At 45.1% G+C, this 144,179-nt stretch overlaps 3 protein-coding genes across 13 annotated transcripts; 2 read left to right on the top strand and 1 right to left on the bottom strand.

Annotated features, from left to right (window-relative positions):
* Nucleotides 1-42,958: 42,958 nt before the first annotated feature.
* Nucleotides 42,959-78,151, bottom strand: SPATA18 (spermatogenesis associated 18). Of its 6 annotated transcripts, XR_014775089.1 has the most exons (14): nt 77,792-78,151; nt 70,314-70,419; nt 70,038-70,153; nt 68,691-68,800; nt 60,853-60,945; nt 58,903-59,115; nt 57,153-57,435; nt 55,382-55,540; nt 53,329-53,504; nt 50,081-50,204; nt 48,494-48,577; nt 46,244-46,289; nt 45,750-45,930; nt 42,961-45,265 (listed from the first exon to the last, which is right to left on the bottom strand). XR_014775089.1 is itself a non-coding variant. In XM_084759857.1 (13 exons), exons 1-13 carry the CDS (start codon nt 77,876-77,878, stop codon nt 45,217-45,219), a joined length of 1,647 nt encoding a protein of 548 aa, XP_084615983.1. In that variant the 5' UTR covers nt 77,879-78,151; the 3' UTR covers nt 42,962-45,216. The 6 variants fall into 6 exon arrangements, 3 of the variants coding, with proteins under 3 accessions (XP_084615985.1, XP_084615983.1, XP_084615984.1); XR_014775088.1 differs by lacking the exon at nt 45,750-45,930 and having other exon boundaries at nt 42,960-45,267; nt 46,245-46,289; nt 50,043-50,204; XM_084759857.1 differs by lacking the exon at nt 45,750-45,930 and having other exon boundaries at nt 42,962-45,267; nt 46,245-46,289.
* Nucleotides 78,152-81,818: 3,667 nt separating this feature from the next.
* Nucleotides 81,819-95,478, top strand: SGCB (sarcoglycan beta). Its single transcript, XM_084759731.1, has 6 exons — nt 81,819-81,910; nt 85,216-85,425; nt 87,649-87,834; nt 88,452-88,643; nt 88,847-88,978; nt 92,609-95,478. The coding sequence occupies exons 1-6, from the start codon at nt 81,872-81,874 to the stop codon at nt 92,810-92,812; spliced, it is 963 nt and encodes a 320-aa protein (XP_084615857.1). The 5' UTR covers nt 81,819-81,871; the 3' UTR covers nt 92,813-95,478.
* A 248-nt stretch (nt 95,479-95,726) lies between these two features.
* LRRC66 (leucine rich repeat containing 66) lies at nt 95,727-120,970 on the top strand. Of its 6 annotated transcripts, none has more exons than XM_084760402.1 (5): nt 95,727-95,814; nt 98,036-98,485; nt 110,547-110,716; nt 116,922-117,111; nt 118,608-120,970. In XM_084760402.1, exons 2-5 carry the CDS (start codon nt 98,041-98,043, stop codon nt 120,407-120,409), a joined length of 2,607 nt encoding a protein of 868 aa, XP_084616528.1. In that variant the 5' UTR covers nt 95,727-95,814; nt 98,036-98,040; the 3' UTR covers nt 120,410-120,970. The 6 variants fall into 6 exon arrangements, with proteins under 6 accessions (XP_084616528.1, XP_084616526.1, XP_084616527.1 ...); XM_084760400.1 differs by having other exon boundaries at nt 118,605-120,970; XM_084760401.1 differs by having other exon boundaries at nt 116,919-117,111.
* The last annotated feature ends 23,209 nt before the right edge of the window (nt 120,971-144,179 follow it).

The raw sequence follows: 144,179 nt of genomic DNA, 5'->3' as shown, positions 1-144,179 counted from the left end.
GACAGGGTCCTTTGCTTCCCAGAGCCCTTAGGGTGAATCTAAGATCTTTGGGTAGTGAAAGAGAAAATACCATTTTTTCCTTTTAAAACTTCTGGTAGTTTTAAATGATAACAAAGAAGCATATTTTTGTTTAAAATTTCCATATTTTAGGTTATATGTGCTAAATATTAGATCAGAAATAAGTGTTAATTTACAATAATAAAATTCTCACTGGTGCAAATAAATTAACACTCAATTGATACAAGCTATAACATAAAAGATATGTGCTATGAAAGATAACAATTTGATTATTACAAATTATTATAATGATGGAATAAGTGTTATGTCACAATAAAAATAAATAAAACATACTAATCTCTTATAGAAATAAAACTTCAAAGCCAAAAACTGAATTTGCACAGCGCAGGGCTAGTGCTCTCCAGGCTCTGCGACAGCAAAGTTGTCCCCCCTGCTCCCTCCACGCCCTTCAGTTCAGTGAAGTTTCTACTGAGGAGCACAGAGCGATCTTCAGAGTCGAAAGGCAGTGGCCTCAGGTGACAGTTCTCTTCACAAAGCAGTCTCAGTGAGTTTTGTCTCCTGAGACAGAGGAAAACAGAGTCATTCAACCCAACAAGTTATGCAGTCTAGTGCTATCCCAGAGCCAGACGGAGGGGGAGACACAGGAAGAGACGCTGGCAACCCTACAGAACAGGAAAGGGAAGTGGACAAACCCCAGTAGGGAGTATCAGCCCAGACTGCGGACCTCAGGCCACCCGGACCGCAGCCATGATGGAGGGCGCTCTGCCTCCAGATGTGAAGGCCACAGGCTCTGGCTGCCTATAGTCCCCGTGACTTTGGGCTTCGCTGGCTCTTCTTCAGTGTGTGGTCAGCAGACACTCTTGTTGCTCTCGCTGACTGGCTCTGGGGCCATATCTGTATCCATTTCCTTTGGAGTCTCTCAACTCTGGGTTTGGAATGAGCTTTCAAGTGTGGTTTTTCTCTTCATTAGCAAAAGAGACACCCTGAAGCTCGGGCCATCTTTGTGGGGTTTGTTTTGTTTTGTTTTGTTTTGTTTTCCTCTGGGTGAGTGTGTCTCAATCATGGAAGGAGACAGGCAAAAGGACTCTCTTCTGTGTTCCAGGACGGGGAATGGTCCTAACTTTGACTCAAGACTAACAAACATCCTAACATTACCTCTCTTTGAATCCCATTTTGTTTTTGCTTTTTTTTTTTCATTTTGCTTGTTTGTGTTTTGAGATAATATCTTCCAGTACATCCCCCCACCCCCACCCCTGGTGGCAAACCCAGCTCCTCCGCCTTCAGCCTCTCAAGACCTGGCTTCCCACTCTTGGGAATCTTCCTAGACAACTGCTCCTTTCCGTAGCAGGTCTGCAGCTTATCTTGAAAGCACTTCAGATTTCACAGAACAACAGAGAAATTTCAAGAAGTAAGGAAATGGTCAATTACGCAGATGCTGTTGACAAAATGGCTCAAAAACCAGCTGTCTGTAGATTTGCCAAAGCCCTGATTACAACAAATGCTCTTTGCTGTTGGAGCCAGCGGGAGCCCTGGAGACCCACGAGTACAAACAACCTTCTTTCAGGTGCAGCAAAGCAGCCACAGCAAGTTAGTGGCTAGGCAGGGATCTTGGTCCAGGCCTCCTGACTAAAGGCCCAAACAATTTCCATGACCCTGCAAACTCAGTGATGTTTGCAATCAAAGCATCTCATTGTCTGGATAGACTCCATAAGATAACTGCCATGCTCTCCCGTAAGCCAGACTCAGCCAAGGAAATTGTCACATACATATAGACGTACATGTATATATGCATTGCCTATGCACACACACATCCTTAAACTGTTATGTTTCTAGCAAGTTTTGTCCAGTCTTCTATAAGCAGACGTTGGGAGGCTTTTTATGGCATCAAAGTATGCCCCATTTACTTGTTTAAGTCAGGGAAGACTTTTAACCAATCCAGGGAGGCTCATTTCATAATTACATCCATTAAAATTGTTCAGAGGTATTTTTAGGCCTTAGAAGTATGATTAAATGAGTCACCAATTCTAAGGGAAACAAAAAATTATGAACTTCTCATTTTAGAAAACTTAAAATTTATTTGGCCATGTCTTTCCCCCACCCCCCTTAGGAAGCCTCGGCTCTAGAATTGAATGCTTTACCCATCTTTACACATGTGAGACAGTTCATCTTTTCTCTAAAATGTCATCACTAAAATGATAAGCTTTCTGGGGTTAGACATTAGATTAGTTAGGCGATGTCACTGGGCACGGAGAACCCCAGCGCCTAAGAGCGCTCCAGCTGCTGCTGACCAGATTCTGCTCTGCTCAGTGACAGTGGCATTCAGCACTGTGGCTCCCACCATGGAAAATTAGTCACCTCAAGGCCTTAGAGAAAGCAGGCATCATTGCTTTGTCAGTTGTGATGGGCAAAGCAGTAAGGTCACCTCTTAGGTTGCTGTCGATCTAAGCCCAGCTGCCGCAGAGGAAGCAAACTGTGTAACTTGCCCCATGACATCGGACTCTCTCCCCTGGTACTAGAAACACGTGTAAAGTGGCTGGATCTGTGGCCAGAGCTGATACTAAAGGCAGGACAGTGGGCCAAGCCGTCAGCAACCTTCTCTTAGTTCGTACAGTCTACTGCTACTATCTCCGATTCATTAAAACTGAACAGAAAGCGAAGGCACTTTCCTACCAGTGGGTGCATGGGATTCTGGAATTCTTTAGACTCCTACAAGCCTTTGTCAACTTCTCACAAATATAGTTACACTTTAGATCAAGATTTTTCACTTGTAACGATGAATGTGGCCTTTGTGTCTGTGGTCACAGAAGAAATAAAACCAACACAACCCACATGACTGGCTTTGTGCATGATTGGTGTTTTATCTAACATGGCCTTTATTTTTTTTCTTTAGCGCATGGAGAACTGCAGGATTTACGACCAGAGTGTGTACCTCACATTAAAACATGTATGAACATATTTGTAGCCTCACTGCTCACAATTGCTTAAAGACAGAAGCAACCCAAACACCATCGACAGATGACTGGGCAGCAGCTTTGTGGTGTTGGCATGCAGTGAAGCCATTGTTCACCCATGAGAGGGAACTGGGGACCGAGAAATGCTGCAGCATCGATGAACTCAAATGATCACAGTAAGTGGAAGATGCTAGACACTGAAGGTCATGTGTGTGACACCACATTCATAGGCAAAACCATAAACATAGCAGATTAGCTATACCCAGGGACTTTGAGGAAGAGGGATGCAGGAGAGACTGACTAACGGGCAGAAGGATAACATCCTTTGGGGTTACAAGATACCCCAAGGTAACGATCGTACAGTACTATGAGTGAGCCAGTTGTGTTCTTTGCAGTGGCTAATATTGCTGTTAGGAACTTTAAGTCACAAGGGTCACAGACACCAATACATACACACGTGTACTCACACCAAACACATTCACACCGTGGAACAATGGGTGAGGGCTTGGACCTGGGGTTTCCATGGCAGCAGATCTGTTTCCCCAGAGCCAACAGTTCAATGAAGCCTTTCCCCACCAGTCGCTCATTTACCTACCCTGGCCTTAGCAGCATTGCAGCCACAACCTCATCTTCTTGTCTGCCTATCCAGGCTACATTCCATTCTCCTCTAAGCCTGCACTAGATGGACTGTCGCATCAACTTTGGTTTGTCATCTTTCTTCGGGACACTTCTGAGCGGACCCAGAGAAGTCACACTGGCCGTTGCGTTGCTCCATGAGGGGGACCCTGGAAGATGCACACCCCTCTCCACCTTGTCTAGTGGGCCATGTGGTCCCCTTCAGTAGCCCAGATGGGCTACCTCTGGAGAGCATGCTGAAGATGCCAGTTGCCTCTTCAGAACACCAGACACGGGCTGCACTTCCTCAGCTCCACACACGCGATCAGCATCGAAGGGCCTAAAACTGCTCTCAGGATGGAACCGACTCAACAGTCTCTCATGGAAATGTCCAGATGTCTCCCTGCCCTCTTGAAAAGGAAGAGGAAGAACACCAAAGGGACAGCTGGGATCTGAACTGGAGATCCTCCCGCCTTTATCTCTGGAAGCCAATCTAACCCCAAAAACCCTTTGTGAGACACCGTAAGCCCAGGGGAGGGGGATTGGAGCTAACAGAAAGCAAATGTCTGCTTTGGCAATGTCCGTGGCTGACGTCAGTTTGTTTTCCTCTCCATTGTTAATGGAAAAGAACTTAGAAGACAGCCCAGTGGAAATGCTCGATGCAAAAATGTCATGTTTGACTTTGATCATCTGTGCTCGCTGTGATAAGCAACATATGGCAGAGCCTTCTCTTGTGGCTGTAGTAAATCAGCAATTCAAATACCTTTCCCACAAAAGCTTACCTGCTAGGAAAAAAAAATGTCAAAGGACTGAGATGAAAAAAAGGGCAACGCCAGCAAACCCACGGAACATGCCTGAGGTTGTGGACCGTGGCAGTGGGACAGTTAACGTGTAAGCCTGCTGTCCCTGAATTTCATAGGTTTCTGGTCTACACTCCAGCTCCCACATGAAATGGCTCGAATTCTTGCCTTCTTTGTTATGGGACATCTACCTCTAATTCCATGGCTTACTGGGGAAGGGACAGGCTGCAGCATTTTTTTTTTAACCATCCCTTCCAACTCCACAGATGTGACCCTCTGTCACTGACCCACATTTTAGCTGATCCCGTATTCTTCCAATTCTATAGCTGAGAAACCTTCACTGGAACTTCCAAGTTCCAGAATTTCCCCCAAAAAGGAAAAAGAAGAAGAAGAACATGAAAGGGACAGCTGGCTTCTGACCTGGAGATTCTCCCAGCTTTATCTGTGACCATTGGCTCTGTGTACATGGTTGAATACGCACAACGCAGAGTTCATGCTAACTGTACAGTTCCACAGGACACTGAAGTTGCGAATGCTCCTTGTGGTGAAACCCTCTTTCCCATCCATTTCCAAATCTTTGAACATTCCAGCCATTAGCAGCCAGTCCTCTGGGCTCACTTCTGTTTTCCATCCCCTAATAACCACTCTGAAGCTTCTTGTCTCTATTTTAAGTGTTTCATATGGGTAGAATCACACAGGATTTATTCGCTTATGCATGGCTTATTTCACTTAGCATATGTCTTGTGGTTTCATCTATGTTATAGCACCTATTAGAATTTCATTCTTCTTAAAAGTTGGCATGGATACCATTGTAGGTCAAACCACATTTCATTTATTCACTCATCAGTTGGTGGGACTTGAGGCTGTATGCACACTGGGAATGATATTACCGATGCTGCTGTGAGCAGCTGTTATGCGTTTATGAGTTCAAGGTCTTATTTTCAGTTCTTTTGTGTGTGTGTGTGAGAGAGAGAGAGAGAGAGAGAGAGAGAGAGAGAGAGAGAGAGAGAGAGAGGAATTGTTGCCTCCTTTAGCAATTCTGTTTAAAAATTGAAGAACCCCTGCCTTATTCACTGATCTATTCCTGTGAAGGGAAACCATGACCAAGGCAACTCTTGTTAAAAAAAAAAAGAAAGAAAGAAAGGAAGAAAGAAAGAAAGAAAGAAAGAAAGAAAGAGCATTTGCCTGGGGGATTGCTTACAGTTTTAGAGGGTTAGTCCATGACCATCATGGTGGGATGCAGACAGGCATGTCAATGGAGCTGAGAGGTTTACATCCTGGTCCACAGGCTGTGGCAGAGAGGAACACACTGGGCCTGGCATGGGCTTTTGGAACTTGAAAGCCCACCCCAGTGACACACCGCCTCCAACAAGGCCACACCTCCCAACTCTTGCCAGAAAGCTCCACAAAATGAAGACCAAGCCCTCAAGCATATCAGTCTATGGAGACCGTTCTCATTCAAACCACCAGAACAACCATACTGTTGTTGTGGTGTTGTTGTTGTTGTTGTTGTTATTTTTGTGTTGTTGTTTTGTTGTGTTGTTTTATAGCAGCTGCAACATTTTGCATTCCCATCAGCAATACAAAAGATTTCAAAGTTTCCATAAAGTAGCCCATATTTATTTTGTGGCTTTTTATTTGTTGATTTTTGTAATATCTGCATTGATGTATGTGAAATGCAGTCTCAGTGTGGCTTTTAACTGGCACTCTTTAATGGCAAGAGATGCTGAGCTTTTTGGGGGGCTCTGAGTTTATCATTCACTTGTATATCATCTTTGAAAAACTGTGTACTAATCTTTTTTTGTCAACTCCAGAACTGAATTTTTTATGTTGTTGAGTTGCAGGTGCTCTTTATATATTCTAGCTATTAACTATTAGCAGATACCTGATTTCCAAGAATTTTTCTCATACCATGAATTTCTCTTCACTCTCTTGATAATATCATCATATGTAAAGATATTAAAAATTTGATGAAGCAAAAGCTCTTTTCCTATGTATTAAAAAAGTCATTACCAGATCTAATAAGTGGCTTCTCCACCCCCATATTGCCTTCATAGAGTTTTGTCTTTTTTTTTTTCAAGGCAGAATTTTTCTGTGTAGCCTTGGCTGTCCTGGATTCACTCTGTAGACCAGGCTAGCCTGAACTGGCAGAGATCTGCCTGCCTCTGTCTCCTTGAATATTGAGATTAAAGGTGTGCACCACAAAGCCTGGCTGAGTTTTGTCATTTTTACTCAGATTAGGTCTGGTTTATTTTTTATTTCATTTCTGTCCAACCTCATTCTTGTGTGTGTGTGTGTGTGTGTGTGTGTGTGTGTGTGTGTGTGTGTGTCCAGTGTTTTCAGTACTAAGTTTTTCAAAGACAGACAACCCCTTATTTCCTTGGATGGTCTTGAAAGTTCTGTGAAAACTATTTGATTGTGTGCCTAAGGACTTATTTCTGCACCCTCAGATTTAATGCACTGATAAGGACTGTAGGGATAGAAGGTGCATGGATTGTGGAACATTTCAGGACCACACTGTTCTGACTGCAGTGGGTTGGCATGAGCTTGCCAACTCCATTCTTGCCTTTGGAGGCTGCTCTGACTTCCCAGGGCTTCTTGAGAGTCTCTGAGTTAATGATGGGTTTTTTCTGTTTCTACACATAGCACTGGAGTTTTGATAAGGGGTTAAATCAAAGATCTTCAAGGGTATTACCCTTCTTAAGCTAAAACTGCTGCGAGCTTTCAAGACACCCCCACTTCCAGTTCCAGAGGCCACACAGATTCAGGCATCAGGGTTCCCAGGCTGAGGATGCCTTGGTTCTTCCCTTTGCCACTTGTCCCTATATTAACTTGTCTCATAGTCACAAGTCAGTGACCAAGAGCAAGGGGACAATGGGTTTTGCTCTTTAGGTTTAGATAACTGGAAAAAAGCCAAACAAGTAAACCTAAGTGTTTCAAGTAAAATTGACTGTTCGTCCAATTACCAGTAACAGCAATACTGTTTACCTCAGTTCCGGCATTGTAGGCAAGACGATGGAGTTACTGCAACTGACTTAAGGCAATCAGATTTATCACTGAACTGAGGATGAGCTGGCTTCTTGTGGTGTTCATGGAAAGAGGGGGTTAAATTATGCCTGTTTGCAGAAGAACATAAGAATAGCTTATGTGTAGGCAACCAGTAGTACCCCTAAATCTCTACCCAGTACCTCTTTAAGTGGGCCAGGGATTGTGCAAAATAAAATATTTAGTGCCTTTGCTAGAATAAGTCCAAACAGCGAGGGTGAAATATTGAGGGAGAATAATATTGTGCACGACTTGACTGAGTGATAGCTGCGGAGTTTGTGAAAATGTTAAGGCCTTTCTAAACAAATGGACCAAGCTTTGGGACACCCAGTGTGAACCAAGCAACATGCACTTTCTGCTTCATACTGGTGGTGAAACCAAGACCACATACAGCATTTTCAACCTCTCACAGTTGCATTCCATTCTGCTTTCTCCTGTGACTATGCTTAAGAACGTGTTATAGATGGGCACGGAGGCACACACTATCATCCCAGCACTCAGGAGGCTGACATAGGAGGAACATACATTGGAAAACAACCAAGGCTACAGAGTGAGTTTGAGGCCAACTTGAGCCACATCAAGAGACCATATCTCAAACACAACACACACACACACACACACACACACACACACACACACACACACACACACACACACAAACACCACATGAGAAAAAGAATGGTTCTATTCACTTTAATTTTTTTCACTTATTTTTTTAATTCACATTTTATGGGGACATGCAGCCTCTTCTGGCACATTCTAAATTTAACCAGTCATTAATCCATCCTTGAGAGGAGTAGAGGGAGCGGCCATGACTGTCTGTTTCCAAAAGGATCAGTCAGCCGTTGTGCAGGCTCTTCCTAGAAGAATCAACTGGAACTAAGTGATCTCCTGAGGGTACTAAGCAGGATATTTTCCTCTTTCTGAAGTAGTTGATACTTCAAAAATTTGAATGAAATCCAAGATACTTTTTTGAAGCATGGTAATATTTATTCAGACAGTCTGTGTGGCGGCCAAGCTGAGAGAGAACAATGAGATTTTGGATGGGACTTTTTTTCTGCCCTGTGGGCCAGGTATCCAAGTCAGACAGTGCTGTGGGCTGCTTTCAGTGTGCTCCTGTGGGGAGAATGTGTTGGTCTCTCCTGCGGGGAGAGCATGTTGGTCTCTCCTGTGGGGAGTGTGTTGGTCTCTTCTGCGAGGAGAGCATGTTGGTCTCTCCTGTGGGGAGTGTGTTGGTCTCTCCTGCGAGGAGAGCGTATTGGTCTCTCCTACGGGGAGAGTAGGGAGAGTGCACGGGAAGGAAACAAAGAAAAAGCTTATAACTCCTAGAAGGTCAAAAGTGGCCTAGATCGTATAGATATCACATCGAGGCAGGGACAAGATGCAGAAGGGTATTAGTGAGAAGGTAGGTGTTAGCCACCCGGAAGACACTGAGGACCAGGGCAGCGTGAAGATCATTCCCTGTGGAGCGAAAGAAGGACCCCAAGCATGCTATTAATTAGCTACTTTAAAATTGTAACTTTATCAATCTAAAACACTTTTATTGCCTTGAAATATAGCCAAGTCAGTGTTTTTGTCGTTAACAGCAACTACAACAACAAAAAAAAATCAAATTTAACTATGGCAGAACCGTCACAGTTAGTTATGAAGACAAAGCTTATAGAGAGCAACATGGTTCAAAAGATACCTCACTTTATCATCATCATCATCACCACCACCATATTATTATTATTATTATTATTATTATTATTATTATTATTATTATTATTATTATTATTATTATTAATTTGTGGGGGGTGGTTTTCCTACATGTATGTCTGTACACCACATGCATGCCTGATGCCCTCAGAGCCAGAAGAAGGCATTGGATCCCCTCGAAGTGGAGTCACAGATGGTTGGGAGCCACCATGTGTGTGCTGAGAACTGAACCTCCTTCTCCTGGAAGAGCATCCAGTGTCCTTAGTTGGCTGAGCCATCCCTCCAGCCCTGAAAGCTTCTCCAGTTTCAAGTTCCTCTTCAGGAGGTCAAAATGAAAACCTCAGAATACTTGTTTGTTTCCTGTGAACTACAGGAAATTCCTTTCTGGTGCTACTGTATCTGCTGAAAAAACGTTCACCCTGAAGAAGGCCAAAAAGTTGAATTCGGAAAGTCAAACAAATGCCATAGATTTGTAATGTGCTTTCATACAAGTTAGGGTACCTAGACTTCAGGCCTTCAACCTCCACTTGGGCCTCTGTGCACTGTAAGAAAGTTAATGTTTCTACCATAACAGCCATTTTGACTTGTAGGATCCGTGCATCCTCCTGAAGATTAGAGGTCTGTTTCTCTAATAACCCCAACGAGCAAAATCGCTGCAGAGCGATTACAGCCGGATCGTGCCCAGCCGACGTTTCCCCACAACCATGCCCTGGCTTCCTGTGGATGCTTGATTTATTACTGCTGTCAAGAAAACACCTCAGCTTCCAGTAAGATGAAGGATGGTTGAGCCACCCACTGCCTGGCTGGCCAAGGTCCCGGCCACATGGCATCTGTGGAAATATGAGTGATAAAGTTTTGGTTTCCGATTTCCAGCTCCAGCTTTAGCTTTCAGTTTTTCCAATCTGTGTGGCAGCCCTTGTCCCTTCAAGCCTTACATTTTAAAACTGTAATTCCAGGAACAGTAAAAACTAATGACCCAAGTACTTTCTCTGAAAAATAGAATTATGTTAAGATATTATCCTAGAAAAATAATAATTCTCTAAGTACACGTAAAGTGGTGTTAGGAAAACAAACAAGATCTTAAATAACTAAAAGCCTCAAGAAAAAAAAAACCATCTTTTATCCAGGTGGGTTAAGGAATACATACCAGGAAAAAAAATCCACGTTCAAAAGTTTTGGCCAGGCACATGCTATAGCAGGGTGTACGTTAATCAGCTATTATTGAATTAGTGGTAAGGTGCTTGTCAGAACTGTGGTGCAGGGGGCTGGGTGGGGAAGAGGAAGGCTGGGTTGAAGAAGAAACATTTACAAAAAAATTTAATCTGATTAATTGTAGCTAAATGAAAACACAATATTTAGTTTTTATAGCCATCAAACTCCCAGAAACTCAGAGTTTTATTTATTTTCATTATTTACTTACTTACTTGCTTTGGTTTTTTCAAGACAGTTTTTCTGTGTAGCCCTGACTGCCTTAGAATTTGTTCTATAGACCAGGTTGGCCTCAGTCTTGGAGGTCCGCCTGCCTCTGCCTCCTGAGTGCTGGAGTTAAAGGTGTACGGCACCATGCCTGGCTTCAGAGTTTTATTTTGTCAGAAAAATTTCAGGTTTGAATGTATGCCAGGGAACGCCAAGGTACCATCTTAGGTTTTGGGAGTGAGGGGGGGGATTTGTGAGATTGTTGTTTGGAACAGTGAATATGAACACTCAGGGTCTTCACATGTGCTTCCAAAATTTCCATGTGCATGTAGTTGACTGTTAGCATCCCACATAGAACCCTTCTTCCTGTCACTTTTGTTGAGTCCTCCCAGTAGCAGACCCTGGGGTAAGGATGTTTTGTTGTTGTTGTTGTTGTTGAAAAATCAAATGATACGGCATATATTAAAAAGGAGCACAAACTCTGCACGACTGCAGGATCATTTTTATATCTATATCAAGGGCATATGTGTCCCTTGGCTTTGTAGTCTCAGTTCAGGAAGGACATGGTAAGTTGATAAAGTAGGCCATTTGCCTTCCAGGCTTGCAGATGCCTGGCCCAGCCTTGTGTCCTTGAAAATGAAGCTGACTTTTTTTTAAATCTGGCTTGTAAAATCTTCACCCATGGGGAAGGGCTTGCTTTATTGTTTGGAAGGAAACCAATGAGAGGAGAAGCATCTAGATCCCACTAGAAAGCTATGAGACTCCATCTCCCATTGTAGCCTCGCTGCCTGCTGGGAGGGCAGGTGTGGGGTCTCCTGGGGTGCAGAAGAACACCCTGAGACCTCAGGAGAGGAGGTGCAGGAACAGAGGAGAGAGCATGAGCCCCAATATGTCCCATCTGGGAAATAAAGTGGGTCAAAGCAAGAGCTACCCCCTCACAAATCAAAGGAAAGCCCAGGGGGTGGGAGGGGAAGGCTGGGAGCAATCTGGACGCTGGCCAAGGAAAGGGGGGGAAGGTTAGATTCTCTAAAGTGCAGGTCCACAGAAATGAGCAGATTTATGGTCTCCGATGAGAAGATGAGGTGGCAGTGTTGTCCCTGTCCCTGTGAGATGATCCCACTCCATTCGCCCAGCTTATTTTATAGACAGTGTCATGTCATCACACACAGGCCTCAAAACACCAAATAAAATAATTCATATTTTAATCCAAACGAATCGAATAAGCTGAGATCACCCACGCCCGCCCCAAAAAAATCAGCAATCCTCCTGTAGAATTCACTGCCATTGGCTGATTTGCTTTTGTTAACCTCTGGCGATTTGATTCTGTAGCAAAGAGGTCTATGCCTTAGCTAACAGTGAGAGCAGTAAGTCACTTTGGTTTCATAGCAAGCCCCAGGGGTTGAGTACCGCATCTGCTGGGGAAAGAAGCCAAGAGCATCAGGAACCAACATGTCCTCCCCCCGCCCCCACGTTAAGCTTCATTTCCTCCTCCGGGCTGGCATCCACTTTGACAAATGAGGAAAGAGAGGCACGCAGAAAACTGATAGAATTAGGACTGAGACTCGCCCAGGGTGGCGCGACGGCCAGGAGGCCTCTGACACTGGCGAGCAGAAGGTCTGGAAAAGTGGTCCCCTAGGTGGTGCCTCTTGACAAACACAGAGAATTAGCATCTAGAAGTTAAAGGTGTCTTGTTTCTGACTTAGGGAGACTGGAGGGGTCTGCCTAGACAAGCTCTGGATCCTGGGAAGAAATTTCTAATAACCCACTGGTCATGTCTCTGTCTAAAATATCTTAAATATCTCCAACTTCCTATCTGCCATTAATTAAAGATTCCAACAGCCAAGGCCCCACAAGCCGTTCCAACACTCAGGCAGCAAGGCCCATGGATGAGCGTGCATGTTGGACATTCTGAATGGGTCACACTATGGGGCTTTTTTATATAACATTCCAACCAACTAGAAGCTGAAACCAGAAGAACAGGGGTTCCGTGCAAATGGGAAGAAGTGGACAGTGACTGGGCAGAAGTAGGAAATGTCTACCACACCAACTAATGGCCAAAGAACCTTCATCTCCCTCCATCACCCCATGTGAAGCCACGTCAGACCTCAAAATGGAAAATAACAACAGAAACAGAAAAGTCCCTCATTCACATTGAGTAGCAGGTAAGTTTGTGTTTGACTATTTTTTGACCATTTGCAGTGTTCATGGTCTCATTTATAAATTTTTTTTCTCAAGTAGTCATACAGAAGCTTGATTTAACAGCATGTTATGGAGTGGCCCATTCCATGGGAAGGGAACAGGCTTCGTTTTCTTTTGCTCCTCACTGTCAGCTTGCTCTCTAAGGGATGAGGCCAAGGATGAGATCCTGACCCATCTATAAACTCACCCTTGTGCGGCAGCTAAATAAAGGGCCTCGTGTTGTTGGTTAGTAGGCATCGGCATGGTTTGGGTGAGTGTGTTCCTCAAGGGTTTATGTGCTCAAAGCATTGTCCCCAGTGTGGTGGTGCAGTGGAGCATGTTAGAGGGGCCCAGAGGAAGACTGGTAGGTCCCCGGGGCACCAATTCATGAATTAATGCAGTTCTTTCAGGATTCCAGTTAGTTTTTTGCAAGTTCCAGTTTTTATAGTCAAAACCGGCCCATCCCTGATCTCTGGCTTCCTGTGTCACCATATTCTGTTTTCCTCCATGTTCTGACACAGCTAGGGAGGGTGGGGCTAAGGATATGACTCTCCAAAGCTTCTAAAATCTGGGATGAATAACCCCCCTTTTACTATATAGAACTAGTCTTCTGGTATTTTTGTATAATGAGGAAAGCAAGAAAGTAGCTGTACACAGTTCACAAAGCAGCACCAACAGATCGGTTGTTGGCATTGCTTGCTTTGATTCAGATAACACGGACCTTCCCGCCTCCCGCCCATGGCTCAGTTTAGGGAGTCCACCCTGGCTGTCCTTCTCTGCGCCCCTCTTTAAAATGTGCACATCCAACAGGACACACCCACTCAGAACCTGACATCCACACTTGCGTCCTTGTCTACACCCCAAGGACGCAGGTGCCTTGAATTCCATGCCCACCAACTCAAAGGACATTTTAAGAATATTTGGGGGGGTGGATAAAAAAGAACATTATGGTAGCCTTTCCTATGTTCCTACTCCTGGGAGTAGATTGCTCACTCCCCTAGACCCAAAGGAAGGTCAAGGGATGCTGTCCCCAGATGTGTGGCTCGTATTTGTAGAGCAGGCTGATGTGACCAACTAACAGAGAGGGATGTGCTCCGGGCTGAGTTAGGGCAGAGCTGAACTCTATCCCTTTTTTTTTCCGGATTAGTGAAGCATATTTGTCAAGAAAAAGGAACACTCTGTTTTATTTGACCTATTATTTGATCTGTAGTTATTTACAGCCTCTGAATGTTTAGACATAGGATGCTGTTTCCATTCTACACATAACATGAGCTCTGCCATTGCTGGAAGAGGGACCTCAACCTTCAATGCCAGGGGCAGGAGGGTAGCCAGTCTTTGCCGAGCTGTCTGACTCCTGCCTGCCTGCTGTGCCTGCCTAGTGTTTCTGCTCACTCGCCTGCCTCTCGCCATTATGGTGGCTGTTTGTGCTAACACTCTTTATTGCTTAAATCCTAGCTGATTTCTTTGTCTGCAACTAAGTGTACCAAATTGGGGAAGGGACACTTCAATGGCCTGTGAATTGCCAAAATGACACAAGGACTCCTTTAATGCAAATCCTTTTTTCCCACTAGTTGTCTCTATTTAGGCTCAACTCACGGTGAGCAAGCCTTCATGGAGCTTGTGCGATGCAGGGATGGGGCGCTGCCCTGTGTGCTCCCAGCCGTGCTTAGGGGCCCGCTGTGGATTGTAATCACCACAGCTGCAGCTCTGACTGAGTCCAGTCCAGGGCTTAAGGTGAGTCTCGGGGGACATCCCTGGATACTGTCACTGTCTAATCCTAGGTGAAGGGTTCCATCTCTGGGGATGCCCACAATTCAGAGGTTGGAGGATTCTGATTGAGAATATAAAACAGTTCATGAGGACACCTCATGCTCCGGAGGGGGCCTTTCCATCCTAAGTTCAGCTAAGATCGTAGGCCTTGCCTCACCTTCCACGTAACACCAGGTGGACTCCAGATCTCTGCCTGAGGCATAAGCTGGTCTGGAACTACCACCACCATCAGCAGCACACACACAGACACACAGACACACACACACACACACACACACACACACACACACACACACACTTTTTACAGAGAGGAGGTGGAGACCACAAAGAAAGTCCCTGGTATTCATTGTTATTATTAACTAGTGATTAAATGTCAGGTGATTTTTCCTTTTTCTGGTTATTTATATATCCTTTTTTCTCCCCCACTTTACATAGTTCATCTCGACTACAGTTCCCCCCCCCTTTCTGGTCCTCCCAGTTCCTCTCCACCTCCCCTCCCATCCCAATCCACCCCCTTCCTGTCTCTCATTCAAAAAAAAAAACAAGCTTCTAAAAGATTATAACATAATAAAATAAGATGAAAAATTTTAAAGTAAGAATAGGATAAAACAAACAAACAGAAGGAAAAGAACCCAAGAAAAAGGCAAAAGAAACAGATAAAGACTGAGACCCATTCACTCACAGAAACCCATAAAAACTCTAAATTGGAAACTAAACAAAGGAACCATAGGATAAATGAGAGAAAAATAAATTTTTAATAAAATAAAAATAAGATTAAAATATTTGTGACGTGACATCGACAAGGAACTGCAAAGATGCCTTGGAGTTGGTTTTCTGTTGGCCATTTGCTTCAAGCATGTTGTCTACCCTTAGGAGTAGAGCACAAATTTTCATTTGCGAGGGTTCATAACTTCTGGGTTAAGGATTGGGGCATGTGTCCATTTCTCATTTCGGCTCTAGGACCCCATCTGGTCCATGCAGGCCTGTGCCTGCTGCCTCAGACTGTGAGTTCCTATGTACATCACTCCTGTTGATTTAGAGGGAGGACCCACATTTCTTAGTGTCCTCCATCCCCTTAGGCTCTTACACTCTCCTCTTCTGTAGGGGCCCCTGAGAACTGAGGGGAGGGGTTTGACGGAGGGCATCTCCTTTAGAGCTGAGTGTTCCAAGGTCTCTCCCTTTCTGCATATTGTCTGGCTGTGGGTCTCTGTGTTTGCTCCCATTTACTGTAGGAGAAAACGCTGATGACGGCCGAGCAAGGCACTGATCTGTGAATGTAGCAGCATGTCATTCGGAGTCATTTTATTGCTAGATTGTTTTAGTAGAATAGTAGTATTTGGTTTTACCCCTGAGCATCGGACTAAGGATTGAGCATCTCTGCCCCTGCTACGACATCATCAAACCCTCTTGAGTCTCTCATGTGGTTGAGAACATCAGAATTACACTCACATTCATCCCAGAGCCACCACTATAATCATGTGTTAATATTCCCTTCAAACAGCCGGGTAACAAGCCACTCTTTTGCTTTCGTGTAAATTGTGTTGGCCTGAGTGTTTTTCTGCCCTGTGGGGCTTTCTTGGGGATTCTTGGAAGTGCTGTGAACACGCACCGAAAGATCTTTCCACAGAGGGGCCCTCGTGCCAGCTCTCACACTCAAGTTGGCAGTGGACTTGAAAGTTGAACCTCACTCTTCCTTCCACTCCAACTCTACGGACGTCTTCACAGTGCTTGCAAAGAAAATGCTTTCTTTTTAAGCCTTTTCTCTTCTTGTCTGAAGGAAGTTGGTAATTTCTTCACCAGAGTTAATACATTCGCCGTGGAAATTTATTATTTGTGTAAACTTACAGCCTTAATGTGCCTCAATACACACAGGGAGAGAAAGTCAAAGTCCCGTGTGAACTAATGCTGTGTAGAAAAGGAAATCTTGAAATCAGTCTTTATATTGTGGGTTTCCCCCCTTTGGCATCTGCTGGGAGGAGAAGAAGTGAGGGGGCAGGAGAGGCCGCTCACTGGGCAGCACGCTTGCTGCAAAACCAGCAGGAACAAGCACCTGAGTGTAGGATCCCAGCGTCTGCTTAAAGCCAGACACGCTAGCCACTGTCTATACCACAGCACTTGTGCGGGGACACAGGCAGGGGACACAGTGAGCTCCACGGCCAATTCTTACTTTTTTGAGACCCTGCCCACCAAAATTAAAAAAAAATAATGTTGGGGGAGATAGAAGTGGACACTGACATAGATTCCAAGACTCCTAGTTTCCACATGTGTACATAGGCAACTGTACATGCACACACACACACACACACACACACACACACACACACACATATGCATACAACCCCCACACATACACACACTAAGAAAAGTAAAAGAGTTTCCTGAAAAGGATGAGCTCCATGTTGGTGAGCATAAGACAAAGCAATTTGTCTCTTTTTAAACAGCTGGAGCTAAAGGTAAGAGCCACAGGAAGAGCCTGGTTAAGAAAGCGTATTTGGCAGCAAACACATCTGGATGCAAACCCCAGTCTCATGTTCTTTGCCCATGTCAGACTTTGCAGACAGCATTTAATCCTTCTGTGTCCTGATCCCTCACTTATGAAATGGGAGTTATAATAGGACATTTTATAGTTCTATTGTTTTGTGCTTTTCCATTTATTGTATTGTGCCTAGCAACATTTAGAACACAGTTCTCAATAAACACTAGCCTTTAAAACTATCTGGGTGATATCAACTTCCTGACAAACAAGAAGGAACATGGGCCAGATTTACTTTCCTGTCTGGAATAACTTAAAACAGACACATGTCGTGAAAACAAGCTCCTCAAGATGGCAAGCCCCAGGTTGACAAGGGCAGCAATCATTGCAAAGTGAGAAACAAATGGGGTGAGTGAACTAGAGCGCCTCCTTACAGAGGGCAGCGTTGGGGACCCAGGCACAATGTGGGGTCCCCCTGAATTAAGAAGACAAAAGCTAAAGTCTGGGGAGTTCAAAGACACTAGCGTTTCTGAGCCAAAACCCAAGGAAATGCTAAAATTAGTCCTAAACTAGCCAAGATCCACCTAAGAAAGCCAAGAGACCAGACTTTACCAAGCAACTCAACATGCTAGTTATTGTTATGATAAACCTGTGGCCCGAGTTGTAAGAAATTAAAAAAAGAACATGTGGTTTATAAATATGAGAATTGAGAGTGCTTCTGTCACTAAATGTTCTTAGGGCTATTCAAAGAATAATAAGTGGATATTGACAACACCTTTATGTCAATCAATCAACAACTAAGATGAGATAGATCACTAGTGCTACATAGGAGGTAATCTGTACCCAATATAAAATTTTTATTTGTAGATTTAAAACATTCTTATAAGAAAATCCTAGGGCCTAGTGCCTTCAGTGGAGAGTTTGTCTAAAGAATAATATTAATTCTATGCTTCTTGTTTGGTTGTATGAGACCATCATTTCTGTCTTACTAAAACCAGACATAAGAAAATAATTAACTATAACTATCTTTCATGTACATAGAGGTAAAAAATCTCAAGCAAAACTTTAGGAAGCCTAAACTATATGAGGAAAGAATAATACAAGATGACTAAGTGGGATGTTTTACTCAGGAATGAAAATTGATCTGGCATTCAAAACCATAAATATAACTCCTCACTTTTATAAACATAGGGAAAATATATGATTGCCTCCACAAATGAAAAAACTATGTTCAATAAAATTCAGCATGAACACCCATTGTTAACTGAAACTCTCGGCAAACTAGAAACTTAGAGAAACTCCTAAAGCATGTTTACAAAGGTCTACAGCTAACATCAAACTTCCTAGTAAAATACTGTTTCCCTCCAAGATCACGAACATGGTAGAGATGCATCGTCTCAGGCTTGTATTCAGCTGCCGTCTGAATTATCCAGCTAAAAGAAGCAGCCACCATCCAGAGAGAAAATGAAGTTACTCACAGAGATAGTTCAATCATGAAGAGCTAGCTGAACAGCTTCCGAAGGAAAGCATTACCACTGTGCATGCCTACCATGAGGAAGACTGACCATGCCAAATGTTGGTAAAAATATGGAGCAGCTGGAATGCTTAAGGTAATACGTAATGATATAGCACATATTGCAAAAGAATTCTTGGTGTTTTCACCCTTTAGTCATTGTGTGACACTAAAGCAAATGCTCATGAAAGACTAAATTGTAGCGTATTCACACTATTTGCCAAACTAGTCGGCAATCAAGTGGACTGCACTATTGATGCACATAATGCATTTAATCTCAAAAAACTTATGATGAGTAAAAGAAGCCACACACCACCCATACCTACAGTGTGATTCCATTAATGCAAAATTCTAGAAATGGCAAATATGTTCACAGTAACAGAAAGCGAATAAGGGTTTTCTTGAGGGGGTGGGTGTGAGGGGAGGATTATAAGGAATGGGGAGACTTCAGGTGCTTTATAGGAATGATCATTGTCTTAATTTTGATGGTAGTCTCTTGTGATTGTACACGTGTCCAAAAGAATCAAACTGTATGCAGTTTTTAAGTGCAGTCTATTCATGAATGTAATCAGTCCAGGTACTAAACAAGAGCTAAATAGTTAAAAATGCGGCACATGTAACCAATACAGCGGTATTGAACTGTGAAAAAGAATGAGATACAGTCCTGTGATCATCAGGAAAAAGGAGCATAGCTGGAGTGTATACTACGAAGTCAGACATGCAACTATTGTGCAAAGAGGCCAATTCGAGCGCGCTTATGTAAAGTGAAATAAACAGAAGCAGAAAGGGGTGCACCCTCTCTCATTTGTAGAAACTTGTTAAAGTGCCTGAAAGTAAAAGGTGGTTATTAGACACTGGGAAGGGCATACAGATTAGGATGGGGGGGGGGGAGGACTGCATTTGACCAGTGCATGGTGTGGGCGTGGGTAGGGCCATCACACTACACCTCATTAGAATGTGCAACTAATAATACTTGCTAATAAACACAAAAAGAAAAGTAACTTCTCTAAAAAAGCCCTTTTTAAAAGGCTAAATTTAAAAAAATATTCCTGGTAAAAGATATCTATGTAATTTATCCGCTTTCAAAGATCTTTAACTGATGACGCTTGTTCTTTGGCAAGTCCACACCCTGTTTACCCTCAGTCCTGGCTCCCGAGTCTCTCTCCTTCCGTCATCATCTCTCTCCTCTCCACAGGTCCTTTTAATCTACCCGTGCCATTTTGTCTTGTTTTGTGCTGAATTTAACCAGGGCCATCTGTGTGGCCTTGAGTTTGGAACTGTACATTGGAGCCTAGTGGGTACTGATGGGTGCACTACTAAAAAAGAAAAACTCTCTCTTCCTCAGAATCCATCAGTATCAAATTAGTCAGCAGGGAGAAGTAGAACCCACCCGCATGAGCTCCCCCTGCTCCAAGGCTGTGGGCAGGACCTGCCTGCCCTGCACCGGCCCGCACAAGCGACTCCGGCTACTCTGTGATTGTGTTTTCGATGGCTGCGTTGTGCCTTGAAGACAGCATTCTACAGGCATTCTCCGCTCCGTGTCTTCAGACTCTTACATTGCCTCTGCTTCCGTTTGCACAATATTCCCCGAGTCTTAGAAGAGATAGAGGTATATATCTAGTATATAACTAGTCATAAAATATCACTCCAATATGTAAAAAATAATCTGGTTTTATTAAAAATATATATATAACTAGTCTGTCTTGGAAATATAATTATGTAATTCATTAATTATTCTTTTGTTTTTGTTTGGGATGAGTCTCACTGGAACCCACAGACTGGGTGGGTCTCAAACTCACAGATCTGCCTGCTTCTGCCTCCCAAATGATGGTATTAAAGGTGTGTGATATCAGTACAGCTCACTATATAATTTTAATTTAATAGCAAAAAATAGAGAAAACTCACCAATTATAATAAATTATAACATGAATAACGGTCCAGATAAATATTCTATGGTTTATCAATTAAAAAGATTGTTGCTTTTTGCAAAAAGGAAGAGAGGGAAAGGAGGGAAAGGATAATGGATCTCTCTCTCTCTCTCTCTCTCTCTCTCTCTCTCTCTCTCTCTCTCTGTGTGTGTGTGTGTGTGTGTGTGTGTGTATGTGTGTGTGTGTGTGTGTGTGTGTATGTGTGTGTGTGTGTGTGTGTGTATGTGTGTGTGTGTTTGTGTGTGTGTGTGTGTGTGTGTGTGTGTGTGTGTGTGTGTGCTCCCAGAAGTAAGGGCCAAACCAGTATCCCAGAAGCCTGGCCTTAAGGGATCTTTGACTTTGCTTCTGATGTGGAGAAGCCCAGGCTCCCAGACACTGGGGGCCTACATTGAATAGGCATATCCAAAGACAACCATACATTTCGGATTCTAGCTTTGGCCTCTGCCATTTAAATTAAAATCTTAGTTTTTCATCCATGCGGATGAGAAGATTCGTCTGTATTCATATTTTCTGATGTCTGTGTCAGGATGTTCCATAAGGACGAATGAGTCAGATAATGCTAGAGAAATGGCAGGTGGGAGCAGGGACCGCACAGGGCAGGTGGGAGCAGGGACCGCACAGGGCAGGTGGGAGCAGGGACCGCACAGGGTAGGTGGAAGCAGGGACCGCGCAGGGCAGGTGGGAACAGGGACCACGCAGGGCAGGTGGGAACAGGGACCACGCAGGGCAGGTAGGAGCAGGGATGGAACTTTAACATCACCTGAAAGTGAATATTAAGATTTTCATAACATGTCAAAGTCTTTGAGACCTCAGCCCAAGTGCTCAGAGAGTGGAGAATTGCTGCCAATGCTGCTGAGGCGATGCTCATTTGAGAATTTGGAACTGTCTTCACAATCCCAGAGCATCTCCAACCAATAAATACCCACACAGCAAGCAGGATAGGCCGCTGTGTTTCTTTTCAGACATTTCCTCTCACTTTTAGGCATCAGCTAAATCTCTTCATTTCAGTTTTTTCAGTGTACCCTGGTGAACTCCCATCTTATGATAACTTTAAAATATGGTGTAAAGCATTAATAATTTCACATTGTACATTCCTACACAGATAATGAAATAGTCCAAGACATTTGGAACATATATGCATCTATTTCTTCTTTCTCCCACCCTTCCTCCCTTCCTCACTCATCCCTGTTTTCATTTCTTTTCTTTTCTTTTTTTTTTTTTGTAGCAGAAGCATTAAACAATGATTGTCAAAAGTCCCTGACAAATTTTTTAAAGTTGTTTTTTAAATAGTAATAATTGTTTCACTCATGTGAAAAATGAGTGATTAACTGTGCTTGAATTTCCTAGATGAGAAAAGAAAGACGATTTAAAAGCATCACACACACACACACACACACACACAGAGGGAATATCAGATCTCATTTATACTCAAAGAAGTCAGTACACGCTATCTGGAAAACATTCACCCGTGGTTGTCTGCCTCACTTGGAACATCTGAGCCTTCAAACAATCATAAACAATGGTGGATGAAGAGCTTCCCAATGCGTATTTATATGCATATATATTCATGCGTTACTTAATGATCCAGGACATAGATCCATTTTTGCCTGGGATTTAATTTCCTCTTGGTTGCCTTGATCTGTCTAATTAATTTCAAGCAACTGTAGCCCATACACATGCCCGCACTGAATGGATTTGGCAGGAAATAAATAGAAAGTGTGCTCGCTTCTTCATCCACTTAATCAAAGCTGTTATGTGCTATTTGGGTCTTTGTTCATGTGGATCATAAATCTTTCTTATTGGAAAGCCAAGCGTGACTTAGAGGCATTCAGTCCAGAATTATGTCCTGGTGACCAGTAATCAAAAGTGAAAACCAGATTTCCTGGTTACTGTGGTCTTAAGTCATGTTTGCGGATCTCCTCAATCACAATAGCAAAGTAAAAAGTAACCCTGGAATAATCAACTCTGCACAGACACCCACATTTGACTCTCTGCACGAATCCAGGGGAGGTTGGGACATTTCACATGAGATACGCCTGTTAACTTCTGCGATGGTCGTTTTCTTAGAGTGCCTTAGTCTTCACAAATGGCTTGTTCCCTGCCTTTTCCTGCAAAGGAAGGTAATTAGCTTTCCCAGGCCTGTTTTGTGAATGTATTGCTTCTAAAATCTTCTAGTATTTTCTGCTCATTTCCAGGATCTGTCTCTTGGGTGTGTGGTCATTTGCTTGAGAGAAAGGGCCATTTGCTTGGTTCTGATAATGCCATTTTTTTAAAGTATTGTTGTTGTTGTTGTTGTTGTTGTTGTTATTATTATTATTATTATTATTATTATTATTATTATTATTAATTCATATTACATCCCCATTGTTATCCCCTCCCTCATATCTTCTGTTCCCACTGTGTTCTGTGCTATTCTCCTCCCCTAGACCTCTGACAGGGGAAGCCTTCCTCCCCCACCATCTGACCTCAGCCTATCAGGGCTCATCAGGCCAGCCTGCATCCCTTTCCTCTCTGTGCCTGCAGGGCCTCCCCGGGGAGGGGAAATGATCAAATCCGTGGGCACTAGAGCTCATGTCAGAGGTACTCCTTCCTCCACCCCCATCCCCTCCCCACAACAGTGACATTCTTTTTTTATTAAGCAAGGGGAGCCAAATTGTCCTTTGACATGGGGATCTCCTCCCCCAACTCCATGACAAAGTTGACGTAACCAATCACTGGGATTCAGGACTGGAGTGGCAGCTTTCAGTGGTCCTCAACCTTCCTAATGCTGCCACTTCATGTTGTGGTGCCTCTCAACAATAAAATTGTTCCGTTGTTATTTCACAAATGTATTTTTGCTACCATTATGAATTGTAATGTAAATATCTGATATGCTGGATATCTGATGTGAGACTTCTGGGAAAGAATCGTTCAACCCTCCAAAGGAGTCACAACCCAACCGTGCAATGGAAGTTTTGGTTTCTTTGTAAAGTCTGTTATGTTATGCAAATATGTCTTAGTTTTAAACCCAAGTGTGGGATTTTGGTTTGGGCTTTAGTTTGTGCACAGCTGATAACTGTCTCGTGTGCAGCATGGTCTTTGCCAGCTGGGGATGGCCTGCCTCGTGTGGCATGGAGAGGGGCGTGGTCTAATACTCTAAGGAAGATAAATACAGGAGCCTGGAGAGAGAAAGTGTGGCTTACAGCATGTGGTATGCAGCAGTTTGGAGAGACCAGAGACAGACAGACTTGGAGATGGACTGAGAGAAACGTTTCCACACAGTGGCTCGAAGGAGACTGCTGTTGATAGAGATTGGTAATGTCCCAAAAGAATCCAGCTGACCCTAAACAGCTGGGAGAAGTAAAGGGGTGTGACCCTCCCCTTACTAGCATCCTTTCTCATACCCAGGGTTAAGGGGTTGGTGGAAGGGAGATAGAGGCTTCAATACCCCAAATAAAATAGAGTTTAAAAACACACGTCAGTATAGCACACAGGTTGAGAAACACTAGATGTTAAGGGCACTTACTGTTCTTACATTGGGCCGGGGTTCAGTTCCCAACAACCACATGGTAACTAAGAACCACCTGTAACTCCAGTTTCAGAAGATTCACTGTCTCCTTCTGTCCTCTAAGGGCACTAGGCATGCTTTTGGTACACTTGCGTACGTGGAGGCACTCACACATCACATAAAATAAAAGTAAATTTTTAAAAAATTACAGCCCCTTCAGGGCAGCTGGAAGAAAGACAAATGTGTGATGGAGAGATGGAAAAAATGGAGTACACAGTGGAGATATGGGAGAGAAACCAAAGCCAAGGGGTTCATACACTTGAGGTGGAACTGGAGAGTCAACAGTGGTAAGGGACAGAAAGATATAAGGAGGCCATGGTGAGGTCCTGGTCCAGGCTGTCACCAAGGGCCATGTCTGGGTCCATGGTCCTGCTGAAGCTGGGGTCTGTGTTGAAGTCTGTTGTCTGAGTTACCACTAAAGGCCAAGCAGATGTCTGAGGTCCAGGCTGCCACCAGAGACCATGTGAATATCTGAGGGTGATGCTGCCGAAGATCTGAGTGGCCTGCACTGCCACCTGAGGCTGTGAGGACATGCTGGCCCAAGCAGCCAGGAGCCATGTCTGGGTCCGTGGTCTTACGGAAGCCGGGATCTGTGTTGATATCCCAGGTCTGTGTCACCACCAAAGGCCATGGAGATGTCCCTGATCTAGACTGCTGCCTGAGGCACTGTGCTGAGCTGACCCCACCTCCTCACCAGCCCAACACTCAGGAAAGCTGTTCCCCCCCCCCTTTCCCTGTGCAGCACAGTAGAGCTGATCCTGATGCTAGGTGAGCTGGCCCCAATGGCATGAGTCAGGGAGAGCTGGATCCCCCACTAGTGTGCCATTGGGTGGGTTGGTGAGGGAGAGATGCCCTCTTCCTGCTCCCCTTGCCACTCAAGCCTAAGGCAGTTGAGAGAGCTAGTCCTGAAGTCATGAGAGCAGGAGAGCTGACCCTGTCCCTCACCAGCTTCAGCACTGGGCGAGCTAACCCAGGCAGTGCTTGAGAGCTTGCCCTAACCAACTCAGATAGCTACCTCCCAGACCCAGAACCAGAGCTTTGAGTTGTGCTACCCAACATCTAAGCCATCTATGGTCTGCTGGAGTGCATAGAAGGGTCGGTCCTACAGATCCGAAGCTTCAGGATCTCCATGAGACAGGGCAACAAGAGGATATCCAAGAGCAGTCTGGTAAGATTCCAGTATTGACAGTGTAGCAGACGCCTAAGGCCACAGAACAGACCAATGACTCACTGCAATGACTATTTGCCAGTAAAGATGTGTAGATAAAAGGGTATACTGTGTGACACACTACCACTTTCACAGCAAGATTTTTTGTTTGTTTGTTTGTTCTGTCTTATTTTCTTTTGGGGACAGAAGTTGCAAAAGCGGAAGACAGATATGAAGGGACAGGGAGATGAGTGGGATTGGGGTGTATGGTGTGAAATTCACAAAGCATCAATTAAAAAGCTTTTTAAAACAGAATTTAAATGGGAGACTGCATACACTTCATTGGGGATATTAATGGGGACATTTTTGAGTACTATATATTAGAACACTAAGAATTTTATGGGCATTAGTTAATTGGAACCTTGAACAAAACCACTACAAGGTAAGTATTGTGATACACTCGCATGTTGGGGAAATTGGAATACAAAGTGGATAATGTGATGACCTGGAAACATTATTAGTTGCGGAGCCAAGGTTAGATGGAAGACTGCCCAGCTTAAGACCTGTTATTCTAAGACACTGAGACTCATTCATAGAAAGCCCCAAGTCATCCGGCTTCTGCAATGTAGCTCCTATCCTACCCTCACCCAAACTTAGAATACTGAACATGTTTTGTGCCTCTGTTTCTCTCACTTGCCGAGTTCAGACTCTACACAACAGTATGCTATGAGTGTTTTAGTTAGCAAAATATATAGACTGCCCCCATTTCTTTGATCTATGAAGTGTGCCACCTGCAGCCTGTCTCTACGCTGAAGGATTGCCCCAGCTCTTCTGGGAGACTCTACATCACCTTCAATGCCTTTGGCTGCGAAGGGAAAGGTGGAAGCTGGAGGTGGGGGAGGGGGTTCTGGTTGATTTCCAAACCCAAGAGACACACTCTCTTTTTACTTCTTATTTAAGGTAGGCTCAGGTCCCCCAGCTGCTCTAAAATGCATTTTGCCTCATAAAATTTGCCCTAGAGACGTCTAATTATTTTGCCATCTGTGAGGAATGGGAAACTGGCTTCTGAAGACCAGTATTTTTAGGCAGAGATGGTAATAAAATCTGGCAGTCAGCATCTATGGACAAAAACAAAGAAGGCAGAAAGGGATTGCCGTCTTGCAAGACAAGGTAATAACCCAAGGCCAAAGCATCTGTGCACTTGGCAGTTTCTTTTAAATGCTTTTAAAGAAAAGGTGATACACAGCTACCCCACGGGACGTGCTGGAGTGGACTGTCAATATAGGTCCAAGAAAGGGAAGAATGGTATATCCAGGTAAACAAAGTACCTACTATGTGCTGGGTTATACTAGATTCTGGAGATACAAAGTACATGAAAAGCAAACAAACATGGCGCCCTTCCTTCAAGACACTGTGGTCTGTGGGACACTGGTTATACTTACAGACCATAGTAGAGGGGACATACAATGGGTTCTACTATGAATCTACTATGATTTGAGTAATTTCTTGTTATAACCCATAATCAAGTGATACCAAAAAAAATGTCTGATTCCTTCTGAGCTGTCTCCTTGGGGTCTCATGACAGCTGCCCTAAGATGTCCATTTCTAGCTTCCAAGTCCTCTGCTTCAGTGGCAGGTAGACTGGCTCTTTGCTTAGGCAGCTTCCATTGGGAAGTCTTTGCTTCTTTCCAGTACGTTCTGTAAACAATTGAGCATGTCTTTGCCAAGCCACTGTGCACTGCATCTGGCTTCTTCCCAGACAGAGTCTTAAGCAGTAGCACTTCCAGAGTCCTGAACAAATACAAAAGGGCGGAGTCACTCCCCAGGGTAAGTGTGATGATGTGGTCACTCTCCACAGAGAGGCCAGGGTAAGGGTGATGCTGTGGTCACTCTCCGCTGAGAGCCCAGGGTAAGCGTGATGCTGTGGTGTGCAAACATGCCCCCTTGTGATCAATGCCACAAATCATTCATAGACACAGTTGCCTTAACAATAGTATGAATGAGTGGCTTTGTGTCCAGCTTCATATGGATGCACGCCTCCTAGCAACGTCAGGTGCATCACAGTACAGGAAGCCTCAGATGCTCGGTCCAAGGCATCAGCAATGTCTGAGGAAATCTACATGGGCTTTTTATCTTCTGTATATGAATCTGGATTGTCAAAGTGATATTTTGTATTGGCGTGGAGTAAAGAAGCCTTCAGGTGTATACCTGGTACGTACCTGAAGTCCTAGATCTCTTCAGTTCAGCCCAGTCCCACAAAAGGGTGCCCTTGGCACCACATCCAACAGCTGGGCAAGCAGGAGCTGTGTTTGGCTTGTAAAGCAAAGCAAGAATTGCCAATATTTCACCACTTTAAAAGATTGTTCTGTGCCACACTCAAAGCCTAGCAGGCTGCTGCCTTAAGACTGCTTAGCAATTAGCTCCTTGGTTGTTAGCGATGTCTTAAGGCTCCTGAGTCCCAACTGGTCCATGGTATCTGCGGGCACATTCTCACAAGATAAGAAGATTCAGAACCAGAGTTTCCAGTGTGCAATAAACCTTGGCAGCTATCTCACTCACACAGAGAAACCCTGTCTTAAAAAGCCAAATAATAATAATAATAATCCATTTAGAAAAAAAGCTGGTAGGGTTGAGCAGGCCGTGGTGGTGTGCCCCTGTAATCTCAGCCTTCCTGTCTGAGATGGTCTAGGATACGTGGTGGATACAGGAGAATCTGTCAGATGCTCACAGGCCAGCGAGACCAGACAGTGAACAAGAGGAGAAACAAGAGACCCCTCATATACAAGGTACTGATCCCAGAAAGATGATCTCTGACCTAGATACACACACACACACACACACACACACACACACACACACAAACACATGTCATGCACACCATATACACACAGTTGCAAAAATATACTTTTAAAAAACGGTTTGTAGGTTAGGGGAGTTGGAAAATTCTCGATCTGACTCAGTCTTTTTTTTTTTTTCTTAAAGAAAATATGATTCAATTCCCAACAATTCTGCCCTGCATTGGAGCGAATAACTGTCTAACTGTGGAGATCCAGAGTGAGGCAAGCAGGGCAAGGCAAGGGCAGGGACCTCAGTTTCGCTTACTCGGATCTCCTCCTCCCTTCCCGTTTCCCCTCTTCTCCTGCTCTCCCTCTCTAACTCACTCACCCACACGCTCTCCTCCTTCCTCTTCCCAACCTCACTTTTTCTTCTTGTTTTGTGTGTGTATGTGTGTCTGTGTGTCTGTGTGCCCCTGTGTGTGTGTGTGTTTTTCCTGTGCACACACATGAGAGTGCAGATGCCTATGGAGTCCAGTAGAGGGCACCAGATCCATTGGAGCTGGAGTTACAGGCGGTATGGAGCCAGCTGTCACAGATACAGAGAACCAAATTCCCACCTTCAGAAGAGCAGCAAGTGCTTTGAACTGTTGAGCCGTCTCTCCAGCGCCCTGCCCTCAGGACTCTTTAGCACTAAGACTAATTTAAAATGAAGTTAATTCTAAAAGCATAATTTTTTATATTTGTTTTAATGTGTACCCTTTTTTGAAAATCACAGAAAAGCACTCAACAACATCCCTAGGAAGCCACCTCCTCCCACCTGGCTTTTTCTTCTTTCAGAGGGGACTGACATCCTCTCATGCTCCAAACACTAGAGGCTCCAGCCTCAAAATGGCCTGTCCACCTGTGTGTGTTTCCCTGAAGCCCATGCACTCATCTGCCACTTTTATGCTTTTCATTACACCAACCTAACAATTTAACAATTGCTCTTTCATTTACTTAATATTTGATTTAAACTAGCTCATATTTTAATCTTAGGGATGCTGCAAGCAGTAAAGGCACTGAGAACATGAGGTGGTGTGTACTTTTTAATGTACCTTAAGTATGAAATGTTGAGGTAAAAAATCTTGTATCCAAATCAAATCAGTTAAACAAGAATCCAGCTCAAGCTCCAGTCTCTGAGCCCGTTCTCTCTTCTAGAAAAAGGCATTAATTACAAAAATAAGAGTGAGTTATGGCGAGTTTGTTATTTCTGACTCGGGTAATATGAGCTGTGGATGTTGAGGTCCCGGGTGCACCTCCCCCACTGTGCACCAGGTGAAAATGTGTGTGAGAGAATCCATTTCAGTTTTCTCTTATCCTCTCTCCTCTCTATCTCTCTGTCTCTCTCTGCTTCTGTCTCTCTCTGTGTCTCTGTGTCTGTCTATCTGTCTCTCTCTCTCTCTCTCTCTCTCTCTCTCTCTCTCTCTCTCTCTGTGTGTGTGTGTGTGTGTGTGTGTGTGTGTGTGTGTGTGTGTGTTGGAGCATACTATGTTGCCACCATTTACAGCCCAGTCCTTACCTCTAGGGCTCTGACCTGAAGTGAAAGTTTATAGACATTAACAGGTCTTTTGTGAGATGAGAGATGGCCCATGCTCCGTGAGACAGGTCCTTAAGTAACCAGAATGCTCCCTGACTCCCGCTCTACTTCAAGGCGTGACAAGATTGCTTATAGTGTTTAGAAGCATCAGCATCATCATTATTATTATTATTAATATTATTATTAGAATGCTTATTCTTAAGGAGCCTCTAAGCAAGTGCAGAAGACTGGGATGTAAAGGAAATGCATTTCTTTACAGAGAATCCTCTCGAAGTTTTTTGTGCTGGGTTTCCCAGCAGCTTTCCAAGAATAGAGATATGGTTTCCAGCATTCCTCAGAGTTCTCTAAGTATGGAGTATTTTCTTATGGGGCATTTTCCTTGGTCTGTTCTCCATGGATACATGTTGGGGAATATTCTAAAAAACATTTACAGTGTAACATCAGCCAAGATTGAACAACTCAGGAAAAGAAAGGCAGAAACTGCCTCTTTTCCATTTGGCCTGGACCCCGGCTAGCAGAAAGACTTCCTGCTACTGGCTCCTTGGTGTTGGAGGAATGAAATTCCATTAAGAATGAGTGATTCTCAAACATAATATCAGAACCAGGATAAGCAGAGGGGAAATAAGCTCTAAGAAACAGCACGTCCCCTTCCCTGGCAATGCAGAGTTTCGGTTCCTTCAGACACACATCCTAGACACTGGGGTCAACAGGGGACAAACAGGAAGCACGTGGTGTCTGGGACAGAGGTACGGTCCATGCTCACGTACAGTCAACAGCTGATGCTGTTTGGGGCTTTTCTTCAGAACATCCGATGGCCCACACTGAGATCATGATAAAGAAGCCAAATATTTCCCTAGAACTATAAATATAAGTCATATAGCGAAGTGGAAAGTTTTTAACCCCATTTCTTCATAACGTGGGTGGGTTTTCTCTTAATACTCTTCCAGTAAACTCGCACAGTGTTTCTCCACCGACGTCACTGGCAGTCCAGGGGCAGCTGGTGAAAACCGTGGCAGCCAGGCCGTGAGTTGCAGCATTTCTCCACCAAACGTCACGAAATGTCTGGAGCGGGGTTGAGCCCAGTGTGTGTTTGTATTCCCAGGGTGGCTGTTACTCCTCTCCACAGCGAGGCTTACAAGTCACCCTAGAGTGTCTCGGCTTTCATAAATCATGGTAAATAGAACCCATTTATTTTTCTTTTTCCAGTGTAACTGAGCAACTGAGATTGCCGTTATTGATAGCCCAGAATAATACCAGACTTGTTGACACGTGTCTTAGGGCCGGTGACAGGCTTGCAGGTCCATTTCACAAAGCTCCCGCGTACTTGAGTCCCTCTTAGAGTGAGCTGTCATTTCTTTGTCTTTCTGGATTTAAATCCCAAACTTCGGAGAATTTGAAGTTTAAAAACCCGAACTCTCCAACCAGATGAGAGAAATTTTTCCAAGAATTTGGTAAGCTGGGTCTGAAGGGCCCTGAGGCCCCCCCGCAAGAGTCTCAAGGAGAGAGGTAAGCAGAACAAAGATGGCGGCAGCTGGACGCAGGCCCCCTGCAGAGCGCTCTCCGCACCCAGGCCCCCTGCAGCGCGCTCCCTGCACCCAGGCAGCTTGCAATGCTATCCCTGCACCCAGGCAGCTTGCAGCGCGATCCCTGCACCCAGGCAGCTTGCAGCGCGAACCCTGCACCCAGGCAACTTGCAGCGCGATCCCTGCACCCAGGCAGCTTGCTGCACACCCGGCACCTCTTGTCATCAAGAAGCGTCTTCTGTTTCTCCAGTCCTTGCGTCTGATCTGGGCTTACTTCCTCAGCCAAAGGAACACGGAAACACCTAGTGTTCTGGACTTTGCGCACTACCCTCTCTTTGTCTTTGTCCCAGGATAGGTTTGAAGCAATACTAACTTTGTCACCTTCATCAACAGCTTTGGTCTATCATGTTGACTGGTTGTGTTTTGTTTTTTCATATAAACCCTCCCACCCGGACTTTAATGGCTCCATCCATTCCTGGAAGCTGCTGGAAATTCAGCCAGGACGGGAAGAGGAAGGCAGGAGGGGAAGGGAAGGGGAGAGGAGAGGAAAGGGAAGGGTTTGTCTCTCTCCATCTTCTGAATCTCTTCAGGAATCCTCCCAGTCCTGTTACAGATCGCTGACCAGACGATAGGCTTTAGGCTGCAGCCATAGAAGGAAGACTTCACCATAGAGAGTCTTCGTCAGGGCAGTGACTCGGGGGTCAGCTGAGGAAGTGGGCAGAGCAGAGCAGAGGGCACCCAGCTCTCACCGCCCTGCTGTAGCTCCTGCATTCACTCTCTGCTTGCACTTGTCACTGACATTATTTTACTTTTTCCATTTTTACTGAAACTATCTATCTTCCAATTCACTAATGTTATTCAACCAGTATCAGTTTCTTTTCACTCAAAGCATAAAAAGATGTATTGAAGATACAGCTAGGTGAGTATTCTGTGCCTGGCCAGCGAGTGTGAGGACCAGAGTCTGGTCCCCAGCGGCATGTGCCAGGCGTGATTGTGTAAGCCTTTAACCCCAAAACTGGAAAGCAGGCAGGAAGATCAAGAATTCAAAGTTGCTACATATTGAGTTCAATCCAGCCTAAGCTACATGTGACCCTGCCACAGAAACAAACAAACAAATTTAATTAATTAATTAAAATTCTTAGGAAGGATTTACTCGTTCCCTTGTTTTAGACAATTGAATTTGACAAGCATATAGTTTATGCCCCTGTGAAACTGACTTTGTGTAGTGGAAGATTTTGGATTCTTTAAAAACTCAGTTGTGTTATGTAAACAGCCTTTTGTTTCAATCCCAAGTGTAGGATAAGGAGATGCTTTTAGTTTGTCCACATCTGATAACTGCCTCATGCTGGGCACGATCTTTGCCAGCTGGTGAAAGCCTGGTGCATCTCAGAGAGGGGTGGGGTCTTTGGCAGCTGCAGTTAGTGGAATTCTGAGGGCTCAGAGAGGATATAAATATCAGAGCCTGGAGAGAGAAGGCAGCTTGGGGGAGATGGATGGAGAGAGGGAAAAGAATGCTTCAAAGACACTTCAAGACACTCTGAAGGAGAGAACAAATTAAGGAACACAGTTAAAACAATTTAAAAACTTGTGCCTACAATGTTGAGCGCATTGCCTCTAGTAAAGTTCAGTTTTCTACTGTAAAATATTGAAATTTAAAATTATCCTTAGAAAGATGTTCCACTGTATTCCACTCATAGCATAGCTGGGATGCTGAAAGTCCATCAAAGGTCCATGTGTCAATGGTTTCACTCTCCCAGATGGGGCTATAGGGCTGTGCTGTGTGCCTTTAGGAAGAGGAACTTTGTGGAAGGTCATTAGGACGCCTCTGAAGTGGAATGTTGAATCTCATCCACTTCCTTTTGTCTTCTTTTGCTTCCTGGACATGGTGTAAATGGTTTGTTCTGCCACATTCTCCCACCAACGCCATCCAGCACTCACCTTGACTCTCAAACCGTGCATCTGCCCACTCTTGGGATATGAGACAAAATAAGCCTTTGTTCTTTATAAGTTAGTTGTCTCGGGTATTTGGTTATAGGAGTAAAAAGTTGACATATACACAACACTATAAATAGCAAAAAGTAAAAATAACATTTCACAGGATTTGAAACTTCAAACACCTCAGAGTATGTCAATTAAAATAAAACTTCCACTTCCACCGGAAGTAAGCACACTAGAGTGCTTCCTGCTGTGCCCTAGGAAAAGGCTAATGTGTGTTGTATCTGCTCTTTAGGTGGTTCCATGAGAAAGCAGAGTAACGTGTCGAGAAAGAATGTGAATGAAACAGAGAGGGAAGGACTGCAAAAGAAGGGCTGGGGCTACATCTCAGTGGAAGGACACTTAGCTCCCACGCACAAAGCCCCACAGCTCTGAAGTTTGCAAGGGAGTTGGGAGAGAGCCACAGTTTGGGCTACATCTCAGTGGAGGGACACTTAGCTCCCACGCACAAAGCCCCACAGCTCAGGTTTGCAAGGGAGCATGGGAGAGAGCCACAGTTTTAATTGAGGAAACACAAGTAGGATGGATGAAGGGCAAATGAAAGAAAATCCATCTATCTTAGAAGGGTGACAGCATGAGACAGGAAGAGGCCAGAGCTGGGAGACAGGAAGTCAGAGATGTTCACATCTTCCTGCTCGGAGTTCTCAGAAAACAGCAGCTAAGAACCCATCTTGCCTTACGTCTTGCTTAGAACCCGGTGAGGTCCCCGGTTCTGGTGCATTGGCTTAAAAAACTCAACATTGGCCTGTAATGCACTCACTTTCTTGGAGAAAAAAAACAACAAACATATCCATGCTCCTTTGTACAGGGCAGACAGTCAGGTAGAAACTGGACTAAGTTGTGGCAGAAAAATATGGAGGAAAGGCAGGAAGGACACTCAACCCTGAAGTGTCAACAAAGATTAGAACAAACGCTAATAACCCCCAAATCTTAGCCAATATGTCAGCAGAACCCCCCAAGACCAGGGTAGTCAAACCTCAGTGCATCTCAAATGATGGGCACCAAGACTCGTGATGTCCAGCTGGTAACTCACCTAGGGACCATCTTGAAGAAGCGTTGGGGAAAGAAAGAATTTAAAATACTAAGAAATGATTCTCTCAGACACTGGATCAAACATAAGTTTAATCCATGGGTCTAAACTGGAGTAGGGTCAGTCCACTCCCTGGTGATAGGACGGAGAAGGCCCGGGAAACCTGTTTATCAGCCCTTTATTCCTCTGATTAGAGAGAGGCCTTTTGTGGACTGGACGGAACACAAAATTATAGTAACCAAAGGGATCTGCACGGCATGCTTACATCTACGGCAGTCCTCCTGCATGTCTCACGTGAGTGCGTCTGCTTGCCTCTCTCACCATTCTACAGCCGATGAATGAAGGGACCTGAGTCACACGCTGGGAAGTAACAGAACTCAACGGAAGGATCTGATGTCTCCAGCCATGTCTTCCCTGTGCACCAAACAAGCAGATGTAACAGGTCTAGATGTTCCCACCAAGGACTGCAAAGCTGGTACCCTCTCTCAACACGCTGCCACCCCTCACTGCTCCCAAGGGTAAGCGCCGGACTGCCTTGGTCATTGTGCCAAGTCTGTCTGCCTCTGCTTCAGTCTTCTCCCCAAGCATCTGCGAAGCCCTGCTAAAGCTCCAGGCCCAATTTCTCATTTCATTTCATGCCAGGGACACAGAATTGGCAGTTTTCTCCATCCCACAAAGCTTCCCTGTGGCTACAGTGATGTGATTCAGCTAAAACTCAACTCAAACACACCAAGTGACACACACCAACTTGACCTGTAACAGTGGTCCTTGCTCTTTCTTGCTACTTACTGGAAAACCATATTTGAACCCTTACTGAAGCCAAATGCCTGCAGACCCAGCCACATTGTCATCCAAAAAAAAAAAAGGCATTTGTCATTTCCTAAACTAGTTACAAGGCAAGTTCAGGTTCACAGGAAGCCCCCAAGGTCAGACAGTATTTACAAGACTCCAAGGTATGAGCTGTGCTCCCTTTAAGGTAGACAGGGAATCTAGAATCAAGATGAAGGTTTCTAGACCCACCCCTCCTGGCCCGTGGCCTCCAGCTGCTCCCGTTTCATTAGGGTTGACTTCTCAAAGCCCTCAGATCTAATTTCGCAGCAGGCTAAGTCTGGTGCTGATTAACGTTGTGGTGAGAGCATCTGGCAGTCAGAGAGGTGGATGGTGCAAAGCAAGCCCCTGTAGGTCCATGCCGACATAAAGAGCCAGCGAGCTGCCTGTGAGTTCTCCAAGCTGGGCTCCCCATAAAACCACAGCTTGTGCCCTGCCTGTGTTCGTATACTCAAGTTAATTGAATTTTTAATTATTAAAAAGCGAGAGCAGCCAGAAAAACGATTTACCAAACAGGGTATTAAAATATGAATAGTGTTCAGACTCCACTGTCATCTGTTTTAATGGGAGAATTGGGGGAGGGGCCACGGCTGTGACCATTCCAATTTTGCTAGACTTTTTCCACAGCAGAGGAGAAAGCCTTCAGCATTTGACTTCCATTAAACCAGACAAAATACCTGTGTTTGGAAATACTCCCATTTGACATCAAAATTGGCTGTGCGTGGAAGAAATGGAACCTTACTTCCTGTCTCAGAGCCGCAGGGCAAAACAGAGCAGAAATTAGACCGGTTGCTTGGCTCTCATAGGATGGGGATCCAGCAGAAACAGTCTCATTGCTGAAGAAAGAGGTGGTGAGCTCTTCATGACGAAAACAAAAGTGGACAACCCTTACCTCATGGTTCTTAGTTTTTCCTCCTATCTTATAACCTTGCAAAGTATTTCAAAATTGGGGCGATGGCATATGGTGAGATATTCCTGGTGTGGTTCACTGATGGGAGGGTGTTTGTTTATTTTTTAATATATATTTTTATTTATTCGTTGTGTGCCTGTGTACATGTATCTGCGTTTAGAGCTACCTACTGAGGTCAAAATAGGTTGCTAGGTCCCCAAGGAGCTGAGGTTGCAGGTAGTTCTGAGCCCCTCGATATGAGTGCCAGGAACCCAACTCCAATCCTCCACAGAACGGCAAGCACTCTGAGCCATCTCTCCAGCCCCGCTTGTTTTCTTCTGAATCCACAAGCAGTTATCCAGTGTTATGAGTACAGTGTGATGTTGTAATATCCATATATTATATAACTATCAACTCAAATAAATAAGTCGCTCTATCACTTCAAACACTTACCGTTTTGTGGTGAAACGTTCAAAACGCTTCCCTTGGCTGCCTTAAGGACACCTCCAAACCGTCTGCTCTCTTTGCCACTAAATAAAAACACTGCATTTTATGCACGATTGGAATTACTTTTTTTTTTTTTTTTAAATGGCTTCAATGCATCTTGTAGGAAACCCTTTCTGTCCTCACAACCTGCACACACTACTTGCTCCTCCATCACTAAGAAGAGGTGCTGACCCAAGGTTACAATGCTGGAGTGCTTAGAATGCCCATGTATCTTCTTTGTCCTGCTGTATCTGTCAGAGGCCCCGATCCTCTGCCTCCGCACCAATGGAGACATGGTCCTATGACTGAGGCTGCTCCTCATCCGAGGACACACCCTGGGGAACAATTGTGGAAGCTCTTGAAAATGGAGATTCTGGGTCTCAGGGTGAAACCTCTCGCCCAGCTGAGATGCAAAGAGATCCCAAAACAGAAATCTCCCTGAACGCAGGACTGCTGAGAACAAAATGCCCTTAAGTCTCTGACATCCTGGGAGGATTTGTCATCCTCCTGAAGGGAGCATGGCATCCTATGTCTGAAGAGTCTGACTTGAGGATTTACAGCTGGCATCCACTCCACTCTGAGAGGCATGGATGGCTTCAAGCATCATGGCTGTCCAGACTCTGAACCCTCCCTGTTTGACACGAGCTTCTCTGCCAGGGCACTTCACCCATTCAAGTCAAAACCATGCAGAGCAGTCTCCAGCTTGTGTCGCGCCAGAGTCTGAGGTGGGCAGTATGTTCGTGCGCTTCCGAAGAAAAGACCAAATCCCATCCTGCTTGGGCTGGGCCTGAACAGTGCTGGTCTAAGTCAGGAGGGAACCATGCCTGGGGACGGGCAATATCTTTATCTTAGGGCACCCTAATCTCCCGTTACTTGGACCCCCATGTTCTCTGGGGAGCCAAGGCTCTGACAGAGGGCACACCCAGCTGCCTTCTCTCCACAAAGTTCAGAGAATATTCTGTTTAATGTCACACTGTCCCTGTTCCTCCCTCCATGCTTGCTGTGCCTCCCCCTGGGCTCTGGGACTTCAGAGTTCAAAGCCCCTGGGGCTGGGGCTGACAGTGCAGGCAGGACTGTGGGATGTTGGGGTCATCACAGAGCAAGCACCTACCCCTGCACCCCAGCATCAGCTGATTGTGACTACAAGACACTAAGGAGCTTCTCGCCTATGGGAAATTTTAGAGAAAGGCCAGGGATGGCGCGAGGAGAGCACAAGTGGACAGTTTGATATATAAGACTTGGCCAATAGGCTGGACCCATCCCCTGTTCCCATACATGTTATTTTACATGTAAAGGTTTTGAGGGGGGAACACTGAAGTGCAGCCACGCCTGCGCACGCGCGCGCACACACACACGCGCGCGCGCCATGCATATCTGAGCACTTGGAAGGCAGAGGCAGGTGGATATCTGTGAGCTTAAATCCATCCTAGTCTACATAGTGAGTACCAAGTCAGCTGGGGCCACTTAGAGTCAATCTTCAAAAGAAAAGGAAGGAAGGAATAGAAAGAAAGAAAAAAGAAAAATTTGGTTCATATTGTCAGACTGGGTTTTACTGTCTAAAAGCTTGAAAAGGTATAGCAAAATTCTATATTTCCCCCTAAATTGCTGAACTATATTTATATTTATGAATTATAGTATACTTCTTTTATCTGGGTGGCAGATATGTTAGTTCAAAGTCTGACCAGGCAGCCCAAGATTGGTCCTGGTCTTTTTAAATCTAATTTTCTTAAGTTTTGGGGTTTTAAAAAAATTTATGTGTATGGGTGTTTTCGCTGTCCCAAGTGGATGCCTGGGATCCATGGAGGCCAGAAGAAGTAATCAGATCTCCTGGAGCTGGAGTTACAGGCAGTTATAAGCCACCCTGTGGTTGCTGGGAATGGAACCCAGACCCTCTGCAAGATCAGCCAGTGCTCCTAACTGCTGAGTCCTCTCTGCAGCCCCTGGGTTTTTTTTTCTAACATTAAAAATCAAAGCAGAAGCTTGCTGGTGGTCCAGTGGTGGACATCATGCATGGAGTCTGGGTTTGTGGAAAGGAGGGGGGAAGGCTTCATTGGTTCCACAGCTTTTCTACCACCGTTAGCATATTTAGAAATTAATGACTATGTTTAAATGCATTTAATTCTCCGGGAAAGTGGATCTTCACAGAGAGGTGGCTTGGCGGGGCCTCTCCAAGCAAAACCTGAGTACTTCTTAGTTTTCAGAGACTGCAGAGTGTTAGTGTTAGGGTAATTTTGCTTAAGACAGCTCTCCAACATAGTCAAAAAGATACACATTGCAGAACCCTCAGCCAAAGAATGCACAGTAGAGCTGCATCCGGCAGTCAGCAGGCCTCCAGCATGCATCAGTATATGTCTTTCTGTCTTTTCAACACAAGATGCTCTCTTCCAGTACAAATAAAGATATTTTACTCAAATAAGACAGCCTCTGGTTGCTGGATTCTGCATTTATTCACTGCCCCCTTGAAAGATTAGGCACACTATTTTTAGAGCAGCACTAACGACATCTGTATGTCAGGCCGACAGTTCACATCCATGATCGTGGTGGGACTTGAAATACCTTCAGGACTAACGTGAAAGTGGGCTGGTGTAACTCATGCCCACGCACAGCCATGCCAGCAGACACAGAAGCTGAGCGAGTCATTTCTCACACCCACCACTTTTACGATTCCATGACGACAGAGATAAGTTACTGATTTATGTTGTTTTATTGGGAGGAAAATGTCACTTCTTGGGTCTGATTGTTTCCAGCAGGACTTAACAAACAGACACAAATCACAGTGGGTCTCCACGAGCCCAGCCAAGCTGGTTTGCAGACAACCAGGTACATCCGGAGCTTGGAGACTGCATTCTCATTCTCTCTTAAGATACTAACACAGCTCATCATACTTTTATCCTGTTGTTTCTTGATGCTGTGTTAAAACATTATTACTGAGTTATTGGCATCTAAAGCAACTGTTTAAATTACCTCACTTGAATTCAAATGCTGGTCTGTTATGTTTTTCCTACAGAAGCCAGAAAGAAAGAAAAAGAAAGAAACAAAGAAAAAGAAAAACTGGGGTGGGGGTGCTGCTCTCCTCTTAGACGAGGCTTTCCAAAAACTTTGAAGATGTCCTTTAAACCCTCCCTGAAGCCTCCTCCCACCCCCCACCCCCCACCCCAGCTTCACTGCGGGCCCTGGGTGCTGCACAGCTGCAGGGCACACTGCTCTCAGTGTGATCTGTCTCAAGCAATAACACTACTACAGTTCTCACACTTCGGCTGCCAGTTCGATTCTTCCCGACGAGAGATTTTATTTATTCCCAGTACAAACCAGCTGGTCTCGGAGCACATTGGTTAGGACCGTTTTTGCTTTGGTTTGCAGGATTTGTTTTGTTTTGATTTTTTTATTATTTTTTTCAATTGTAGTAAGATTTTTCAATATAGTATTATTTATTATCGCTTTGAGAAGTTATATAAGCAAACAATGTGTTTTGATCATATTTGCCCCAGCTCCTCTTCTGAACTCCGCTAGATCTAGTCCCCATTTTCTCCCCACTCCATCCCAAGATTGGGCTTTTTTTTTTAAACCATCTGTCAAGTCTAGTCCATGCTGCTCACATACTCAGTGGGGCCATCCACTGGATTGTGATCAATCTACCCGACAGCCACACCCCTAAGAAAAGAGATGTTCCCTCCCCTGGATGCCCTCAACTGTCAATAGCTTTTCAGGGGTCCAGAGTCAGGAGCCCTCCTCTACCCACGCTAGATGTTAACTTGATCTTGAGCCGAGCAGAGTGTCATCAGAACAGATTCAGACGGCTAAGAGATGTTTTCATAAATGTTCACCATCCTTATTCATCAGAGGAATGCACGTTAAAACTGTTTTTAGATTTCATCTCACCTCGATCCGAATGGCTAATATTAACAAAAGACGATCATTATCAAGGCTGTGGAGGATGGTGAGGACTTAACTGTTGGTGGGAGTGCAAACTGGTACAGGCATTACTGAAATCAGAGTGGCAGTTCCTTAGAAAACCAGAAGTGGGTCTCTCACACGACCCAGCTCTGCCCTGGATTCCACATCCCACTCCTAAGACATGCTCATGAGTGTCCACTTCTGCTCCATTCACAGTGGATGTGATGTGGAAAGTGTCCATCAATTAATGAATGGATACTTATACCTATCCCTATACACAACACCTATACACAGTGTGATTCTACACATTTATGTGTAAATGAATGGAACCAGAAAAGTGACCAGGTAACCCAGAAAGACAAATATCATACAGGAAAGCAAGAAAAACAACACTAACTCCAAGTAGCTATGTGTGTGTGTGCTTTTCTGTTTGTGTATGTGCCTTCCTGAGTTCACATGCACCATGTACATGCAGATGCCTTTGGAGGACAGAAGAGGGTGCCTCAGATCCTTTGGAACTGGCATTAAAGCAGTTGTGAGTGCTGGGAATGCAGCCCAGGTCCTCTGCCAGGTACAGTGAGAACAGAAATTGACATCCCAGACATTGCATTGCATCTTGGTAATAACTCTAGGTGGATGCAATGATGGATAGATTAAATCTTTAAAATACCAAAATAAATACATAAATAATGATAGTAAATGAGAGAGAGAGAGAGAGAGAGAGAGAGAGAGAGAGAGAGAGAGAGAGAGAGAGAGAATGAATTATCCCACCCTTGTCCCTTGCATTTAAGAAATTGCTTCTTGAGCCTTAAGACTACCACATTCGTAAGTCCTTCATCTGGTGTTATGACGTAATTGTTCAGTAAATTTTCTGACACTCTGTTTTTATACTGACCATTCACTGTCAACATAAGATATTGCCTAAATTTGTAGTGAGCAGTTAAACCAGTAATGAAGTTGTAGATATTATCTGAGAGCCTTCTATCTTTTGGAACTATGACCTACAGCAAGCATGCTCCTCTCATTTCCTAAGCAACATTGCCATCCAGTGGCTTCTCTCATATATTTCCCAGGGAAATTCTGGGTCTCAGGGCTGGAGTTTCCCTTGGATTTCTCCCAACTGTGGCTGCAGCTACTTAGGGAGGGAGAGGTATCACAACTTGGGTTTCCAAACTCCAACGTCATTGCACGTCACATTAACGCCATTGGATACTCAGTAGGGAAAGGTCGAGTTTGAACAAAGAATCAATAAAAAGAGCTGTCACTTCTATCAAACATTTCTTATGAGAATCGTTAACCCAGCCAAGCCTCTCAAATGTCTCACTCAAATTAGGGTTGCATGTGGCTCTGTCTGTAGACTCTGTATCAGGTTTTGAAAGAAAAGGGGGAAACGCTTCATTGTTCATTAGGGAATGAACCAAGTTCCTTTCTGACAGTTTTGGGATCGCTGATATTTTTCAAAGTAAAAGGCCAAACTATTCTATTGAATGTCTGAGGGAATTCCAGTTATGGCAGGCCACCTGTGGGGTCCAGTCACGGCAGGCCACCTGTGCGGTCCAGTCATGGCAGGCCACCTGTGGGGTCCAGTCATGGCAGGCCACCTGTGGGGTCCAGTCACGGCAGGCCACCTGTGGGGCCCAGTCACAGCAGGCCCCTGTGGGGCCCAGTCACTGCAGGCCACCTGTGGGGCACAGTCATGGCAGGCCACCTGTGGGGCCCAGTCACAGCAGGCCACCTGTGGGGCACAGTCACTGCAGGCCACCTGTGGGGCACAGTCATGGCAGGCTACCTGTGGGGCACAGACATGGCAGACCACCTGTGGGGTCGCGTCACAGCAGGTCACCTGTGGGGTCCAGTCATGGCAGGTCACCTGTGGGACCCAATCACGGCAGGCCACCTGTGGGGCCCAGTCATGGCAGGCCACCTGTGGGGCCCAGTCATGGCTGGCCACCTGTGGGGCCCAGTCATGGCAGGTCACCTGTGGGGCCCAGTCATGGCAGGCCACCTGTGGGGCCCAGTCATGGCAGGTCACCTGTGGGGCCCAGTCATGGCAGGCCACCTGTGGGGCCCAGTCACGGCTGGCCACCTGTGGGGCCCAGTCATGGCAGGTCACCTGTGGGACCCAGTCATGGCAGGTCACCTGTGGGACCCAGTCATGGCAGGTCACCTGTGGGGCCCAGTGTTTACCTGTCTCTTGCTCTGATTTGGGATTTTTTCTCTAGAGACAATCCAGTAACCACAGCCTAGGTCATCTGGGGAACTTCTAGCCTTTGGCATGTGACCGTGACTACTCAGAAGCACTCACAGGGACTCCAACTTCAAATTACACGCGCTGGACATGGGTCAGCCTGTGTAATGTAAGCGAATGAAGAAATACATAGTCTCAACAACAACAAAGAAATGTCCACCTCTGTTGTAAAGAAATAAAATTAATGTTCTTTCTCATTCTCCTTTTTAATCAACAATCTAAATGTATAGCCTATACTTTGCCATATGTCCTAGATGTACATGCAGATAAAGATTAAATATATTCACTTTTTGGTGGATTACATATTTCTGAATTGAAAGAAACAGTTGGATACATGCAGAGGTTTTAAGGTTGCACAGCATTTCTGTTTAGAAAGCTCCATGCAGTACAATAGGTCTGTGCTATTTTGTTTGTGGAATTACTAGAGCCTGGTCTTAGGCCAATATTTCTAAGCCTGCCTGTTTGTGCTAATACAAATACCCCAGAGACTTGTTGGGAAACCCAATAGTGCATTTCCAATGTGCATGCCAAGTATTTTTGTCAAAAAAAATTGGGAAATACTAGCTAATATTTTCATTGAGCTCAGAGAGCTAAGAATGACCACGGTTCAGATTTATTGCACATATAATTTATTTTTTAAATTGCTGCTTGTAACAATATTTAAAGTTGGAAGTTATTTGAAAGTTCAGTAAAGTGAATGCGTTATGTGAATCAGAACGTACGTGAATCTCTATGTGAAATGTCATTTGCTGTCCTCAGATCCACTTGTACTTACACTAAAGGCTACATGATTATACTTAGGGGGAGATGGATGCGTAGCAGAGAGACAAGAACAACTGAAACCCAGGAAAAGGGAGAAATTCAAAGAGAACCAGAGAGAGAATAGAAGTGAAGATGTAACGATGTAAGGTAAGGAATTTAAAGGAAAACATACACACTGGATAAATTCTGACATCATCATTGGAAATGGGGGGAATTCTATTTTATAGTACAGATTATTTTCTAGAGTGTATTAGAAAACAAAGATAAGCATTGTAAAGAACACAAGAGATCCCTGATTTACATATATATGTGTAATCACAAGCTTTATTACCGGCTTAAGGTCCTGGAGGTACAAGGTCTAAGGGACACACAGAGTCCTTCTTGCTAACAGAGTCCCACACAGCAGAAAATAGTAAGTACAAATGTACACACGTCTCTTCTGCAGCTATCAGGATGGAATCAGGCCCCACCTAATGACCCCGTCACCTCCAAAGGCCTAACTCCTGAACATCATAGTATAATTAAGATTCCACCCCCCACTGTGCCTCATGGTTAAATTTCAATATGCACAGCCTTGCAGTGCACACAGCTCACATCTAACCAAAGCACTCACTGATTGGCCAGTGTGCTTATTAGATGACATCACTCCGATAGGCCATTAACTTATAAAAGTTAATACAATGGCTGTCAGTAGAGGGCAGCATATTTAATTGGGGGAGGGGAGGGGAGAAGGGAGCACCCTAAGGACAAGAATGTCCTGAAACAGGGTTTCCAAAATGCCACCCTGCAATGCCACCCTGTTAAACGCTCCATCCAACACCTGAAAGTCTTGGGTGACCCTGCAACACCCCAGCAAAAGCTTCTCTAATGATAATGAAGGAAACTTGCTCCACGCCCCCCTCACACTCGTGACCCACAGGGCTGGGGCCAATGCTGCCGTCTGCTAGTCTATGGCAGGGCTCTGGAACTTGTTTCCTGACCTACAGAGACAAGTATCCTGAGAATTTAATGCCCCAGTCCCAGTGTTTCAACACAAGAAACTAGTTGCTAAGGAACCTGATCCATGGTGACACCCCCAACATCTTCTGAGAATTGCCCAATTACTAAGTAGCTTTTCTAGTACATTTACAATTCATTTTAGTTTTGGGTTTTTTTTGGGGGGGTGGCATGCTTTTGGGTTTTTTGTTCTTTGTTTTTCTTTAATTTTTTGGAGTTTTGTTTTGGTTTTGGTTTTGGTTTTGGTTCTTCAAGACAAGGTTTCTCTGTGTAGCCTTGGTTGTCCTGGATTCACTTTGTAGACCAGGCTGGCCTCAAACTCACAGTGACCCGCCTGCCTCTGCCTCCCGAGTGCTGGGAATAAAGGTGTGCGCCACCACACCCGGCTTACAACACATTTTAATGTATCATTTTATTACTAAAATTCTAAAACCACTATAAGCCAATTTGTAATTAAATCTGCAATATACAAACTTACTATCCTCCTGTGGTACTCACCCAGTAGGGCAAATAGATGGCCAGTTTTGATGGAGAATTATTGATGGTGCTATGAAAAGTGTGTTCCTGCTGACCCCTGCTGGGCAGTTTTTCAAATGTGAAATTGTCCAGTTATGTTTCATTTGAAACGAGAAAGCTAGTTCCGATCTTCTCAAGGCCTGGCTCATCCTTGGATTAAGGCTAACATACCATTCTAAATTTCATTTATTCATATGTCTCCTGCTCATACAAACTCCTACGCAGTTTGTAACGGTTATAATGCAATTAGATCTAATGACCTAATGCAGTTTGTAAATGCTAGTTTCTTTCAAGTTCCATAACATCTCACCCTTAATCATATGTATGAAATTATTCACCACGAAGAAATCATCCACCAACTCTAGCCCAGGCGAGCTAGAAATCTAGCACACGCATTAAAGCTGCTCTGTAGCAAACACTCTCACTTGACCCAACTCTGGTTCAACCTTTATTACTCGACATTAATCTATTGGCAGTATGCTGCCAGTATACAAGTTGTTTCATTTGCTGATTGATTAAGATTGATTGTTAATTGACTAAGTTTGCTAATTTATTGTATATCTTACAAGAAAACATGCAATATGGGGGAGTTAGTTCTCAGATGCTCGAAGCTATAGCTGCCAATTCTGAACTGATTAAATGGCACCTGTATACAAAAAAGAAACAAAGAAAGAGAAAACAGAAAATGCGGAAGCTTTGACAAAAAAGAGAAGCAAGCTAACTAATTCTGTTCTTTTACATTAATGTCATATTGTTGTCTACATTTACCCTGAAGTAAGTGGTACTGCAATGAATTTCCCAGCCTGAGACTAAGGCTGTCTTTGAAACCTTATGAGGGGATCAGAATACCCAGCTATGTTCTCAGGAAGCTAAAAATTAATGCTAACAATGGGAGCGTTTATGACTGACTTATAAAATAAAATCACCCATCCTTTCTTTGGGACTCAACTGGGTAATGACTTCTATTTTCACTGCTAGAGCTCTTATGAAAGAGCCCAGTACTTTGGGAGAGAAGGTTATTTCTTTGTAATGGACTATGCTCAAATGAATCTAATCCTATGTGCCTATGTAATCATTTTTATGAAAATAATGGAATTTGTTCCTATAAAATGAAGTGAACTGCTATGCACCTAGCTACAAATGTACTGGACCAAAGCATTTAACTCTCTGTGCAGAGTGAGACACAGAATTGCCTTTTCATTTCATGTTAAGTGAGGTCGGAGGCAGACAAGGCAGGTGGGTGGATGCACTGAGGAAGTTGGCTGTTCCAACGGACTGTGGCAAACGAACGTGGTTGGTGGTTTTAATACCCTAGGACAAAAATAAATAAATAAACAGTTCATTACTGCGGTCACTTTCTTGCACAGTCTTCAGAGGTGCCTAAGTAAAAAGGGGTGACCTTTCTTGGGTGACAGGAGTTAAATCTCTCCATGGAGCTTGCTCTTTCTGTAACCCATCAGACCAGCCCAGGCACCATCAACAAGAGGACCCAGAATGAAATAAATAGTATAAACTGGAGAGGAAAGGTATTCCCCAAGAATAACTATTTTGCTCCAACATGTGGCATGCTCCAGATGATATTTAAAGAACAGAAAGCCCACTCCATCTTGATTAACCCACTTACTTGGCAATGTACATCTTATTGGAGATGGACTTCGACTTCGAGATATCTGAAAATATAAAAGAGCAATGTGAGTTACACAGTATGCAGAGTTCAAAGAGTGGACTGCTTGAATTCAGTTAATTCTGAAAGCCAGCCACTTAGCTGCTCTGGGGCATGGAACAGCATGGGTCGTCCTAGGCTTGTTAAGTAATTGCACATCTAATTTGGTTTAAATTGTATTGCTGATTGGAAGTTGGATCCAATGGCTTAAAATTTTTAACATAATAAATAAAAGCTAAAAATATAAAATTCAATAGCTTAATAAAAATTTTTGACGTAATTAACTAATAAGAGCTAAAATTATAACATAAATTCTAAGACTCTTTATAAAAGTTTTCATGTGTCCAAACCCTGTCCTACTGAGGCAGGACTCTGAGAATCCACAGAAGAATGATTCTCAAATCCCACCTCACTAAGCTGAAACCAGCATCCCGGGACTTCAAGTCCGCCACCAGCTACAAGCCTCTTTCCTGGCCTGAACTCTCAAACATGTTAGGTCAAAAGATACTGGTCCAAGACGAGATTGCTTGTGTGGAAATTGGCACCTTAATTAAGCCCCAAAGACAGACCAATATTTACATGTCATCTTGCAGGTGCCTAGCTTTGCTGAAGGGAGAGACCAATGGGCAGAAAAGGGAAGTGGGGTCAGCTTCATCCTTGAGGATGTATTTTACGTTGTCATCTACACTTGAAGCTATGCTGTTCTCTCTGAGCGTAGAATGACAAGCGGGGTTCAGACATGTCTCGGGACTCAGTGCAGGGGACAATGGTGGATAAAACTTCTACTGAGAGTCCAGAGTTCAAGCCTCCAGGACCTAGAGAATCATCTGCTAATGCTATAGCCTGCAAACTGCACTCTCCTCTGATGCACCGTTTCATCTTGGGATAAGGAGACATCTCATCATGACGCCCTCAAGGTTCCCTCCTTATTTACCGAGTCACTGAGTGCATGGTCCCCCTTTTAATCTACCGTACATACTTATTTGTGAGTGTATGTGATTAAGTTTTATAAGACCCCTAAGAGCAAAGAGACCATGTCCATTTTGTATCTTTTCCACTTCCCTAACATTTCACATGTGGTTTTTCTTCCTCTGTGATACCTGTCCCTTCTAAAAGACAAAATCAAATACCAGCTTCTGTGAGCTGTTTCCTCACCAACTTCAGGCCTTTGCATCGTAGACTCTATCAGGCCGCGTCAACCCATGGATCTCCCAAGCTGATCTGCATCATGACCTTCCAGCTAAGTTGACTGAATTACATTACTCTTCCTATATGGAGACCCATTCAGGGAGAAGACCACAATGCAGTCATTTTTGCATCCCTCCCACATCTGGCCTTTGAGTCACGTTCGAGAAGGAGCCTATTGGAGGAATAGTGGATGCCTGCTAACGTCAGTGAAGATGGTGGGTCTGAGTAGTTACAGGGCTGTTCTGCTTGGTTCTGCAGAGGAAGCTCTGCCACTGCATTGCCGGTGACAGTGGGGAGACTTTGGGCATTGTCTCTGGTAATTCTCCTTGAGAACAAGGCCAAACACACATGTAAAGACCCCTCTCTCTGGAGCAATAGCAGATGGCATATCTTGGTCCAGCCCCACATTCAACAGATGTTGGCTTCGTGTTATTTGGTGAGTAATGGAGAGAGTTGAATCACTGTGATGTTTTTAGTGATGCAAATGCTGAGAGTTTTCAGAAAGATCTTTGTTATATTTTCAATTTAAATAGAAGCTTAGTAATATTTCCAAGGATTGATATAAAAAAAACAATTTTATCTTTCCTACTCTACATTTGGGGACAAATTAATACCTTAGCTGCCCTTTAGGAAGTATTTCAATCTAGGATCTTTCTGTAATTCCTCCAAATTCATGCACTAATTTCTAAAGGAACCAGGGACCTGTGTTCAGATCTAGGATGTCTTCATGTCCAACTGTCTGACCTCTATGCCTATTGAAGGATGGAAAGAATAAAGCTATTAAATAAGTAAAGTCTATTATTCCTTGAAATAACAGGAAAATTGAAGGAGCAAAGAACAAGCACTTCCGTTTCTTTCTAGAATGCTAAATTTCTTAGCCATGGTGGTGCAAAAAAATCACTTGGGGGTTTGTGTCCAGACAACATTTCCTCTTTCCACCTACGGATGTGCAACCATCCCACTCCTAGGCGGGAAGGGCCATCGTAGGAGGCTTTCTACATGGATGGTTAGACAGGCATGTACCGTGCTTAGTCCAATGTGGCTACGACGACAGATGGGACTTAAACTCCTGCTACGGCATCGTGTCACCGGTCTCACAGAACTCCACTGTGAAGAGAACAAAAAAGACAGAGAGAGAGACTCACGAGTTTGTGAAAGCAGATATGGCTTACCACAGGCTTTACTGGGAGGATGTCACCTTCCCCTTGCCACCAGTGTGAGCAACACGCCTGTCATTTCCTGCAGCACCCGAGAACTTCTATATAAAATCCCATTGTCATACAGAGTATTCGAGTTCTGGTGCTCGGAGAAGTGTTTCTATGAGTAAGTGGTTAGACAGCACATGTGGCTTTGGGATGTGTGGCTGGTTGGTTGTTTACCTTAAGTCTCTACCACCCAGATGTGGCACTGCGGTCACATTTACTACAGAAAAAACAACTCTTACTGGATGCAATAAGAGGCTTCTTCTGGCCAGCTAATGAACCAAAAGGAAGAAAATTTTATACCCAACTCATGGTAGTTGTGCTGTTTTAATTGTGTGTCGATAAAAAGGGGCAAAGGTGGGTAAGGTGCTTGACGAGAGGAGATCAATAGACTAGAACTATTCGACCTGAGCATAAAGGTGTGGCCAAGTCCCTCCCCTCCCTGCCAAACTGCACTCCATTCACAGAAGTTTCCTAACAGAGAGTTGTAAGGACAAAAATCCTGTTTTATGAAAATATTCGCTGAGGGGACATGTGCTGCTGCCAGATAAACAAAATCCAATTTTGATAGGCTTATCTTTTGAAGCTTAAAACTTTTTGTGGAGATAGTTTTCACTACACTGTGATTTTTAACGTGTAAAACAAGCACCAATATAAGTTTTTTTGAAAAGATAAACTGCTCTATACCCCGACTATATGCAGCCTTAAAGCACCCTCCTCTCACCCAGTTTCCTCTGGACCAAGGACTGCCCTTCAGAATACACCTAATTCTGTCTAGGAGAGGCTGAAGAAAATGCTGTTATGCTATATGCATATCCAAGGTCCCTATGGCCACAAATCCCAACACACAATTCCCTTCCCTGCCTCCCCCCATTCTCACACACACTTGCCTGGGTACACACACACACACACACACACACACACACACACACACACACACACTTCAAAGACTCCATTTGGAAGACTGTTCAATTTTTCAAGACGTTGGGCCCATCTACAACCAAGAGCTATAGGAATCAACCTTCCAAAGCCAGAGAGCTCCTTTCTCCCCACTTCCTCTGCCCCAGTTCCCTCCATTCTCCCTTCCCTACACATACCAAGGAGAGAAAAACAGGGCACATGCATAATTTCCCCCAAGTGGAGAACTGGGAATCTCAAAATGTCTCTAAGATGGAGGAGCGAAATAAGTCACGGTTAGCTCCATCTTCAGACAGAAGGGTAACAATGACGTCATTGCTGGGCAATTAGAAAGAATTGGTGGGCAGTCTAAAGACAGGCAGCTGTTCCTCGTTCTCCTTGGTATGAACTATTATCAAACAACTCTATCGACTGCTTTTACGGAATCGTTGGGTTTATAAAAGTCCTCGAACTTGTGGGGATAAAGTGTCACTATGCAAGGCCACCGTACAAAAGCCCCTCTCTTGGTGACAGCTTCTCCCTTCATGATGACACAGTCATTCTCCATGAGAGCAGGCCACACGTGATAAAAGACCAAGGGAGCAGTGAAGTCCGAGTCATAGCTGCGCCGGTACCTGTGGGAACACACAAGAGACGAAGATGGTAAGAAACTGTTTTTCCACACGACGGATCGAACCCAAAGCTTTATGGATCTCACGCAAGCGCTCTACTGCTGCGCAATGGCCACCAGCAGCAAGCTGAGCACCTTGTAGCATAACCTGGGAGAACCCAGCTGAGACGCCCTGTTTTTGACAGGCTTAGATCTAAACAGTGACCAGATCCTCATTCTGTGGTTGAGGAGATAGGCATGGGCTCAAATTTTCATGCTGGGCAGTATTTTTCACACTGTCTCTGTGGACAAAATAAACCTAGAAGGGTGTTTACATAGTTAGATTGAAATATGACTCAATGGTCATACACAAAGAGAAATAATTACCAAATCACTGAGCATCTGAATGAAGATGTTGGGATGTCTGTCTGTCTGTCTGTCTGTCTGTCTGTCTGTCTGTCTGTCTCTCTCTCTCTCTCTCTCTCTCTCTCTCTCTGGTTCTCTCTCTCTGGATTTTTTATGTGTGTGGATATTTTGCTGCATGACTATCTGGGCTCTGTGTCCTTGCAGCCCCTGGGGAGGTCAGATCTCCTGAAGCTGTAGTCACAGGTGGTTGTGAGGAGCTGGGAATGGAGCCTGGGTCCACTGAGTCACCTCTCCAGCCCCCTCCCTCCACCTGATGACAGGTTCAACATATTTGCAAGTGACATGGTTAAAATATAGGAAGCTTACTCAAAGGCAGGCAGAAAAGAAAAAACAGCCCAGATGGCAGTACTCAATAAAATAGTTCAAGAGGCCAGAGCAATAGCCCAGGCAGAAGACAGTAAGGTGCAGTGCCAACACATGAGGGCCTCTAGTGGAGTGTGAAAAGTGTAGTAAGCATACAAGCAGAGGAAACATGTGGCTTAGTCAAAGCACAAACAGAAAATAGCAGTAGTAATTAGTAGTAGTAGTAGTAGTAGTAACAATAGCAAGCTTAGTTTTACTTGAAATGAGCTAATGATGTTCTAAGATTAGTAAAAAAACAAAAACAAAAAGACCAAACATACATCCCGGCATGGTGGCGCATGCCTTTAATCCCAGCACTCGGGAGGCAGAGGCTGGTGGACCGCTGTGAGTTCGAGGCCAGCCTGGTCTACAAAGTGAGTCCAGGACAGCCGAGGCTACCCAGAGACAAAACAAAGAAACAAACAAACGTCTACAACGTATCTAATTTCACAGGCAGGGAGAACTAAGGATGAAAGGTGTTAGCCCCTCTCCACCGCTCTCCACCGCTCACGTCAGCCCAGGTGCCTACATCTAATTCTTTGGCCCTTCCATTAAGAGGAAAGCTCGGCAGAGTGTGGTGCCCAGGCCAAGAATCAGGGCTGTGCCCACAGGGGAGTGCTTCAAGATCCAGAAGAAACCATGATTGGCAGATGTTTACATGCCTTATATAAAAAGGTCTCACAGGCTGGGAGTGTGGTGAACATAAAATTCTAACATAAGAGAGGCTGAGGCCGAAAGGTTGAGTTTAAAGTCAGTCTGATCTAGGTAATGAGCTCCAGGCTAGTTTGCACTACACAGTAGGACTGCCTATAACTAAATACATGAAAAATAAATAAATGCATAATACATGCATGCAAAAGTAATGTTTCATTTTTTTACATATTGCCTATGGACCTCCTACATACTTTAAGTCACATCTAGATTACTCACAATACCTGACACAATGTAAATGCAGTGTTTAAGGAATGACAAGGAATAGTTTATACATGTCCAAATTTTTTTCCTGATGTTTTCAGGCCCTGGATGGTTGACTCAACAGACAGGGTCCTCTACACATGGAGGGAAAATAATAGAATCAAAGTCCATCATAATTCGGAACTCTGGCTTCAGCTGCCCAGCCATCAGGCACATAAGACAGTAGGTTTCCTCTGGGTAAAGGCATGTGGTGGAGAGGCCCACGAAACATGCAGAGACTACACAAACCAAACAGGTGACCATCTGAGGGTAACACCCATATTCCAAAGAAGGGAGGCGGTCAGAGGTGTCCTTAGAGAAAGGGACCCACGCTGCAGGAAGTGTTCAAACATTCAGCTTTTCCAGAGAGGATACATGTGGGAGCATACCTCACCCTAACCGAAATCCCATTCCTGTTGTGAGAGAAAGATATGTGTTCTCCTCATCAGTGGGCTTGCAGAAATGCTGGGCAGCTACCTGTCCCGAACTATGGCTTCAACAAAGATCACGAGTCCCTATTTCCTGGGCGCTCAGCACATGCTAGGCATCACCTGAAGCGCTCCACCTGAGGCATCTTGGCTAGGAGGCACTACTTCCGCCTTGACAGAGAAGAAGACTGAAGGACAGACAAAGGACCATGGCCACGATCACACAGGGCACAGGTGGAGCCAGGGTTTCCAGGCAGCTTGAGGCCAGAGCTGCCTTTCTCATGCACTAGCTTTGCCCTTACTCTCCTACAGCTGGTGCTCACCAGCTATCGTTGAGATCTTGCCAAAGCTCAATGAATGTTTCAGGTTATTGCAACTTCTGATTTATTAGAGGAATATTCACCGTGTGAAATTCGGCAGAAATCTAGACAAGAGGCCAGAGCCCTTGTTTGCAAACATCCGTGTGCAAGAAGTATGCCCGGTGTTTGTAAGCTGCAGCCTCCTGAGTCCCACGCTAGAACCACTACAGAAAACAGCATGGAGTGTGGTGCAGATGTGTGCAGTTCTAATAAATGCCTGGTCCTCACACACCACGCTTTGAGAGACCTGGTCTAAATCATGCGATAAAGAACCAGTGTCTCTGAGCACCAACCTTTGGCTTCCGAGGAAGCATCCGTCTGCACTTATGTGCACACACATTACATACCACACACCGTAAAAAAAAAAATTTAAATTAAATTCTTAAAACTGTGTTGTAGTCACAGAATACATTTTTTTTACTGCCAATGTTCCCGCCAGGCTCCAGGTAAGTCCTTAGCTCTCCACAAAGCTAATATGCTCAGTGACGAATGAGCCTAAGATGGGGGTCCGGATGACGATACAGGGATGATACAGGCAGGAGAGTGGCTTTGCTTTATCTACCCAGGGTTCGTTCCCCTTCATCTTCCCAGGGAGCAGAGGCGGTGAGCACCTTTCAGCACCTGCCCCTGTGCCTCTTACTTGCAATCATTAAAGACTTCTCCATCTGCCCCGAACGCGATGTCAAGCGGTGGGTCTAAGGACTGCATCGCAAAGGCAATACAGCAAATCTCCTGGATGAACTCCGTGAGGAGGCAGAAGTCAACCTCGGGAGGGAATGAGATCTTGGGGTTGACGTTCATGGCACGGATCACATCCTGAAAAAAAAAACCAAACAAACAAAAACAAAAGATTGGCTGCTAGTTTGTAGCACGAAGTTCCAGCATTGTGACTGATGGGGGCTGGGAAAGAGTGTGTGACAGAAGAGACTTCAGTCTAGAAAGGGGTGGATGTGCTACAGGAGGGAGGAGGAGAAGGAGGAGGATGCTCACTAGGAGGGAAAAAAAAAAGAAAACATGCAACAGAATGACAAGCTACCAGCAAGAAAAAACCCCTCTTAGAAAACAAAAGGAGGAGACTCAGTGTTTATTTATTAGCTCATGGGGGCCGGGTCACACGCCCATGTGTGCACATATGAATACAAATACGTGTGGAGGGGCTAGAGAGATGGCTCAGTGGTTAAGAGCGCCACCTGCTCTTCCAAAGGATCCAGGTTCAATTCCCAGCACCCACATGGCAGCTTACAGCTGTCTATAACTCCAAGATCTGACACGCTCACACCAATGCACATAAATTAAAATTAAATAAAATATTTTTTAAAAAAACAAATACGTGTGGAGTCCAGAGGTTAATGATGGATGCCTCTCTATATTGTTCAATCTTATTTTTTAAGACAAGGTCTCTGCCTGAACCTAAAGCACACTGATTTAGGTAGCTGGCAGGCCAACCAATGAGTCCCAAAGCTCTACCTGTCTCTGATCTCTCCTGATATATATATATATATATATATATATATATATATATATGCTATTACAGATATGTGCCACCTCACCTAGACTCTATTGTGCATGTGCCTGGGATCTGAACTCACGTATTTGTGCTTCCATGACAGGCGTTTGACAACTGAGCCATCTCCTCTCCTTACTTTTCTTCTGTGAGTAAATACATGAGACCCTGAGATACTGGCCAAAAAAAAAAAAAAACACTGCCTAGTCCTTCCCTACAGCATAACATAAGTAAAATGGATTGCTTTTCATCAAATGTTTACCATGCACCAAGTCCTCTGCCAAACAGATGGCCTGCCTCCTTTTGTTGACAGCTGCCAGTAACTCTGTGGGACACTCACCCCTGATGCTCCCTTGCAGAGATTAGAAAGGCAGAGCACTTGGGGTTTAAGCTAATGTGGAAGGCAACACAGCAGTCATGAGGCCAAGTCGAGGCCAAACCCGCACTCATTTCTTAGAGCCCTTGCTCTTAATAACTAACACACTTCAGGGCTGGAGAGATCACTCAGCAGCTAAGAGCACTGGCTGCTCTTCCAGAGGCCCTGGGTTCAGTTCTCAGCACCCACGTGGCAGCTCACAACTGTCTGCAACTCCAGTTCCAAGGGATCTGACACCCTCACACAGACATGCAGGCAAAACACCAATGCACGTAGATCAAAATAAATAAATTTTAAAACAAAACAAAATGGAACAGCCTAAGCTGTTTCAACTCCCAATCTCAAAGACCCACCTAAAGGGTGTGGTTATAAATCTCTGAACATTTTCCCATAAGGAGCTAAGATGACTCGGGATAAAGCATTTGCCCCAAGCATAAGAACCTGGCTTCCAATCCCAGTGCCCATATAAATTCAGGATGGGCATGACACAAACGAGGCAGAAACTGGAGATTTCCTGGGCAACCTGGCTAGCAAAAGCACCCAAACTGTCAAGCTCAAATCCAACAAGAGACTGTGCTCACACCCTCACAGACACATGTAACACACATGCACATACCATGTTTGCATATACACACAAAAGACAAAAGTGGCCAATAGGGACCAGTGCTTCAGAGGAAGTTGTTTTTCTCTTCCTCCACATACAAGTAACACCAAACATACAGATGGATTCCTGAGTTACCAGTATTTGGTATGTCACATCTGGTATTGTCACCAGCCACACCTGCCAGTCCTCACAAGAGACCCAACACTTACATTAACACTGCCTTGAGAGTCATATAGATCAAGATGACAAATGATATAGTCCAAGACTGTGTTCTCAAAGTCATTCGATCCCAAGTGTGATGGTGTTAGCATCTTCCGAACTCGGATCTTGAAATGCCTGAATGCCATTTTAGCTACATGAAATGCCTCCTGCATACAAAAACATGGCAAGTTTATCTGATAAGGAGCAGAGATTTAAAAAAAAAAAAAAGAAAATCCAAAGGAAGAGATCAGGAAGAATTGAAATTGCAACATCATACCTGTGTGCAGATAGCTAAACATGGTTGGGTAAACATGGTTTTCACCTGTGAGATAATGACTCACAGTTTTTTAAAATACGTAGAAATATGCATGATGACCCACAACTTTTAAGACAAGTGAGCAATTGAGTGCCAAAAACAGTACAATGCAGGCCCAAGGATGTAAATCCTGCCCTGTGGGCCCACAGCAATGGCATGGTGCTGGCCAAGTCCTTAAGAGAAAACAAGCCATCCTTGATTTCTATAACAAACTCAGTAAGGCTTTATCTCGTACCTGTTACAGAGAGTTTATGGGTAGGACTTGGTTTTTCAAGGCTTATACTACAGCTTTAACTAAATCAGTAAATGACTTATTTACATAAACCAGGGCCTGATGACCTTCTTTGATAAAGAGCTGAATGGTAAGTGCTTGGATACACTGGCTACCATCTCTGTCACTGATTTTTTTTTAATCACACCCCTTTAAAAGTATAAAACCATTCTTCATTCTTAATTCTTAGGCAGTGTTTAGGAAAAAGGTAAATGTGGCTCATACATGTTTGCTAACTTGACATGACTAGATCCAGGATTTTTAATATGTCTGCTTTCCTATTAACATGTTCCTCTCATATAAACACGTTTGTTCATGTTTATTATTATAACAGGATCTCAAGGTAGCATCCAGCCATAGGACAAGTATATTCACTTTGGAAACCAGGGATTATATTTATGTATCTTTTAAAATTTGCCATACTCAAATAGCTGACACATCGGTAACTTTAGTAACTCGTAAATGGCGTTAAGCGGGAAGACTGAGTTAACTTGTCCTCTAGTTTTCCAAGACTGGCAGAACAGCAGCATTTACAACAATAGCCCTACTGTGTGCTCATGTAGTCGTATACTGGAAATGGTATGGTAACTGTCAATTTAATGTGGACACATTTGAGATAGGCTTGTGTTGAGTGATGGACAGTGCAATAAATGTCTGCCCAACATAAATGTTAATATATGTGATATGTGGGGGCTGAAGAGATGGCTCCGTGGTTAAGAGCACTGTCTCTTCCGAAGGTCCTGAGTTCAATTCCCAGAAACCACATGGTGGCTCACAACCATCAATACTGAAATCTGGTGCCCTCTTCTGGAGTGCAAGCACACATGTAGGTGAAACACTGTATATATAATAAATAAAATCTTTTACAAATGTATATGTGTGTGTGTGTGTGTGTGTGTGATATGTATATGGTGTTTTTCACCATCATGAAAAGTGAATAGTTCCCAAATATGTATGTATGTATGTATGTATATATACATATATATCTGTGTGTATACATATATAATACATATGTACATACATATATAATGAAAAGATGGGAGGGAAGGAAGGGAAATAGGGAACTGATGGGGAGACTGGATCCCCCCTCCACACTTTCAGGATGCACCAGCCTTTTAAGGATGCACAATTCACTTTGTGATTTCCCAACTGCTCCAAGGACCTGAAGCCAAGCTGCAGGTGTGGGACTTACCACTGTGGCAATGTAGATGATCCGCTGGACCGTCTCAGCCCTGTCGATGCAGCGCCGCAGCAAGCACTGCGCATCCAGGCGGGCCTGGGAGTAGGCGTCGCTGAATCGGGACAGGAGAGCAGCTTTTCGAGCCACGCTGGACATCTTGGACCGGTTTGGGGACGGGCTTCTGACATTGGCCACCACAGTGCAGGGGCTGTTGGACCTGCTGTGGTTGGGGCTGTTGTTGGGGCTGTGGCTGCTGCTGTGGTAAGTAGGACTAGGAGACCGGCTCCTGGCTGACCTGTGAGTGAGCAAAAGCCATCAGGGCAAGACTGATTCACTCTTCCTTGTTCCTGAACTTTCTGAACTCTTATTCTTCTCCCCACAGACTTCAAAATGATACACTTGCACCATACAACCTTTCACGTATGGTTCACAGGGGGCCTGCGAGGATGACCTCCCCCCTAGGCCTGTGGAAGGTAGGGGGAGGCATTTTTTTCTCCAAAGGCTTCAAAGGCCCCCAGAAAAAAAAAGCGATACCCCATATTTACCTAGGGAATTAGAATTCACAAGGTCCTTTCATTATGAAGACCTCAATTTATATTTTTAGTCACCCTGTGTCTTCAGCTTTGACTGGTGGTCATTTCACAATGGGGGGGGACTGGAAACGTCAAGGATCATATGGGGGTGACTGTCAGCAAGAGCCAGAGTTAGAGTACAAGTCAGACGCTGGAGTTTCTTACACTAGCACAGCATCCAAGTTCTTCCCAGGACTTTGTGATTGAAACTGGACAGCTATCAAGAGCAAAGCAAATTATTAGCCTATTAGACCAGCCAGACCTCCAAGGCAATGAGGCCCCACAGGGAAGTCCTGGAGAAGGAACTATGCAAATAGCAGGAGAAAGCAGCCAGCTATTCAGTAAGCAAATTGTGCGTGGAGGATGCCACCTTCCTTCCTGGTGTTGTCAATACCCCATGGTGCACCAGTCAATATCGGCACAGCACAGAGGACAGCCTCCTCCAAGGAAGGCCATCTAGGGGACAGTCGGGAGTTTCAAGAGCTTCAGTTAGGAGAAGCCAGAGGCATGAGGGGAGTAGAGCAAGAAAAGAAATGCAAAGTTGGAGACACTCCTGCTTTGTCTTCGCCTAACAGTCTGTCATGTTGAAAGGGAGGGGGCTCATGAAAACAACCTCTACAAAAGTGGAAGTGCCGGCGAGGTGGCTCCACACGTAGAATCCCACCAATCAAGATGCTGAGGCAGGAGGATTTCAAATCTCAAGCCAATCCTGACTATATAGTGAGCTGCAGGCCAGCCGTAGCTACAAAATGAGACTGTCATGAAAAAAAAAGAAAGAAAAACAAAACAAAACAAAAAAATCAATCAAACAAACGACAATAACAAAAAAGATACCAAAAAAATTCAGTGCGGTAAAACGAACAATCATCTCCAGTCACTGGTTCTGGCACTCATAGGCTTCTGGGAAAAGATCCTCATCTTTTGGAACATTCTTTCAACTTGTACTATCCACGGAACAGGCAGCTCACACACGCCTGGTCTTAAGGCTAAGACACTGCCTTCATGACTCTCAGCCATGGACAGAAGGATGCAATTCAAGAAAATAAGCCCTTTCCAAGCAGAAGCTTCTCGGGCCCTTGGGATTTTGATTCCATTCTGTCATCCTCTCCCACTGTCCTGGCTTTCACTACTAACTCAGGAAGAAACAAAAATGAAAGGCAAATGAAAGGACCGGCGGGAGTTTGTCAAACCTTCCGTGGAGAGCAGATTTTTCAGCAGACAGCACCGTTATCTCATCCCTCAGGCTTTGCGGATGCTTCTCATAGTCGGCCATCACCTCTTGGTTCCGTGGCTCTGAGAGCCGGGATTTGTTTGACCCTCGACGCTCAGACCTCGACACCTCAGAGCGTCGACTCTCTGAGTTTCTGTGGCGGGCATCCTCCTGGGCTTGTAGAGATTTGAGCCTAATAACAATGGGAAAGAGACGGGAGGTGAGAAAGAAAGGAAATAGAAGGGGGAAACGGAAGTACTTTTTTTTAAGAGGTGGAGAGGGGGATGGAAAAGGAAGAGGGGAATGGGAAAGAAAGGTGGGAAACATTGGCACCACACAGCATGCCACTTTCAAATAGGGCAATGCATACAATAAGCAAAGAGCAAAACTGCAGAGATGGGGATGGGGTGGGGGGGTTGGGGTGGGGGTGGGGGGTCCAGCCCACTTCTACACCTCACAGGGGGAAGCCTCCTGAAGAAAGGCTACTTGTGTGGGTCTCCTAGGAGCAGCAGAGTGTTTTACAGCTAGACTCGTCTTCATTGAACAAAACTCCAAAACCAGTTGACCTTCAACACTTACTCCAAGACTGGCATAATCCCCTATTCCCACTGGCTCAGTTCTTGAACAAAGTATGAAGGAAGACGGCACAAGGCTTGCTGGAGATATGGACTCTTCTGAAAATAACCCAGCACCAAAACAAAAGTGTAAGACATAAAGTTGGCATCCTCATTAAGATTCAAAGCAGCGTGACCACTGTAAAACAGGCAAAAGCCCCAAGGACTTGTGGTGATGAAGATGACAACAGTGGAAGAGGAAAGAAGAGAGGGATGGCTATTAGGATGCAGAGAAGTCACAAGCGCTGAAGGATGTGAGGGTGCACTAGAAATGCCAGAAGACAACTGGGTATTATCACCCACGGCTCCAAGGTGGTGTACCAACCAGGATGTAAGAGATCCAACTGAGCCTCGGGAAGAAAGCAGAAAACATAACAGCACCCTGATACGCCTAGGGAGTGTTCTAGAAGAAATAAACACTACAACATATATAGGAACTAAATTATGCTAAAATATATGTGAAAAGTATCAAAAGATATGTGTCTTTGTGTGCGCACATAGGCATATAAAATATACTTCTCATTTGCTCCTTTGGGGGAAAGAAAGGGCATCAAAATTAAAAGACAGAGGACATGTGTTCACTGTTTCCCTCTAGAAACAATCACTAGGAATTAGTCTGAAGTCTACATTAAAATTTAACCAAAGCTTGCATCCAGGTTAAAAGTTAGTATCTGGGCTGAAGAGACAAATCAGAGGTTGAGAGCCCTAGCTGCTCTTCCAAGGGTCCTGAGTTACATTCCCAGCACCCACATGGTGTCATACAACCATCCACAATGAAATCTGGTGCCCTCTTCTGGTGTGCAGGCGTACATGCAAGCAGAGCACTATACACATAAAAGTCAAGCAATCAATCAATCTTTTTTTTTTAAGCTGGTATCCAAGGAAGCGCTCAACATGAAGGAAATCCTAAAAACAACTTAAGACGATGAACCTCTTTGAAACTGACTACCGTGCCACATTTTAGAAATTTCCTATAGTAAGAAATTCTTGTGGTGCGAAAGAAACTAAATATCCAGGAAAGCGCCCCTGTGCTTCCTCTGAGGTGGGGGAATTCCCATGGTGGAGTGGCTGCACAGCTAAACTCAGTGACTGGGCAGCAACTGCAGGGTTTCTGGGGGGGGGGGGAGAATTCCTGTGGTGGGGTGGGGTCTCTGTGGGAGAGATTGCGGTGGGGGTGGGGTTTCTGGGGGGGTTTGCTGTGGGGGTGAGGTTTCTGTGGGGGGGTTGCTGCAGGGGGTGGGGTCTCTGTGGGAGGAATTGCTGCCGGGGTCTCTGTGTGGGGGGGGGGATGCTGCTGCTGTGTCGTCATATCTTACTGCTTTTTCAGCTGGTGTATCTCCTCCTCGGCCGCCATGAGTGATACGGTTGACCGCTTGGGTGCTTCAGAAGCCTTCCCATTGTCAATCAGACTGTAAGAGAAATCAGTAACTAAAACCAGCGTTTTCCCAAATCGGCAGGCTTTCCACCACCTCAAGGCATAGGTCTGCTAGGAATCTTCTGACTTCCCTTATAAATTCACCATAAACAACATCAAATTCTCAGCCCTCGAGTCCACCTTGCAGACATTATGATAGACTCAGACAGAAACACGTTCCCAGCCCTTGTTTAGTCAAAGGCGAAGAGCTTACGGGACTCTTCTCTAAATGGCCGTGTTAATGATCAACATCAGGTGGTAACAGATGAAGGAATTTAATTCTTCCTGCTCAACTCTCTTACTTTGTCTACTTTTTCCACCCAGTCCCCAGACAGCCTCTCTAAGTAAGATCTCCATTTTCCACTATGCACCAACTCCTTTCACTGCTTTTCACCATGAGGCTGCCTTTATTTTTCTACTATTTTTTTCAACATTAAAAAAAAATAGCCACTAGTCCATTGTGGTGACTAATTGTGTGGCCACCAACTTGATTGTATTAAGAAACACCTTGGTGAGGTACATGTTTAGAGGTGTGTCTATGGAGATGGTTTCAGAGAGGATTAACTGTAGAGGAGGAAAATGACCCTTAATGGAGTCAGAAGCATCCCATGGGCTGCCTAAAGGGGAAAGGAGACAGCCACTGAAGGCCAGCACTCTCCGGTCTCTACTTCTTGATCTGTAAAGACACAAGCGAGCAGCTTCCAAATGCCTCCGATGCCGGTTCTTCCACCACACCTCCCTCTCTGTGATGGGTTGTATCCCCCTAAACCATGAGCCTATAAAAACTTTGTTCTCCTACGTTTGATCTTGCCGGGTGTGCTGGTTAGTTTTATGTCAACTTGGCACAAACTGGAGTTATTTGGGAAGACAGAGCTTCAATTGAGAAAATATTCCCAACCAGATTGGCCGATTGATAAGTCTTTGATACTCGTTTTTCAGTGTTGGTTGCTCTCTGAGGGCCCAGCCCACTGTGGGCAGTGCCACGCTTAGGCAGGTAGTCCTAGGTACTATAGAACGCAGGCTGAACAAGATACGGGGAGCAAGCCAATAAGGAGCCTCTACATCAGTTCCTGCCTTCAGGTACCTGCCGTTTGTTCCTGCCTTGGCTTCCCTGGCTGATGTACCACAAGCTCTAAGGTTAAGTAAACCGTTCCCTTCCCAGTTGATTTTGGCCACATTTTATCACAGCACTAGAACCCCTAAGACATCAGGAATTTCATCACAGCACTGAGGAAAGTAATTAACAACAAAAATTGGTCCGAAAAAGTGGAGTCAGTGCTGTGACTACCTGACCTGAAGGCTCGTGGGATGGTTTTTTGGAAATAATAGGGAAGAGTTTGAAGATGCTGGCTGGAGAAAGCCCTGGAATGCTGGAGTCCAAGCTTGATGGGCCTCTGGGAAGAGGTCAGAGGAGGAACCAGGATGGAGACATGAACAGCGTGGGCTACAGAGGCATGAACAGTAGCAGCCCACATGGTTTCAGACTAACAGGCCTTGATTTGGATTGGACCAGAAGCCATGCATGTCATCCTGGCAAAGACTCCAGCCGCAGTCCGTCCACACCCCGAGGCTGGATTTTAAAACAATGGATAATTTATTTGGCAGGGGAAATTTCAGGACGGTAGAATATGCAGATTGTGGTGTGGCCCTTCCTCGCTGCATTGCCTAGACTTACAGTAAAAGTGAACAATGGGGCATAAAGCCTGAAAAACCGCATGGCTTGCTGAAGAACACGGCACGAACCCAGTTAAGGCTGCAAACAGGTGTGTGCAGTGTAACAGGAGAGAAGCTCCAAACCAGAGAAAGTTCCAGACAGAGCAGGTAGAGGCCAAACACGTTAGCATCATTAAAGAGAAACTTTGGGTGCCTGGAGGACAAGATCCCAACCAATAAGATTTGATCCTGCATATGTTAATGCAAATTCATTTGAAAGGAGAATGCCTGAAAAGATAAGTCCTTCAAGGTGAGAGAGAGAGAGAGAGAGAGAGAGAGAGAGAGAGAGAGAGAGAGAGAGAGAGAGAATATAAGAAATGTCTTCCCTTTCTGCTGAGTTCAGCTGACAAGGCCCTATGGCCCAAGGGTACCAGGTTACATCTCAAGATGGTGGAAGAATTTGGCATTAGCCATATGGTACTGTTTGATATGTTACTGGTATGGCAGGCGTGCAAAAGGCAAGAATGAAGGAGGCGTGACGGCTTAGGCCAAGGATGCATGAAAGCAGTGAGAGCAGGTGATGTGTGTCAAGGCTGGTTTGCCCACGTGAAGTTCCAGAGTGCACTGTGCGCAAAGCCATGAAGCCTCAGGATTTGGATTGCTAGGTCTGTCTTACTTTTATCTGATCTTTCTTTTCTGTTTCAGTCCATACCCTTAAGGAATGGGTACGTTTACTGTGTTGCTGTGTTGACATGAACTTGCTTTTTTTGTTGTTGTTGTTTTATATAAGTTAATGGGGTTTCTTGAATCTCAAAGAACTCTTTGAATTTGGACTTCTGAAAGATTTTATAACTCTTAAGATTTTGGGGACTCCTATAAGAGAACTGAATACATTTTGCACTTTGAGATCAGAATGAGGCTATAGGAGCCAGGATGGAATATTATGGTTTAAAGCAGTATGTTTGGGCACCAGGCTGACTAATGTTTAATTAGTGATGGTTGCTTTTTTAAAATTGCCTTTCTGTAAGTGTGTGTACTCATACAGGCCACCGTGCATGTGCGGAGGTCAAAGGACAACTTTTGAGAGTCACTTCTGTCCTATTACGATGATTCCAGGCATGGAACATAGGTCATCAGGCTTGACGGAAAACACTCTTTAACCACTGAGCCATCTCTCCAGTCTCATGGCAGCTGATTTTAATGTGAACTTGACAGACTTAAGAAGCATCCAAGGCATCTCTCCTATAAGAGCTTGTCTGTGAAGATGCTTCCAGAGAGAATTAACTAAGAGACAAAGACATTCTGTAATGTAAGCACCACCATCCAATACTCCTAAGGAAAGTAGGAAACGAAGGAAAGCCACCATCAGGAGCTGGTCCTGCTACCGTGTGTCCCTTGCCACGGTGGAGTGTATGACCTGAACCACCCTGCCTCTCTTACATTGCATTTTATTAAATATTGGGTCACAGCACTGAGCAAAGTAGTTCATACACCTACATATCTTGTGTTTTTTGTGCCACTGATTTCTACCACGTACTAAGCACAATTTTCGAAATAGCTTTGTCAAAATTAGTGTCCAGGACCATCTTAACTTTGATCAAGCCACATCATCTTTCTCTGACTAGAGAATTTAAAGTTAGTGAGTGGAAGTGAGGTGGACAACACTGGATGAAGACCGTGGTTGTCAATGGAGCTGCCCTGGTACAGGGAGACTCACAGGTTCACAAAGGGCCTGGTACAGGGAGACTCACAGGTTCACAGAGGGCCTGGTACAGGGAGATTCACAGGTTCACAGAGGGCCTGGTACAGGGAGACTCACGGGTTCACAGAGGGCCTAGTACAGGGAGACTCACGGGTTCACAGAGGGCCTGGTACAGGGAGACTCACAGGTTCACAGAGGGCCTGGTACAGGGAGATTCACAGGTTCACAGAGGGCCTGGTACAGGGAGACTCACAGGTTCACAGAGGGCCTGGTACAGGGAGATTCACAGGTTCACAGAGGGCCTGGTACAGGGAGACTCACGGGTTCACAGAGGGCCTGGTACAGGGAGACTCACAGGTTCACAGAGGGCCTAGTACAGGGAGACTCACAGGTTCACAGAGGGCCTGGTACAGGGAGACTCACAGGTTCACAAAGGGCCTGGTACAGGGAGACTCACGGGTTCACAGAGGGCCTGGTACAGGGAGACTCACGGGTTCACAGAGGGCCAATGACATCTCTGGTTTACCTTCCTGAAATATCTAATGTTTCAGCACAGTAGTCCTGAGGCTAGAGAGAGAGAGTGCAAGTCTTTTAGTGAAAGAATAATAGGGGGTAAAACACTGGGATCCGGTTATGGTTCAGTTCTTACATGTGTACCCAGAGCTCAAGTGTGATAGGCTTGGTCCCTGGGGCCTACTTGGAAGATAGAACCTGAAGCAGGTCCTTAAGAGGACATGGAGGCCCTGCCCTTCTTTCTTCCCTGCTCGGCTTTTATGAAGTTCAGCATTTGGCTTCGCTGTGCATTTCCTGTCACGGTGTTCTACCTCATCAAAGTCCCAAAGGGAAGGGGCTCAGAGGCCATGGACAACTCTGAAACCATGAACCAAAATAACTGGTTCCTCCTTTTAGGTTGTGTATCTCTGGCATATTGTTACCGCTGTGGAAATCTGACGGACACAGATCTTTACCTAGAGGATGAAGCAGACTGTGAAACACTGGGATGAAGAATTCCTACCATCCTCACCTAGCTCAGGTCACTACCTAAAGTGTGAGCCCACGCCCACCCTCCATGCCACGGGACATGACCCTCAAGCTCAGTGTCTCCTGCTCCACTGAGTGCCAGTCACGCCCACCTCATGCCCATACCATAAGCTACAAACTATATTATTCATCTTTACCCTCAGTGCCTAAAGCAGTGCCTGTCTCACAAATCTTTGTGAAAGAGGAAATAGGAAATGAATGAGAAAAAAAAATGCTTCAAGTCTAAAGGAGTGCTCGAGTAGAAATGACTTAATTTGATTGTTGCAAGTTGAAAGGATATTACTTTGTTACAGATCTTCAAGGTAAATAAGGAAAAATTATTTTTAAGCAATAGAGAACTGAAGATAATGAACAGTAGCCAAGAAAATGGACCAGGAAAAAAAAAGTGCAGACAGGAAAGAGGAAGTATGCCCGTCCTTACACAGCACAAGTGTATCTGCAAAACTACACACAGAGGCACAGCCACGTGTACTAATTTCATACATTTGGATGACACAAAGCATAGATAAGAGATAAAGATACATTCTTGAACTAGAAAAAAGGTATTAGGTTAATATATTTTATTTAAAAAATTTGTGATGGATTGGTTTGATTCTTTGAGAAAATGTCTAAGATAAAGGATACACGGACTTCATCATTTGGGAGATTTTTAAATTGAAAAAACATAAACAGAACAAGAATGAAAGAAGTATTTAAACAAAACTAAGCAAAACAGGGACTTGGCATCAAGTATCTCCACGGAAGCACAAATGCTTCTGGAAGGAAAACAAGTCATTTGGAAGTGATAAACGGGACACATGACATGAAAGGGCATGTGGGTGTTGTGGGTAGTATGCTTACAAATTTCCATCTTTGAAGCATTTTCCAAAGAAAAAACTTTTTCAAAAACATGTATTTACCAATGTGGTGATTTTAAGAACAGTGGTCCCCATAGGCTCTTGTATTTGAATGCTTAGTTGTCAGGGAGTGGCACTATTTGGAAGGATTAAGGGGTGTGGCCTTGTTGGAGGAAGTGTGTCACTTGGGTGAGCTTTGAAGTTTCAAAAGCCCAGGCCAGTCCTAGTGTCTTTCTCTTCCTTCTGCCGCTCACAAAGGGGAAGCAGGAAGTCCCAGCCCCATCTTTGCTGGCAGACACCAAGACCCAGACAATTCTCAAAGCTTTCCTGTACAGCTAGAGAAACCGGAGAGCCGCCCTCATTGCCTAAAGCAGCTGCCAGCTAATGTTCCAGAAAACTGAAATAGACAAGCCCCAGCTCAGAAGCCACCAGCATAAGACAGTAGTGGCAGGAGAGGACCGAGGCAAGCAAGGGCCACAGGCATCACAAGACCCCAAGTGACTCTCCTTGGGGATGCCTAGGAATAGAGCAAGGAAAGAGTCCCTCAAGAGGCAAACCAGCTCAGCAGGGAAAGGGCCCTTGGAGTCTACTAGACACTTTACACAGAAAGGACTATGATAAAGATAATCCCGCGCCATCTAAAGGTGGTAGACAGAAGAATCAGCTAATGTTGCTTGAAACCCATTAGAGTCCTTCAGAGGAACACAACTTTTGTGTGAGGACGTTTGGCTAAGGCAGCTGAGCGACTGCTGGGTAGGTGCGTGTAGAGGTACAAGCACACACAAGTGTGTCAGATATTGTAAAGCATGTCAGATGTTGACAGAGTGAGCTTACGCTACTTCTACCTTTGTGTTTCTATTTCTATGCATTTGAGAAGAAAATTTGTAATTTTTTTTTATTATCAAGCGAAATGGAAGATTTTTTCCATGTAAAAAGAAAAAAAAAAAGGAAATTCCATCAGAGAATAAAACAGAGAGACATGTGCTATTTCATCTCCAGCTTTCTCAGTGTCCCGCCCATGGGAAGAATGAAGTGGACACTGAGAATTGAGTTCTTAAAGTTTTGTGGTAGTTGTTGAGTTTTTGGGGTTTGGTTGGTTTTGTTTTGTTTTGTTTTGCTTTGTGGGCTTGTTTTTGTTTTGTTTTGGTGGTGGTTTTTTATTTGTTTGGTTTGGTTTGGTTTGGTTTGTTTGTTTTTTCAGAAACAGTTTCTCTGTGTATCCTTGGCTGTCCTGGACTCACTTTGAAGACCAGGCTGGCCTTGAACTCACAGAGATCCACCTGCCTCTGCCTTCCTTAGCGCTGGGATTACAGGCGTGTGCCACTGCGCCCAGTTTGTGGTGGCTGTTTTGATTGTAAGCCTGTCGAATGGTATCTTGTACAAATTGGCTTCCTTCTTCAAGCTCAGATCCAAAGCCTCAAATTTCTTTGCAGTGACGCCAGAAGCTTAGCCTAACTCTGTTATTCCTGTTGCCTGACGTTGCCCAACTTAAAAATTATAGCTACTGATTCCAAGATGTAAATGTTCCCCTAGAAGAGGACAATGGATATCCACTGTAATGGCCAACATTGTTTATCATCTTGACAGGACCTAGAAGACAAGGCATTTGCATAATGGCGTAAACCTGTATGTCTAATACTACCTCTCAGAGGTAGGTGGAGCTTTGAGTTTGAGGCAAGTCTATATCTTGTCTGAAGGAAACAAACAAATAAGCAAAAAAAAAAAAAATACCCTAGCATTTAAGCCTCTGGGCATGCCTATGGGGAATTATCTGCATTAGGGTAAACTTAAGTAGGACAGAGCTTCGTAACTGCCCACAGTGCACAGAGAGGGGAAGAGAGCTGAGCCCAGTGGCCATCACTGCCGCTGTGGAGGCAATATGACCAGCTGCTCCCTGAGGCACCACAGAGGCTTCTCTACCAGCATGGACTATGTTTCCTTAAACTGGGTCAAAATAAACCCTTTCTCCCTTAAACTGCTTCGGCTGTTTCTTGTGAGCGGTTCTGTCACGGCACTGAGAAATGTGCCTGGCGCAGGGTCCCTGCCTTGCTTGTGTTTCTCCATGCTCTGGTTTGCCTCATATTTGACCCCGACCCCCGACCCCCCGACCCCCCAACCACCACAATCCTTCTCCTTCTGCGTATTCTGAGCACTAGCACATTGTCACCTAATGATCTTTATTTAAAATGTGGTCTATTGAGGGAGCAACATAGACAAAGTGAGAAATCAAGGATTGCAGACCGTAGATATCCAGGCCCCAACTCAATCGCTAAGTTTCCCCCACATCTCCTTCTCCCTCTGCCTCCTCCTCCCTTAGCTCCACTGCCTTACACACGCGCACACACGCGCACACACACACACACACACACACACACACACACACACACGTACTTATTACTTGCAAATGCCCACATTTTACATGACCCATTATTCTCTTTCCACATTAAAAAAAAATAATAATTTTAGAACAATTCTGTTTGAGAAAAAGATAACTTGCATTCCTCTTACTCGTCTTGAACCTGGTCTTGCTGACTGTCCGTGTTTGAGTCATAGACTATTTGCTCATCGTCCTGATCCTCAGGAATACTGATCCTGGCTCTATCTCTGAAATACATGTCCTGGAAATAAATAAATAAATAAATAAATAAATAAATAAATAATAATAACAATAACAACAACAACAACAACAACGACAAGGAACATGACACAAACAGAAGAAGCCGCGCTAAGCAAAAGAAGCCGTACACAAAAGACCATGACTCCATTTCTGTGAACTTCCACAGTAGGAATCCTTAACTCAGAATGACAGAAAATAGAACAGTAACTGCTCTGAAGGTGACACAAGGCAGGCTAGGGACAGGTAACACGAGGCAGGCTGGGGACAGGTGGTGGGACACACACAGGACACAGTTTATGTGTCTGTACAGAAATGAGTTTTGTTTGTGCGTACCTTGTTTCTTGATCAAAACTCATGAGCTGTGGGCTTTACTGCATATAAACTATAACTTGATTTTAAAGAAGACTTTAAAACATCAACCTGTATCATGTCTACACCCAGAACAGAGAGAGTTTAAGCGCAATCCTAACATCTGCGCCCAGAATTAACACCCTCAGGGAGTAAAACTCTGACCAGTGTATGCCCTCAAAACATCTGACTGACAACTAGTGTCTCTAGGGAGAAGGAGATCTTATCAGGTGCCAGGGGCTTTGCAAAGAGAGAGCATTGTTTGGATTTTGTATACCTACCACATTTTAAAATGAGGATCCTACCATTAAATTGGCAAAAGTATTGTCTCCATTTGGCCAATAAATATAACTGTTTACAACCTTCCCAGGATCTGCAGAGACTATGGGTTTCCGTCCAGTTTGGGTCTCACCGAAGCAGAAATCCTCCCGCTCCTGTTTCTTGCTCGGGGAAGCCCACTTTAACTACTTCCGTGTCTATAGGGAACCTGTGCAAACTCATTTAAACATTGGGAAGCAAAACTACTACCCAGCTCCACTGTGTTGGCTTCCTATCCTGCCCCCCACCAATGCAATGCTGTCTCCTGTAGGATCTCCTCTGAAGGCTGCGCCATGCTGTTTGGTCTTTCGGAATCCAAAAGTGTTACGTAAATACACTTATGTGCACATCGTCCAGCCTGGGAGAGCTTGTTATGGCAATGCGGAAGCATGTCGAGACAGGTGCCTTAATTATGGTATATATTTTCTTGCCAGGCTGGGTTCCAACTGTCTAAAGACTGACACTGACCTAGGAAAGTTCCCAGTACCAGGGCCTAAGGAAGGGCACATTGCTTAGTTTTCTATCTCGGAAGCTCCCGGCTCATTGTGCCGCACCCTCCTCGGGCTCCCTACCTTGCTATTCAAGAGCCTGTTGTCCGTATGCTTTACCGTGTTTACATTACTGAAAGAAGTGTGCAGCATAGGCAAAAGGCGAGTCTTGATTGTTTCCACACCTTCGTTATGTTGTCCTACGAAAATGAACAGGGCAGATGAGCAGGGGCTGGGAAAGAACCTCAGTCAAAAGACATACCAACAAACAAACAAACAAACAAACAAACCATAGAGCAAACAGAAAGGGAGAGGAGCTTGGAGTGGGGGGGGTGGTAGGACCACAGAAGAGACTCTCACCTTCTTGGGCTGTCACTGTGAGGATCCCAAAGAGTTGTCCCTGCACTTTGGCCACTTGTTCAATGAGTCCGATGCAATAATTTAGGTTTTGATCACAGGAGTTTGTCTGTAATGTCAAAAGCTGAAGATTGCAGTACAGTTCCTAGATCCTGGGATCTACTGCACATAGACAAGCGCCCATGTGAACCAGAAGCTACAAGGTTCTAAAAGGCTCTGACAGGGACTGTTGGGCACCACCAAAATCCCTGGACACATGGCAGAGGTTGAGCTGTGTGGCCCATGTGACTCTGTTCGAGTCACGGTCTGGGGAGTGGTATGCGCATGAGCAGCCCTGGCAGGGAAGATCTGCTGAGCAAGCCTGTCTCTGGATTTCCAGATCTGCCAGCCAAACACGGAGGAAGCATTGGGAATCTCTAAGGGGGAAGGGAAGTGGGGAATCATAGGCCCCCCAAACCTGCCGACCTGAGAAATACTGGCACTGAAACTGATAAATGACTGAGAACGCTGCTTTGTGGGTGTTTAAGCCACTGAGGTTTGGGGACTTGTTTCCAAAGCAATGATCATACTCAGTAGAAAGAAAAGAAAGAAAGGAAGGAAGGAAGGAAGGAAGGAAGGAAGAAAGGAAGAAAGGAAGAAAAGAAAGAAAGCTCCCTTAAGAACTGAAGAGACTGTTTATACCGCAGGACACATTGCTGCCTCATTTGCCTGATTTATCATTCACCTTGTACATAAAACTTAGTTTTTAAACATTGTATGTGCAGTGTTTACAGTTAACTCCTCCTTTAACAACAAGAAGATGCTGTCCTGGGTACTGCGGATACAAAGGCAGGCAAGACAAGAGGAGGCCCATGTCCATTAGCAGAGAGACTACAGCGAGGAGTGTAAAGGCATCAAGTCCACTGAAGAACTGCCATCTTGGAATGCTGGGGAAGGTTCTGAAAGTCTGAGGACAAATTACGTCAAGTAGATGGTTTGGGGGGAAACAGGTGGCCGTACTGGGTATGGGATCCCTTCAGTGATCAGAATGGAACGCTAGAAGGTCTTGTGGGCCTCTTAGTTTGTATTCTGCTGTGATCATTAGTTAACATTCATAGCTAGCCCTCAAACAGACTCCAACACTGAAAGAAGGGACAGAACTATGAGGAAGCAATAGACCCCATGTGTATAAAAATACATAGATGTATGATGCGTCCAGGCACAGTTAGCCAACCTTGCTGAATGAGCCTATTTCCCGTTGCTCAGAAACATACATCAAACATATGCTTCACCCCTGTCCAGTGGCGGTGGTGACACCTTGCAGCATGTGAGAAGAAATCTAAACAAGCCTCGCCCAGCCCTTCAGGAAACAGAGGGTGTCTGTGAAGGTGTGCATTGCATGAAAAGGAGTCAGGGCTTAAAAACCAAGGCTCAAAGCCCATTCTCCACTAACGAGATGATGGATGCTCTGTGTCCTCAAATTTAGAAAGTAATTGACTTCTTGGCTAACTCAAGCATAGATCTTAAATTAGAAGTGTGTCTGTGGTATCCCAGCACCTGCCTGGTGCCTTACAGAAGCATTTGTGTACGCACCATAAGCATTCAAACAGGATATCCCAAGACGTGTTACAACATGCCCAGTTCGCCACACAAAACACTGCACGAGATGCTTTAGTTATCATAGGATCACACTGTCATAGTAACCCCATCATCTGACAAACTGAGAAAAGAAAGGACTTAAATGCATTCTGGACAGAGCAGAATCTCCGGACTCATTCATAAGTCCCAGAATTCCCACTGTCTCTAAAGCCATGGACTGGCTGTCCCTGTGACAAAGGTACTTTTTTTTTTTTAAGATATTTAAATTTTACTTATTTTTATTTTATGTACGTTGGTGTTTTGCCTGCATGTATGAAGAAGTCGGATCCCCTGGAACAGAAGTTATAGACAGTTGTGAGCTCCCATGTGGGTGCTGGGAATAGAACCCAGGTCCTCTAGAAGAGCAGCCAGTGCTCCTAACCACTGAGCCACGTCTGCTATGGATGAGCTCAGTAGCTGAGGAAGTAGATGGAGAATGAGAAACGAATGAGCTATAAATGAACATCGCAGACTACATCAAATGTTCTGTGTGAGCAGTAAACCAGAGGCTGAGCATAACAGGCTCTGGGTATGGGGAGGGGAGAAGAGGAGAGACAGGGGAGGGCATTTCAAGAGAAGGAGTAGCAAGCAGCCGGAGGGAACATCCAGAGAGTGCGCCTCCTTTGCCTAAAGACCCAACAGAAAGCTCAACCTGCCACAGGAAGGGTTCTGGGCTTGAACAGCTTACATAAACACAACAAGGCCAGCCAGGGTAGGCTACCAGCTGACAAGGTCGCAGTTGCTCCTCACTTTACAAAACTCTCTGCAGGTACAGATCTCATAGAGCTCACATCAGAGAGTGGCTCTGGAGGAGAAGGAGAGGGTATAGGACAGTGACTGGGGGTGTGGGTGTGGTAGGAGAGTAAGTCTGAAAGGAAGGTCAGGCAGTCCCCATCGTTAATCACACGTCAATCCCATCAGTCAAGATCCCATTGACACCAGTATTACCTAAGGGTAGTGAGTTTTGGCTTGGGCAGCTCAGGATGGCTGCAGAAGCCTCAGATGGAAATAGAAATGTCTTGTGGGAGGCTCTGGCTGAGCGTCTGCTCTCTCTCAGCACACACACTACCTTGCAGGATGATCCTCAAAATAACCCTGCCTGGCTACTGTCACCACAGGAGACTCACCAACACAGGAAAGTCAGGTCACTCGAAGAGAGGGATGGTTGAGCCGGGCTCTGCCCTGCTTCCCACCACCTCGGCAATGTGAGGCACGCTTCACAGCACCACTCTACCAAAAGCAGCTGCAGATGTGTTTTCCACCAGAATGGAATGGAACCATGGCCACACAACATTTCCGTTACTAGCAACCATATGGATGTCACTGATACCATAGCAACATTCAGTTTGTATAAGTATTATATTGTCAAATCCAAATAGCCAAAACACTAAGACTGTAACATTTATATAATTCCTGATTGTGTCATGGTTCGTCTTGTTATAGTTAGTTTATTGTATATACATGTAATAATATATATGTGTATGTAAAAAATTTTTTTAAAAATTAAATCTTAAAAAAAAAAGGTACACCCATCATTAAGTGATGCACAACCATACTTCTGGTAAAAGGGTGATGGACAAGAATGATGTGTCATGTGATCGCAGTACAAGTTTGCTCCTTTCCCCTGCAGCTCTTCCAGGTGGCATGGTAGGATACCCAGCTATGCTCTCCCAGGGGATCTGAACCAGAGGTGAAGGGTTGCCCCTCTGGCTTTTCAAGAGAAAAGTCTCCTTCCCATTAGGACCTTGACATTGGAAGGTTTGCTCATTCCTGTAGCTTGATCTGGCAGTAAAGAGATAAAGAGAAAGATAATGTTCTCTATGCATTTACTGCTTGGATTGCATCCTGAAGAACAATGTTAGTCTGTTGATTCGGGAGTGGTTACAATGGACAAGGGAGTCTGAATACACCATAGCAACCTCTATTTCAACCACAAATACTACTGTAAACCGAGCAGAAGGTACACCTCAGTAAGCTCTTCTTGCGTGTTGATATTTAATACCGGGTTTCTACCCATTATCTTTAATGTAAGAGAAGAGTGACATAGAGAGAACTCTTATATTACCAGATCCTCCCATCAGTCCCACTCATATGTTAAATATCTCAGTCTTTCTCAGGGCTGAGGCCCCACTGACAGAATCCTTGCCCAGCGTGCACAAGGCTCTAACCCTAGCAGCACGTAAACCGGGCATGATGGCTCACACATGCAATCCCAGGACATGGGAAGAGGAGGCAGGAAGATTAGGAATTCAAGTCCATCTGTAGCTACATAATTAAGTTTGAGTCCAGCCTGGGCTATAAGAGACACATTTGGTTGAAAAGAACAGAAACCAAACAGCTTCTGAAGTGTAGTGCCCTTGTATCTATTATTTTGCTTTTGAAATATCATTTATAGCCAGATATGATGGTGCATGGCCATAATCTCAGCACTCAAGAGGCTAAGGCAGAGGGTTTTCATATTAGAGGCTAACCTAGATTAAAACAAGACCCCATCTCAAAAAATGTCATCTATCTTATCTTAGGACAGACCGTAAAGGGTAGCATATTTACCATTTGCTACTATGATTATAGAACACACATCTTTACAATCAAGTCTCAGCCCATCTAACTCAAGGTAACTCCCGAGTCCGAAGGACTTTGAGGGAAAATATAAGTGTCTCAGAGAGAGGAAGGATTCTGTCCAGGGCTGACCAACTGAAGGAACTCTGACATAATATGCATGTCTTGTCTTTAGATGGCATCTTCAGGGAGTAACTGTCGTCCTAATCCAGCTCTATTTATAAGATGATCCGTGCCTTTTTCAGAAGCGGCCAATGAAGTGTACAGATGTGGCATCATAAATTTCCGGTGTTTAAACTGTATGCTCTCACATGAACCTTCAGGGACATTCCTGGTGTCTTTAATCTTGCCTCTAAGTGTGTTGGGATGATTCACTCACCCATTTTCTTGCCTCACGTATCACCTAGCCCCAAACCCTCTTTCTAGAGATTTCCATTTCCCATCACAAGGAGACCAGGGCAACCTGTATAAAACCTAACCCAAGTGGTCCTCTTCCTGTGTTATGCTTCCAGAGGCTCCCTCTGGCCTTCAAGCAGAGGCTAAATTCCCAAACACACCCCCTCTAGGCTCTCTGACATCCCCCACTTTGAGCTAGCCCCAACCCCTTACCAGTTCCATCAGGCTTCCCTACTTCTTACACATGGAGTTTCCTCTATCTTTCTTTCTCTTCTGCAGATTGAGGACCACCATTAAGATGTGGCTAAATTAAGGATGGAGAGATGGCTCAGCAGTCTTGGCACCCACATGCACAACCCTCTGTAACTCTGGCTTCAGGGGACCTGGTGCCCTCTTCCGGTCTCTGCAAGCACTGCACAAGTGATGTACAGGCAAAACACATAAAGATAAATTTGTAATTAAAAATATACAGCCCCTCACTGCTAATCCTAGCACCTAGCACAGACAGGTACACCATATGCTCTTGGGAAAAAAAATGTTGACTAGATAAGTAAAGATGGCTTGCAACAGTTAGTGTCAAACCCACCGGCTGGTTGGTCAATAACTTTCGTTCGGTGAGTTATTAACCTTTGAACAATAAAGCTAAGCAGCTTCTGAAAGTCATGTGCTCAACCGAGCTGCCCTTGAACTTAAGAAAGAAGCCAGTCTTTAAAGGCACTTCAGACAAGGCTTACACTAAGGTCAGTATCACCAAAATGGCAAAGAAAGACAGGACTGTTGCTGTTGGTTTTAGCCCCACCCCCACCCACACCCCCTTTGGGAGATGGCTGTAAACACTCTTTCCCTGGAATTTTCTATAACACTTTCTGGCATTTATGTGTGGAGAGGAGGTGCAAATGAGCACCTGTGGAGGTCAGAAGACAGCGTGTGGGGGTCCGTCTCCTTCCATCACGTGCGCTCTGGAGATGGAACTCCAGTCAAGGCTGAGCAGCAGCTGACATTACCTAATGGGCCATCTCATTGGCCCTGAAGTATTTTGTTTAAATCAATAAAGAGTAGTTTCTTGCATGTTCCAGAAGACTTCCAGATGCTTTGAGATTAAAAATAAACCAGCATTGTTAAGGCTTTAGGGCATAGATTGATATTTTTAAAGAACATCAGCTGTCCATTTGGAAACTGAGGCAGCAACTCTCTGTGCATGATATATAGCTCCCGTGTACTCTGGACAACCTTAGGCAAGAAACCAATCACCCACTAGGTTAGATTTCTTCACTCTAATCCTCACACAACCTCAAACATAGCAATGGGTTTTGTTTGAAAGGTTGATATTTTCATACCGTAGTGACTGTCGGCACCGGGCATTGAGGAAGAGGAAACCATGGATAAAGGGAAATTAAGGCACAGTATACAATGAGGCCAGTCTTAAAGTGAAACTACCAGGTTGTGGGTGCAAGTACAGGGCCCCGAAATCAGGGTGGAGATGAAGACGACAGAGGAAGAAGCCACAAGAGGGAAAGGAAAGGAAAGCTAAGCCGGGTGTCAGCCAGAATAGTCACTAGTTGAGAGAAAACAAACTGTGCACTGTGTTTAGGATTAATCTGAGTCATTTGTTAGTTTTCTTCTAAAATAACTCCCTCCCCCCTCAAGGGGGGGTGGCTTTAATTGTGTTGATTCTAAGGGGTTAAACATGGATTGTTTTTTTTTTAAGTTAATTCTAACTAAGCCAGTACAAGTACACTCTGCAAAGTCAACCTCTCAAAGCAAACAGTTTACAACTTTGTTTTTGTTATTCAAGACTGGGCTACTCTGTGTAGCCTTGGCTGTCCTGAACTCACTTTGTAGACCAAACTAACCTCAAACTCAGAGATCCGCCTGCCTCTGCCTCCCAAGTGCTGGGATTAAAGGCGTGTGCCACCACGCCCGATTTATGAGTGTAGTTTCCTACAACTAGCAGTTTCACAACTAGAGTTTGCTACAAATTTCCCTGATACTAATGAAACCACTTTGGGGATTACAAGACGGTGCTTAGCAACTGACCCAAAGCCAAACTATAAACAACAAGAAGACATGGGATACTTTCAGATGTAAATTCAGAAACAAGCCCATCTGGATTTTCTTTTTAATCGAGATCTAGAAAGTAACTTTCTGTATTATTTAATCCAGTTCCACCATGGAACAGATAACGTGCTGAGAGCGAGAGTGGCAGAGTGCCTAGGAAACGCTAGGTGGCTAGTTTTAGCCACATACAGACCGAGAACCCAGGCCAAAGTCTGAATTCCCAGGCCACGCCTCTCTGCTGACCGCAGTACCTTCTATTCAAGGCATTTGAATCCAATGTGAGGCAAGTTCGACATAGAGCTGTTGGAGCCAAGGGTGAGATGGTGTTCATGAAATTTGGAGTGTGCTTCTGAGAGTGACAGAACGCCTTGGCAACACCTCCTGGAAGCTGCCGTGGTTCCTTTCTAATTGCCATGCATACCGGCACGCAAACAAAAAGGTGTAACCTTCCTAAGTGTCCTTTTTACTATATTAATAACTGCTGGATGTACCCCCAGAACGTGAGAAAGGGCAAAGATGGGAATAGTGCAGTGGAAAATAATTCCAAAGCGAGCAGGGAGAATGGGAGTGACTGGCAGCCAGACTCCGCCCTCCTGTTGCTAGGACCGCCTGCGTCCATGGTTACAGAACACTGGTTAGCGCACTACAGGTGGAGTCACCCCACCCCGGGTGAAGGGTTCCGATAGATAGACGTGGGATTTCCTTCTTTGATCTGGGTAGGAGTCTGAGATTCCCGTTTAGGGTCTCAAGAGCGGTGGCTTTGAGGAGCACTATCCCAGACGCCAAGCTGGGTCAAGGCTGTGCAGAGAAACTAGGCAAGAGGAGCCCTGGGGTCTCCCATCCTGACTCACGTGGTAGTCCTTCACCCAGTAGGCAATTTTGTCCTGCAGCTCTCGAAAAGATTCGCTTTTGGCCAGCTTCTTCAAGTTGTCCGCCATCGCGCGCTTTTTCACGCCCCCCGACTCCGGGAGATCGAGTAGTATAAGGGACGAAGGGGTGGCCTGGGGTGGACCTTGAGGTGTTGTAGCCACAGGTGTGCTAACTTCTGCGCAGGCTCAGAACGCGGCTGGAGTGTCCATCCTCCCCCTCGGGTCGGACCAGGCAGGGTTCGGGAATCCGAGGGGGGAGGCGCCCTGAGCCACAGGTGCCGCGCCTCATCCACTGCCCAGTGCTCTGTTCTAGCTCCCCCGCAGCTGCCAGCCAGCCAGGCCATAAATACCCCGGCGATTATTAAACAAACCTTGACGTGGCAGCCGGCTGCCAGGGACCCGAGGCTAGCGTCCGAGCAACGCCCCGCCCACCCCCGCCCTGCCCCGCTCGCGTCTAGGGGGGGGGGGGTGCTGTGGGGTAGGGGGCGCTGGGCTTAGACCTGCCAGGAGAAGAGGGCTGGGGGACCGCAGGACACCTAACCTGAGTCTGTACTCCGCTCTGGGTGCCTAGAAAACCAAGTTTACTCCATGGAATTATTTTTGGTTTTTCGAGACAGGGTTTCTCGGTATTAGCCTTGGCTGTCCTGAACTCTGTAGACCACGCTGGCCTCGAACTCACAAAGATCCACCTGCCTCACCGCCTGAGTGCTGGGATTAAAGGCATGCGGCACCACGCCGCCGAAGCTCCATGGATTTTTTTTTTTAAATGAGTAGACTGGTAACCACTTCCTTGGCCTTTTCTTTATCCCTCCACGTCTCGCGCCTTTAGTTATTGTTTGCCTTTGTGAAACTAGGACTAAAACCTCCGTTTTTGCTACTTTTATCTTTGGCTTTGTTTCCTCCTACCCGGTGTGTCTAAGTCAATAGACTTGTGCACTATAGAATGACGCACTAAGCTACATGGTGGGATCCTCGTCTTGACTTCCAGGCATTCCTCAGCATGGACAGGTGCAAGCCAGTGTTGTGCGGAACCTCAGGGGCCCTCCGGTGTGCTATGTCACTCTTGCCCTATTCATCTCTGTGTCAGGATCTTGTTTTGGGATGCCAAGCCCTGCATTGCTATTTAAAGGAAACCTAGCTTCTCTTCCACTTGCACGAAATTGCTTTTAAAATGGAGTTTCCTCAGTGATAAGATTTCCCAGTTGCTGCAGTGTTTGTCATGCAAGCACAAGGACCTGAGTTTAAATCCCCAGTACACACTGGGGTGGGGGTGGAGGCACGGACAGGAGACTCCCTGGGACTGCTGGCCAATAATTAATAAGTTTCAGCTTCAGGTTCGGGAGAGTTCCTGTCTCCAAAACTAAGGTGAAGAGATTGAAACATCATCTGGCCTCAGAGAGAGAGAGAGAGAGAGAGAAGCATTTTCTGCCTTCTAAGTGGCAGAGCACTTCCTTGCTTTGTCCATTTACTGAGTGAGCACCCACTAACCCAAGTGGTCTTTGTTCTCATATCAGGAACTTAATTTTGTCCTTTATGCTTTCTTCCACTTAAGTGGAAAAACAGCAAGCACCCAGAGTGAACCAGTTCAGATGGACAGTGAAGGCAGGTTCCTCCACGAGGAAGCAGTGAAGCCAAGGTCTCCTGTGCAATGCCCGTACCAGCATGCACTCTCTGTGGGCAACCCAGGATTATTTTCCTGTATAACTGCTTATGCCTGGTTTGCCTGAAATACACACACACACACACACACACACACACACACACACACACACACACAATTGTAGTCTATCACAATTCTATCACTTTACAAGCATAACAAATTTAAATATAGAATAGAAGAGGAAAAACAAGGCAGACATATTATCTTGACACAAATACCTGCCTAATCCCAAGCAAGGGTTTGGTTATATCTACTTCAACACAGACGGGATCCCTGCCCTCAACTTTTTCAGCACCACTAGCTCAGTGCAATAGCAATCACATGGTGCCCTGACCGTGGCCACTGAAGGGGAGGGCACAGCACACACTGAGGAGCAAGGTGTGGCCAATCTTGGCAGCAACCTCTCAGCATCTCAGACGAATGACATGGCACAGTAGGATGTGTGATGTGGAACTGGGTCCTTGTCACACATTTCATAGCATTTACTGGTCCATGATGACCCATCCACTTCAAGCATAAGGTGAAGTCAGCCTGGCTTCCTGTTCCTGAGGATCACACAGTCTGTAAGAGAAGGACGGAAGAACCACAGCTCGGCACGCAAAGCAGTAGTGGGGAAACTATACAACCATGGACACAGTGACTCCTCCTTCGCTGACCTCCTTCTCCATTCAAGCCAGCTCTGTAAGGATGGGGGAGTCCACCTGGGAGAGACAAAGTGGATGCACAGAAATGAAGCCTTGGAGTCCACAGTGGGTACAGCGTCAGAGACAAGCCAAGAACAGCTTTGGGTTTAGTTATAATGAGCCTTGTGTACTAAGATTAATGTTGATTTCATAGGCAGTGGGAAGGCATCCAGGGTTATAAACAGAATAATATGTAATTGGATCTTATACACATCATCTGGGAGGTCCTGGAGGAGGTGGGACTGACTTCAGGAAGAACACTTGGGAGGCACAGTGAGATGGGAAAGTTGTACAGTAAGTGTTAAAGCAAATCTATGTCAGACACACTTAAGACATTTTATACTCGGTGGAAAAAAATGGTATTCAGTCATCCAAGTTATTTGGTATTTATTATTTGGTTCCTACTGTGATCAGGACTTGAAGTAATATGTAGTGATAAACCGCACCCAGTTTGTAAGGAGCAAAACATTAATACATATAAAATACGAAATCTTTAAAAAAAAGAAAGAAAGAAACACAGCAACAAAAAGATAAATTGCCAATGAGAATACCTGGTGTGGCATTTGATGGGTTCTTGGGGGTGCAGAGGAGTATATCTGCCCGAGAAAAAGGAAAAGACATTGACCGGTGAACCACAGGAAGACAGGATCAGTCAGAAGTCATGTTGCTAAAAATTGACAAAGGGGACCAGAGCCAAGCTGTTACACAGACACTGATGGTTCCCAAACCTGTGGGTTGCAAGCTATAGCCTTCCTTCCTAAAGTGCAGGTCTGTTCTAGGAGCGCAGCCAAGCGGCTTCAGCAGGTGGGAAGAAGGCATGAGCGGACAAATGACCACACAGTTACAGCTCATACACAAGACCAGACATGAGAAGGGAGAAAGATTAGGAGAAGTTTGTTGTGGGACAGAGTGCCTATTTAAACTTCACAGCCATCCTCAGACGTGGGTGGCGCAGCGAAGTGGCAGTTGGGTGAATTACGAAAGCAAAATGACCCAGCACCTGGAGAAGAAAAAAAAAAAAGCTGGATTACACATCCCCTCTGAGGGTCTATGGCACTTCCTAGAAGCTATTTATGACCTGAGGAATAGTTCTTGAACGTTGGATGCTATTCACTATATAGTAGTTTTCTTTTCAGCTTAACGGATTGTCAAAGCAGAAGGCAACCAATGTGCACCGGTTACCTGCAATCTCTTGAGTGTCTCTCTGGAGCTCACTGCGTATTGGGTTAGGTTCCAAGGGACCAAAAAAAGTCAGCACATCTCCAATATTGTATGGGCAGACAATTAACCTCTGATGCCTTAAACAAAGAGTGGCAGACTTGACTTCACAGACCTCCTGGGGGGAATATATTGATTTAGGCTACCTAGCTTCTGTCTTCACCCAAGTCTCGCTCACGAAGACTCTCAACGGCACTTCTCCCTCTCAATTCGTCACAGCTCGGCACAGTACAGCATCCCTAGATGGGGAAGGCATGTTTTGGAATTTGAGGGCGACCTTTCCAAAGAACTTGAGGATGCCCCAGAGCTCGTTCTATCTCTGCCACGCCCATGCAACCCGCAGCTGCTCACGGTCGCCGGTGACCCTCTCCGTGGATCTGAGCCTGCAGACTCTTACCCACTCTGAATTTCTGAGTGACGTGGGCGTGGCAGGGCGTGGCCAGCGAGGGTGTGCGCCCCACCCCCGTGCTAGAGCGCAAGCGCGGGCTGCGGCGGGCCAAGATGGCGGCGGCGGCGGCGGCGGCTGCTGCGACCGAGCAGGTCTGTGAGCCTGCTGCGGCCGGCCGAGGGCTCGGGAATCTTGGGTGAACCGGGTCGACCTCGCGGAGGGCGGGCACGAGGGCGCGAGGGAGGGACTGGGGCGGCGGATGTCGGGAGGCAGGAGCTGTCCGCAGCCGAGATGCTGGCGGAGGCCGGGTGGGACCCCGGGCACCGGCTCCGCGCCGGTGAGGGTAGCTCTCCCTCGGCTGGAGTGACACGGGCCACCGGCCTGCGGAGCCTGCGCCTGGACGTGCCTCTCCGCAGCCAGAAACCATGCAGATAAAAATAACGTCAGCTGGGGCCGGGGAGGCTGCCCGATACCAGCCAAGTCGTGGTCAGCTGTTGCCCGGAGTGGATCGTGGCCAGGTCTTATTTCTGCGGTGCCCGATGTGCAGACAGCCCAGATTTCCCCGCCCACTTTGGTTTCTCAGGAGATTCAGACACCAATATGAAACTGACTCATGTCTGGTGGGTTTAAGATTACTTTTAAGAAATGCATTGTCAAATATTTCCTGGTCTTCGTTGTAAGCCTAGAATAGTTTAAAGGCTTCCCCTCAAAATGTCCAGCTGTTCTTGAGCATGCACATATGTGTATGTGTGTGAAATGTGTGAATACACGCCCGTGCATGTAGTTGCCAAAGTGACTTAATATCATAAACTATTTTTCTAGTCACTACTGCAGTTTCCCTTTTAAAATAACCGGTAAGATAATTTCTCTAAAAGTCCCATTCTTCAACATCTTTGGGTTGGGGAGGGGTGAGCAAAGTTGGGAATATTCAGTTGACTTTGGGGATTATTCTCCTAGGTGGCTAACATTTTAGAGACAGACCTCTTAGGTATATGGTCTTGGAGGACTCCTTCTAAGGTATAGAAGAAAACACACACACACACACACACACACACACACACACACACACACACACAAAACAAAACAAAACAAAAAACCCGACATGAAATCTGCTAAACAAGCATCGAACAGTCAACTGTGACAGCAGGCAAAGTGCAGGTTCACAACAAAATATAAAGGAATAAATAAAGCCAGAAGGGGGCTACGTGGACTTGTTGGGATGGAGCCATTCCTGGGTTTTCCTAGTTTACCCCTGGATTAGATCAGCCTCTGAGTTAGAGGCGCCTTTGTTCCCCTGTGCTGTCTTCTTGATGCTCAGAGGTTCTGTTCTGACTACACTGAAAGGCTACAGCCGCCTCCTCGCTCGGCTACCCTAAGCAGGGCAGGACTCACTGGGGAGAGCTAGAGAGACAAACATTTCAGGCTTAATGGGCTGCTTTCCTCAACTTTGCATCTGAACAGGAAGAGTTGCGTCTGTGCTTGGGGGGGGGGTGGTGTCACTGTAGAGCCCTCTGTGTCTAGTTCCCCCCCCCCCCCCCCCCCGGGTCCTGGCAGTTCTGCCTCTTAAACCTTCTGCTCCAGCTTCACCTCCAGAGGAAGCTATTGGCGTCTCCTTCCCCAGCTCGTGTATTGCAGTTCTTCTCAGCTGGGGCAGGATTTTGCTTCCGGGTAAATGGCTTCAGTGGAAGCCGGCAAGATGGATAAAGGTGGTCGGCATGAAGCCTGACAACTTAAGTTTCCTTAGTTCACTCCTGAGAACCCACATGGTGAGATGAGAGGGCCAGCTCCCGGAAGTTGTCCTCTGACCTTCTCCGCATGCATATACCGTGGTGCATGTGACCCCCCACCCCCGTACACACGGGCACAGACACTAAAGAAATAAGTGCAGAATAAGAGGACAAGGGGAAGCCAGGTGTGGTGGCACACGCCTTTAATTCCAGCACTCGAGAGGCAGAGGCAGGCAAATCCCCGTGAGTTTGAGGCCAGCCTGGTCTACAAAGTGAGTCCGGGACAGCCAAGGCTAACACAGAGAGACCCTGTCTCGGGGGGAAAAAAAGAGGACAAGGGGAACGATTAGGAGGGTGAATTAGAGGGAGGAGAGGTGGGGAGAGGAGAGGGAAGAAGATTAGGAGGAAGGGGAGGAGGAGGAAGAGGAGCAGGCCATCAACACTAACAGCAGCAGCAGCAACATAGTAGTTCCCCACTGCCCCCAGGATAAAGTTCACCTTTTATACAGTAATGCTTTTATTGGGTACCACATTTTCACTACAGTTTTCCCACCTTCATTTATTCCTCGTGACCTCAACCCTCCATTGCTACACTATCTGCAGGAGCCCGCATACCTCTGTGCGTGTCCACCTAGCACTTAGCATGCTGGAAACACATGTGACTTGTGCTCAGAAAGCTCCAGTGTCTCCCAGTAAGACAGAAGCCTACACCCTGCTCAGAACTGTCTTCACCTGTCTCTACTTTTCACCTTCCTTCTCCCGGGGTTGCCGTATCTGATCCACCTGCTCCTCCCATTTTCCTAACAACTCCAGAGTGCCTCAGCCCTCCAGTTTGACCTCTGCAGTATGTGTTGCCTACACTACGGATTTGGGCGTGCTGACGTAGGGAGTGCATGTGCTAGATAACCCAGCGCAGGTCTTACTGTGATCGTGTGCAAGCATGCAGTCCTCAGTGTGTGTGCCTTCTACAACAAGCGAATTGTCTCAGAGCTCTGAAAAAATATAGAAGTTTGGGCAGTAACCATTCCCGCTTGCCCTTTTGTATTTGTATTACATGAGATGATTGTTTAATGTCACTTACCCAGGGCCAGAAGTTCTCGGTTTTTTCTTAATCCCAGATTCTATTTACACTCTTATCTAGCTGTCGTGTTTATGAGAAATCATGTGTTTATTGGAAATTATGAAAACATAGGAATGCCCCAGCAAAACCTTTCATTAACTCTTCGAACGATGATGTTATTGGACCATGATGAGAACGTGGCCCCTGGAAACACTGATATTCACTCAAAAGAGTGGGAGGGTAAAAAAAAACAAATCCTACTCTTATTTTTAAGATGTGTCTGACATTTTAGACCCTGAAAAGAGTTGGCATTCCCCTCAGACATGCAGCTGCCCTGACCACTTTGAGAACTGCTAATCTAAAATAATGTAGGCCTTCGTCTATTGGGCTGTAAGTCACTGTGTCAGTCATCCCAAATTCTTTCCATGTCAACGAAAAATGTATGCCATCTCCCATGGCAATATGTATGGATGCGTGTGTGGCCAGCAGCTCTCCCCAGGAGTGAGCTGTAGCCACGTTGACCATAGGATGAGTGAAACAGAGAGAAAATGTGCTATACAACAGCAACCCTGACACCTGCAGCTCACCGTGGCTTGCGGCTTACGCGTGGAACATCACTTTTCCTTAATCATGGGTTTGAACTTAATGGCTGCATTTTGTTTGTTTTTAGCAAAGCTCCAATGGGCCAGTGAAGAAATCCATGCGAGAGAAGGCTGTGGAGCGAAGGAACGTTAACAAGGAACACAATAGCAACTTTAAAGCTGGGTATATTCCTATTGACGAGGACCGTCTCCATAAAACCGGCTTGAGAGGGAGGAAGGGCAACTTAGCCATCTGTGTGATCATCCTGCTCTTCATCCTGGCTGTCATCAACCTGCTAGTGAGTATTCGGGGCAGAGCGTGCTCTGTTAAGTTACCTTGAGGACTTTCACATCTTTACAGTGAGACCATGGATTTTGCTTGTGTGCTGTGTTTTGGGATGGTCCTGCCTTCTACTTTTCTATACATTTTATCTCCTCATGAGTTTTAGTTAGCGCTTTAACATAAAAAACCTAATAGGCTTCTCTCTCCAGCTTCATAAAAATATAGGAACAGAATTGAAAAAAACCTAGTTAGATACTACATCCACATAGTAGTCTCATCTAGAAACACACTGATGGATTCTCCCTTTAAGGGAGTCGCCTTTTCATAAAGAGCGTGTAAACTCAGTGGAAGAGAGCTTCACTGAGAGTTTATTGCCCTTTTCTCTCCTAAAAAATACAGTTTCGCTCAATGTTTCCTACACATTGTTCATAAAACATGGTGCTCTGATGGTGCTGAAAGTCTGTGTCTTGTAGTCTCAGCCCCTGGTGTCACGCTGAAGGCTCTGCCAACGCCGTTCTCTCTGTGGCTGAGGCCCTGGCTTGTGCCTTCCCCTGGATAGCCACTGTTTTCAGGAAGAGGCTCTTTAATCTGAGATTGCAACCATGGTGGTTAGTGCTGGACCCTCTGGCACCACCTTCTCAGTGAACAACACTATCTATTCAAAGTGAGCCGTTGCTCCCCACCATTCTTCTGAGCAAGCTTTTTATTCCGTGTGCTTTCAAAACATTTGTGTCTAATCCCCCGCTAAGGTGAGAGCTGCTGCACACTTTAAAGGAAGGTCCATAAATAACTTCACTGGCAGCATGCCTTCTGAATTTATTGTGCTGTACACATTTGCTTTATTGGAGAATTCTGGCAAAGTAACAGCATCAGGAAAGCTGAATATATTTGAAGGGAGTAAGAAGTGGCCAGAATCCTAAGGTGTAATTTATGAAGACAAAAGATGCGGGGGGGGGGGGGGGGTATGTGGGGGAATAGTAGATCATTTACCAGAAGTGTGTGTGTGTGTGTGTGTGTGTGTGTGTGTATGAGTGTCTGTATATGTGTGTGAGTGCATGTGTGCATGTGTGTGTGTGTGTGCGTGTATGTATGAGTATGTATGTGTGTATGTGTGTGCGTGTATGTATGAGTGTATGTATATGTGTGTGTGCGCGTGTTTGTGCACGTGCGTGCATGCATGTGTGTGTGTGTGTGTGTGTGTGTGTGTGTTGGCAAAGGGTCACACCTTGTATTGGTAAAGCACCTTGCAGGAGCCAGAGTTGGAAGACAAGGGCCTTACCAATCAGGATCAAGACAGGAACCAAAAGAGATGACTTGTGTGAGAACCCTGGACCCTGGCACTGAGCGCAGAGGCTCACTCCCCACACCCCTTTACCTTTACCCTCCACCTCCAGCTACCTCAAAGCAGGCTGGAGACGGAGGACCCTCTCTATGGAGAGTTAACGTACCCGGAGAAAGAATGCAACATGACAGTGGCATTTGACAGGGCCAGTACAAAAGCTCACTTTTCCTACTGGGAAGCCTGTAGGTCATTCAGAAGGCTCAAACCATCTAGAGAGTCCTCTATGAGCCTGCTGCCATGGTAAATGCCAGTAGGAGATGCTGAAGAGACAGTGGTTATGGGGTCACTCGAATTCTCTCTGGACTTTTTACAGCTGTGCTGTTAAGGATGCGCACCGGGCCAGGGATCAGTAGGTGTACGGGGGTAACTGTAAGAACTGAGAATGATACCGAAATACCTACCGTGGGTGAGGCAGAAACTCAGGGAGATGGAAAACATGAAGTGAATGGAAGAAACCAAACCCCACAAAGCCCCATGGTGGCACACACCTGGAAAGCCAGGACTTGGGAGGTGGGGGCAAGAGGATCTGGAGTTCAAGTCCAGCCTGACTACGTAGTTCATGAGAGGCCAGCCTGTACTGTGTGAGGCCCTGACTCAGGGTCTAGCACTCAGGGAGGCAGAGGCAGGCAGATCACTGAGTTCGAGACTAGACTGATCTACAAAGTGAGTTCAGGCTAGCGAAGCTATACAGAGAAACCCTGTCTCAAAAAACCAAAATAATAATAATAATAATAATAATAATAATAATAATAATAATAATAATAATAATAATAATAATAAACCTATCTCACTGATTAAACATGTCAGGAGACCTCACACATTTGGACATGATCATCCCTGTTTTCTTCCATGTGTGTCTGGTGTGTGCCTAGTAAACAGCAGGCGTGTCCCTTTCAGATCACACTTGTCATCTGGGCCGTGATTCGTATTGGGCCAAATGGCTGTGATAGCATGGAGTTTCACGAGAGCGGGCTGCTGCGATTCAAGCAAGTGTCTGACATGGGCGTCATCCATCCGCTGTATAAGAGCACAGTGGGCGGCAGGCGGAATGAAAACCTGCTCATCACTGGCAACAACCAGCCAGTAAGTGTCCACACTCAAGGCTGGTAGAGGGGCACGGACAGCCTTTCTCACGAAAACCTACAGCTCAATACTGGAAACTGCTCTCTTCTTTTAAAAAAATATGCAAACTATACACAAACTTATCCACATTCATAAATACTCAACAGTCAGTAATGCCGGTGGCTTTATAATCTTGCTAGAGTTGTGTGCTTAATATTCTAGATGTTTTTCCCTGTAGACGCACTGGATGACGTAAGACTATGTAGATCGCTCTTTTCTCTTCCACGTCACAAAGTCATTGTAAAGGCCCTTTCGGGTCAGAAAGCCCAGATTCCAGGAATCAGGAAGAGAAATGCTGCACAGTGGCAGACAAGCCCGCTGGTTGCTAAAACACAGGCTGTCAAGGGTGTCTTCTTGACTCTCCTGTGGCCATCTTAGGCCCCAGCCATGTTCCCTGTGACCTGTGTTGTTGTACAGTGCGTTGTGTAGAAGCAAAGGAGTACACATACCTTCATTTTAAAGTTGTATGTTATCCAAAGTTTTGTGGGCAGGTGCAGCTACTGTCAGTTTGGCTTTTTACCCTTACTGCTTTGTAGCATTCTTTGAAAACATGCTCATAATACAGTGTTTTCCTGAAGATTGTTTTTCAGCAAGGGACAACCAAGCTGAGTGTGGAAAAGAACAAAACTTCTATCACCAGTGACATTGGGATGCAGTTTTTCGACCCAAGGACACAGAACGTCTTATTCAGCACGGACTACGAGACTCACGAGTTTCATCTGCCAAGCGGAGTGAAAAGTCTGAATGTCCAGAAAGCATCAACTGAAAGGGTACGGCTCAGTCTTCTAGCGTTGCTAACAGGGAATTGGTCAGCGCTACTCCCCAGCGTGCACAGTAATAAGTCCTCTCTTGGTGTTAATTCCCACGGTGATAAAACTGCCCCGCATAATCCAGAGTTGAAACTTTCATTTCTCTATGACAATGATTCTCTCGTTAACCAACAAACTCTTTTCGGCTTGGTTTTCATCTTTAGATTACCAGCAACGCTACTAGCGACTTAAATATCAAAGTTGATGGGCGTGCGATTGTGCGTGGCAATGAAGGCGTGTTCATCATGGGCAAAACCATTGAGTTTCACACGGGGGGTAACGTGGAGTTAAAGGCTGTGAGTATTTTTTTTTTCTATGTGAATTTAAGATAATCATTTGGAATAGTATATGATTACTGAGAATGACTTTTGTTATGATGAGATTCCCACATGGATTATGAAATGAAAGCAGGCTATAAAACAATTTGCAAAATATCTCATTTCTCTCAGAGCATGTGCAGCTTATAAAACCTGGAAGGATGTAGTAAAACATTAACAATATTTAGCTAAAAGTGATGAAAAGCAGGTGATTTGATTTTTACTTCTGCTGTCTTTATTTTTATGTTATTTTAAAAGGATAAAAAATAAGACCCAAACAGCCCTCTGATGAGAATTTTAGGAGATCAAAGCGCACGTCCCCTGATGTAGCTGCTGCTATTTGGTTGAGGTTATTCCCGTCCGTTTCTGAGTTTTGTGTCCAAGGCTATGAAGAGAACAGCAAGTGAATGGCACACGTACTGCTATCTGGCACCTGTTAGCTGCGAAGGAGAAAGAGTCAGTCTTCACTGTGGCACTTGCTTCAACTTCCCAGGTTGTGTCTGAGCTTCAGCCAGTCTCCTGCCTCATACAGAAGAGCCACAGCTCTCACCCACCTAACTAGCTCGCAGTTCGGCCAGAACAGAGCCATCCCACATGCCTCTGGGCACCTTGCTCGTGCTGTTTACCTAGGACCAAGGAAATTTGTGTCACCAAGCATCACATGACAAAGGCAGCCTTAAGGCTGAGTTCTTACAAGTCATTCTCCCCTTTTTAAAAAGCCAGCTTTATAATTCCTAGCAATAATAAACTTTAGAAAGAAAAGTAGACGTTTCACTTTGACCATTTCCCCCTAAAGTACTTAATACCATTTCAGGACAATAAAGACAGACATGAGCTATAAGTCCTGCCGAAGGCATGGCAACCACCCTGAGGAGTTTCCACTGTGCCGTGGTGGGAGCTCTCAGAGGAATGACAAGCAGCCATGGCTGAGGAGTGCCGTTGGCACTAGAGGCCACAGGGGTGAGGTCCAAGTTCTTGGTGTAGAGAGCACATGCGAGTTACCTGAGTCTTTCACTCTGTCCACCAGAAAATTCCCATCCCATTCTGCCTGTTGATGTAACAACCCTTCACATAGTCTGAGGTATACATACTAGTTTCTGGTATTGAAACGATGCTCGGCTTTGTATGTCAGTCATATCAATAGTTGATTTAGAGTATAACCTAATCATTAGCAATAATCTTATGAAATTACTTTTACATTTTGCTTTTCACTATTATTTTGAATTGACATGTGATATTCATATTTATAGGGTACATTGTAAGCTTTGATCTATGGTGCACATGGTCACCTTTGAATAACCAATATGCACGTCATCTCAGAGATTTACCAATGCTCTTACGTTATTCAAAATAATCTCTCCTGTCTATTTTTAAATATACAAATACTATTAATTTTAGTCCTATGCTACAGTGTATTGAACACTTTAAGGAGTATTTTCAAGAAAGTAATATTAAATGACCACAAGATGGCAGCATAGAAACAAAACTGGAAACAGGTCCCTTAATAATTCCCTACATGCAACTTATTTCAAAGTAACTTGGAGTGCTTTATTCTGAAATTTTGGATGTTCGCCCAGCAAAATCTATGTAGATATTCCAAAATAAGTAAAATAAGCTCAGAAATACGAAATGGTTCTGTTCCAAGCATTTCAGACAACACCACCCCCGCCCACCCCACCCCACCCCACCCCAGTCAGCCTTTTCTTCCACTTTTCTGCCAGCTCCCACTGCAAAAAGCCCCTCCCTAAAGTGATGGCGCCTGTGCTCACAGACTCTGCACTGGCCTTTCCTGTTAATTAGGATTCCCCGCTGCCACACCCACCGGCATCTGCTATCCGACAAGAATGAAATCTTGACATCTTGGCTCCTCACCAAACACGTATTTCTTTCGGTGTTCTGCCCTACAGCCACTGGCCAAGCTCAGCGCCACCTTTGGGCGCCCGCAGCGCCCGGCTGCTTCTCACCGCTGCGGCATACGCGGTGGACCGTTGGAGCAGCCTGTCAGCTTCCCTTTGCCGTTTATCTATGTGATATGAGCCTTCTCTACCCAGAAGCCAGAGCCATTGTTTTCTGAGGCAGGGTCTCTGCAGTACCCCAGGCTGGCCTCGACTCAAACCCCCCTGGGTTGGAAGTGTTGGCAACGTACGTAGCTTCGTGCCACAGCTTCTACTTCAAAGAGACCTTTAGAAAGACTGTGCCACTTCCCGCCTGATGCGCGCTCCTCTTCTAGTTTCAAATCAAACCCTAAGTCTGCTCCCCAGTCTTTCAGGCCTGTAGCCTCCGTGTTTCCTCTACCCTGGGTCCCCTAGGTACGGCACATCTTCACCGCGGGCCCTTTCGCTCAGTGTCCTCCACCTGGAGTGCCCAGCCCCAGTGCCCGCCTGCCCGACTCCCTCACGTCTCCATTTCTGTTGGAATGCGGCCTTATCAGGGACCTCCTCTGGCCACCTTGTGCAACACACAGCCCTCAGCCATGTGCAGCATCTATTCTCCCCTCCGTGCCCTGTAGAGCTTTCTGTTTGTTGGTTTACTATCTGCCTCATTCCAGTGAGTGGCATTCTATAGGAATGTGCCCATTGTACACTTGTTTACTGTCATGTCCCCAGCACCTAGGATGGTGTCTGCCACTGCTACGTGACAGTACTTAGTAATTATTTGTTAAGTGGGAGGGAAGGAAAGGCAGGAGGAGGGAGACAAGCAGGAATCACTGGTACCTTGGGAGGCCGAGATGGCTTGGTTGGTGGAGTACTTCCAAACAGCGTGAGGACCTGAGTTCAGAACCCTCGCACCCAAATATAAAGCCAGGCATGGCAGTGGCACATGCCTATAATTTTGGTACTGAGGAGGTAGAGGCAGGCAGATTAGACAGTCTAGCTGATATGCTGAGCTCCAGATTCAGTGAGAGAGAGACCATTCCACAAAGAGTATGATACACACACACACACACACACACACACACACACACACACACACACACGGTCTTAAGACCCTTCAGTATGAGAATGATTCTGTAGCCATGAGTTTAAATAAGAAACCATCAATTTCTTTGTAAGCTGGGGACAGTGGCGCACACCTTTAATCCCAGCCCTTGGGAGGCAGAGGCAGAGGCAGGTAGATCTCTGTGAGTTCGAGGCTAGCCTGTTCTACAAAGTCAGTCTAGGACAGCCAGAGCTACAAAGAGAAACCCTGTCTCAAAAAAAAGAAAAAAAAAAAGAAAGAAAGAAAGAAGAGAAGAAAGAAAAAGAAAAGAAAGCCTGGTCTAATAACCTATATAGTTTTAATATTTAATTAAATATCTATTAGTTAAAATTAGTTTCCTATAATAGAGAAATACTTGTTTTTCTCCCTCAATATCAACATCATCGATAACTAAAAATTCTCTGGGGCGAAAAAGTGAAAATCCTCAGGACTTTGTCACCATCAGTCACACCGTGCACAGAATGTGGTTTTGAGTACTGGGTACAAGCTCTGTTGCAGGGTTGTTGATGCACAGTACAGCCTGAGTAACTGAGGAGTCGCTTTGTGAGTCTTCCTAAGTCTTGTCTAGTTTAATAACTTTCTTCTCTACCCATTTGTGGCAGTAACTAACCCATATTACTGTCCTCATAGGAAAACAGCATCATCCTCAACGGTACCGTGATGGTCAGCCCGATGCGTCTGCCCAGTTCCTCCAGCGGGGACCAGTCAGGAAGTGGCGACTGGGTGCGCTACAAGCTCTGCATGTGTGCGGACGGCACACTGTTCAAAGTACAAGTAACAGGCCACAACATGGGCTGCCAGGTCTCAGACAATCCTTGTGGCAACACTCACTAAAAAATCCATCCCCAGGGGTCAGTGTGTTCAGATCTCTTGACCTCTCCTTTTTAAGAATGCACGTGAACCATGTTTTTACAGAATTTGCCATAACTTGTACTTACTTTAACTGGGGAGCGCCACTGTATCTACTATGCACTCTCCATATTTAAGGGATTTTTGAGTGCCTAAATTCTAATATGTTTTATTAAGCTGCACTGATATTCAAACGACAGTTCTCTAAAATAATGAGAAATTAATATAATCAAAATTAATCTTTGACATGTTTTTTAACCTTCTACAATCTCTTGTCTAAAGGACAAAGGGCTGAAGACTCACCTTAAGTAAGCTATTGGCCATTTCTAACAGGGACAGATCCACTAGAGGTGTCTGGAGGGCACAGCATCACTGTCTGTGCTCTGTCTTTTAAAGGGGAAGGCACAGATTTTTTTAATGCATTAACCCAAAGCCACATTTTCACAAACAAGTCATTTAAAAACTTTCTATATACAAGCTTGTAAGAAACTATGTTTCCTTAGTTTTGCACTAAAGAAATGCTCTGTCATGGTATGTTTACTTGAAATAATGATCCATATAAGTATTTGCAATGTGTAGACATTAAAACAATCGCAGCCCTCACGGGCAAGCAGGAACCTTAGCTGTCACCGTCTTGCTGAGCTGTCCTGGGCACCATGCGCTGACCTCTCTAATTCCCACTGCAGCTCTCCACGTCACACCTCATTCCCAGCTTCACCCACAAGGAAACTGAAAGTCAGAGAAGTTAGGGAAGCCGCCCCGTACCACAAAGTGATGGGTGGACTCTGGGTTGGAAGCCAACGCAGTCCAACCCAGGCGAACCTGGTTCCAAATGCTTTTCTGCCTTTTTTACTATCTACACTGAATTTTGAACGATTTAAAACTCTCAAAGGATGGGAAAGGCCTACTTCTAGTTTACCTAATAGGTAAAAATCAAGCATCGTGCTACTGTAGTTAAAATACTAATACATTAGCAAAACATGACCAATCACTGTCAGATTTTAAACTATCTTGAGCCAGTTCCAAGCTTAGACAGACATCCTTGGTCTGCTTGTCCCATGAGAGCGCCTGGAGGGGTTGCAGAGAGGCCCACACACTTTTCCCTAAGCCCTGAGGAAGCTCAGTAGAAAGTGGGAGGTGAGGCCTCAATAGGCTTTGCTGCCCTGTGTTTGCTCCAGTGTCCCGTGCCTAGACACTAGTATACATTAGAATAAAAGGTGCTGATGTAAGACACGACACAGGTCACCCTAGCTGGGTATAAAACTTTTATCTCCGCCCCCTTATTTCACTGTCTCATTTTAATTATATCCTTCAAGCCAGTTGATTCTTAGCATATTTTATACTTGATTGGAAAGGAATTAACTGCCACTACTAAGATACATGGGATCAGAGACCCAGAATACATACCTCTAAAGTAGACAGTAGGGAGATACTTTGGGGTTAGCTACACAGAAGGACATTTGTATTCTGTCATGGTCACTCAGAACCGGATGATATGAAAATCAATATATAACACAATTTGTGTTCAATGTTGCCGCAGTTCTGTCAGATGGGGGGGGGGTTAAATACCTTATAGATTGTGAACTCAGGCTAAGTAAGAATTGGCTTGAGACATGACACTAAGTGCAGGTCTTAGAAAGAGAGTGATTTATAAACCTCTGGATATATTCAAGTATCATTAAATAATTAAATAATGCTCAGAAAAAATCATGTTTGGAATTCTCATTTCCATACTCAGTGTATTTTTAAATTGTGCAATTGTTACATGTTCTATTTAAATTTGTTTTCATATTTTCTTTAAATAAATATTTTTATTAAGACCACAGAACACTATATTACAAAGTATTATTTACTAAATACAATTCATGAAAAAAATGTATTTTTACATTTCCTTGAGAAACACTTGTGTTTTGATGCATCTCCACTGAGTGCTTTGACTTGAGAGGAGATGCTGATGCTTTGTAAAGCCGGTGGCTACTGAGTCTGGCATTTTAGAACGCATTGCAAGTAGACCCGCTGACACACTGACCTAGAAGCTCTGCTGAAAAAGTGGAGCTTGGGTGCACAGTGAAGCCGCATTGCTCAAGATAGCCACCAGGGGGCGAATTCCTGCTCCTGCGTTCATTTCTTCTGTTTTGAATGTACTGTGCTGAGAGGGCTTACAGCAGCCCTGGAGGAGGGACCCAGTGAGGAAAACAGACACACATTTATTTAAGTAAAGACAGGATTCTAGAGGTAGATATCGATGCAAAGAGACAGGTGAAATAAACAGGATTTCTCAAGAGACTGTCCAGGGGAGAGAGGGAAACACACAACGCAAAGCAGGTACAGCAAGCCGACATCTGCAATCTTTTAAAATATGCTTTATTGGCAATCTTTTTTGCATTGTGACAGAAGCAAGCTAAACTTTGTGTGACAGTTTTGATTATGAAAGGAATAATCTCTACCTGGTTTTGATGAGTGTCTTTTAAGGGAGGGTTAGAATTGCTGTGTTAAACTTGATGGAGAGGAGGTCATTGACGTGTTGGTTATTGTAATCTTTTGAATGATGTCAAGAGGGGCAAAGGTTACAAGTTATGTCACACAAAATAAACCTATAATATGCTTCAGATTGATGATCTCTGTTTACAATAAAATTCTGTGAACCTTGCTGTCAGTTTCTCAATGACTTTATTAATGAGCTTCTATATTAACATAAACACACAAATTTAAACACGGGTAGGGACTGGGGCATCGAGCCCTGTTTATGTGACATCTCTGGAGTCAGAGTTGGAAAGCTGGGCACTCCCGGTTTAGGTAGCCTCAGCTTCTGTGCCTTACAGAAGGCTTCTCCCCAGTGGCCCAGGGAAGGGTGTGAGCCAGCTAAGGAAAGAGCCAGCGTGGGGGCAGGGCAAGATGGGTGGAGCCTCAAGGGCACAGATGTAAAAGCCCCATGTATCTGGATAGGCTGGAGACAGACCAGCGGGGAAGCACCTCAGGACCCTAAGGTAGGCCCAGGAGCAGTCTCATTCCCAGAGGAACCTCACTGTTTTCATTCCTCTTTTCCAGTCTCCTATGGAAGAATTCATCTTTGCCTTTTCTCTACTTCAGTTTACTCTGATGTACACATGTCCCCAACTACTTGTGATTCCTCACACTGAAACTTTAATAAGTCTAGGTAGAGACCTGCTTTCTACTTATTGTTTGTACTTTCCCTGGGGTTCTCTGGTTGGTTGGTTTTTGGTTTTGTGGGAATTCTTTTGCCTCACACATAGACATCTGTATGTAATATAAACAATGTTTCTTAACATTAATACTTTAAATTTTAGATATAAAGTTATCCTAGTCTGCCTATTTGAATGTAAATATATATTCATATGTCAATGTCTTCCCTTTGAAAGGGGCTAGACTATAAAAATACTTCACTTATATCACTTTTTAAAAATGTATTTTTCCACCCCATCTTTTTTTTTCATTCTTGCAAAGGAGTGTGCAGGTTTATGATTGCTGGTTTGGTTTTGTTTTGCTTGCTGTTACTCCATTCACTTGGCATCCAGTTGTATGCACAATGACTGCAGCTTTAGCATGGAAACAAATATCACAAAACTAATTCAGTTTCTGGTATTGCAAAAGGGACATACTATGAATGACTCCTTGCTGTAGGTAAGGCACCTTTGCAGTTTATGTACCTAAATTTAAATGTCCTCTGAAATATGGGGCAATTGACCTTGTATGAAACAGTTTAGTTGTTGTCATGAGAACGGCCTTCATTCTGCGCGTTCATCCGTGCAGAAAGCACAGCCCAGTGACAAGACTCTGGAACAAAAACTAGGAAACATGGGTGGGGGAGATACTTGCCCTCCTTTTGCTTTGTGTTTGGAATACACAAAGCAGGGCGCTGACAATGTGCAATGGCGCCAGCATCCTGTCAAGTTGAACGGTACTGAATGCGTTCACTCACTATTTACTGAAAGTATTGTGAAAGCAAAGGCAGAGTATTGGCTAAGGTAAGAAAGAGAGGTGCAGACTGGAAGAACTAAGATGAGACTTGGTGAACGTGCAAGATTCAGACCGCAGCGGGGAATGGCACTGACCACGGGTGATGAAAAGCTCGCTTCTCTGTGAGGTAGACATACATAGCTCTAGCCCAGGGCCACATCCTGCAGTTACCTGACATGAGTTTAGCAAATGCAGCTCATCAGGCTAGCTGCTTTATGGGATGTTTTGAATGCCAACCTTGGGGATTTGGACTACGGGCAATTAAAGGGACACTTCAAAACTGCAAAGGAGAAAAATGCATAAGGGAAATGACATTTGGGGGGGAAATCCTTTGGAGTTACCTCTGAGAGAGAAGAACTGAAGCAAGGGCTGGAGCTCAGTACAGCTGTTCTAGCAGTCCAGCTGTGACAGTGACTCAGACAGAGGTGGCTTGTGACCAGGAAGGAATGGTGATGTGTGGCTGAGAAAGTTGGTTATTTGTACTCTGGTTTTAGTGTTCATAGAGTTTAGCTTAAAGCAAATCTCAAGAATCCCTTGCCCCTCCCTCTATAGTCGCTTTCCTGGATGCATTCAGCCTCTGTAACTTGTACACACTTGTTTCAAACCCTACAGTTGCTCCTCAAGAGGAGGGTGACAAAGACTTGACTTTCTGTATTTTATGACACCTCCGTGGTTTGGAGCAGGATATCCTTTTCGTGATCTTTTTTTTTCTTTTTGTATATATTTAAAATATTTCAAGATGATGTGGAAAGCAGCTGTACAGATAAAGCTGATGGTAATTGTCTAGCTTGCATCTCTTCTGTGAGGTGCACTTTATATTCCTAGAACAGGTGCCCGCTTTAATGTGCGTGTCATAAACCACATGACAGTGTCCTAGATAAGCCCAGCGGACTTTGCCCCGTGCTGGTGACTAGTGACGGAGGAGACTCACTAGAGAGCAGACCACGGGCTGGAGGACCCTGGAGAGGCAGGGGTGAGGCTTCACAAAATGTGTATTTTATGAATATTGAGAGAAGGTCTTTCTACAAAATGTACATGCGTGTTGTTTTAGCCTGCAGTTACACCTTTTGGGTAACTGCCTTAGAAACCCAGTTTCTAAGACAACACATGTTCAGTTGATAATTAAGAATGTTTTCTAAATCTTAAATTGGAAATTAAATTTTCTGCTTCCTATTTGCTATTTGCTTTTGCATGTTATTTTGAACAAGCCAATTTATTTATCTTTTCCAGGCATTATGAAAGACCTCTACGTCAGAGTTACTATCATAATCATAGGTCTTTGCGTTGCGAGAGCAGCAACAAACCCATCAAGAAAAAGTGGTATTTCTCTCGATTCTGAGCACCAGCGGGATGGGCATCTTCCGGCAAACCGTTGGTCTTCTACAAGACCCACATCGCGGATAGCAGACACCTTGGACATGAGCTTCCACTCCCTTCAAGTCCTCTTCCAATCTCACACAAGAAAAGAATGGCAGGTGAAACATCTGGATCTCAGTAACCACTGCATATCGAAAATGACCCTCAGCCCTCTGACGCCTTTACATGCTGTGGAACTACTGAACCTCAGCAACAACGCCATCCACTCCCTCTCGCTCGATCTGCCCCTGCCTCCCTTCTCCGGACTCCCCCGTCTAAAGGTGCTGTTGCTTCAGAGAAACCAGCTCAGTGGTACTCCGAAAGGTGAGCTGTTTAAAAGGCTGGGTGAGACAGAGAAACAGTAGGTGGGGAAACTGGTGTTTTATGTCCACAAGAGCTCTGTGTTTATGTTCCGTTCCAAGGGAGCGGCTGAAAAAGCAAAGTGGTTTAACCAGGCAAATGTAGTAAAGGTGTTTCCAAGCGGCACTGCCAGCCCGAGCGCAGCACACAGTTAGTGCAGCATAACCTCCCTGTCCCCTCGCATCATTCTCAGTCAGGCGGTGTGAGTTTGTATCTAAGCGCTGGGTAATAATCTCTGAAGTGTTTAGGCTTTTGTTTGTTTGTTTGATTGATTTGGTTTGGTTTGGTTTGGTTTGGTTTGGTTTGGTTTGGTTTGGTTTGGTTTGGTTTGGTTTTTGAGACTGGGTCTCAATGTGTAGCTCAGGCTAGCCTAGAACTCCCTGTGTAGACTAGGCTGCTCTCTAACAAAGATCTGCCTGCCTCTACCTCCCAAGTGCTGGGATTCAACATGAGTGCCACTACACCTAAGATTTAGTAGTGTGTGTGTGTGTGTATGTGTGTGTGTGTGTGTGTGTGTGTGTGTGTGTGTGTGTGTGTTCATTAACATGGAAAAGCACAGAGAAATAATGGATACAGGTATTTTAATATATAATTTAAATTAAACGTGTTGCCATATTTATTTTTTTCTTGGAATGCTTCTGCCCTCCAAATGTAGACCAGGAATACTCCAATATTGTATATTTGTATGTAAGATGTTCTCGTATGAAACTAAAATCAGAATTTCTTGCTGCCACTTAAGCCCTGGAGACATTGCCTTTAATTTCTGGTTCTGAGCCCCACGGGCTTCCCAATGCTTGGTTCTTAGCTGATGACGCTGCTTGGGAAGGTGACAGAAACTTTAGAAGGAAAAAAATACAACAACAACAAAAACTTGCAGGAGGAAGTAGCATTGTGGGGCAGGCTTTGGTCCTCTTAACATTTTCTGTTTCTAAGCCTGGATGCAATGAAACCAGCCAGCTGCCTGCTCCTGCACCATGCCGCTGTCCCTGCCTGTGGCCACACTTTCCCAGCCACCATGGGCTCCAGCCCTCTGGAACTGTGAGCCAAACCCCTTTTATCCTTAAGTTGGTTTCACCAAGATATTTTATCACAGCCACAGAAAAGAAACTAATCCAGCGCGTGACCTACCAGGCAACATAGCTCAGCCTAGCCTCCTTTAGACACTCTCAGCGCACTTACCTTAGCTGGCAGCTAGAAGACCATGGAACACAAAGTCCATGTTCAGATAAAATGTTGGGTAGGTATTTCATGTAACACTGAACACAGTCCTGAAGGTGTAAACTGGTGCTTGTGTGAGCACACTTTCATACCCTTGTGAAGCCAAAAAAAAAAAAAAGAAGAAGAAGAAGAAGTAATCCAATCCATTATAAATCAAAGGCTCCATAGGCTTTATTTGAATTGAGAATATTCAGTGAAAAAGATCATGTCACATGTCACTGTAATGCAGTAAGTCATGCACAGGACGTGGTAGCAATTAAAAGATGTAAAGATAGTTTGGAAACCTGAAAGTGATTTGCAAATATTAGCTTCCATTGCTCTCTTGGCACAAATTGAGAACAGCAGAGTACTTAGAAACAAATAATTAATTTGCTTAGCTCTATATCTCAAGCTGTCTTTTAAAACGTTAAGTAATTATTGCCATGGATGGGATCCACAGTTCACTGTGATTCATGAGCTGAGAGCCATGTGTGTCTACTTAAACGTGCTTTATTCATACAGAGCAGTAATAAATTAGGAACGCCCCCAGAAGGCAGCACTCAGGCAACTAGCCGAGTAACACACACAGCTCTACAATGCATGGCCTATGTTTTTAAACAGCGGCTGCTTATACGACACCCAGAAAAGCCTGTTTTTATAAAGTTGGAATGTTACATTGACTAATCTCTTGCCAGGTAATCTCAAGTGTTGAGTCAGCTGTGACGTTACCAATTAGCTTAGTGTTGAGGAGACGCCCTGGTCAGGTGCTGGGCAACACAAAAGAGAAATCAGACATGAATATAACTGTAATGATAGTTTCACCTTCCACATAGCTTTGGAAGTTGGAGATGAACAACTTAAAAAGAGGAAAGTTTTTGTTTTGAAGAGGTCAGTCTGTGGCAGTTGGGTCCTGCTTTGGGAGCTGTTTTCAGCTGTACATCATGACAGGATCACATAGTAGAGGAAACGTCTGACCTCTTGGTATCAGGTAGTGAGAGAGCAAGAATTCCAAGTCCCACAGTCCCCATCATGTGTCCTCCGTGGTCTCAGACCTCCCGGTAGGCACCTCTTCAAGGTTCCACTTCCATTCAGTAGCCCCAAGCTGAGGACTAAACCTTGTAACACACAGGGACACATAACCAGGCCACAACAATCAGTATTCTCGAAGTTTAAAGCAATGGGATCGGCTTCTAAGTCCTTCATCAAGCAGTAGTTCAGTACTTTACAGAGTAGTGGGACAAACACCTTGCTGAGGTCGACAAGTCAACTGGCATCCTCACGTTAACCCACTAAGTTTCAGGAAGCAGAAGAATGAATAAGAGGTGAGGTGAGATAATAACTGGCATTAGAAATGAGCAGAATTAGCCAGGCGTGGTGGCGCACGCCTTTAATCCCAGCACTCGGGAGGCAGAGGCAGGCGGATCTCTGTGAGTTCGAGGCCAGCCTGGTCTACAATGCGAGTCCAGGACAGCCAAGGCTACACAGAGAGACCCTGTCTCGAAAAATAAAAACAAACAAACAAAAATCCAGAGTCTTATTAAACAAAGGAGTTTTTTGTATTCTTTTACCCACAGGGGTTGCTATTGTATTATAGAGATACAAATAACCATTGATTTCAAAAAATTGTTTCCTAAAGAAATAAAATGGATAGATGACATTAGACTAAGAGGACAAGACTCTGAGTCACTTACACACCACCTTGACCGCAATAAGGGATGACATACAACATAAAATGTCTCCCCTGGATCATTTCAGACACTGCTCCAATTCTTAACGCTTGGACTTTGAAGCCATAACTGCAGAGTGGCAATGTGCTGTGGTATCCGATGATCATACTTGGGAAGGAGTGCAGAAGTTCAGAGTTCAAAGACAGCGCTTACCAAGGTGGTGGCTAGACAGCCTCTCTCTGCCTTTTTTTACATACTGACCCTAATATTTTTGGGAAATATTAAGACTGCCTCTGGCCACTTTAACACTGGATGATTGTATTTTATCCCTTCATAGCCTATGTGATCATCAGAATGAAGTTCCATAGTTCATTCCATTTCCACAAAGTCACTTGGGAGTTTTCCTCTCAACATTGAGTTCTCCTGTCTTGAAACATGGAATCCGACTGCCGTGGGATGTCCCAGTGCTGGCCAGCACATCACAACTTTTGTTCACTTGACTACCCATCATCAGTAGCTCAAACATGAAGCATGTTTTCCCCTGCTTAGAAATGTAGTCTGGAAACATATGTGTAGGAGGGGTCTAGGTCCAACCTATGCATGCTTGTTGGTTCAGTCTCTGTGAGCTCCATGGGCCCAGGTTAGTTGACTCTGTAGGTCTTCTTGTGGTGTCCTTGACCCCTCCAGCTCCCTCTATCCTTCCTCCCACTCTTCCACAGAGCTTCCCATGCTCAGCCTATTGTTTGGCTGTGGGTCTCTGCATCTGTTTCCATCAGCTGCTGGATGAAGCCTCTCAGGAGACAGCTATGCTGGGCTCCTGTCTGCAAGCATAGCAGAGTAGCATTAATAGTGTCAGGGGTTGGCTCTCTCCCATGGGGTGGGTCTCAAGGTGGGCCAGGCATTCACTTGCCATTCCCTTAATCTCTGTCCCATCTTTGTCTCTACACTTCTTGGAGGCAAGACAAATTTTGGATTGAAGGGTTTTTGGATGAGTTAGTGTCCCCCCCCCCACCCCTTACTTGAAATCCCACTTGGCTATAGAAGGTGGCAACTTCAGGCTCTTTTTTTTTTAATGTATGTTTTATTTGTTTTTTTACTTCCCCCCTATTTATTTAATCACTTTACAGCCTAATCCCAGCCCCCACTCTCCTCTCCTTCCAGTGCCACCCTCGTGTCCCTCCCTCATTCCTCCCGCTCCTTCTTCTCAGAGAATGGGAGACATCCCCCCAAGGGTACCAACCCACCCTGGCATCTCAAGTCACAGGAAAGCTAAACATATCCTCTCCCATTGGGACCTGACAAGGCACTGCAGCTAGGAGGAAGGCAACGAAAGGCAGGCAACAGAGACAGCCCCTGCTCCCATTGTCAGGTGACCCACATGTTCACAGATTACACATCTGTTACATATGTGTAGGGGTCTAGGTCCAGCCCATGCATGCTCTTTGGTTATTGGTTCAGTCTCTGTGAGCCCCCATGGGCCCAAGTTAGTTTATTCTGTAGGTCTTCTTGTGGTGTCCTTGACCCCTCTGCCTCCCTCTATCCTTCCTCCCACACTTCCACAAGACTTCCAGGATAGTGATATTTTGACTTCTTCCTTTCCAATTTGTATTTTCTTGATCTCCTTTAGTTGCCTTATTGCTCTAACTAGAACTTCAAGTACTAAGTTGGTATAGCTATGGAGAAAATGAGGAGCCTTGACTTGTCCCTGATTTTAGTGGAATTGCTTTAAGTTTCTCTCTTTTTAATTTGATGGTAGCTATAGTCTTGCTTTATATAGCCTTTATTGTGTTTAGGTATGTGCCTTGTATCTCAGATCTCTCCAGTACTTTTAACATGAATAGATATTGGATTTTGTCAAAGGCTTTTTCAACATCTAATGAGATGATCATGTGGCTTTTTTCTTTCACTTTGTTTATATGGTGGGTTGTATTGATAGATATTTGTAGATTGAACCATCCCTGAATCCCTGGGATGAAGCCTACTTGATCATGGTAGATGCTATCTTTGATGTGTTCTTGGATTCAGTTTGCAAGAATGTTATTGAGTATTTTTACATCAAGTTCATAAAGGAACTGGGTTTAAAATAATCTTTCTTTGTTGAGTCTTTGTGTGGTTTAGGTATCAGGGTGACTGTGGTCTCATAGAAAGAGCTTGGCAAAGTTCCTTCTGTTTCTAGTTTGTAGAATAGTTTGAGGAGTGTTGGTATTAGCACTTCTTTGAAAGCCTGGTAGAAGTCAGCACTAAAACCATCTGGTCCTGGGCTGTTGTTTGTTTTAATTTTTGTTTTGTGGGGTATAGGACTATTTAAATAGTTTCCCTGATCTTTATTTAACTTTGTAAATGATATCTATCTAGAAATTCATCCATTTTGTTCACATTTTCCAATTTTGTAGAGTTCAGGTTTTTGAACTAAGACTTAATGATTCTTTGGATTTCCTTGGTGTCTGTTGTTATAGCCTCTTTTCATTTTTGATTTGGATATTCTCTCTCTACCTTTTAGTTTGGCTAAGGGTTTGTCTATCTTGTTGAGTTTCTCAAAGAACCAACTTTTGGTTTTGTTGATTCTTTGTATTGTTCTCTTTGTTTCTATTTTATTGATTTCAGCCCTCAGTTTATTTCCTTCAGTCCACTCCTTTTGGGTGTGTTTACTTCTTTTTGTTCTAGAGCTTTCAGGTGTGCTATTAAGTCACTAGTGTAAGATCTCTCCAGTTTCTTTTTGAAGACACTTAATGCTATAAGCTTTCCTCTTAGCTCTGCTTTCATTGTGTCTCATAAGTTTGAGTATGTTGTGCCTTTATTTTCACTGAATTCCAGAAAGTCTTTAATTTCTTTCTTTCTTTCTTCCTTGACCCAATGGTCATTGAGTAGAGAGTTGTTCAGTTTCCATAAGAGTATGGGTTTTCTGTTGTTTCTGTTTTTGCCAAAATTCATCTTTAATCCATCATGGTGGTCTAATAAGATGCAAGAGGTTATTTAGATCTTCTTGTACCTGTTGAGATTTTCTTTGTGACTGACTATATGGTCAATTTTAGAGAAGGTTCCATGAGTTGCTGAGAAGAAGGTATATTATTTTGTGTTTGGATGAAATGTTCTGTAGATACCTGTTAAGTCCATTTGATTTACAACACCAATTAGTTTCATTATTTCTGTTTATTTTCTGTCTCCGACAAGTGACTTCCTTGAATACTCTCCACCTTCCATTAAGGTAGGGCCACCCACTGAACCTGGAGTTAGCTGTTTTGACTAATGTAGCTAACCAGCCTACTCCAGAGATTCTCTCTCTACCCCCTAGTTGCTAAGTTTACAGGTGGCCAATCATCCCTGTCCAGCTTCTTTTATGTGAGAGCCAAACGCTGGTCTGCATGCTTATACAACAAACACTTTACCCATTGAGCCATCTCTCCAGCCCTCCACCTTATTTTTTGAGTCAGGGTCTCTCACATAACCTAAAGTTACCATTTTGGCTGGATCAGCTGGTCAGTGAGCTCCTGGCCCCCCTCCCTTGTCTCTGCCTCCTCAGCGCTGGGTTATAGACAGACTCTCATGCTTAGCTTTTATGAGAGTGCTGAGGATCTGAACCTAGGTCCCCATGCATTCACAGCAAACACTTTATCCATTGAGCTACCTCCCAGCACAGAGAAGTTATATTAATTCCAGACAAAGATGTCAGAACAAGAAAAAATATCAGGCTAAAGAAAAGTGCTACATAATGATAAGGAAGCTAATTTTTAAAAAATAATAATAACCTGCAATAATCCCTCATCAATAAATCAAGAAGACAGGCAATCAGTAATAATCTAGCTGAAGTGATAGTCTAACCAAAAAGCTTGATCCAATATATATATATATAACCATCTGTAACTCCAGTCTCAGGAGACCTAACACCTTCTTCTGACTGCCACAGGCATCAGGAATGCACACGATGCACATACATAAATACATACATACATACATACATACATACATACATACATACATACAAAACATTAATACAGGCAAAACATCCATACACACAAAATAATAAAAAAGACAGAAGTTGGTACCAGACCTAGGGTGTTGCTATGACATGCCTGACTATGCTGTTTGTTGGAGGAATATGGAAGACTTTGGGACTTTGGACTAGAAAAGCAGCTGAACAATTTTAAGTGAGGCTTAATGGACAGTCCTAGTAGAAGCATGGAAGACAGCGCCGAGGAAAACTTGAACTGTGAGGGCCCAACTTAAGAAGTTTCAGAGGAAACCAGGCATGGTGGCGCACATGTCTAATCCCAGCACTCAGGGAGGCAGAGGCAGGTGGATCCCTGTGAGTTCAAGGCCAGCCTGGTCTACAAAGTGAGTCCAGGACAGCCAAGGCTACACAGAGAGACCCTGTCTCTAAAAACCAAAAGAAGAAGAAGAAGAAGAAGAAGAAGAAGAAGAAGAAGAAGAAGAAGAAGAAGAAGAAGAAGAAGAAGAAGTTGTTGTTGTTGTTGTTGTTGTTGTTGTTTCAAGGGGAAGAATGTTAGTAAGTAGCCTAGAGACCGTTCTTGTGATATTTCAGGCAATATGTGACTATTTTTTCCCCTTGTCCTAAAAATATGCCTTAGGATAAATTGGATCATTTTGGATTAAAGGCATTGGCAGAAAAGAGTTCAAGACAGCCTAGTATTGACTGTGTCATGGGATTACTAATGGTCACGCTTATGCACCTGTACATTGAAAAGGAGCTTGAGGGATGAGGAGAAATGCAAAATGTAAAGTTTGGGCGTGAGAAAGACCACCAGAAAGTATAATGGAGCTAAATCAACTGCTCAAAGAGATAAAAGGTGTAAAGAAAAGCCTTATGCTAAAAGGAGTAAAGAGAGTGGTGTCCTCAGGGCAAGACTCCACCCAGATAAGCTTCCCACACGTGATAGGAATTCAAGAACAATTTAAGCAGTAAAGAAAACCATCTACAACAGAAACCTGCTGCAGATGTAATGAACAAGGGGGCCAAGTTCCATCCCCAGCAAGCAGCAGAGCTTGTCAGCTTTGGCCACATGGATCTGGCTTTAAGAGTCAAGGATACAAGAAAGGGGTTGTGGAATCTCCCTCTGTGGCTAAGGGAAGCTGCTGAAGCCAGGCGTATGTCAGAGATGACCCTGTGTGGAGGCCCCGAGAAGACATGTGAAGCTGTGAAAACAAAGCCTTGATTTCATTAGAGACCCCAAGATATTGGAGATGCCAGAGTCATAGGATGCCTGCCAAGGAGAGCTGCTAACAAGCAGTGAAGGCAGCCCAAGAGATAGAAGAGTGTGCTACAGTCAACAAAGATGAAAGTTGAAGTTGGGAGGAATGTTTGCCATCAGACCTGGAGATGCAGAATTTGGAATTTCCCTAGCTGGTTTTAGGTCTTGCTTTGGTCTAGTACTTCCTCATTACGTTATAGCCCATGCTCACTTCTGGAGTGGTAACGTATGTCCTGTGCCAATGTATGTTGGAAGTATGTGATCTGCTTTTTTTTATTTTGATTTTACAGGGGTTACAGTTAAGAGATTGCCATGAGTCTTAAAGAGACTTTGAACTTCAGAGTTGTAAACAGCACTGAGGCTGCGATAGACTCTGGGGATTTTGAAGTTGTACTGACTGTAGTTTTGCACTGTGGTCTGGCTATCATCCTAGAGGGACCAGGGGGTAGAACGTGGCGGGTTGACTAAGAATGGCCCTCAGAGTCTCATGTATTTAAATCTTTGGTCTCCAGAGAGTGGCACTATTTTAAAGGATTAGAAGGTCTGGCCCTGTTGGAGGAAGTGTGTCAACGGGATTGGACTTGGAGGTTTCCAAAGCCCACACCAGATCCAGAGTCTCTTCCTCTGCTTGCACATCTGGATGTAGGACTCTCAGCTCCTTCTCCAGCACTGTACTGCTTGCATGCTGCCTTCATAAATGTCTTCTTTTCAGTTGCGTGGTCATGGTATCTCTTCACAGTAATAGAAACACTGACTAAGACATCAAGTAAGTTCTTGGAGAATCCTGCCTCCTGTCCCCTTTTTACACTCGAGTTCTTTCCGTATCTGCTCATGTATGTTTTGTTGTTGAGTTTAGTTTTGAGGCAGTTACAGGTAACGAGTGGTTATGAGGCCTGGATTTTGACCCAGCTCCTTCTGCCCTGTCCCTGAGAAAGGTCTTGCCTTGGTGTTTTGTTTGTAAATGGCAAGAAGGCCCCTTGACTTTGTGAACATTAAAAATGAAAGATTTGTGAAGTGCTTCGAGCATAAAGAGTGCACGATTAACCAGGAGGTGGTGATGTCTCACACCTGCAGTCCCAGCACTCAGGACAGCCAACGCTACATGGAGAAACCCTGTCTCGAAAAACCAAAAAAGAAGAAAAGAAGAAAAGAGTGCACAATTAAACAGCTGTTTCCCTGCCCTTCACAGCAAGTGTGTGCTCCTCCTCCTCCTCTGCGCTCCCCAGAAACTTACCCAACTCAGTTAAACATTGGGATATTTTAGGACGCATGTATTCACATTTCTAAATAGGCCAGGCAAGTATGAGGCAAACGTCAGAAAACTGTAGTGTTTTTCCCAATGCTGTCTTATATGCCTCTCCTAGTCCCATGTGTTTGCACATTTAAGCCTGAAGGATATCTGCTGCACAGAGAGATGTATTTTCTTTAGAGGTTGTGTTAAAATCTAGAGGTTCAACTGGCCTTCCTCCCAAGCCCCCATTTGGATGCCTCCTGGCACTAGTGACAGAGCAGAGAAAGAGTTGAGGGGAGAACTGGGAAGAGATGGGAGAAGGTACGCTGGAGCGCCGGGACAGTGGGGCAGCGCACGGGACTTTACACAGCAACGAGGGAGTATTTCACACACCCATGTGCTAGCTTTGGCTCTCTCTCATTGATTTCACACACCCGTGTGCTAGCTTTGGCTCTCTCTCATTGATTTCACACACCCGTGTGCTAGCTTTGGCACTCTCGCATTGATTTCACACCCACGTGTGCTAGCTTTGGCTCTCTCTCATTGATTTCACACACACGTGTGCTAGCTTTGGCTCTGTCTCGTTGATTTCACACACACGTGTGCTAGCTTTGGCTCTGTCTCATTGCTTTTGAAATATAGTTTGGTTGACCAGTTTCTCCCCCCCCAGTCTCTCTTCTCCTTCCTTCCCTCCCTCCCTCTCCCCCCCATCCCGTGTGTGTGTGTGTGTGTGTGTGTGTGTGTGTGTGTGTGTGTGTGTGTTTGCGAGCACATGTGTATGAGTTCAAATATAAAATAGCTTTCTACATGCCCATGCCCCATCTAAAGCAGGCAGCCTTCATCCAGCTCCACCCAAATGTCCTACACCAGTTGGAATTTCGCATCTTTTCAGAGAAACCAGAGATGCAGATTTCTGTATTGACGACTCCTTGATGTCAGCTTGACAATTTCAGATCTCTGTGTAGACTAAATACTATGGCCCAAGCACCAAAGAGTCCACAACATTCTGCTCGGCAAAGATGCAATCCTTTGGTAGACAGACAAATTGCCAGTTGTGCAGAGGGGTGCTGTGCACAACAAACCACTTTGCCTAACAAGACACAAGAGTCTATGTGTCTTCTGGTTCTGCCACACTGAGCTTCCAGGGTAAGGGTTTGTCATCAGCACCAAGAGCCTCCACCATAATCTTTCGATTGATTCATTGCTTTAGAGCTCTTTTGCTTCATCTTTGCTACTCAAGGGTACAGGGCGCTCTACGTGGTATGGCCATTTCAGTTATGTCACCTCTCTTTCCATAATCAGTCTTGTCCCCAAGACCTTGCAGACAGTAGGCAAGAAATGAATCCTCCTGAAACTGAACCAACTTGGTCTCCTACACAGAAGCTAAAGACTCAAGCCCACATTTGAGAACAGTGCCGAGGAAAACGTGACATTGCAAACGCCTCCCGGGGAGACCCATCTGGGAACCAAGTCTGCAAGTCTGCTGTGACTGGCACCTTGCTCTCCTTCTGCCTTCTCGGTGCCAACAGGGTCTACTGCATACATCCCAGAGCAAAGTGAAACACAAAGGCAGAGGCTAAAACCCCATCTGATTCTTGGCCTGGGAAGTAAAATCTATCTGTCATCTCTTTACCTTAAAAAAAATCCAAGAATTCTTAACATTTTAGTTATAATACCAATGGTAAACAGTTGAGAATGGATATGGCTAAAGATAAAGATGTGTGTATGTGCGACATGAAAGTAGAACCAGAACAGCCCAATAGAACAAAGGAGACAAAGGAGAGGGATGGAGCTAGACACACTCAACATACAGTACACACTTGCACAATTTGTGTAATACAGGACCATGTAGAATGAGTAAACACAATGAGAACCTTTTATTTTAAAATTGCTTTAAAAACTGAATAATAAAAATTTAAAACAGGAAGAATTCATTTATCTAGTGAATAATGAAAGCTCAGGATAACTTTTTCCTGTGCTGTCGTAGGGCTATCATTCAGTTTTACCCACAGCTGATCGAATCAACAAACATCTGTTCATCACCTCACTTAATCGTGGTTAGATTTTTTAAAACTGATTCTTTAATTTAAAGAGAACACATACTAGATTAGTGAGACAGTTCGGCTGGTTAAAAAAAAAAGTGTCTGCAGCCAAGCCTGACGATCTGAGTTCAAATCCTGGGGCCCCCCCACTGTGGAAGGAGAGAATGACTCCTGAAAGTTATCCTCTACCCTCCTCACATGCACTGTGACATACACATACACACAAGAGATATATAAATTAATAAGTGAATGTGTGATAAAAATAGCTCATGCTCATTTGAAGGAACCAATGTACCTGAAGTTGAAAGACAGCTTCCTCCACATCCATCTTCCCCTCCCTCAGCCATCCTAAACCAAACTGTAATGACTTAGTAATTTCATTCACCTCCTTATTTCTGCCCACTCAGAATACATACCTCCATGTGTTTGCCCGTGCATGCCACCAAGAACATTGTGATTATTATTATATACTGCTTTGATTTTATTTTTACCTTCCTGTTCGATTAAGTTCACACGCTAATTGGCTCTAGTCTCTCTAAAGACCACTCATTTTTTCCACAGTGTTAATACACTCTGACAAGTTCCCACTCGAGAGCCATTAATATCTCTTGTTCTCCACCACACACTACGCAGCAGCAAATAGCACCAGTTTAGGTTTTAATCTGCTTTTCCTTTTCACAGGGCTGTGGAAGCTAAAGTCATTGCAGAGTCTGGATCTGTCGTTCAACGGGCTAGTTCACATTGGGCTGTCTGATTTCCATGGTTGCCTGCAGCTGGAGAGCATCTATTTAAAGAGCAACAAGATACGCTCAATTCACCCAGAAGCCTTCAACGGGCTCAAAAAATTACAGGTTCTAAAATCTTTCTTAACAACTGTCTTAAATATACAGACTTGCGGCCAACTAGATTAGAGGGCTGTTTCCTTTTAGGAGTGCCTCGGTGTGCAAGGGCACTGGCTGTTAATCAAAGTGTGTGAGTCTATGTAAGACATCCTAAAACAACTGAAGTCTATTGCTCACAAACTAAAGGCCACAGCGGTTGATATGGCTGGAAATGGCTACGTTGATAAAGTGCCCGCTTAGATGCCACAAACCCTAGGTTCAGTCTCCAGCCTAAAGTTGTGTTCTGGGGGGTAGGGAGTGGAAATAGGAGAATCACTAAATTCAAGGTCATTCACAGCTACATATCAGGTCAAGGCCAGCTGGCTGGCAAGAGACACTGTCTAAAGAAACAAACAAACAAGAAATTAGCATATTATTTATCCAAATCAAATTAATTCAACTCCAAGTTTCCATTTTCCAGCTGGCAAAAAAGTAAATGTGTTATTTAAGAGTTTGAAGCCAGCTGGGCGGTGATGGCGCACACCTTTAATTCCAGCACTCAGAGAGGCAGAGGCAGGTGGATCTCTGCGAGTTCGAGGCCAGCCTGGTCCACAAAGTGAGTTCTAGGACAGCCAAGGCTACACAGAGAAACCCTGTCTCAGAGGCGGGGGTTGGGGAGGGGGAAGTTTGAAGCCAGCCTGGTCTACACAGGGAATTCCAGGCCAGCCAGGGTTACAGAATGAGACATTGTCTTCAACAAACAAATGAACAATGCTGCCTACCTAGACTACAAGTTCAGTGAGAGGTGCCAGGACTCTTGCATGAACTGGATCATTTGGGAGGTCTTTCTCAGCCCCTGTGGCTAAGGCGGAGATGTCATCAGCTTGGGACCATAACGGCTGCTGCTGGGCTCAGGCCCCTGTAGCTCTCATGTCCAGAGCAGATGTGGGCAGTAAAAGCAACAGTGGTAACAGTTCCCATATGCGTGTCACCTGCCATATGCCACATCTTATTCTAAACACCCAGTGGCATTCATAGTGGGGCACCTGTGTCACATTTCAGAGCTGTGAGCCTTGCAAATTGTCTCCCTCATTCTGTTGAGACTGAGAAACCCCGGAGTCCTGTTCTTACACTCTTCTCCATCGCCACCTGCCACACACACACACACACACACACACACACACACACACACACCATGAGGACAGTGTGATGGCACCTGTCGGTGGCCTTCAGGCACACCAGAGGGGCAGCCAGTGAAGCTGAGAGACTCTTCAGCCCCTATCTTCACAGACTCCATCTCTCTCTCTCTCTCTCTCTCTCTCTCTCTCTCTCTCTCTCTCTCTCTCACACACACACACACACACACACACACACACACACACCCTTTTCCTCCAGTGGCCAGACTTTAAAAATGAAAATGAGGGGCTGGAGAGATGGCTCAGCAGTTAAGAGCATGTACCACTCCTCCAGAGGACAGGAGTTCAATCCCCAGCACCGGCATCAGGTGACTCACAACCACCTGTAACTCTAGCCCAGAGGCCAGAGCTTCTGTGGACACCTGCACTCGTGCACATGCTTACACATAATTAAAAATAATAAAATGTGAATCCTTTTTAAAAGGAGAAGTTAAGAGTTTCCCTTCAATAACGTACGCTATTTAACCTAATAACGTACGCTATTTAACCTAATACCGTATCTTTTACATCTATATTTAATATAAAATTATTAGGGTGATAGTTAACATTCCATTTTTCAAACAAAGCCTTCAGTCCCTATTGGGTGTTTTATGTCTTTTAATGCTCTGTGGCCGCGTGTGGCTAATGGCTGTCATGTTAGGCATCCTGGACAGGGACCACAGGCACTTCCTCAGCATTATATAAAGTGCTATTAAGGATAAGCCTCTGCCTCTCCTTTCCAAACCTTGAGCCTCGCTGTGGAAGGGAGACTGAGGAAGCAGTGATGAGAGGGCAGAGCTCACTGCCTGGAACCCAGTCTACACTCCATCACTTTCAACATCATCAGGTTACCGCATCTCTGCACCTTACTCTCTGCGTCTGTATAATGGTTCCCTGAGAGCCTGGGAGGCTTAACTGTGTCTGAAGGGCTTAGGTCACTACCGGGGGTGACACAAGCTCTCCTCTAGTATACAACGTAACTGTGTCACTCCTCTTGCTGGCCTGACCCCTGCCAGCCTCTCCAGTCTCATTTCAATGTCAGGCCACTTGTCGGGTCCCAGCCGTCGGGGAAAAATCGAATCAGGGTTCACCTGAAAGAGGGAGTGGGGATTGAAAGTAGGATACAGAGACACGAGAAATAATGAATCAAGTCAGGACATTTCTGATCGAGATTCCCTTTAATGTCCTACTAGTAAGAATATAGAGAGAGCAAGGTCAATAGGATCTATTCTAATCTCACTTACCCTAGCCCCCAGGCAAGAATATAATAGCCTGAATTGCTCCCTGTAGAACTTTCTAGATCTCTGAGTAGTTCTCTGTAAGAACTTCCTTGATCCTCTGGGTGGTTCCAAGTTGGAACTTCCCTGCTTCTTTCAAAGGTAAATAGTCCAAGGATAGCCTGGAACACAAGACCTCTTGGTGAGGTAAAGGTCAGCAACTCGAAGGTCGCAGCATACAGCCTAAGCACAGGATTTCGGACATGGCAGAATTTGGCATGGGTCCCCACAGCCACTGTCCCTTTGTGCATCACTTTCCTGCCTGTTTGCAGTTCGGGTCTCCTTTCCTCCTACTTACTCCTCCTCTTTACACGAAAGAACTAGGGCGATGAGTCCTTCCAGCTTTGGTTGAATGTCACTTCCTTGAGGAGGTGTCCTGTAGTCTCTCTTTTCAGAAGCCTTCAAAATGGCCTCCTGCCTCCTCATTGCACTGGGGCCAGCAGGGTTGGACCATGGCTAGTTGCCCATGCTTAGCCCCCTCTCCATTAGCACCAAACAGGAATCACAGTCTTAGAGAGCACACATCATACCTCATTCTGTTGCCTGGTGCTGAGCTGGGTGCATTTTAAAACACCTATTGAAGGCACAAAGGGATGGATAATGGGCGATCTCCTGAGTGGCTGTATCGTGGCTACCCCTGGTTTGTAGCTTAAAACCACACACATGTATCACCTCGCAATGTCTATGGGTGCAGGAATTCAGACATAGCTTAGCTGGGCGGGGGAGGAGGGGATGCAGCAGTTCCATCTCATGGTCACTTGAGAGACTGACTGCATTGGTGTGGTGGCTGGCGTGTCACCCGAAATCCTCACAGAAGAGAACAGCTATCTAAGCAAGGTAGGCGGGACTTGTTTCCTTACTGGGGGTTGGACAGAGGCCTCGGCTCCTTACTGCCCATTGGTTGAGTCTGCCCTCGGGTTTCTGCACTGCAGCCCTCTCCACCAGGCAATCCAGGACGTGGCATCTTGTTTGGGAGGTAGCAGTCTCTCTAGCATTCTCTGCCCTGCATAAGAAAAGCATCTCAATTTCACGGAATGCCACCATGAAAGCGGCATCCCACTGGCTAGAAATCGCATGTTCCACTTACACTGGAGGGGAGAAATTGCTTAAGGGCCTGAATACCAGTCGGTAGGGCCATCGGGACCACCTTGAAGTCTGTCTGCCAAGGCAGGTATTAGATCAGCAGAGCCCACTTCACTTGACTGTACTCCCCAGTTCACTTGACTGTGCTCCCCACTTCACTTGACTGTGCTCCCCAGTTCACTTGGTTGTACTCCTCACTTCACTGGCAAGATACTGGCAGGTTGTGAAAGAGCCTTAGCCAGTGCCTACTGGATTATGGGTAATGGGTATGTCTGTATATGGAATTTGTCCTGTGTGTTCCTCTCCTGTGCATTTTATTGTGCTTTATGGGTCTTAGAAGATCAAGGGTTAAAAAAGAAAATAGACAAGCTATATGTGAGCTCTGGGCATGTTTGGAATATGGCCATAATTCTCACCTCACCAGAAATGGGAAACTCATATAGTCTCTGCTCCGCGTTCCCTTCTGCGTGGTCCGGCTGTGGACCATGATGAGGCTGGTACCAGGAAGCTGAATATCACAGTGGCTGGCTCCCCCCCACCCCCACCGAGCACAGAAGATGAATTTCACATCTGCACTATTGTGTTTGTCTTCCCGTGGAGGTATCTTCCCAGAAGCCAAATAGATTTTTAAAACGTAAATTCATCACCATACTTAAACAGCATGAAATAAGTTTCACTGACATTTCAAATTAGCTTTTCTTTTCTTAATCTTATCTCGTTCTTCTTGGATATGGTGATTTGTGCTGCAATACATTGCCGGTCTCCCAGTCTTCCCGGAATATATGTACCTTTCAAAGGCCACAGGATGGGGGTCTCTTTTGCTAGGTTACAATTCTGTTTTCATCTTTTCCTAGAAATTATTCTTCCTGAATTATTTCATTCATTTTCTTTCCTCCATACTGGCCTTCAGTTCTGTGATTTGTAATTTTAAAAATGCTAAGATGCAAAAAATACACTAAAAAGAAAATGTCTGCTCAGAAAGCATGGTGACTCCATGTGACACTGACACAGAGCACCCATGGGAGAAGCCTCCATGTGACACTGAGACAGGGCACCCATGGGAGAAGCTTTGACCCTGCGTAGCACCAGGCCAAAGCAAAGTGCTTTCTCTCCTGGTCCTGACCTCCTGCTCCTACTTTCAGGAGCCTTCCCTGAGAATCAAGATTGTATAGCTGCTCAAGATAGGAAAATCACCCCCATTAAGTTCATGAAAAACCACAAATCTATTTCTAGTCATGTTTGTTTGTTGTGATGTTTAGTTGTTGGACTTACCTCAATTTAGGATTTTGTATCATCTAAGATGTTTATTTAAAACTTGGCCTTGGCCAAGGGCTGAGGAAAGATGATTGTCATGCGTTCAAAGCCAGCCTGGATTATATGGTGATTTTTTGGAGGTGGGGCCACTCTTGGTGGACAGGAGAGAAATTGTTGACCTTGGCACTATGCAATTTTATCCACATATCTCCTCTTTTGTTAAATCAAAGATGAGATTTTCTGTTTCCTGGTTTTCTGTTCTGTTGTCACCACCTAACAGTCTCCAAATGGCATCTTTACGTTAATGTGGTAGATCAGAGAGGTTATGTTTTGAAGTGAAGACACACAGCTAGGAAAGCAGAAAACATTGCAACTCTGTCATTTAATTCTTCAGCATTTCCATCTGTTGTGGTTTGCTTGTTTGTTTGAGAAAGAGTCTTCTGTAGATCAAGATGGCTTTAAACTTAGACTTTTATCTAACCTTTATCTTCTGATCCTCCTGCCTCTACCTCCTAAGTTCTGGTATGTACAACCATAGTAGATTTATACTTTTCATTCTTTGTGGAGTGCCTGTTCTGATCCAGATCCCTATACCAATGACGTTCTATGTGGGATACTGTGTGTCGCTTAGCCGACCTACTTCCTTTATGAAAGGGGAACTCTGGAAGTTGTTGGGAGAATATTATATGGAATATAGTATATTCCATATAATATAATATAATTAATATAATATATTCTGGAAGTTGTGGGAAAATAATATATATATACACATATATATGTATATATGTATGTATATACCAACATAGTGCCTGCTACACAGTATACCAGCATAGCAGTAGCCACAGTCACCCCTAACGTAACTTCAGTACTGTCTCATGCACTGTTGGGTCCAGCTTCAGCACACCTTGGCCTGTTACTTGGGCAATGGAATCATTTCTGTCCTCCGGGTTCTCCATGCATTTCTAACTATACAGGAGAGGTGAGTCACCTTGCAGATCCTGAACAGCCAGCCACAAATGCTCAAAGAACCGTACTACTCTCTGAGGTAGTTCTCCCAGGCTCCGTGGCCTCTTCACTCACAATCCTTTGCTATATCCAAGATGATCATATTTTGAGAAATCATAGACCTGAATCCAATTCTGAACGACAATAGCATGAGGTTCTGGGTTTTTTACCATGGGTTATAACTCATAAGAAACAAAGCAGATGAAATGTCTGAAAAGCTTTTTCAGGCATCTAACCTGTGCAGCAACTCTGGGAGGTGGGCTCACAGAAAACAAACACTTGCCAAGACACACAGACTTAAATCCCTGTGAACTGAGCAGGGATTCAAGGCCAGTGTTCATGGACTTTTCTGCCAGGCCTCAATTTGTTGCTTTTATGGAGACAGAAGTATCTCTTGTGCCTTTGTGCAGAGACTGACCCACATTGTTTCTTTTTAAGCAGGTGGTAGACCTCAGAAGCAACGCCCTGACCACCCTTGAACCAATTGTGACCATTGCTCTAGAATTCCCACACCTGGAACTTGACTTGACTGAAAACCAGTGGCAGTGTCAGGAGAGCAATGCCAGCTTCCAAAATGTCACCTCTACATCCTGGAGGGAAAAGTGGAATGCCATCTGCAACATGTCTGTAGGTAAATGAGCCGCCCACCCCCATTGTCTCTCTTTCCTGAAATGGTTTCATTGATGTAGAAAATGCATATAAGAAGGGAGTCTCCTTAAAAGTAGTGACATACTGGTCCCTACCTTAGTCTTCGTCATTATTCTATTGCTGTGAAGAGACACCATGACCACACAACTCTTATAAAGGAAAACATTTCACTGGAGCTGGCTTACAGTTTAGATTTTAGTCTCTTATCATTATGGTAGGAAGCATGGCAGAGTGCAGGCAGACATGGTGCTGGAGAAGGAGCTGAGAGCTCTTCATCTGGATCAGTAGGCAGCAGGAAGAGAGAGCCACATTGGCCCTGGCTTGAGTGTCTGAGACCTCAAAGGCTTCACCCAGAGATACACATCTCCAATGAGGCCATGCCCACTCCGACAAGGCCACACCTACTCCAACAAGGCCACACCCCCTAGTTGTGCCATTCTCGATGAGCGTATAGAGGCCATTTTCTTTCAGAACCACACTACCCCAGCCAGCCTTCGGCTGGGTCACAGGAAAATCCCTGGCACTTCATCCTTTTCCTTGGTTTCTGACAGTTTTCTTCACATGGTCAAAGAAGCATACACTCAGAACAGTTTTTTAGCGGAAAAAGAATTTTGCCTGGAATCTCTCAAAATATCACAAGTTCACCCCCATTTCTGATGGTTGGTTAAAGAAAAGGCTCTAAAGCCTGAGACGTTATCCCAAATGCCCACTGCCCTCTACAGCGTGCCCCTCTCTTGTGCAGGAAACATGCACACAGGTTTCCAAAGTAAAGCTTCATTTGCTCTGACCCTCATCCTTCCCCATGGGCTGATTGTGCTACTGAGGTGGGACGGCTGGGACCTGCTACACTAGCTATCCTGAAAACAAGATTTAGCATAAAAACCTGGACTCTGACCATGAGTCTGCCATGAAAACAGAGTCGTAGCCATGGCTACCAAGATTAGGAAACATCTTCAGGAAGCGCAGAGGAAAGTAACCAGCCAGGATTGCCTCTGAGTGTGCAGGGCAGAAGAGAAAGTTGGGTGTTTTACTGCTTTACCAGAACTGGAGAATAATATAACACTACAAGTCTACAGCAAGTAGGGCAGACGCAGTAGAGGGTTAATAGAATGTTCTAGCAAATTCAAAGTAGTTGAGGGTGTGGAGGAAGGAGAAGCCATGTGTCAGCCATTTCCTATGGCTTCTTTCTCCTGTGGGGATCAGGCAGGCAGGAGGCCTCAGAAATATAAACTTCTCAGCCTGTGAATAACAGGCCTATATCTTACAATCTTATAAAAATGCAGAGCATATGCACCTGTGGGTATTGAACAGGAATGAAGGGATGAGTGAGGGCATGCATGAATGAATAACATTACTCTTCACTTGATCCATGCCTGAAAACATGGCTAGATAAAGATTGAGGAGGGTACACAGAACTTCTGAAAGCCTGGCATCTTTTCAAACCTCTAGTCAGCATGTTTTTCGATCTCTCTCTAGCAGGGAATGAGAAGCTATATTTGGAGACTCCTCAGATCCGAATTTCCAGAGATACACACCTTCCTCACACTTCCCTGAGTGACTTGAAAAGCCTCACCCAGAGCAAAGCAGAGAGGGCCCAGGAAGAAATGGACACACACCTTGCTACTCTGGGAAAGGAGGCGCGAGTTGGCTTTCGTGATCTCAAGGAGATATGGCCTCAACCCTCCACAGAACTCAGAGACTCGCAGGATGAACATGCCACTGAGAGAAAGGACGACAATCCCCCAGACCTTGTTCTGGCCATCTGCCTGTCAGTGTTCATCACGTTTGTGGTAGCTTTCTTCCTGGGGGCTTTTGCAAGGCCCTATATTGACAGATTATGGCAACAAAGATGCCTGAACAAAAAGCCTGGATTGGATAATGGCTATTCAAATGAGGGCTTCTATGATGACATTGAATCTGCCCAACGTGCGCAGGACCAGGCGACAGATCTTCACCAAGCTTCCCACCACCCAGACCTTCATGAGAGCCAGAACCCTTCCTGGCTGAGAGAGCCAATCCCACATGGTGCTGTCATATCAGAAAGGATGCTGGGAAGCAACAGAGTGGACCTCAGTAGTCAGCAGAGCCCAATGCAGTATGAGGACATCACTGGGGCAAGAAGTAGTGATGGCAACGTGTTTCCAAATGGCCACGCAGCCCACGCTGTGCTCCATGGACTTCCAAACACGGATACTGACAAGCTGAACTCAACAGTGCAGGATCACTGTGGTGTTCTCGAAGAATCGCATTATGAAATGGTGGCTCAGGAATATGACGAGGCCCATCACCTTGACAAGGTGGTGGGTGGATCTTCCACTGCTTACCTTCCGGGAACTTTGCCCAGTTCCATCGATAATGGGTGGGATGAATCGGATGGATCACAGTCAAGAGACATTGCAGTTTCCTTCTGCAAAAGTCCAGCACATACAAACACTCAAGGGACTAGGGAGAATAGGGAGATGGGGTCCCCTGAATCTTTGGGAGCTATGGGCTCACAGATGGAATCTTCTGAGGAAAGGCAGGTGAGCAATTCCATTAGGGAGCTGGTCATACAGCAGGCCAGCTTCCGGGAAGCCAATGCGGAGGATAGGCTTTCAGATGTCTACAGTGATGAACTGTATCATGACCCAAGAGGTGTAGACCTGCCCTCCCTTATGCCAAGATGGGGCAGCGGCCCTCATGCCACTCCTGCTACTGAAGAGTCTGTGCAGAGAGATGCTCCTGTTGACCCTTATTACGACTTGGAGGCCAACTATGAGTCTGATTCCGACGAGGGTTCTTTGTTTACCCTTAGTTCTGAGGGTTCTGATGACTCAAGGGGCTTGATGGAAGAACAGGCATCTGTCGAGAGTGGTGGGGCCAGCCAGACCCTCCCCAGCAGGAACTTGGGAGAACACAAGGACAATGCGACATCAGCAGAAAGTGTTGAGGGCATCACCTCAGAGAGGAGTCTAGAGAAACGAGAAACTCACCTTGGAAACCCTCTCGCATCTAGTCCAGACTCTTGTTTGTATGAGGCCCATCTGGAAAGGGACTTTAATGCCACTGACCCTGAGAATATATCAACCTGGCCCCAAGCCACAGGCCATAAGATATCACATCATGAGATCCAAGGCACATTTGGTGGTGACATAGGGGCCCAGTGTGAGGCAATAGACTGGCACTGTTCCCTTAGAGACCTGGAGTTCCCAAGTGTTGATAGTTCACCGTCACCACCACACTGTGATGACAATCCCTCAGACCCTGAGGAGCACGCACCCATGGGAAGTAAACATTGGTAAATCACAACCTTCTGTGCCTTGCAGATAGAGCTTGGTTTGTGGAGAGTTTGCACCATGCGCAAAGCCCTGGCTTCAATCCAGAGCACTAAATACATAGTATAAACTGGGCCCCACTGTGGCACATACTATCATCTCAGCACTTGAGAGGCAGAGGTGGGAAACAGACATGAGACTGAGACATCTTTTGTGCGGTGGGTGATAGAATGCTCTGGCAAATGTGGCGCCTATTGCTCCATCAATCAACTCAGATCTGCATGAGACCCAGTGTCCCAGGCAGATTCCAGGGTCACATCCTCAACGGCATTTGCCCAAATCCGCATGGTCATCTGGGAGCCTAAAAGTCATTAATTTTTCTTCAAAATTATGAGTTCAAAATTCACTTTTTTAGTCAACAGTATCACAGTGTCAATTCACTAGACCCATTGACAGTTTTTAAGTCTTGACTTCTTTTTCGTTTTCTACAACTGCATAGCTTCAAATCCATAAAATTATTTCATTGGTACTTCATAACTGTAATTTTGCTAGTGTTATGAATCATAATAAAATATCTCATATGCAAGATACTCATCTCCCCCTCAAAAAACGGGGTCAAGAACCACTGTTTTGTGCCTTGAAACCACAAGTGCAGTGTGGGTTCGTGGCTCTCTGTGTGACGAGACCATCAGCGTGCAGTCTGGATCTGGATGGACAATTTACTTTGAAGTGGGAAATAATGGAGTTCGGAGGAAGGGCACTAAGAGTCTCCAAGCCCCACCTCATGACATCACTGCTAGTCCCCAGGGACCTAGCTCCTCAATAACTCTCACAAAGGCTCCGGCCTGGAGTTTCCTGTCTTCTTGCTCGGCTCTCAGTCCTTTGTGAGAGTGCTCAGGTGGCTGGGCTGCCACTACCCCTCTGCTAGCATTTCCTGCTTCTGTAACTCTAGCTCTGAAATCCTTTCAAGGTTTATGCTCCTATTCAGTGGCCTATCCAGTTTCAAGGTACAACTATCCACCCGAAAGCTTCTCTCCCCTAATCCCCGGCACGCACCAAATCTGGTCCTCCGTGTCCTCATCTCACCGTTCACACAAGGGCTCCATCCAAATATCTAAAGATGACTCTTTGGGGGACATTTCTCTCCCTGATTCCCGTATTTAACTTATTTGTGATTAGGTACAAACAGTTCAGTCCCTAAATATCCTTCAAGTTTATTCCATCTTCCCTGTCCATTTTCCAGTAATTTTAGCCCTCACGTTGTCACTCCCACCAGATCTGTCACAACAGCACACAAACTGCCTCCTACAAACTCCGCATTAGCCAAGAGTCTCCAAGGAAATAGAACCAATCGGGTGCCCAGAGATATATAAGGAGATGTTTACTGTGGGAAACTGACACGCATGATGATGGGGGCCCAGCAGTTCCTTGGTCTGTTCTTTCCAAGATGGCACCTGTGCAAGCCACTGTGACAGTCCCATCCAAACAACAAAAGTTAGGAATAGGCGGATCTGATGTTGTAAACCCCAGTCTGAATTCAAAGCCTGAAGAACCAGCATCTGATGTCCAGGGGAAGTGGGAAAATGGTGGTCCCTAAGTATGGTGGAGACTTTCCAGCCTCAGTGGTCAGTGTCACTGTTACCAAAAACTCTACTGGATGGTGGGATTCCAGGCTCTTTGTGTTGCAAACTGGAAGGGTAGGTTTGACAGATAATGAAGAGTAAGTTCAGCAAGGAGCTTTATTATAGAGAGAAAGCAAGTATAGAAAGGAGAAGGGGCCTCAGGAGGGGGGTTCCTCCAAGGGGCTTTGTCCAGGGGTTAATAAGACTTTTGACTATAGAGGTAAACAAGTAAACAAGTCTTTGAAATGGCTGGGCTGAGAACTAATGAGAGATGGGCTGGTCAGCCTAGCCAGCCCAACCTCAGGTCCCCACGGGGTGTCCGTGGCCTCTCCATCCTGGGGACTGGGCTGAGATTCTGGCACAAGTCTTCAGGGACCAGTGGGTTATTTCTTCATGCACAGCTTCCAGGCGCTGTGCTCACCGGGCCGCTGTGCAATAGAAGAAAGGTTAAATAAGTACATAAATAACCTAGGGCATGGACCAAAGCAATGTCTCCTGGGCCAAAACATTTCCGTCATTTCCAGCCAGGACAAAATAGTCATAGAACCAGGATCTTTGCTGGCTCCTGGCCAGGACAGAGCAGGTTGGTGTTGGAGCAGCTTGACAGAGCAGTCAAGTTCCTGTCTCCAAGGGCAAAAGGATAGAAATTCCAGCCCAAGAAGTGAGAGAAGCTCCCTCCTTGCTCTGCCTCACTGTTCCTCTTGGGACCTTGGTGGGCTGGATAGCGCTGCCTGGGAGAGTGGTGTTCTTCACTAGGTCCACTGAATCAATTGCCACTGGGCACACGCAGAAGTAAAGCTTTGCCTGCTAATCTCACCATCCCTTTGTCCTCAAAACGTAAACCAGCCATCATGCTCTCCATCCTGCTGCCCCCACATGCAGGCAGTGTGGTTCCTGAGATGCTGATATGACCATGTGGCTTTCCTACTTGCCTGTTTCTAGAAAACTCCACCTAACTCTGTTTCCAGACCACGTCCATGTCACATCTGCCCAAACCCTCTTTCCGAACTTCTGGAGGAGCCTCTTTTAGCTGACTAGCATTTACACAAGGCTCAGCTTTCTTCTTACATCCTTGGAGAACTCTTGGGCCCTGGACCGTTAGATTTCTCTACCACAACTCTCTTTATACATCATTAATTTCACACAGAAGATACTTATCATAATTAAATAAGTCTATGATCATCAGCTTAATGCCTGTCTGCCCCTTTTATACTAAACGTTCCATGAGAACAAAATATTCCCCACATATCTGGCTCCCCAAGACTTCACATTTAGTAGGTTCTTAATATATGTATTTATTGAATAAATAATCTCTGCAGCACACACCAGGGAATTCCATGATCGGCCCCATTTCTTATACAACTGGCTTATTATTAAATCCTGCCTGATTCTGCTTGGTTCTAACCAGAACCAAGCCAGCCAGTCCATCCAAGCTGCTTATAGGGTGTCATACCCCAGCCTATGTCATTCACTGTACTGCACCCTACTTTTTGTGTTGTTTGTCTGGTGTTTCCAACCACTGGCATCTATCTGCTCTTCAGGACACCTCCTCCGTAAGCCTTTTTCTCATCACGGCACCCAAGGTAGAAATGACTACTTCATGCCCGACTTGGGCCGCCATAGTACCACCTGTGGAAACAACAAGGTTTAATATGGCGTGGTTGGAACCCACTCGACTCTTCTGTTAGCCAGTCTCCAACTCTTGGTGGATAGTAGATGCAGTGGACGCTCACTGGGGTTTCCAACTTCTCGTGTCCAGAACCCTAACCTGGAAAGACACGTGGGGAAGCAGAGGGAGTTGGCGGAGAAACAGTGGGCATCCAAGAGTGGAAAGGGCCAGAGCCAGGAGGAAGTTTAGAGGCTCAGCGGCAAACACTACACAAACTTCTGGGGCGCTTTATATCCCGGACTTTGAGGTCAGGTCACTCACACAGTGTTGGCCTTTTCTGTTCATGCTCTACTTGTTACATGTGGCCTTAGTGGCAAAGAGACTGGAGGCTCCTTGCCAACTATTTCTTCTTTCTTTCTTTCCTCCCCCACCCCCCCAAACACAGTTTCTCTATGTGCCCAACTATGTCTTTAATATGCTAATGTTGACCTCTCTCTCCCAGCTCCTCTCCTGTCTCACAATAGTTGGGCAGAATTCAGCTTGAACATGGAATTAATGACGATGACAGTCATGTCGGAGCCTGTGGTTATTCATAAGGTGAAAACCTGCCTTCCATTCCAGAAGCACATAGAAAGTTGTATATGGGGCCTGGGTTCATTTTATTCATCCTGTTGTTTTCTTTGCGTCTTCCAAAAGAAGGCCTCTCATAGTGTGACAAAAACAGTGCGGGCACCACAGTTTCTCAGCAAGCCCCTAGTCTTTTGTGAGAACATGTTTAACCCTCTCTCTGTGTGCCTGTTGTCAGCTTGGCGGAAGCTGCCTGGTAGCGGGGATTGGAAGCCCACAATTCCAGACCCCTGCCTAAGATCTGTGGTGCTTTTCCCCTTGGCTTCCCCTCAGTTTATTTTCTCTAAGATTATGTCTCTAGTTCTGTTATTCCACAGATGACTTTTAAATATTTTTTTTATTCAGATTGCCCTTTTACGTTTCTACAGCCGAACCACAGATTTGCCTCAGCCTTACAGTCCCATGATGGCACATCCTAGCCCAAGAAAAGCTTTAAAGAAAAATCCCTGGTATCATTTACCTTTTTTTGTATCCAAAACCTTTAAATATGTAAGTCTTGGCTCTGGGCTGAAGCTCCAAGCAGGAAGCATTGCACTCTAAGTCTCTTTGAAGATCAGCAGGTGTCCTAAATCACATGTCCTCTACTGTCCTCTCCCAGGAAACTGACAGCATTTTTCCTCATCCTCTAGAAAGGGACCAGGTGTGAGGTCTGGGCTCCATGTTTCCTCTCATGGGCAGTTCTTTTGAGCGACCACATAGAGGCAGGACAAAGTCACAAGAGTAACCAGGAGGACCAGAAATAGCTGCTAGAAACACAAAACAGCAAATAATTGCAAACCAGCAGACACGCACACGTTTCTGGTCTATTTAAAATGTAAAGCCCACTCTCTCCTGGGCCATAGGTTATCCTTGGCACACTTCCAGATCCAAAGGAGATAAAGGTGAGGGGGTGGGTGTTAAAAGTTCCAACATATTATGAATAAAAGGGTTGATAAGGCTCAGTGTTGCTTACAGCGGGTGGTCCCAGGAGTCTGTCTGCTAGTATGCAAGGGAGAAAGGGCCCTGCTGTTTCATTTTCTGAGAATCTCATATTTCCTACAAGTTCAGAAAAGACTTAAGGCTGGCTATATCCAGTTTTTGCACAACCCTTGTCCAAATTTCATTTCCAGATTCCCATTTTATTTTTATTTTTATTTTTCATTTTATTTATTTTATTTATTTATTTGTTTGTTTGTTTTTGGTTTTTCAAGACAGAGTTTCTCTGAGTAGCCTTGGCTGTCCTGGACTCACCTTGTGGACCAGGCTGGCCTCGAATTCACAGAGAGCCACCTGCCTTCGCTACCCAAGTGCTGGGATAAAAGGCATGCGCCACCATGCCCGGCTCAGATTCCCATTTTAATATTTCTCTAATAGCTGAACATTCTAGGTGAAGTGGGCAATGACAGGGTTACTTAGCAGATTTTCATAACTTAGCATAGGGCAAATGCTCTTTAATTACTACAGAGGCCGAGGACATCTCACACACGGATATGAAACCAGCTCAGTCTTCGACTGTTTGATCTGCCTCTGTGTGTGTGAGTGTGCATGTGTGTGTGCGTGCATGTCTGTGTGTTTGTGAGTAAATGTAAATAGCATCTTTGCTTACTTGAATAAATATAACCCAGATATAAGTCTTGTTAGAAATTTTTCATTGTTTTCCTTTTTCTATCACCACTGACTTGCTTTTTTACAGCTCAACGTAATTTGAAAGAACCATAATTTTCAATTATGGTTGAAATGCTCAATGTTCGACATGTTCAAATGTCCACAAGTGGACCAATTGGTTCCCCCTTTAAAGCTATTTTCTGTGTCTTTCTCTGTTATTACTAAAGCATGATTGTCCTTTCGGTAATAAATATTTCGGTGCAGTCTAGAATGTTCCTCAGGAATGGAAATCACTCTCATTCCAGGGAGCCCTGCTTTCTTACAGTGGAGAATAATCGCTGGGTTTTCCTGCTGTGAAATTTGCATCACTGCAAAGGTTCACATCCTGTAAATCACCCAGTCCTGGCCAAGGGCAGAGCAAGTGGAGGAAACTACCGACAGGTGAGCTGCCTCGTGGCAGAACACTAAGCAGAAGCCACTGGTCTCCTGCGAATCATCCGGGACCAACCTGCAGGCAGCTAGTCACGGCTAGAGGACGCACCCTTAGGGATTTAAAATGCACATTGACTGGAGCAGACAAGATGGCTCCTCGAGTAAAATGCTTCTGCACAAGCAGGCCTGCAAGCCCAGTGCTGGGCAGGAAGAGAGGGGGACCCCTGAGGCTCGCTGGTAAGCCAGTAGAGATGAAGTGGTGAGCTCCAGGTCAAGTGAGAAGCCATCTCAGAAAGTACGGTGTAAATAACCAAAGGTAATGCCAGATGTCAACCTCTGGCCTAACACACACATACACACACACACACACACACACACACACACACACACACACACACACACACACACACACAAACACACACACCATCGGAGCAGAGGTGTGGGATGCTTGGACAATGTACCCTGAAGGGCTCCCTAGGCATAGGACCCGAACGTGGCCTGGCACGGATACGTCTCTATCGGCTTCCCTGGGACTCCTGTGTAGGCGCTCCTGGACTAATTGGTATTATGGAAACATGCTTTGTGAGGCTATTAACCTCCCCTGTTCTCTGCAGGCAAGGGTATCTACTCTTCTGGATCTGAGCTGACCTGCTTTGACAAAGGGAGCACAGATGCAGTGACACTGCAGGACTTCTGAGACTATTAGGAGATGCTATGCAGCCTTGGCATGTTCCAGATGAAACCATCCACTGTGTAAGGGGTCATGAGACCCTAAGACAACCAAGCTATAAGGAAGTGCAAACTAGTCCATAGGTGTGGGGGGGGGGAGGGCAGCACCAGCTTGCAATTGATCCTGACAGCCTCACTTGAGTATTCAACATTTAAATTATGACAATGCTTTAACATAATAAGGTTTATATTAGGAATAAAGTATCAAAACTCGTTGTCTGTGTAAAACATGGTTCTCACCTCAAAGGGAATAAGATACAGTTTATTCTGAGCCAAAAATAAGTGACTATGGCCCACAAACCCAGATTCATGTTGCCCCCAGATATGGGGCATGTTACAGTGTGGAAGTGGCTACACAAACCTTTATAGTCACAGAACAAAAGAAAGTCATAGGTGTAGGTATATGTCAAACACTCAGGGGGGCTGGAGAGATGGCTCAGAGGTTAAGCGCACTGGCTGTTCTTCCAGAGGTCCTGAGTTCAATTCCCAGCAACCATATGGTGCCTCAAAACCATCTATAATGAGATATGGTGCCCTCTTCTGGCCTGAAGGTATACATGTGGGCAGAACACGGTATAAATAATAAACAAATAAATCTTTAAAAAAAAAAAAACACTCAAGAGGGGACACGCAGCAGCTTCCAGCAAAGAAGACAAATCCTCACATAGGTTTCAGATGTTGGCTAACAACATGCTTAGCTTTGGGGCTGGTGTTCTGCTAAGTTAATATATTCTTTTACCTAATAGTTGGGAGGATGTTAGATACAGAGGTGGGTGTTGAATGGCTACTGAAGATAGCCCACAAGATTCTGGGTGTGTAACCTTGGTCTTCTTACAGTCACAAAGCTCTGGTTAATCAGCTTTGTGGGGTATTCAAAGTGTAGCTGTCTTTTTTTTTTTTTTTCCTTCCTTCTGGGAACTTCAGTTTGCACCATCAGCCTCCAAGCTTGGAGAAATAGTCGTGAGTCACTATTTGATGCTGCTCAGTTTGTTTATGCAGAGTTAACCAGAAAATAGGTCAATATTGTTCTGGTGGATCTTGATTGCCAGCTGAGTGGACTGGGGGTTGCCATGGAGATTAATAATGCACATCTCAAATCTCCGATTCGTCTGTGGACGCATCTCCAGAGATGGGTCAGTCACTGAGCATGAGGGTTCCAACCTCGTGACTAGGCGGATGGGAAAAAGAGAGGTAGGGCCTTGTTGGAGTCAGCAGGCCATTGTGGGGTGCCCTCTTGAGTTTAGATCTTGCCCTGATCCATTTCTGTATTCTGTTGGGGGTTGGTCTGATGTATTTTGATGTTAATTAATAAAAGGCCATTAAGTGGAAGAGAAGCATGTGGCTGGTGTGGATGGAGATTTTGCCAAGATGAAGAATATTAGCAAGTATTTGGAATTATGGATGAGAGGTAGCTTGATAGAAATTATTAAAAGCAGATGGCATGGGATAGGGGCAGGGATCCCATACTTGCCCCACTAAGGGAGGTAGCTGAAGGTATTAATATCTGCCCTGCCTCAGGTTAACTAAGGCTATTTTAAAATATAACAAGTGCCGGTGTCTTGATTGGTTGCTAGCGGGTTATACTGCCATAATAATAATTATAGGCCTGATAAGAAACAATTATTAGGACATACTGATAATATAACCACAATACTCCTCCTTTGTGCTTCCCGTCACGCTGTGAGACGCTCTACTCCTGCCGCCATGATGGACTGAGCTCTCCAAGACCGTGAACCAAAACAAATCCTCCATGCTTAGTTGTTCATCAAAGCGATGAGAAAGGCGACTAAGGCAAATATGCAGTGCTAGGGTATTAAAGTCAGCTCTGAGGGCGCAGCAGCCTCAAGCACTGAGTTGGGAGCTGGGCTACGACAGAGGTACAGCTGGAAGTGACCTCCTTGGCATGGATAAGTGAGCATTAACATTTACTAAGTTTAGTCTCAGCTTTGCTCTCTGATATAGCCAATACAAATCATAGTTTCCATTTATTGATTGTTGACGTTGAGGCCTGGGCTGTTGGTGTTCTGTTCAGGAAGTTGTCTCCTGTGTCAATGTGTTCCAGGCTTTTTCCCACTTTTTCTTCTGATTTAGTGTCTCTGGTTTTATGTTAAGGTCTTTAATCCATTTGGACTTGAGTTTTGTGCATGGTGATAAATATGGGTCTAATAGACATTTTCTACATGTAGACATCCAGTTAGACCAGCACCATTTGTTGAAGGTGCTATCCTTTTTCCATTGAATAGATTTGGTTTCTTTGTCAAAAATTAAGTGACCATATGTGTATGTATTCATTTCTGGGTCTTCAATTTGATTCCATTGACCAACCAGCCTATTTCTGTGCCAGTGCCATGCTATTTTAATTACTGTTGCTCTATAGTACAGCTTGAGATCAGGTATAGAGATTCCTCCAGAGGATCTTTTATTGTACAGGATTTTTTAAAAGCTATTCTGAGTTTTTTGCTTTTCCATATGAAGTTGAGAATTGATTTTTCTTTTTCTTTTTTTTTTTTTTTGGTTTTCGAGACAGGGTTTCTCTGTGTAGCCTTGGCCATCCTGGACTCACTTTGTAGACCAGGCTGGCCTCAAACTCACAGCGATCCGCCTGCCTCTGCCTCCCAAGTGCTGGGATTAAAGGCGTGTGCCACCATGCCTGGCTTTCTTTTTTGGTTTTTTGAGACAGGGTTTCTCTATGTAACCTTGGCTGTCCTGGACTCGCTTTGTAGACCAGGCTGGCCTCGAACTCACAGCTATCCGCCTGCCTCTGCCTCCCAAGTGCTGGGATTAAAGGCGTGAGCCACCACACCCGGCGAGAATTGATTTTTCAATGTCTTTTAAAAACTGTGTAGGTATTTTGATAGGGATTGCATTGAATGTGTAAATTTCTTTTGGTAAGATGGCCATTTTTACTATGTTAATTCTCCCAATCCACGAACAAGGGATATCTTTCCATCTTCTGATGTCATCTTCAATCTCTTTCTTCAGAGAGTTGAAGTTTCTTTCAAACAAGTCCTTTACTTGCTTGGTTATAATTACTCCTAGATATTTTTTTATTGCTTGTGGCTATTGTGAAGGGTGTACTTTCCCTAATTTCTTCCTCTGCATGATTGTCCTTTGTATATAGGAAGGCTATGGACTTTTCTGAGTTAATTTTGTATCCCGCCATTTTGCTGAATGTGTTTATCGTCTATAGGAGTTCTCTGGTGGAATTTTCGGGGTTGTGTACACTATCATATTATCTGTAAATAGGGATAATTTTACTTCCTCCTTTCCCATTGGGATCCCCTTGATCTCCTTTTGTTGTCTTATTGCTTTTGCTAGAAGTTTCTGTAAGTCAGAAGACACTGTCAACAGAACAAAGCGACAGCCCACAGACTGGAAAAAGATCTTCACCAACCCTACATCTGACAAAGGTCTAACATCCAAAATATATAAATAACTCAAGAAATTAAACACCACCAAACCAAATAACCAAATTAAGAAATGGGGCTCAGAACTAAACAGAGAATTCTCAATAGAGGAATAGCGAATGGCTGAGAAACACTTAGAGAAATGTTCAGCATCTTTAGTCATCAGGGAACTGCAAATCAAAATGACTCTGAGATTCCATCAGAATGGCAAAGATCAAAAACTCAAGTGATATCACATGCTGGCGAGGATGTGGAGAAAGGGGAACACTTCTTCATTGTTGGTGAGAATGCAAACTTGTACACCACTTTGGAAATCTGTCTGGTGCTATCTCAGAAAATTGGGAATAGAGCTTGCTCAAGACCGAGCTATTCCACCCCTTGGAATATACCCAGAAGATGCTCTACCACACAACAAGGACATGTGTTCAACCATGTTCATAGCAGCCTTATTCATAATAGCCAGAACATAGAAACAGCCTAAATGTCCCTCAATCAAAGGATGGATAAAGAAACTGTGGTACATTTACACTATGGAATACTACTCAGCTATTAAAAACAAGGAAATCCCGAAATTTGTGGACAAATGGATGGAACTAGAAATGATCATACTGAGTGAGTTAACCCAGAAGCAGAAAGACTCACATGGTATATACTCACTTATAAGTGGACACTAGCCCAAGAAGCACGTCATATTAAAGTCTTCACTTACCAGGAGATTAGGATAGATGTGAGGATATCCTACTGGGACTCTAGGTGACAGAAGTATAGGAGATGGGGAAATAGAAGAATCCAGAGGGTCCTAGAAACCTACAAGAAGAACATCAGGATGGGCAGATCTGGGCCCAGGGGGGTCTGCTGAAGCTACTGTACCAACCATGGACAATACATGCAGTAAACATCAAACCCTTACTCAGATCTAGCCAATGGACAGAACATTCTCCACAGTTATGTGGAGAGTGGGGACTGACTTTGTCACGAACTCCGTATTTGACCACTTCCCCTTGGTGGAGAGGCCTGGTGGCACTTAGAGAAAAAATAAGCAGGCTACCAAGATGAGACTTGATAGCCTGTGATCATACAGTGGGGGAGGATGTTCCCCTCAGTCACAGACATAGGGGAGGGGAATAGGGTGAAAGCAGGAGGGAAAGAGGAATGGGAGGATACAAGGGATGGGATTACAATTGAGATGTAATCTGAATAAATTAATAAAATATTTTTTTAATTGCAGTTTCCATCCCAGACCCTGATTTTAATTCCCTTTCTTTTATAATTTGCTAAGCCACCACTGTAAATGAAGGCTCCTGAAAAGTGCTGCACGTCCCACTGGGCCTTCCGCAAGACTGCTTAACTGAATGGAACTTCACTGTGGAGAGGTGAGAATGTTGCGAGTCCAGAGCCATTTTACCTGGGAGCATCCTTAAGACCTTTGAATTCAGTCATTGACTATTGTCCTCTGTCCATGCCATAACATCTTTGTGACCATTAAGAAAATCCTTTGGAATGCATTAACAGACCCCTAGTTTCCAATCAACCAACAGACTAAGAATGCTGTCAGGTCACAGCTGAGGCCTATAGTGGATGGATTCCTATTGGTAAGAGAGCTGTGTGCTGTCAGTTTTATGATGACTTGACACGTTGCAGTCATGTGAGAGGAAGAAACCTCAATTGAGAGAAATTCCTCCTAAGAACCTGGCTATAGACAACCTATAGGGCATTGTCTTAATTAGTAATTGATGGGAGAGGGCCCAGTCCATTGTAGTTGGTGCCACCCAGGGCTGGTGGTCCTGGGTTCTAGAAGGAAGCCATGGGGAGCCAGTCAGTAAGCAGCACTCCTCCATGGCCTCTATGTCAGATCCTGACTCCAGGTTTCTGCCCTGCTTGAGTTCCTGCCCTGACTTCCCTGCATGATGGATAGCCTGTGTGCGATATGGAAGAGAAATAGAAACAACCCTTTCCTCCTCGGGTTGCTTTTGGTAGTAGAAACCCTAACCAAGACAGGCTAAAGAGCCCAATGTTTTCCCGGGGTCAGCTACCAGGTACTTAAAATCCACTGAGGCTGTGGTCCAAGGGACCCCAGATACTGCTCAAGTTAGCAGCTAGCCTTGGCTTTAGCCATGTGATGCTGGCTTTGCATGGACACAGAGAGAGTTGCAGGATCATAAAAGATAGTGGCAACGTGTGGCAAAATCAAGGTCCCTGCAGCTGGGATGCATGAAGCCAGCCTGCAACAGAGACCTCAGAGTGTTAAAGATACCAATAGTGTGGGAGGTCTAAAGAGAGAAGCCATGGGCAGTGAGTAGACTCAAGCAGGAGGAGACCAGGTGGAGTGGGGCTGCCCACCCTCATTGGAACCCATCTCGTCACCACATGCCCCCAGACAATGGGCATGGAGCTACAGGATTGAGTGGCCACACGGCTGGGCTTGGGTGTCGCTTTTGTTCAATTCTTCTTTCCTGTACTTTCGTCCCTCCTCTTTGGGATGGCAGTATTTACACAGTATTCTGGAAGTATTTTATAGAGACCCACAGGTCTAAAAAGAAATGCCTTAAATCTCAGAAGAAACCAAGTCTGGATTTTTTCCCCCAGAAATGTTAGAACCATTAAGGTTTTGAATAAGGTTTTGGAGATGGCCTAAATGCATTTTGGATTATGGGATGACTAAGTGCCTTCGGTGAAGATGGATTATGACTTGAATGCAGAATGTGTCCCTTGTGTTTTGGATGCTTATGCTCCAGATGCCAATGCTCTGCGGGAAGGAAACAGTGAGAAGTATGGCCTAGAGGAAGTAGGTCACTAGAAGTGCTCCTTGGAATGTCCATCGCGTCCCCAGTCTCCTCACTCTCTCACTCTCTGCTTCTTATTTGTGGTGAGATGAAGATGTTTCTCTGCCCCTGCTTCTGTTCCCATAGCATTCTGCCCTGGTGCCAGTACCCACGGGCTCAACCTCTGAAACCAGGAGCCAAAGTAACTCAGGCCCTTAAGTCCTTTCCACCTGGGTTTTTGGTATCAGCAATGCAAAAGTCACAACCTGCCCACCCGCCTTCTCTAGCATATTCTGTGCTATACTCAGAAAGGATGAAAAACATTGAAGGTGTGGGTGAGGGTGTCGGTTCCTGCTCTTTACAGAACTACATGGAGGATCCTCTATATAGTGAGTTCAAGGTCACCCCCAAACTAGTAAAAAGGTCCCTATGCTGCTGCAATCTGTGTCCTGAGGCATGTACATATGGAGCTCACGGCATGTCCTGGATGTTTTTCATCAACTTGACACAAACCTAGATGTAACTGGGGAAGAGAAAATGCTTCCGTAAGATTGGCCTGGAGGTAAATCTGTAGGGACATTTTCATGAGTAATGTTTGAGGTTTAAGAACCCAGCCCACTGTGGGTGGTGCTGCCCCTAGGCAGGTGGTGCAGGGTTGTACAGGAGAGTGGCTGAGCAAGCCATGAGGAGAAGCAGCACGCCTCTGTGGTCTCTCCAGGTGTCTGCGAATATTGCTGCCATTTTTCATAGCTCAATAACGAATTTCCCATTCAAGTTCAATGATTTGATCACTTAGAAATTGTCTGAATGCACCTATGAAGAAAACCTTGGAGTTACACCTTCATTGACTGTGGCAATTCATCATGATAAAAATATCGCTTACATTCTAAGAGCCGAGACTTCCGCTGGACCACACCTTGAGGTCACTTAAGATTGTACTCAGCTTGTTTGTTTAACCTGCCATGAGAGAACAGTGCAACAGCCCCTGACCCAAGAGTGATGCATGTGTGTTTGCATGTGTGTTATGATCACCATTTGCTGAAATCAGAGGAAACAACCCTATAAAATAAATATCCACCATAAGCTTTGAATGCAACATACGGATATTTTGTGATAAGCAATGATGTCCCTAATATCATTTGTTATTTAGGCCAATTGTAGTCAGTAACTTAATCCCTTGTAAAAACTCCTTTAAATATTTCTGGAAGATATTTCTCATCCTTTCCCCATGTGATACTTCCTACCCTCTTCAATAAGAGAAAGAGCAAAGCCCTTTGTTAGTGACCGGCACACAGGGTCAAAGTCACATGACAGCCTTCCTTCTGGCAGGCACAGGTCCCAGCTCATAGCAGACAGCTAGGGATGATGGAAGACACAGGAAGAGCTGAGAGAGTGCACAACTTGGTTGCCCTTGACACTAAAGGGAAGCACTTTGATTTATTTCCTTAACACTAATGCATTATTGGTGACTGTGCCTTTATTATAAATCTGTTCAAAGTAACCACACAATTGACCATGTACTTTTTTAAAAAGTTATAACTGTTGTGTCACTGATGATGAAAGTCAGGCCCTCCAGGATGCAAGGCTAGCAATGGACTCTGAGTTATAGCCCCAGGACTAGGCACAGGTTTTAGATATTTCCAATTAGCATGTTTCCAGAATTTGTTTTCTTCTCTCTGAATATATTTTTCTGTCTCTGAAAAAATATTTTTATAACATATATATATATATTTATATACATACACACACACACACACACACACATACACATAAATGTATCTGTTTGTTTGTTTATAAAGCAGGCTTCCCTAGAATTGAAAGCAATCCTCCTGTCTCAGCCTCCTGGGTACTGGGGTTACAAACATAAAGAACCACTCCTGATTCACGCATTTGAATGTAATAAATATTACAACACTCCTCAGATACTGGGAGAAGATGTGCATCGCACCCAGAAGCCTAGGTGAAGGCACATGCTGTCAAATATTTTCCATCTGAAACAATATTATAGGTGTTTCCGGATCCTTCGGACACCTTGTCAACAGGCTAACTGCCTCAACATCACCTCATGGATGTTTATCACACTGCCTAGGTGCCCTTCTCACACCCTCCAGCGATTAGGAAGCGCAGTAAGAACACACCGCCTTTCCCCTCCGTGTTCTGGCCCGCCCGTCTGTTCTTTCTCACAGCTGCTGTGGGACTTGAGCTGCCACTGGAGTCGCATTGTTGTGCCTTGGAGCAGCTCCTAGTGGAACAAGAAGCTCAGTCTGAAATAAGCAGCCATTGACAAGACCGTGTTCTAGACTGCAACATTTGGTGTCTGGGTGACCTCGTTAGCTCTTGTTTCCAACCAGAATTCTCTTGGAGTGCGTGGCATCAAAGGAGGCTACCTCTTATCCTCATGGCCACTGCCCTTGCTGTTTGCCTGCCCACTGGCCTTGTTAGGGAACCCCAGTACCAGGGGATTTAAAAAAGACTCTCGGCAGGATGTCGCAGCACGGCTGCAGACACTCTTTCCTGGAATGAGCAGCTATCCGTGGTGGCAGATGACCCCGACTGCCCCCTCATGGCGACAGCTGGCTAGGCCTTTGCAGGTGGGTTTTAGCCACAGTTCCCAGCCTGAACCTTCATGGTCCTGGCATCTCAGATGACCTGGCAGCGCCCACTTCAAATGTCGGGCTTCTGCCTGCTTCTCCTTCCTCTCCATCACGCCCTTTCAGATCTGGGGATCCCTGTGGCTCACTCCCTCCTGCTTCCTGCAATGCACCCCACTGGGTTTCCCCCAGGTTCACCTGGACACAAGCTGTACCAGGTAGCAGCTATGACCATGAATGGAGCATCAGCTGGCCCTTCCTCTTTCTCTTTTATTTTTAGCAGCTCAGGTGTGTTAGTTCCAAAATCATAACTGTCTCCATCAGTGGCAAGGCAGCCAGTGAAGGCCTTTTTCTCTGACACTGGTCTGTCTGCCTCCTGATCCACATCTCTGCCAGCCCAGCACCACTGCTATACCCAGCCAGCCTTGCTCCCTTCCCAAGGAAAGTCCAAACAGATCAGAAGATGCTGAGAAAGAAAAATGCTCCATCCATTCCCTCCTGTTTCCTGAGGGAGACATTTAGCCAAGAGTTCTGGCTGCAGCTATTTTCTTCCCTTTAATTCATGCTGCCAGATTCAGCAAATAAAGACACAGGCTGCCCAGTTAGGTTTGTGTCTCAAATGAACAATGCTTTCTTAATATTTAAGCATGTGCTACGCATATTATATCATGTGTTGCTTATTTGAAATTCAAACTCAGCTTCGTGATCTGTATTTTATCTGGCAACCCTATTTTTAATATTCAAACAAACAAACTGAAAAAAGAAAGAAACCCTCTTGGGTGCAATGTGAGGAGCAGTGAGGGTGGAAAGGCACGAGCATCCCTCCCTGCAGAAGTGCCCGGCTGTCGATCTGCATGTGGCATCAGACACGCCTGAGCAGAAATTCACACACACACACACACACACACACACACACACACACACACAGAGAGAGAGAGAGAGAGAGAGAGAGAGAGAGAGAGAGAGAGAGACCTGAGAGGGGATCTCAGAATACCAAGTCCTCCCCAAAATTGCCAAAACAAAACAAAACAAAAAAAGGGTAAAGTTGGCAAAACAGAGTAGTTGTTTCTTGCCTAGAAGCAGAGTTACTCGGGGGGGGGGGGGGGGGGATGATGTGGATTAGGTAAAACTCACAGTTTGCAGAGAACTTTCATGAGATCCTTCTAATCTATTAAGTGCTAACCCAAGACATCAGAGCCTTTACCTCCCTGTGCAACTGGTGGCTTCTGAATGCATCAGCTCACCTTCCTCTATTCCATTCACTATGCAACATGCAAAAAGCTACGCTGACAGACTGGGGACATCGCTATGCTGACAGACAGGGGACGTTGCTATGCTAACAGACTGGGGACATGGCTATGCTGACAGACTGGGGACATGGCTATGCTGCCAGGCTGGGGACATGGCTATGCTGCCAGGCTGGGGACATCGCTATGCTGCCAGGCTGGAGACATCGCTATGCTGCCAGGCTGGGGACATCGCTATGCTGCCAGGCTGGGGACATCACTATACTGCCAGGCCGGGGACATTGCTCAGCTCAATAGTGTGCATGCCTCACCTGCAGGAAGCCCTGGATCAATTCTCAACATCACATTACCGGGAAGTGGTGGTGCGTGCGTTATAACCCCAGCACTCAGAAGATGGGAGAAAAGAAGTCCAAAATCACCCTGGGCTATGTGAGAGCCCATCTCAAAGAGAAAAAGAAAGAAAAACCCTACACTACCATAAGCGTTTCTCTGGCTTGCTAAATTGTAGGGGAACTCTCCAGTATTTACCATCCAACCAAGCTGAGCAGCTCTAAGGTGCACAGTGCCCATGTCCACCACACACCTGCAACCTCGGGATGCGTGTGGGATGCGGGGGAGACAGGATGTAGAGACTGGATCAAGTCACTACCACCTCCAGAGAATTTGCATTCTTAGCATTGGTTGGAGAGACGCCTCAGAAATGCAGGCATGTGGGGCTGAGGGAGCTCAGCTTCAGGTTTGGGAAGCAAGGGATGAGTAAAGGGGAGCAGGAGTGAAAGCAAGGGGATGCAAGCCCATGTGCTAGACTTCTGCCCAAATCTTAATATAATTCATGGATTTATGCAGAAGGAATGCCAGTGTATTGTTTAGAGCATAGATCTAAACAATAGCAGTAGAATTGCGTGCAGAAGAAAATGGGTTACGGGCCCACATGGGTCACTAAAGGGGAAAATCAATTTGCAAATTCATGAACAAAATCCTGTTTACATTTAGTTATGAAGACCCAACAATTTAGGACAATCTGAATCTACAGAAGGAAGTGTGAGGAAATTCTGTCTTTGAGTATGTAATATTATAAAGCTCAATATGTGGGCAAAATTCAACACACTGGAAGAAATGAAAATGTGCGTTCATTTGTATACAAATAAGATAAACTATTAAGCAGGAAAGAAAATAACCCCTTTTAAAGCATTGTGAACCCTGACCCCGAGGCAAATGCACAGATGGTCTTACTCTCCTCGAGAACAGCATCGGCAGCGTTTCCAGTGGGCAGCCTAAGGAAGCCCCTGCCCTGTAGAAAACCTTCTAAGTCAGCTTCTCCCACCGCCCACGATGCTCTTTGCTAGTTGCCTGGCTTTATCATTTGCTGTGCTCTGGGACGCACCACTTGGGGTGAACCCACTGGCTTCTCTCTGCTCCTGGATCATGGCAGCTGCTGCACCGTCTTCTCCACATAAAACACATCTGTCATTTCAACTACGGCTTCTCTGAGTGTGCGTTTGTGGGGGGTGGGGTTTGCGTGTGGGTTTGTATGTATTGTGCACATGGGGCGAGAGTCAGCCTCGAATGTCATTCCTTGGGTCCTAGCCACTCTGTTTTTTGAGACACAGTCTCTCCCTGGGATCTGGGAGCCTCCAATTACGTGAGGCTGGCCAGTGAGACCTGGTGATTTTCCCAACTCTGACTCTGACGTTGCTGGGATTACAAATTCGTGTACCACGATGTGGATCCTAGGGTTGAACTTGGGCCTAATGTTTGTGGGGCAAGCGCCTTGTGAACTGAACCCCTGCTGCTCTGATTTTGTTCTTTTGGTTTTGGTTTTTTGTTTTGTTTTGTTTTAATTGTAATGAAGAGCGTAGCTCAAATCTCACTTCCGTACATGCGCCTTTCTATCCTACCTTGTCTGGGATAGTAAATCGTAAAAACATACTCCATTCGCTTTAGTGTTTACTCTCTGCACATCCCCAAAGTGGTGTACAAACCTACACTTTCTTCAGCATCTTCCCAATAAAGACAAACCCTTATGCCCTACAGCAGACGTAAGTAAGTAAGCCAGCCAGCATTCTCAGGCCAGGGATAGTGGACAGACAGTGATAACTCAATACATACTTATTGATTGGACAAATAAATATGAATCTGAATGAACCAAATAGAACCCATGCTTTTCATTGGCCAAGGGAACCCAGAGAGGAAGGAGGCTGTGTCTTCTACACCAGCGTGGTCTCTGCCTGGGGTGGTGTCGCTTCATCCCTCAGGTTCCTACCTGGAAAGCGGCCCGGAACAGGAATAAGTGTCTCACCATCATCAGATGCTCAGGAAGGATTTGCAGGGAATTGCATGGCAGTCACTTCCTTCAACAAGGTCACCAAGGACTAGATTCAGAGTTTCTTCCACTGACCCGGACTATAGAGTTGTTGAAGAGGGAGGATGTGGAGAGTTGGGAATGAAAGGTCAGGAAGCTGCTCTTTCCGGGCATGGAGGATTGTGGGAAATGGTAAGAAGAAGAAGCCGCAGAGAGTGAGGTGGAGATCAGAAAAACACTGGGGGGCCCCCCACATGAGAACTCAGGGGAGGGTGTGCTGTGAATACCTCAGAATCTCTACAAACACAGCGGCCTGGGCAAGAACAGCCCCAGCACAGATGAGGAGGCTCAATGGTGTACGTGATACGGAAGTTGGGGAGCAGGCGGAGTGTTTTCCAGCGCAGCCATTTGTTGCTCCACAATGCGGCGGCAGCTCTCAGACTCAGGCAGCCCTGCAGTGAATGACCGAACCAACAGGTTAATCAGGACCTTGGTCAAAGCCAACACAAGTGACAGCCACTGGACAGCCCACCAATGTGCTTCGGGTAAAACCAGATCGGTCGGTCCTTCCCCAGGCCCCTCAACAGAGCCAACAGAGCTGACCGAGGGGGAAATGGAGGCTGGGTGAAAGTCAAAGAGATAGAAGCCATCAGGGAGAGACTGTCCCAGCAGTGGTGAAAGAAAGTCAATTAATTTTAAAAGATTAATTTGATGGAGAGCCCGGGGGGCATTCAGAGAAAGAATAAGCAGGCTACCAAAATGAGACTTGATAGCCTATGACCATATAGTGGGGGACGAGGTCCCCCTCTGTCATAGACCTAGGGGAGGGGAGTAGGGTGAAAGCGGGAGGGAGGGAGGAACGGGAGGATACAAGTGATGGGATAACAATTAAGTTGTAATCTGAATACGTTAATTAAATTATTTAAAAAATATTTGAATAAAAAACATAATTTAGATGGAAAGATCTAGGAGCAGATTTTTGTGAGTGTGTGTGTGTGTGTGTGTGTGTGTGTGTGTGTGTGTGTGTTATGTATCTGATGTGTGTTAACTAAAATTAACATATTGTTGAAAAAATGCACCTTAAAAACAGGGCACAGAGGCCCCTGAGCTGGAACTGACCTGAACGACTCCTCCCTATGGACTAGCTTTAACAGTACCAGAAGGTGCCACACCAGCTTCCAAAGGAGGGAGACAACCACCAGCCCTCCACAGCAATGGCACTGTCTTAGCTAGGGCACCACTGCTGTGGTGAAACACCATAAACGAAAGCAACTTATGGAGGTTCATTTGCCTTATGCTTCTGTCATGGTCAGGACAAGAACTCAAGCAGGGCAGGAACCTGGAGGCAGGAGCTGATGCAGAGGCCATGGAGGGGTGCTGCTCATGTCTTGCCCAGCCTGCTTTCTTATAGAACCCAGGACCACCCCCCAGTCCAGGCGTGGCCCCTCCCACAATGGGCTGGGCCCTCCCATTTGAATCACTAATGAAGAAAAAGCCTTACAGGCTTGCCTACAGCCTGATCTTACTGAGGCATTTTCTCAGCTGAGGCTCCCTCCTCTCAGATGGCTCTTACTATGTCAGGATGACATAAAAGTAGCCACACAGACACCTATGGACCACCACAAAGACTAGCACAGCGCGATCACCCTAAGTAACGGCATGCAAATTGGCAGTTTTCAAAACATTTTTTAATTAAAGATATTTCATAAACAGGGAAGCCAAAGTGATAGCCAGATAGAGTTCGTGGGTTTCCAGCTTGTGTTTGCCATGCCCTGAGAACTGCTTATGAGGTATACTTGGAAAGCAATGCTTCTCTGTGTGTGTTTCCCACCCCCAAACATTCACAGCACAATTTAAATTTGTGGCTTCCTCTAGAGTAGCCAAGTCGAGATATCTGGAAACTTTTTCAGATAGATTTCCATTCCTTAAAATTTTCTCAGGTGTCTTCTGTTAGAATTACTTTCAAAACAGAAACTTACAAATCACCCAGACTAATTGGTAGCTATATATGTTGGTTTTTTTGTTTTTTTGTTTTTTTGTTTTTTTATGGAACTGGCCATCCCTGCACCTTTCCTATCATCCCCAGCAGCTGTGGCCCTGGCTCACTTCTAGCTATTTTCAGGATCTGATTGTGCAATGTTGTTATACCACCTAGGTAATCATTCAGGGGAAAGTGTCCCAAATCCATTGAGCTTGGCTCGCAGCCTTCAAGACAACAGTATTTGAGGATATACATCAACCCACCTGTTCATATTTTCATTAGTAGAAGAACAACAACAGCAACAAAAAAGCAGTCACAAATGTAAGCCTTCATCTCATTAATTTTACCTGGGCTGGAGAGTCTGAGTCATGCTGTGATATTACCCCTTATAAATTCTGCCCTAGGAGATCAAATCGTCTTTTATTCCGATGCTAAGACTTGTCCACAAGGTACAGAGTTTGAATGATTGGTGCCCACAGTGGGGCAGCACCTGTAAAACAGCAGAAGCCTGAAAGGAGGATCAGCACACAGTAGGACAATAGGAGGAATATAAAAATAACAAGTGTTGGAGGGGATGTGGAGACACTGGAATGCTCGTGTGTGGTCAGTATGGATATCACATGGTACAGGCACTGTGGGAAAAATGCAGGCTCCTCAAAACAGGGAAAATATAATAGGATTCAGCCATTCCACTTTTGGGTCTATAGCCCAAAGAACTGAAAATGGGGGCTCAGACAAACACATGCACAATCATGGTAACCCTCCCACAAGAGCCCAAAGGCGGAAGCAATCCTGTTGTGTGTACGGCGATGTAGCAGCAGATAAGCAAGTTGTCCTGGTTAACCTTAACTGTCACCTTGCATGTGTTTACTCCCCAACTCCAGTCACTTGGGAAAGGAGTCTCAGTTGAGGAATTTTCCAGATCAGATTGGTGTCTGTGGGGAATTATCTTTAGTTTTAGTTGATGTAGAAGGGCCCAGCCCACTATGGGTGGCGCCATCCCCTGGCCTGTATCAACAAGGAAGCTAAGTGTGAGTCTGCTAGCCAGCCAACAAATACTGTTCCTCCAAGGTTTCTGTTTCAAGTACCTATTTGATTTCCTGCTCTAATGTATCTCGGTGATATCCTATAACCTGTAAACTGAAATAAATCCTTTCTTCCCTAAATTGCTTTTGATCAGAGTGTGTTATCACAGACACAGGAAATCAACCTTTAAAAGGAAGGGAGCTGGGTATGGTAGCTGGCTCACACCTGTAATCCCGGTACTCTGGGAAACTGAAGCCAGAGTGCTGTGGTGGTCACCCTGGGTACACTGAGAGGTCCAAACCAGCTTGAACTATATAGTGAGGCATAGTCTCAGAGAGAGAGAGACAGACAGACGGACAGACAGACAGACAGAGAGGTCCTGACAGCTTCACGAACTCAGAAGCTATCACAGTATGTAAGCTGAGATGGTAAACACAGTGACAAATGCTACGTGATTCCACTTACACATAGTACCCGGAACAATCAAGTTCACCAAGAGGGAACTTGGTGATTGGCAGGGTCTGAGTAAGGAGAGAACTCAGAATAATTTGGCGGATAAAGGGATTTGGCTTCTAACATGAGAAGGTTCTGGAGAACCACTGCCCATCTGGTGGTTTGAATAGGTTTGGCCCTCTTGTGTGTGAATGTTTGGCCCATAGGGAATGGCACTATTAGGAGATGTGGCTTTGTTGGAGGAAGTGTGGCCTTGGAGGAAGTGTGTCACTATGGGGGTGAGCTTTGAGGTCTGCTACGCCTGAGCTATGTCCAGTGTGGCACAAAGTCCCTTTCAAGATCAAGGTCCTGCTCCAGCCCCAAGTCTGTCTGTACACAGCCATGCTTCCCACCATGATGGTAATGGACTAAAGCTCTGAACTGTAGCCAGCCCCAGTTAAATGTTTTCCTTTATAAGAGTTGCCATGTTCATGGAGCCTCTTCACAGCAATAAAACCATAACTAAGACAGCCTAACAATGTAAATACAGTAACACTACCAGCCATGTCCAAAGGCAAAGATGAAAGGTTTTATGTTGTGTGCGGTTCACAAGTAAAAACAAAACAAAATAAATAAAACCACCAGCCTCCTTTTAAAAAGTAAAAGCTTGCATGAGTATGTCACTCACATCGCAGCAGGCTGACCAAGCCTTCCCCCAAATGGGCATTACCCCAGGGCCTGGTTGGGAACCTTTGGACCAATAGGTTTCATGCCCATGATGGGGGCATGAGAAGGGACAGAGCAAAGCACCAGAAAGGAGCACCGGTATCAGGGCAGCTCTGTGGGAGGAGCTTTGGTATGTGTCTCAGATAGCAGAAGCATCTCAGTCTCTAGCCATCCTCGGCTCCAAATCACCTCCAAAGATTCTGTTGATGAGAGCCTTCCAAGGAAAGAGGAGTCTGTGCACAAAAGCCAAAGTCACTCACCATGGCCAGGATCTGGAATCATTAGGGTGAATACCAGCTCAACACCAGCCCTATCTTTTAACTTCTTAACTGTGGTCCTTCTGAAATTTTCCCAGTCTGCCACTATGGACCAAGAGCACAGTCTGTCCTAGAAGGTTGGTGAGAGGGAGGAAAGTGACCTGGATGAGTACCAGGGATGAGGAGGGAAGGGAGGCCAGTCAGCAGCTAGCCTGGCAGGAAAGCCTGGGAGGAGCAGGCAGGTCACAGTAAGGATGTGGGCAGGGAGGAGGAACAGGACCGAGAAAGTAGAAAAACTTTTCCCCTACCCTTTTTCCAAGGGCACTCACACCAGCCCAGCATAAATAATTAACCTTTTTACAAACTTTTAAACTAAGGACAGCAACCATTTTCTCCCACCACTCTGGTAGAGCGTATACAGAATTGTAAAGCATATTTTGGAAGCCAGCAAGCCAATAAAATG

Source organism: Acomys minous (assembly GCF_964271855.1).
Source record: "Acomys minous genome assembly, chromosome: 15".
Taxonomy (NCBI): Eukaryota; Metazoa; Chordata; class Mammalia; order Rodentia; family Muridae; genus Acomys; species Acomys minous.
The sequence above is the reverse complement of the archived record's forward strand: the minus strand, read 5'-3'. Positions and strand labels throughout refer to the sequence as shown.

Bases quoted from the DNA above. Each gene is read 5' to 3' on its own strand.
- SPATA18 (XM_084759857.1), bottom strand. From the start codon at position 77,878: ATGGCGGACAACTTGAAGAAGCTGGCCAAAAGCGAATCTTTTCGAGAG. The intron at 70,420-77,791 runs GTGAGTCAGGAT...TTGACATTACAG, and splicing joins ACTGGGTGAAGGACTACCAC to ACAAACTCCTGTGATCAAAA. The intron at 68,801-70,037 runs GTAGGGAGCCCG...ATTTATTTCCAG, and splicing joins ACAGGCTCTTGAATAGCAAG to GACATGTATTTCAGAGATAG.
- SGCB (XM_084759731.1), top strand. From the start codon at position 81,872: ATGGCGGCGGCGGCGGCGGCGGCTGCTGCGACCGAGCAG. The intron at 81,911-85,215 runs GTCTGTGAGCCT...GTTTGTTTTTAG, and splicing joins CGGCTGCTGCGACCGAGCAG to CAAAGCTCCAATGGGCCAGT. The intron at 85,426-87,648 runs GTGAGTATTCGG...TGTCCCTTTCAG, and splicing joins TGGCTGTCATCAACCTGCTA to ATCACACTTGTCATCTGGGC.
- LRRC66 (XM_084760397.1), top strand. From the start codon at position 98,041: ATGAAAGACCTCTACGTCAGAGTTACTATCATAATCATAGGTCTTTGC. The intron at 110,717-116,918 runs GTTCTAAAATCT...TTTCTTTTTAAG, and splicing joins ACGGGCTCAAAAAATTACAG to CAGGTGGTAGACCTCAGAAG. The intron at 117,112-118,604 runs GTAAATGAGCCG...ATCTCTCTCTAG, and splicing joins CATCTGCAACATGTCTGTAG to CAGGGAATGAGAAGCTATAT.